At 40.9% G+C, this 107,500-nt stretch overlaps 2 protein-coding genes and 3 long non-coding RNA genes across 5 annotated transcripts; 2 read left to right on the forward strand and 3 right to left on the reverse strand.

The window, feature by feature from the left end:
- Positions 1-10,379: 10,379 nt before the first annotated feature.
- LOC118240637 (Fc receptor-like protein 5) lies at positions 10,380-61,019 on the forward strand (the record flags this gene model as incomplete). The annotated part of the gene is made up of 6 exons (XM_035521708.1): positions 10,380-10,398; positions 11,220-11,495; positions 56,662-56,937; positions 57,041-57,379; positions 59,877-60,148; positions 61,011-61,019. Coding segments are annotated over 6 exons (1,191 nt in total), but the record flags the coding sequence as incomplete, so codon positions are not given.
- On the reverse strand, positions 40,754-41,814 carry LOC118240606. Its single transcript, XR_004775519.1, has 3 exons — positions 41,757-41,814; positions 41,481-41,540; positions 40,754-40,947 (listed from the first exon to the last, which is right to left on the reverse strand). It is a non-coding gene; the product is annotated as an uncharacterized LOC118240606 (long non-coding RNA).
- LOC113569266 lies at positions 42,169-42,927 on the reverse strand. Its single transcript, XR_004775521.1, has 4 exons — positions 42,835-42,927; positions 42,636-42,710; positions 42,398-42,448; positions 42,169-42,242 (listed from the first exon to the last, which is right to left on the reverse strand). It is a non-coding gene; the product is annotated as an uncharacterized LOC113569266 (long non-coding RNA).
- Positions 61,020-61,925: 906 nt separating the features above from the next.
- LOC118240638 lies at positions 61,926-66,183 on the forward strand. Its single transcript, XM_035521709.1, has 10 exons — positions 61,926-61,944; positions 62,112-62,132; positions 62,948-63,223; positions 64,132-64,236; positions 64,360-64,434; positions 64,633-64,683; positions 64,839-64,913; positions 65,238-65,315; positions 65,530-65,610; positions 66,121-66,183. The coding sequence occupies exons 1-10, from the start codon at positions 61,926-61,928 to the stop codon at positions 66,126-66,128; spliced, it is 789 nt and encodes a 262-aa protein (XP_035377602.1). The 3' UTR covers positions 66,129-66,183.
- A 32,284-nt stretch (positions 66,184-98,467) lies between these two features.
- Positions 98,468-102,329, reverse strand: LOC118240607. The gene is made up of 3 exons (XR_004775520.1): positions 102,307-102,329; positions 99,178-99,213; positions 98,468-98,862 (listed from the first exon to the last, which is right to left on the reverse strand). It is a non-coding gene; the product is annotated as an uncharacterized LOC118240607 (long non-coding RNA).
- Positions 102,330-107,500: the final 5,171 nt, after the last annotated feature.

The raw sequence follows: 107,500 nt of genomic DNA on the forward strand, positions 1-107,500 counted from the left end.
CATCTGGTCAAGGTACATAAAGCACATCTTTGCCTTTTGCATTCACAGTAAATAATAATAAAACAAAGAAAACACCAATAAAATTCTTTATTTGAAATATAATCTCTAGAGGCTTGTATTACTAAAACATCAATAAAATGATCCAACCAGTTAAAAGGGTGTCAGATGTTGTGTTTTGAGTCTCAGTGCCCTCACACACATACTGAGAAAACCAGACCTGACAACAAAGAGGAAAGTGACGTCCACACACACACAAGACCAGAAAACATGTGAGGAACCAAAGTTTAACCCGAGTGAGTTTAATGTGTGGTGGATAAATCCTAAACACACATCCAGTACCACAATCTGAAACAGCAGGCATAGGTCAAAAATATCATGATGCTTTTATCCAAAGCAACTTACAGTTATGACAGAACACAACTTGAGGGTTAAGGGTCTGGCTCAGGGATTCAACAATGGCAATTTGGCAGTGGTGAGGCTTGAAACCACAACCTTCTGATTACAAGTCAAGCACCTTAACACTGAGCTACCACTGCCCCGAGAAAATGTCCCGGAAGACAAAGCTACAGTAACAGACAAAAGTATGCTCAAAAACCTGTCAAACCCATAAAAACACGATGGAGTGATTGACAAGGGGGAGGAGCTCAGTACTGCAGTGGGGCTGATCCCTGGTGACCAGAGGTAGTGTCCTCCTGAACCAGTGGAACAGTCCAGTTCGGTCATACTGACACTATAATAAAGTAATAGTGTATATACACTATATACTGACACGATAATAAAGTAATAGTGGTGGATCTGGTGTCATTAGTAACGGTGAGACAGTCCAGTTCTGTGATAAAGAGAATGATCCTGATGGAGAACAAAGGGCGCGACGCGAGGAAAAGGCCTCGAGGGAAGCGAGCCGGCGTCAGGAACAGGCTGAGGGCTTGGGCACACCGAGCTCCCTTAACTAGCATCCTGCTAGCCAATGTCCAGTCTCTGGATAACAAGCTCGATGACCTCCGGGCCAGGACAAAGTTCCAGAGGAACACTCAGGACTGCAACCTTCTCTGAGTCATGGCTGAACTCAGTGGTACCGAGCCACACTATCCAGCCGGCTGAGTTCTCCTTGGTTCACCGTATGGACAATGCCCAACTTTTATCAGCTCATAACCTACCCCACCAGGGGAAAGAGGACACTCGACCACTGCTACACCCCATACAAGGACAGCTATAAGGCACCAGCTCATCCACCGTTTGGTAAGTCGGACTACGCCGCCATTTTCCTCATACCGATATATAAACAATCGGTGGCCGCTCTGGATGACGCAGACTGGGACATGTTCCGGCGCAGCACTGATGATGTCAGCAGGTTTACGGAGGCAGTAGTGGTGTTTATTGGGAAACTGGTGGACGACACGATTCCAAGAACCACCATCAAGTTTCCCAACCAGAATCCCTGGGTGGACAAAACCATCCGCGAGGCTCTGAACTCTCGCACTGCTGCCTACACCGCAGGGATCATCAGCAGGAACATGGACGAGTACAAGTCTGCAGCATACAGAGAGCGCAGGGTGGTGAGGGAGGATACTAGAGACACAGTTCCAGCAGAGCGGCTCTAGATCCCTGTGGCAGGGACTACGGACGATCATGGACTACAGGAGCCCACCCTCCGGACTGATGAGTGCGGACGAGTCTCTGGCGAACGAGCTGAACACATTCTTCACTCGCTTCGAGGCTACATCTAGCAGCGCCAATGCTAACAGCGCCAATGCTAACAGCGCTAGTGCTAATGGTACTATCGGCACAGCCAACGGCGCATGCGCAGAGCCCACCATAGAACAGCACCCTCTCATCATCACGGAGAGTGACGTGAGGAGAGTGTTTAAAAGGGTGAATACCAGGAAGGCGGTGGGACCAGACAGTATCTGCGGGAGGGTCCTCAAAGCCTGCGCAGATCAGCTAGCCCCGGTATTCACCGACATCTTCAATCTCTCCCTGACGCTCGGTATCGTCCCGTCCAGCTTCAAGCGATCCACCATCGTCTCCGTCACGAAGAAACCTCGACCCTCCGACCTCAATGACTACCGCCCTGTTGCCCTCACATCAGTCGTGATGAAGTGCTTTGAAAAGATAGTCAGAGACTTCATCACAGCTTCACTGTCAGCCTCCATGGACCCACTGCAGTTTGCATACCACCACAACCGCTCCACTGATGATGCAATTGCACATCTGCTGCACACCACACTGACCCACCTGGACAAAGGGAGGGGTAATTATGTTAAAATGCTGTTTGTCGACTACAGTTCAGCATTTAACACATCATCCCCTCCCTACTCACTACTAAGTTGGGGGATCTAGGACTGCATACATCCCTGTGCGACTGGATCTCCAACTTCCTAACAGACAGACCACAATCAGTATGGGTGGGCAACTGTCTCATCCACCTTGTGGTCTCTTGTGATCTCAACGCTAGACTACTGCAACTCGCTACTTGCTGGTCTTCCTCTAAGAGCCATCAAACATCTACAACTTGTCCAGATTGCAGCAGCATGACTGGTCTTCAATCTTCCGAAGTTCACACGTTACTCCACTGCTGCGCTCCCTTCATTGGCTCCGTGTAGCTGCATGCCAAAAATGGACCAGCCCACACGAGGTCAATGGTCAAAGCCCGATCCATACCTCGAGTACTTCGAACCTCAAGTGCAGCTCAGCTTGAAATACTGTGCTTCCGGTCTCATGGATGACAAGCAGCGAGACTATTTACTGGCTCCAAGATGGTGGAATGAACTCCCACTTGCTGTCTGGACAGCAGAGTCCCTTGCAGTCTTCAAACACAGACTGAAGACCCATCTATTTGTGGAATATTTAAAGGGCAACCGACACTGCTCCCTTATTGACTGACTAATTTAGTACTTATTGTAGGGCATTGTTTATGTTGTTTAACAAACTCTAGCACTTATTGTTTATAGCACTCATTATTGTTTAAGATAGACCTCATGTATTTTGCACTTCTAGGTATCAGCATTCATCCTTGTATTCTACAGTATTCTAGTTCATTGGTATGTCTGATTCTAACCTACTGTACTGTACTAGGATATATTCTATGAGTAAACGACAAAGCACTTTTGTAAGTCGCTTTGGATAAGAGCGTCTTCTAAATGCCGTAAATGTAAAAACTTGCTTATTGAACCTTAAATGTTCTTCTTGTGCTTTCATGCTCCACACAGGCAGTACAAGCACACAGATGGGTAACACCAGCGCTCACACCAGGCTGCTGAACCGGAGCAACAGGAACGTGTGTGTCTTCCTCACCCAGGACAAGCTGGAGGTGGGCGCCTTCATTGCCAAGCTTGACGCCCCAGGCGGGATGATGATGTCGTCGCCACGGCCACCAACCCGGCCAGGCGGAATGGTGAGGTTCGGTTTCCGCGGTGACATTGCAGGCCACTGCGTCTTGGCCTCACAGATGTGTCAGCTCCTGTGGAAGGAGAATGAGCATGTGTCTATCTTTGTCGAGGACGATGAGAAGATCTGTTCTAAGCTTGTGCGTATATGTTCTGACCTCACCAACATCCATCATACTGTATGACGTTTAAAGGGTGGATCATTTGTACTGGGGATCAGCGGATCTGTGGATCATCTTCAGGGGTTTAGTGGGGTGTGCGGTGTGGCCTTCACAGTGAGGTGAAGTCATATTTCGTATATGTTTCATATATATATATATATATATATATATATATATATATATATATATATATATATATATATATATAATTATTATTTGAATTTTTCTCCAATCTTCTCATTGCTTTTGTGCTTGTACCATTTACTTTACTGACTAAACCAAGCTCTGGCCTGTGTGCGTGTCCGTCCGTCTGTCCTCATCACTGTGTAGTTACGTTGCCATATATAGACACTGTATCTGTACTCCAGCACACAAAATGTAAAATCAATCCACCATAACTGTTACCGTGCAGAACCTCAAGGGTATTTGCATCTACACTGTGTGAACCACTCAGGAACCACACACCCTTTGTTTTCTTGAGTTGTTTAAATCAAAATGGTGTGGCTGTCCGGCTGCTTGTACAGTAGTCTACACCATGTGCCCGTGTAATGTATTTGGAAGACATTAGGAAATAAATGATCTCTAGACACATTAACTTTTATTTATCGTTGCTTGTCTTGCTACTGACAGGTCGAACGTCTCTCTTCAGCAACATAACGGTTTTCTAACTCTGGAGGAATTATATAGTGACTGCTGTCCCTTTGAGGAACTTGGACTCAGCAGTGGACTAAAAGTCCATCGCACACAAACGACTTCATTTAAAAGCTTTTGATTGGTTACTTGTGCTGTTTGTAATCAGTGTAATAAAAGCTAATACTATCAAAGCCACTGCTACTGTTGTATAATGGAATATGATTTCTAAATAACTAACATATATAGGTTCATGATCATATATTTGATTTTAAAGTGTTTCAGCATATTGGGCCACTATTTTTTTATTTTGTCATTCCAGAAATCTAAAGATTGAGCTCAAATTGAGGGGAAACAGAGTCAGCCATTTAAAATCTACCACATTATTAATAATAAGACTTGGAATATTTAGCACACGCGTTTAACATTAACAACGATTAATATAAGAGAACCGAACACGTCAATTCAACGATATTTCGTGCTTTTCTTCAGCTAAATCCGGATGTTCTTTGGGTCGTGTAGCGCTAAAACGCACTGTCTCCCTCTAGTGGTAAGAACAGGGTATTACAGGCGAGACGGGACAAGGCGTCAGTGGCCAAGAGGGATGTTTTTTTTTCTTTTTAATCAGCTAAAGCTGTTGTGTGTCTACAGTGTACCAGCGTTACAGGAGTGATTAACTAAAAATACATTTTAAAAAAATAATGAACAATATGAAAAGCTCATATGGAGATGTCGAGGGTTGAACCCGGGGACTGATGCATGCAAAGCATGTGCTCTACCACTTAAAAATTCAGTATAATTTTCTTTATGGAGTGATGACAGTACCGAGCACATCTACTCTAATGTTACACGCTGTCTAATAGGCTCCACCAACATTAAGGTAACCTAGGTTAGGTTAGCTAGCGTTAAGCTACTAATATGTTAACCCATTGAATTTAAACATTAAAACATTAACATTTAAGTGCCCAATTAAGTCCTATTATATCATTTAAAGATTTATAGATGCAGTGCTCTGGGTTCAGAATGTGTATTAAAATATACATCAGATACAGAAATAACAAATGGAGGCATGAGATCAGAGGGAGGTGAGTGATGAGGCTTCTGTTCTATTTCAGCTGTGCAAAAGAGGGAGGAAGTGCAGGGTGGTGGGTGTTATGGACTGTTAGAGGTGATAAATAGTGACCTGCTCTCTACTTCATGTTACTGATACTCAGTGGTGTTTAATAATATTAATTTAAAGTGTGCAGAATCAGACTTAATTCTCTCTTCTTTCACCTGCACATTCTCTTTTCTACTCTCCACAAACCTTGTGTTGAGTTTGCATGGATCTGGTGTTAAAGTGTTTAGAGTGTGATCATCTTACTGTGGTGTCTGAGTGATGAGGGCTTGATACTAGAACACGTGTGTCTGTCCCTGTGTGACACCCTGAGGAATTCTCTAGTGCTCTTCCTCTGACTGCTACCCTTGTGTGCTGGAGCAGGACAAACTGCTCCAGGGGAGAGAAGTGGATCAGCGCTGCCTCCTGTTCCCTCCCCCAGCATGGAGGTCCTGGAACAGCACTAAAAGTGACCCACCCCAGTACACACCGAGGAAAGACTGAGACTAATAATAATAATATTTCATATTAGGTTTGGTGAAGGGTTGGCCTCACTGTCTTACAGAAGGAAAAATATTCTAGAGAGAACATTTGCTGTTATTCTTCAAATATTTTAACTGAATGTGTGTGTGAGTGTGTGTGTGTGTATGTGTGTGTGTGTGTGTGTGTGTGTGTGTGTGTGTGTGTGGATGAAACATTAGACATTCAGTGTCATAGTGTCATTCCTAAATCCCCAATCAGCTAGTCTTAAAGTTAAACATTCAAATATAAAATAAAGATGTTAGAGAATGTCTAAAAATCACACAAAGAAACACATTTTTATACATTGTTCAGAAGTAATTATGTATTCACCCCACCTTCTTTTACATACTAGCGTTGCATTCACCTTCATTACATCCAAACCAAACATTCGTCAACATATGGTCGTTCCTAGAGCTTCCTAAGTTCAAGACTGTTTACTCACTACACACTAAATAGAAATAAAGATGCAGACTCTGGAATTAATTGAAGAGAAGCGCTGGTCCCGTCTTTATTCTGAGCTTAATGTTATAAACGAGGCATTATCTGGAGAATGTCTAACAGTCTCAGGTGGGCTCACCTTTATACCTTTTCTTCAAGGACCCTTACATCACCATTTTTATTTTTTCATAATACTTGTCCAGGTTCCACTATTGTTCTCCACACCAAACATTATTCAATGTATGCAAATTGATATTCAATACTTACACCAACCTGTTCTTGCTACCATTACATTCATCCTGAACTACTTCTACTTTTGAAAGGCGATCATATTCTATATCAACGGATGCCCATATTGGTTCTTCCAGTGATGTCCATATTGTTTCTTCCGGTGCTTGGCCGGGCTGTCCCGTCCTTGAAGCAAGGCTCCCCCTCGACTGAGGCCCCTAGAAGCCTGTCAGAGGCCTCCTGAGGATTTACACTGAAGCCTACAGAGGTCTTTCCAGCATGAAACCAGTTTATTCTGGACCTTCCCTATTTTTCTGCTTACAATATCATTTTATTACCTTGTTATGACCCCGTCAGGCTGTGAGGCTGTAACAAGGAAAAAGAAGTGCAAATGTCTAACGTATCAGAAGTTGTGGAAAAAAATGAACAGCAACAAAACAAACAGAAGCACAAATGGAAGGTGTTTTTAGTGTATTGTACAGAGGTTGTGATTTACAAATAATCTTACTGGTGCAATTCCTTCAGGAGTGACCCAGGCCAAAATAATAACCAAAACCCACACTAAGGAAATAAAACTATACCCTAACTAATCCTAATAACACAAGAAACATAGAACAAACCTTTCTAACTTCCTGACACAAACAGACAAAACCCACACCCAACAAAAACTGCAGTCACTCCTTACCACCAGTGTCCAACACCAATGTACCAAACAAACAATATTTACACTCTTTACACAATCTATATATATGTATGTATACACAGCTACCGAAGCAGGAGGGGCGAAGCCAAAGATGAAGTTCAAAAATGTGGAAAAATAAGGTGATACACAACACGCCATACAAATGTTCAATCACAGCCAAACAAACTCCAAGCTAACACATAGTCTCCTTACTCGCTGTCTTCCTCTTCCTCTCTCGTGGGAGGGCCTTTTAAACAGCCGACACAATTGGCTGGAAAACCCGGCAAGGAACATGGCGGAGTCTCAAACAGGGTGGAAATCCTGGCAGTGAATCTGGAACACACACACACACACACATCGTTCTGTAACAACCTCAATATGCAAACTGATATTCAACACCCACACCAGTTAGAAGCTGTTACCGCTACATTCCAAGAGAAGGCTTCTCTTGACCTTGTCCTAAAGAAGATGTTTTTCTCTACAGTCCTGAGTCTGGTGGAAAGGTCGTATATCTTACCTTGAGTTCCACCAAAACCTACCCATGATCCTTTACTGAAGCCTGCAGAGGCCTCTACTAGGGCTCTGGCCTGTACTCCCTGATGGTTAATGTTATCATGTCTAATGCAATGTTGAGTCTCTTTCCCCTCTAAAGACTCTTTTTATTACCTTCCCACTGATCACGTGTTATGGCCCGCCGCATGCAGTGGGAGTTTCTCATCGACTATTTGTGACTCGTCCTATTTGTAACCACGGCCAGCTGTCAGCACACACCTGCATCTGGTTTAGTCTTGTTATGTTTGTAGTATTTAAACCCTTGTTGGTGTGTGCGTTGTTGTCAGTCTTTGCTCATGTTCACATTCACGTTTATGGTCACAATGTTCATGGTGTCTGTGTTAGCTGTAGCTGTAGCTGTATTCATGTTCACTGTTTATGTTATACATGAGTGCCGTTGTCTTGATGGTGTGTTAATAAACGTGTGTCACCATCAAGGGAGTCTGTACGTACTGCTCCTTGCCCTGTGGTACTCGGGCTGTTATGTTACCTCAATAGACACAATCATGATCTTAGATAGATGTCACTACCTAGATATTATTAAACAGAATTTATTAAAATTATTTTCTATCATCAGACCAATCAACACAATGCTTGTAATCTTTCCATGTTAAATTTGTTCACTACACTCCTGCTATGATAAGACAATAATAATAACATGTGATGTATAATTTCTGTTTCTAAGGTCTGTCTCCTCCAGTCTCTCTGATCATCAGTCCCAGCAGAACTCAACACTTTAGTGGTGACTCTCTCTCACTGAGCTGTGAGGGACAGAGTGACTCTACTGGATGGAGAGTGAGAGGATACACACATAGTGGGAGTGTGTCAGATTGTTTATCACTCTGGGGATCAGTTACAGGATCTAGATGCAACATCAGATACCTCTACACAACACACACTGGAGTGTACTGGTGTCAGTCTGAATCTGGAGGGAGCAGCAATCCTATTAACATCACAGTGCACAGTGAGTCTGCATGTAGTGCACTCACTAGTTAAGGAGAAAAGGAAATGTTTGATAACAGGATATTATCGTTCACAATATGTAGAACTATCAGTTACTGGCTAAGAAAACTGTTAACTAGAGTTAATAAGAAAAGCTGTTTAACATGTTCTCAGTGTGTGTGTGTGTGTGTGTGTGTGTGTGTGTGTGTGTTAGTTAGTTTGCTTTCCAATAATTGGGTAATTGTGTGTGAGGTCAGAATTTAAAGATTTCACATCTTTATTATTACACTAATTTAACCAGAGCTTCAAATTTAACCAGAGCTTCAAATGTATGTTGGCAAGAAAATCATTTTATAATTCTGAATCTTGGAGCAGTAATCCTGTGAACATCACAGTGCAGGGTGAGACTCCATGTAGTGAATTTACGTTTGTACTGAGTTTACTGTAAACACCATGAACACCATTTCCTGTCCCTGACTGAACTCTCTTCAGTTTATATATTTGTATTTTCATATGCATTTGAGTATTTGAGACTATGGATATACATTACTTACATTTAGTCATTCAAGCCATGTAAGGTAACTGTTACCCATCATTTTCTAAGAGACAGAATAGATGTTTTCTACAAATTCTATTGACAGCAGAAATAGGAAATCAAATTACAGTAACCAAAGTACTCAAGGAAACAGCCCCATCTGGTGGTGTGAATCAGTATTTACATAAATGTAACATAAAGCGTTCACAGGGAATCCAGTTACATTAATTAAGGCTTAAATTTACAGGTAATACACTCATTTATTATAGAAAAATAAAATGCTATTACATTGCTGGATATATTGTAGATAACTGGTTCCAGTGGCGTAGTATCTATTTGTAAACTAGGGGCCATTTTAATTCTAGGACTGGCTGGGAGCGTTTTAGACAATAAAAACATTTGTGTTAATTTCTGTTGACTTTAAGAATCACCTGTAATGTCACCACCATTACTCCTACTGTACCATCACCACATTACTCCTACTGTACTATCACCACATTACTCCTACTGTACTATCACCACATTACTCCTACTGTACCATCACCACATTACTCCTACTGTACCATCACCACATTACTCCTACTGTACTATCACCACATTACTCCTACTGTACTATCACTACATTACTCCTACTGTACTATCACCACATTACTCCTACAAGTGTCACATTACTGGACAAAGTTTCCAAGGTGGTCCTGGATGGAATAATTATGTGACTCACAATCATGTGTTCACATTTAACACTCCAATCACAATCAGATCCCACATAATCTCCAGATAATCTCCACAAAACACAGTGATTAACAGATTAGAATGCAGCATCGTGGGTCTAACCTGTTTATTATAATATATGTAAATACAGAGTGACTCCAGGAAGACACTGGGGGTCAGTCAGCTGTGACATGCAGTGTTCTCCATCTCTTTCCACAGATTTACCCACAAATACACTAACTGTGTGCCTCAGAGTCCTGTGTTCACTGGAGAGTCAGTCACTCTGAAGTGTGAGGTTCAGGGTTATGTTTGGTGGACATATCAGTGGTATAAGAAGAAAGCACAGAGTCAGTGGACTACAGTGTCTCAATCTGTGTTTGACACTGTAAACAGAGACACTCTCACCATCAGTGGAGATGCTGTAGTTAATGGGGATCAGTACCAGTGTAGAGGAGAGAGACATGACAGACCAACAACATCACAGTACAGTAACAATGTTACCCTCACTGTACATGGTAAGATTACTGTCATTTCATGAATTGATTGTCTATTTCATTTACTTAAATTATTGTTTGTTAAATAATTTACACTATTTGTATTCATCAGCATAATACACACTCCATGTATTGTGTTTACTAGGCAAAAAGGAAATTGTAGATGTAAAGTAATTACACACTACATTGTATTAGATATATATTGTAATTACAGTTACACTGCATGGTATTAGACCTGTACTGTAATTACAGTTCCACTACATGGTACTGGAACTGAAATGCAAACTTACTTTGTATTTACTAAGTACTGTGTGATTTCTACAAGGGAGCCTGAGTTGGTTCAGACTGTGCAATCGAATTGGACTCAAATATTGAGTAGAGAAACCCTCAGACTCACATGTGTATGAGCAGGACTGTAATCCTGACCCCAACCCCTTCTCAAAGTCCAGTTAAAATCCAGTTACAGAATGTTAACAGCATGTCTATAACAGCTTGTTGAGTATGCTAAGATGGTATGTATTATACCTGTTACATGTTCAGTGACCTCTCAGGTTAACATCTACAGATATGAACTTGGACACCCAAATAAAGTGAAAAACAACTGAATTAATCAGATTATAAACAAATCTGATATAAACAGTTAATTAAAAGTCTGTTGATTAATCTACTGCTTCACTACTGCTACACCATGTTACTGAGATTCTCTTGTTTTTATTTTAAAATATTTAAACTACTAAAGTACTTCATCTATTTTTAATCTGAGAATGTTAGTCATTTCATAGATATCTCTATGCACTCCGCCATTACATGTCCTGAACTGTGTGTTTCATCTCCATCCGCAGTTAAACCTACACCTGAACTCACATCAAGCCTTACAGGAGCTGCACTGGTGGGAAACCCAGTGACTCTGCACTGTAAACTGGACCAGTCTACTGGATGGAGCTTTTACTGGTCCAGACACACACAGAACCCTGAGAATGAGACCAACACTGCAGCAAACTCCTACAACATCAGCTCAGTGGCGCCCTCTGATGGAGGCCAGTACTGGTGCAGAGCTGGTAGAGGAAACCCAGTCTACTACACAAACTACAGTGATGTACTCTGGTTAAACCTTACTGGTGAGGAACAGTTTACAGTGTATAACTACCATAGAAATTAAATTCATCAGTTAGATATTCAACAATATCAGTTCTTGTCAACCCTCAGTAAAAGTTGGCACAATATTAGATTACAAGTGTCACTACTTGTACTGTGGAGTCTTGGACATGTGCACAGATTGGCCACCAGAGGGGAGCAATCAATAATATTTTTTTAGAAATATGACAATGCAAATCAATAAATGTTTGATGTCCTGAATAACAGGAAGCTGTCATATCTGCTACAGGACATGCTTTATGTGTTCCTGAATTTATGTATTTATTCAGCATTAAAACATACTGGACCACACAGCATTGAATTGTTTGAAAGGTTTAGATTTAGTTCTGTATACTAGTGAGTTTAAAGTGTATAATTATAGAAAACATTGTGTTGGTTATCTGTGTGATAGATTTAGGTCTGTACAGTAACTCTGACTGTACATGGTAAGATCACAGTCATTTCATGAATTTAACATCTATTTTACTCATTTAAACTCTTTATAGAAATGAGCAGAACACACGCAGTCCACATGTATTGTGTTTACTTATTAAGGGTAAAAAATATACTGTAAATGTACCTTTATTCCAGTAATACTGCATGGTATTATAGCAATGAAATGCAAACTTACTACATTTCTTGTTAATATCATTACCAACTTATAATGGATCTTAAAAAATAATACACAGGACTGTTGTTTTGGCACCCCTGATTTAAAAGCATTTGTTTGCACCCTGCACTACAAGACCTGATCTCACTAATAGCGCCCCCTACTGTGGTGAAGAAGAGAGTACACAGTGACCTCACATAGTCTGGAGCAGAGACATGTGACAAATCATTTTGATTCATGTGATGTTTTTGTTCCTATGAGTTCAGCTGGTGATTCCTCCTCTCTTGGCCAGATTAGTTTGACTGTGGGACAGAGTTTGGTCGTGTTGTTCATCTTACTGACCCTGCTGTGGTGCTACAAAACCAAAAAGGTCTGAGATCAGCTGCAGGTCATTTATGAATAGTTTAAATATTATATGTTTGTATGATACACATCATCAAACCTTTTACAGTATTAAACACTTTTCTTTTATTTCCATGTTGCCTTGGAGCAGAATCTCTGTGTCGCTGTACTGGGAGTCAGTCAGACATCAATCAGACATCAGATCAGACCCAGAGAGAGTCAGGAGGTGAGGGGTGTCAGTCATACCACTGCACACTGCTCAGACTATGAGACAACAGCAACTTTCCTTATTGACAATCACCTTAAAGCTTTATCTTCTCTAAGACAATTTAAATAATCCTTCATGACTTGTGATTCACTCTCTACTGTGTCCAGTAAACATTCAATTTAGCTTTATTTTCCTTTAACCCCAGAAGCTGCCCACATATATGACACAGCTGAGCCAGCAGACAGGAGCAGCACAGGTAATGATTTCAATTCCCACTGAGTGTAGCATTGAAAGTTTTGGACAGAGTGCAGCTATACAGTAAAGACCAGAAACCTCTTGTAGTAATAAACAAAGTGTACTCTATGATAAACACACTGAACTCTGTGATAAACACACTGCACTCTGTGTCAGATGAACCTGCAGACGACCTCAGTGATGTCACTTATGCTCAGGTCATGAAACACAACAAGAAAAGCATGAATAAAGGTACATCCACATCTCCCTCACACTGGGATTTAATACACACATGAGACAAAGGAAACACATGCTGGTCTCCAAAAGCAGCAGCAGTACATTGTGGGAATGAAGTGTGTATGATGAGATGTTATTGGCTGGTGGGTTAGAATGCTAAAGGTCAGCAAGAGGTCACACATGTGTTTGCTTTGGTTTTGTTCTCTGTTACTGCAGACACTGGTGCTGGACCCAGTGAAGTCACTTATGCTGAGATCAAACTGAAACCAAAACAGAAAGCAAAGAAAAAAGAAGTTACATGAAAAGGAGAAACTTTAGTTACCTACAGCAGTGACACACCAAGATACAGCTGACCTGAAGAATTGAAGAAAATTGTACGTTTTGATTCACTGCTTAGTAACATTGTGTGTTTAGTTACCCACTGTAGGTTTTTCAGGTCATGTTGTGTTTATTCATTTGGAGGGTTGGACTTCTTCCTGTGGTGTAATTCAGTCTCTTCTGTCCCTACTAGAGAAGAGCAGTGTGTACTCAGAGCTGAGGCAGGACTCACACAAAGGTCAGAGCTTCAAGATCTATGGTATGATTTCAGAGGTACCAGGCTGTACTGAGCCACTACTGGATGCAGAGACCTAAAGGAACACTATAACTGGTCATAAGAAGAGCTTATACCAGTCCTTCAAAACCAGCTAACAGTGAAGGAAACAGAGCTGAAGCCAGTCAGCAGATATCACTCCATAGAGTGCTCACTGATCTCCACTTCATTCATTACTGTCAGTACCAGCTGCTGTGGTTGGATTTATTTTTTAATAAATATGACTCAGTGAAAAAGGAGCCAGTGTTCATTTTAAACCTTGTTTCAAGTGAAACTGAATAACAATGCAAAGTGACTTCTTCTCAGGTTTATAATAATTAATAAACAATCCTGAAACATGTAAGAGCCCTTCACTGTTTATGTGCATAGGACTGAACTTACCAACTTTGTTAAATAGAAGACAGGCAGAGTGGAGCTGAACTGACAGTGATTCTATGTACATTAAACAGAAATAATGACTGATCCTAATGAATGTTTTCTGAATCATCTTTGTCAAGGTTGTTGAGGAACAGCACAGACTGCTGGGAAACAGAGTTCATCCTCCTGTGTTACTCACTCAAGCTGCTACAAGACCAGAAGTTTAAACCCTCTTATCCAACTGTTCATTCATTTTTTTGATTTAAACACATTTTAAATGATCATGTCAGATACTCATGTCTACAACAGGAAGGTGTTTTATAACAGATGGAGATGTAACAGGTTGGAGGTAAAATCTCTTACAGTGAAAGTTTAGTTTCACCATAATGAACATACTAGTTTCACTCTTATTGTAGAAATGCTTGATAACATTATAATTGTTTTGTTTGTTTGTTTTATCATGTGAATCTAAATATGAAGTGTGCTGATTGTAGCATAAACATTCCAGGAGAATCAGATTCAGTGGTGTTGGAGTTCCTTTTCTGTAGAGGAGATAAGTGTATGAGTTCTGTGGGGCTTCACAGCCAACAGACTTTCTGTCTTTTCAGAAGTTCTGAAGCTTGTGATTGAGTGACTGTTTATGTTTGTGTGTCTGTTACTAGAGTCACTCAGAGAGACACATTAAGCTCCACTTTTTAACCTTTGAGCCAAGATTTTAATTTTTTTTTGCAGTGTTATGTAACTGCAGCACTTTGTAAATAAAAGACCTGGAGATTCCTGGTGATCTTCTGTAGTGAGCCTCACTAGGGTGAAGGAATCAATATGTATTTTTTTATTTTGTGATATTTTTGATTAAATTTTATATTATGTTCGTATTTCTGTACTTTCCTAAATGTCTCTGTAACTCCTCTGTGTCGTGATGTCTGTATGTGAGGTATCAAGGTCAGGAGGTGATGACTCTCAGGAGGTGATGACTCTCAGGCCTCATCTACACTCTCTCTCTCTCTCTCTCTCTCTCTCTCTCTCTCTCTCTCTCTCTCTCTCTAGTATCAGTATCACAGAACTGGACTGTCTCACCGTTACTAATGACAGCAGATCCACCACTATTACTTTATTATAGTGTCAGTATCACAGAACTGGACTGTTTCACTGGTTCAGAAGGACACTACCTCTGGTCACCAGGGATCAGCCCCACTGTAGTACTGAGCTCCTCCCCCTTGTCAATCACTCCATCGTGTTTTTATCGGTTTGACAGGTTTTTGAGCTTACTTTTGTCTGTTAGTTGCTTTGTCTCCCTGGATATTTAGTTATTTCTTGGCGCAGTGGTAGCTCAGTGTTAAGGTACTTGACTTGTAATCAGAAGGTTGTGGTTTCAAGCCTCAACACTGCCAAATTGCCATTGTTGAATCCCTGAGCAAGGCCCTTAACCCTCAAGTTGTGTTCTGTCATAGTTGTAAGTTGCTTTGGATAAATGCATCATGGTATTTTTGACCTATGCCTGCTGTTTCAGATTGTGGTACTGGATGTGTGTTTAGGATTTATCCACCACACGTTAAACTCACTCGGGTTAAACTTTGGTTCCTCACGTTTTCTGGTCTCGTGTGTGTGTGGACGTCACTTTCCTATTTGTTGTCAGGTCTGGTTTTCTTAATATGTGTGTGAGGGCACTGAGACTCAAAACACAACATCTGAAACCCTTTTAACTGGCTCGATCATTTTATTGATGTTTTAGTAATACAAGCCTCTAGAGATTATATTTCAAATAAAGAATTTTATTGGTGTTTTCTTTGTTTTATTATTATTTACTGTGAATGCAAAAGGCAAAGATGTGCTTTATGTACCTTGACCAGATGCAAACATTCTGTAAAGCAACATTCATGAACTTGATAAAATTGTAATAAAAACATTTATAACTGGGGCCCCTTTCATATACAATGTAATATTTCATGTGCCATTTCACATAAATATTTAACACATATAGTTCTTATACTGTATAACATGTATGATGGTGGTTCTTGGTCAAATACGTAAAGAAATAATGTCATTTGAACTTACAGTGATATGCTCTCCTACTTATAGAAAATTACCTATCAGCCACCATTTACACAAGTGTTACTCTCCTACTTTAGCAAAGTGCAAATTCAGTCATCAAGCTCATTATTTTCCACTGATTTCTGTAGCTGTATAATCAACCACCTTGTGGTTTCGGTTATGTTTACTTCATGATCAGTTTCATCACAGACGTGACAATGGTTTTATTTCTTCATACCGGTCGAACATAAACTCAAATTGCCATTGGTGTCTTGTCACGTGGTCCATAGCAGAGGCTTTAATTTCCCGCGGAATTTTAAAAAGTGTTCTGATTTAGAACGAGCAAACGTGTAGAGTCTCACGCGGACTGTCCTCGTGCACAGATTGGTAACGGTTATAGAGACGTCAGCGTTCCTGTCAACGCTTTTCTGAAGTAGGACAACTCAAGATATTGTACCGACCAGAATCACTGGATATTCTAATAACTATCAGACATAAGCCTCAGTATTATTGGAATTAACAAATGTTATTACATTTACTGAATAATGTTTAAAAATACTTTAAAATATTTCATATATTAACCCATCCTCTGGATTCAGGAAGGATTGTGAAACGCCACATTAAATATATCTAGAGTTACGATGAGCTTCCTCAACCAGGGGAACTGTTAACTAAGGAAAACTTGGACGATCAAAGAAAATACTTTTGAAATTATTTCCTTGCCAGGTCCCAAATGTAATATCTTCGTCTGCTCCTCCGTCTGATCTGTTTACTTTTTATTTATCCAGACGATATCCGAACTGTAGAAGGACGGCTTTCTGCGCATGCGTATCTACTTCTCCAGTATGAGGGCGACTCATTAACATTAAAACATTAACAAAAAGACACGTGGACATTGTTGACTGTTAATTTACCTTTCAGAAGCAGGAACTGTGTTTTATTTTACATATTGGGACAGGTTGGTCAAGGCCTGTATTTATTTATGACACACAGCATCGTATAATTTCCCATGTGGAAACTTGTGCTGTTTCAACCAGAACAACCACCACATCAAAACACAATTCTTTTGAATTAAAATTTTAAATTAATTGACCACTTCAAAGGTTCAAAAGGCTTTATTATTATTTCAGCTATATACAAGTGCACAGCAAAAATGAAACAAAGTTCCTCCAGGACCATGGTGCAACACAAAACAAGTGAAACAGACAACACACTGCATGAGTGCAAACAATACAGTACAGTGCAATAATGTCATACAATAAATGCAGTACAGGACCAATACACAATGAACAGACAGTGCCTTTATTTTTACCAGTACACAGTACTGGGAATATGTAAAGTGGATTGTGCATAGGAGTCAGCGATATGCTATACTGAACATAGCAGTCACTGGTAGCAGCCAGAACAGTTCAGAGTACAGTGCTGATTTAGTACAGCACTCTAGTAGCAAGTAGGAAGAATGTGCAAGTGTGCAAAAGGAGATCATATATTTGTGTGAAGTTTGACTTCAGCAACTTCTCCAATACAAAACCGGTGTGTGTGTGTGTGTGTGTGTGTGTGTGTGTGCGTGTGTGTGTGCGTGTGTGCGCGCGCGTGTGCATTACTGTGTATAAGCATGTGTGTGTGTGTGTGTGTGTGTGTGTGTGTGTGTGTGTGTGTTTGTATAGAAGTGTCCATTTGTTTGTAATTGGAATTAGCCAGAGTTCAGGAGTCTGATGGATTCTGGGAAGAAGCTGTTGCACAGTCTAGAGGTAAGGGACCAGATGCTGCGTTACCTTTTTCCAGATGGAAAAAGGGTGAACAGTTTGTGTGAGGGGTGCATGGGGTCTTCCACATTGCTGGTGGCTTTTCGGATGCAACGTGTTGTGTAGATGTCTGTGATGGAGGACAGAGAGACCCCAATGATCTTCTCAGCTGTTCTCACTATTCTCTGGACAGACACACGTGTTCTAGTATCAAGCCCTCATCACTCAGACACCACAGATGATCACATTTTAAACACTTAACACCAGACCCATGCAAACTCAACACAGTTTGTGGAGTGTAGAAGAGAGAATGTGCAGGTAGGAACCTGACTAAAGGATGCACAGGACATACTCATCAGTATGATCATTTGAGTGAATATTAACATGAACCTTTGTGTGAATATTAACAAAAACATTTGTATTTGTTGGATGTGTGTGTCTGTATGAGTGTTTGCATTTATTTGTAATTGTGATTCTGCACATGTTTAATGGGACATTTTATTAATGATATATTTGACCTGAACTTTTATTAATGGTATAGGTAATGTGATCTTTTATTACCAGTAAGCTTAATGGAGACTTTTATTACTAGTAAGGTTAATGGGGACTTTTATTAACAGTTAACTGAGAAACTTCATGGTGCTAAAGCTGCCAAACAGTCATCTGTTTTGATACTTCTAGACCTTTCAGCAGCCTTTGACGCAGTCAACCACAACATTCTTCTCTCTGTTCTCTCCAGGCTTGGTGTGACTGGCTCTGCTTGGAGATGGTTTCAGTCCTATCTGGAGGGACGGTCATATCAGATGACATGGAGAGGATCCACATCCAAACCGTGTAGACTCTGCACTGGTGTTCTAGAAGGTTCAGTATTAGACCCCCTTCTCTTCTCTTTGTATACTCGTTTTCTTGGTGATGTAATGTCTTCTCATGGTTTCTCCTACCACTGCTATGCTGATGAAACTCGATTATTTCTTTCTTTTCCACCCTCTGACACGCAGGTCTCCAGAGGTATCTCAGCATGCTTGACTGACATCGCGTCATGGATGACAGCCCACCACTTGAAGCTCAACCCCAGTAAAATTGAGCTTCTGTTCATTCCAGGTACTCCCAACCCTTACCATGACCTCACTGTTTCCTTTGAGAACTCTCTGGTATCACCATCCAAAGCTGCCCGTAGCCTGGGCGTAACTTTGGACAACCAGTTGTCATTCTCAACTCATGTTTCTAATCTAACCCGGTCTTGCAGATTCCTCCTTTGTAACATACAAAGAATTCGACCCTTTCTCTCACAGGAAGCTACCCAGGTGCTTGTGCAGTCTCTTGTGATCTCAAAGCTAGACTACTGCAACTCGCTACTTGCTGGTCTTCCTCTAAGAAGCATCAAACCTCTACAACTTCTCCAGAATGCAGCAGCACGACTGGTCTTCAATCTTCCAAAGTTCACACGTTACTCCACTGCTGCACTCCCTTCACTGGCTCCCTGTAGCTGCACGCATCAGATTTAAAACCTTGATGCTTGCCTACAAAGCCAAAAATGGACCAGCCCCTTCATACATGAGGTCAATGGTCAAAGCGCGATCTGTACCTCGAGTACTTCGAACCTCAAGTATGGCTCGGCTTGAAATACCTTGCTTCAGGTCTCATGGACGACAAGCATCGAGACTATTTTCTGTCTTGGCTCCAAGATGGTGGAATAAACTCCCGCTTGCTGTCCGGACAGCAGAGTCCCTTGCAGTATTCAAACGCAGACTGAAGCCCCATCTATTTGCAGAATATTTAAGGGACAACTGACACTGCTCTCTTATTGACTGACTAATTTAGTACTTATTGTAGGGCACTATTTATGCTTTTTAACAAACTCTAGCACTTATTGTTTATAGCACTTATCATTGTTTAAGATAGACCTTATGTATTTTGCACTTCTAGGTATCAGTAAATAACAAAACACTTTTGTAAGTCGCGCTGGATAAGAGCGTATGCTAAATGCCGTAAATGTAAATGTGGCTAGCAGGCTAATCAGGTTCAAACATAGACAACATTCACATTCAAAACACAAGACTTATACATGCACATTAACGATACAAAATGAGGAGCAGGTGTGAAACACAGGGAGGGCATGGCCATACAGATGAACACACACACACACACACACACACAAGGGGAACTTTGGGAGCAGGGGCCATACTGTGACAATATAGAACCTTGTGTAAGCAATAGTGTGTGTTCTGTATGACTGAGGCACTCAGTGGACAAGAAGCATAAACAGCAGGATTAATAGATGTACCAGTCCTGAGTGATGGAAACATCCAAAGGAAGGAATATGAGAAGTTGGATAAATATCAGGGACTTAAAGTAGTAATAGAGAATGTGGAGGGTTAACACCAAGGTTGTCCCAGTGGTGATGGGGGCACTTGGGGCTGTGACCCCTAAGATGGAGGAGTGACTCCAACAGATTCCAAAAAACTGAGTGAGCAGCCAGCAAGGAACTAAGACTCCAGACTCATTGGAGAGCTCAAACTTACTGTGACTGGGGGAGGATTAGAGGAGACCAGACCCACTGGGGAGCTCACACCTACTGGGTCTGGGGGAGGATTAGAGGAGACACCAGACCTACTGGAGAGCTCACAGCTACTGGGTCTGGGGGAGGATTAGAAGAGCCTCCCAAAAGAAGAAGTCCAAAACACCCATGGAGGGGAAGGAATCACCACCCTCAGGGTGCCCAAGCCAGTGTGCTACCAGCACAGAAAACTTCGACAACTAGGGCTGTTAGGGGAAAGGTCTGGAGCACTTAAAACTGCTTAAAATAACCTTCTCAACCAAGCAAGGATAGGGAGAACTACAGACCCAACAGATCCACTTTATCATTCACCAGAACTCTGAACAAAGACTGAGCATCAGGGTGTCTGTGAGCACCTCTCAAGTAGGCTGAATGACAGTTGTAATTGATTGCCTCTGTTTATTATGAGTACACTCTGTATCTCCCTCTGGTGGCCAAAGATGGCATAGCCTGGACTACACTGTTACATGTATCAAACATGTTTCGTTTCACACTTTGTTTAGTTTAACACCTCATTAAATCTGCTCAAACAAATGTAATAACACTGGTGACAACACACCTTACATAGTCTGATTAGTTTGTATTATCTAACTGAGGAACAATACACAAACAATACATTTTTCATAGTTTACTTACCTATTAAAAACACATTTGTTAACATGCTTATAACCATATAGCAAATACTGATTTACCGTATTAGTTAATTTATGACTCCTCAGTATGTCACCAAGAGAAAATTAAGATATTCATACACATATCCAAGGGTGGGTAGCATGTGTAATACGAATACAAGTTCATGGATTCGGAGCCAGACATGGTGCAACACTACTGTATACTGTACCAGATTTTACTGGTAGATACACTTGACTGATTATAGCAATTGAAATTAATATGCTATGTGTTGTTTTCTGTTTTCTTATTAGAAATTATGTATGAAAAATCTAAACTCCGCAAATCCAAACTGGAGAAGAAATACAAGAAATTAATGAAGGAATCTCACATCATGGAAGCTCAGTCCTTCTGAATTAGATCTACACAGAACTCTATATCACAGAGGGAGGGACTAGAGAGGTCAATAATGAACATGAGGTGAGACAGATTGAGACAGCATCCAGGAGAAGAGGAACAAAGGAGACACCCATCAAATACCTCTTTAAAGACAAACCCATCAGAAGAGTGCTGACTAAAGGAGTTGCTGGAATTGAGAAAACAATCTCTGTGCAAAAGTTCATTCTGGACTGGGCTGAAGGAAGAGCAAATCAGGATGTCGTCTTCATATTTCCACTTCCTTTTAGGGAGCTGAATTTGAAGAAGGAGAAAAAGTTCAGTCTGATGGATTTGCTTCATGACGTTTTCACAGAAACAAAACAATTACAGTTAATAGACTGTGATGCTTACAAAGTCATTTTCATCTTTGATGGTATGGATGAGTGTCAACCTCCTCTAGACTTCCACAACCATGTGAGCTTATCGGATGTAACAGAGTCGACCTCAGTGGATGTGTTACTAACAAACCTCATCGTGGAGAATCTGCTTCCTTCTGCTCTCCTTTGGATAACCTTTCGACCAGCAGCAACCAGTCAGATCACTCCTGAGTGTGTTGAAAAGGTAACAGAGGTACAAGGGTTCAGTGAGCCTCAGAAAGAGGAGTACTTCAGGAAAAGAATCAGTGATCAGAGCCTGGCCAATAGAATCAACACACAAATGAAGTCATCAAGAAGCCTCTACATCTTGTGCCACATTCTTCTGTTGGATTGCAGCCACTGTTCTAGAGACAATGGTGTGTGACGCCGAGAGTGTAGAGATCCCCAAGACTCAAATGTTCATAAAATTCCTGATCTTTCAGATCAAACACAAGGACAGAAAGTACCATGGCAAAACTGACACTGATTTTCTGCAGACTAGAAATGTTGTTCTGGCACTGGGAAAACTGGCTTTCCAACAGCTGGAAAAGGGCAACCTGATCTTCCATGAGGAAGACCTGAGAGAGTGTGGCATTGAAGTTACAGAGGTGTCAGTGTACTCAGGTGTGTGTACCCAAATCTTCAGAGACGAGTCTGGGCTGCACCTGGGGAAAATGTTTAGCTTTGTGCATCTGAGCTTTCAGGAGTTTCTGGCTGCTTTATACACATTTCTCTCCTTCATCTCCAACAACACAAATGTGTTGGACCAGAAAAATAAATCTTTAAAAGATCAACAATGTCTGTATTCCTTATGAATACAGTGGACAAGGCCTTACAGAGAAAGAATGGACACCTGGACCTTTTCCTCCACTTCCTTCTGGGTCTCTCACTGGAGTCCAGTCAGACTCTTTTACAGGCACAGACTCTGTGCCTACTGACACAGACAGGAAGCAGCTCTCACAGCAAAGAGAAAACAGTGAAGTACATCAAGAAGAAGATCAGGAAGAATTTCTCCAGAGAAATCCATCAATCTTTTCCACTGTCTGAATGAAATGAATGATCATTCCCTAGTGCATGAAGTCCAAATGTATATGATCAGAGGAGGTTACTGTCATCTAGATGGAGTCAGGCTCTCGCCTGCTCAGTGGTCAGCTCTGGTGTTTGTGTTGCTGAACTCAGAAGAGGAGCTGGATGTGTTTGACCTGGGTAAATATGACCCATCAGAGGAATGTCTACTGAGACTGCTGCGAGTGGTCACAGCATTCAGAAAATCTGAGTGAGTATATTCATTCATAGACATATTGCTGTGCTGGGATCAGTACATCATTAACTCTATTGTAAAGTCATTTGTTAATTTGTGAGTGTTTCCTGAACTGTCACAGACTGCTCCCAGTCTCACTGGTCACGTTGTATGTAACCACGTTTGTAACCACGCCCGTGTTTGCACACCTGCACCGGCATACATAATGTCTGTATGTATTTACACTGTTGCAGGAGAGTGCAGAATTGTCAGTCTTTGTTCAGGTCACGGCAGTATTGTGTGTTGTTTGTAACCTGTTGTACATGTTCACGTACCTGGTTTTCTGTCAGTGCCAATATATTCATCCTTCGTGTATTTATAATAAATGTCTGTCTATGTCAAGCGAGCCTGTGTGTCCTGCTCCTCACCCTGTGGTACTCGAGCCATTACATAGACCCCTTTGTAATTAGTGTATCATGTGCCCTAATCACTATTTAAGGTGTTAGCAGACCCACTCATTAATCCTAAAGTGCTTCTTAAGTGTCTTTGTACTGCCTTTCGTCTGACTACAGGCAGTGACCATCAAATACACCATAAAAACCTATCACACACTTCTTTCTCTCTGTCTCACTCACACACACACACACACACACACACACACACACACACACACACACACTGTAAGTGTCTTTCTCTTACACACACTGACATTATCACTCTATGTCTCATTAATGTGTGTAATGTGTGTAAAATTTCATACATGTATCTGACTGCAAATTATTATTACAAAGGTATTATAGTAAATTCTATTGTGTAGCCCAGTGTCATGAGAATATGTGTAATTACTTTTATAAAGTTTGTTAATGCTAAGACACCTGCTCTGTCAGAGGTTTACCACTCAGCTGTAATAGTGTGCTCCACTCTCCTCTAGATGGTAGAGCCCACCATGTGGCTGTGTTGTTGTTCCTGTGTTTGAGGTGTCATGTGCTTCCATGTACACACACCTGCCTCTTGCGTGTATTTAAATCCCTGGGTTAAACATCTCCTTTGTTGGTCATTGTCCTGACAGTGTCTTGTGCTCTCTGTGTGCTGCTTTGGGCTTGCTGTGGGCTTGTATATGTTTGTGTCCTGCTATCATTTTGTATTTCACATCTGTGTCCCACCCACCAGGTTTACATTTAAATTATTTAGCTGATGCTTTTATCCAAAGCAACTTACAACTTGAGGGTTAAGGGTATGGGGAGTTATGAGGAGTTCACTGTATGTCTGACTATGGAGATTCAGTGGGGGAGGGGTGGATTATGTGTTGAACATCTAACGGTGTATTAGCGTACAGACGGTGATTCACACACTTTATTTCACCTGCTGTTATTAATAAATGAAAGTAAGATTATTCATGTGGTATCTGGAGTCGAATAAACAGATCATTGTTAACATTAAACAACACAAGCGAAGGTCATCGTTTAGGTAACTAGCACATTTCCAATGAGACTGTAAAATCAATTGGTTACAATCAAGCATTATAGGTGTTTAAGAAGCAGATGTGTTTTGGTGATGTAAATACTAACAGTCTTTCATTTACCTGACACTTTTATCCAAAGTAACTTACAATTATATACAACTGAGTGCAACTTGGCAAATGAAAGTGGAGAGTTAAGTTGCTCAAGAGCCCAACAGTGACAACTTGGTAGGGGTTGAAGCAGCAACCTTCCAACTCTAAGTCGAGTACCTAAACCACTGAGCTACCGCTACCCATTACTGCGTGATTTTAGCTGTTGTATTGTTACGGATGATATTTATGATATCAGTGACAAACCGCAGGGCACGCGCATGATCACTTCTCGTGAAGTATGAAAGGTTCAGCACACGATTTTCCCACTGTATGTGAGTGTGTGTGTGTGTGTGTGTGTGTGTGTGTGTGTGTGAGAGAGTGTGAGCTAATATTTACATGTTTTCAAAGACTGTAGGGATTGACATAATACAATTTAAACCTATAAGAATCATACATCTTTCAACCCTACACAACAGGTACCAGTCTGGTGTGTGTGCACCTGTGGGATGGATGGAGATCTGACTTGGACACCACACTGCTGACGTGGTCTGAGTCTCCCACACAGAGAAGAGGATGACCAAACACACATATGCATGGCTGTACATATGATCTCCATGGTGAAGTGTGTTAATGTGAATATGTGTGAACATTTCTTCAGCACAGGGCTGTGGGTCCTCCTCATGTCTTCCAGGATCTGGACACCCACAGACACACACCTGACCTGTACACCACACACCTGACCTGGACACAATACGCACACATCTGACCGGATCTGAAACTCTGCTGCCTTACTGTTCTCTAGTGCTCATTATTATGATAATTACAGAGATCATTAAAGCTAAACCTGTATATGAGTGTAAAGAAAAGATTTATTAAAATAATTAAATGTAGTTGTAGTTTTATTCTTTACCCCATAAAAAGATCAACACTTTAACATTATGGGACCACCATTATGGATAAGTGGAATTGCTGTTTTCCACTGAATGTGAAACTGTACCAGAAAAACAGAAAATGTGTGTATGATGGAGTTATGTATAATATTATGATGATGAATATTATTATTATGTGGATGTTGATTTGCTTTCAGTTTGAACACAGGTGATCAGAATTTAAAATGTCTGAAGCGAGTGAATGAATATTTACTAGCTATTGTGTACTAACTACACTTATTAGCTAGATACATTAATTTCTCTAGTACAACAATAAACCAAACATCAGACTTCATTTGAACAGAGATCATGAATGTTACTTACTACTGTATCATATAACAAGAGATCATGGATGTTACACTTACTACTGTATCATACAAGCAGTAGTGAACCCATAACAGAAGAACTTTGGTAAAGAACTGGAACTGCACCTTTAATACTGAGTGTGTGTTTGTGTGACTTTCCACTGTGGATACTGTGTGTCTGCTCAGTAGAAACCCACCATTGTTTAGAGGATCAATAAACACATCATGATCACAACAAACATGCTAATGTTCATATTTTTGCTTTTCACAGAGTAGGTGCTACATGTACAGTTCTACTTATGTTAGTGTAGCTTTATGCAGTATTTACTAGGGTTATCTGTATGGTTCTACTTATTTTAGTGTAGCTTTATGCAGTATTTACTGGGGTTACCTGTACAGTTCTACTTATGTTGGTGTATCTTGGCTTTCTTACTTACACCCTATTGAGAAGAGTGTGGACACATTTGTCCCTTATTTAATGGAAGGGATTTCTTTGGTTTTATTTGCAGTTAAAGAGATGGTTCGTGGGTCTCTTGGTGTTAGTCCTGCTCAATTAATGTTTGGACATAAAGTTAGAGGACCTCTGAAACTTTTGAAAGACAGATGGCTACAAAGCAATGAGCTGCAGTTGGGACAACTACATTATGTGAGTCATTTTAAAGAACAGGTAGAGTCTGCTTGTGAACTTGCTAAAAGGAGTTAGCCACAGCTCAATCGAAAATGAAGAAAAGATACAATAAAAATGTGACAGTCCGTTCATTTCAGCCCGGTGATGAGGTGTTGGTTTTGTCGCCTCAAGTAGGGGCTTCACTGCAAACAAGATTTTCAGGACCATGTGCCATTGTGAATAAGATCAGACCAAACTGGACCAAAAACGTAAAACTTTGCCAGATCACTAGGTTAAAATGGTATATTCCACAGTCACATTCAACACCTGATGCTGTTCCTTCTGCTGTTGCTAAGTTGCTAAAAGATGAGAACGATGAGTTAGTCCTTTCTGCGGAAGTGACAGCTGTGCATTTGCCCAACTCCACTCAACTACAGGATTTATATTTATCGCTTCTAGAGCACTCTGATGTTAAGTCTTTAATTACACAATATCATGGTTTGTTTTCTGATATACCTACAAAGACCTCCGAGATAGTTTATAACATCGATGTGGGGGCTCATCCCTCAATCAAGAAACATGCATATTGAGTTAATCCAGTAAAGTGTGCATGTATACAAGCCGAAAAGTGATACTTAGTAGAGAATAGATTTGCCGTTGTGAGCACATCCAGTCCTTTGAGTTTGCCATGCATTCTTATACCTAAGCCTGATGGTACTTCACATTTTTGCATGGACTACCACAAAGTAAATGCTGTTGCTAGAATGGGTGCTTTTCCTTTGCCACAAGTTGAAGATAGTATAGATAATATAGTGTAACAGTGAGCAGTGAGGAGGCGGACGCATGTGTGGAGATTTATTATGGGCAAATCCAAAATCAGAGTTGTTGTAGTAGTCCAGGGTCATATGACCAACACGGAAAGCAAACAGGAGAAACTGGCTATAATAGATACAAGGAAAAACTCTAAGAAAGAGTGCTAAGAAACACGAAGCCTAGGACACATGGAGTACAAACTTACAGGGATACAGAGACGGGCTTTCAAAAACATTCAGACATTAAACCAGTCAAACACGATGAACCTAACACATGCATTCAAATTAACAATGAACAGCCAAGACACAGGGATCAAGACAGGATTTAAATACATGAACCTAACAAGACTAGAAACAAGGGGCAGGTATGGAAAATCAAACAAGGGGCAGAGAAAACTACGGCAAGGAACTAAAATACACAAGACAGGGAAAACATGGAACACGGAAACTGGGAGGGACTAATTGTGACACATAATTCAGCTCGGATGGCAGTAAGTTAGACCTGCTGAAGGGTTATTGGCAGGTCCCTTTGCCGTGCTTCTGGTATTTCTGCTTTTGTTACATTTAGAGAAGCGGAGAATCTCCTGCAAAGGTTGTGATAATGGATGTGGGTTCAAGTCCTTATCTGGGTGGAGTCTGCATGCTCTACCTGTTGTATTTGTGGGTTTCCCTTGGGGTCTCTGGTTTCCTCCCACAGGGAGGAACATGAAAACATGGAGGTTAGGTTGATGGGATACTCTAAATTATCCTGCATGAATGTGACCTGTGTAAGTGTATAATATCAATATCAAGTGCTGGTTGGTGCTCTGTCCTGTCTTAACCTCTGCACCTGATGCAGTTCCCTTGGGGGGGTTGTGGTTTCTAATGTGCAGGCTGTGCACAAATTGGCTTTGGCTTCTCGTTGGTGTGAGTGATTGGAGGGTAAAAGCTGATTTCTGTCTGTAAGGTGTCCTTGAGTTTGCAAAAGGTACTATATAAATGTGATTAATAATAATAGTTTATCGCAGGCACAATATACAGGTACATAGTACAGCATTCTTATTCAACAATAAGCACATAGAGATGAACTGTCCAATAGTAGTCATAGAGAGCGAGCACAGACTATAAATATCTGTAGGCTGGAAACTGGTAGCTGAAGTAAGTAAAAAAACTACAGGTCCCACAGAGGCAGAATATGATAGTGTACTCTGAAAGTAAACAGACAGTTTACAAAGTAAATAATTCCACTTCAGGATGCAGGAGATCAAACTTTTTAAAGGAAAAAGCACACAGACTTGGTCGCTGAGGTGAGAGAATGTGGGTAGCAAGTGTATATAAGACCAGTAGACATAGATGTTAGACCTGTAGATAGGTGTTAGACCAGTAGAGATAGGTGTTAGACCAGTAGAGATAGGTGTTATAGCAGTAGAGACATATGTTAGACCAGTAGAGACATATATTAGACCAGTAGGGATAGGTGTTAGACCAGTAGAGATAGGTGATATACCAGTAGAGATAGGTGTTAGACCAGTAGGGATAGGTGTTAGAGCAGTAGAGATAGTTGTTAGTCCAGTAGGGATAAGTGATATACCAGTAGAGACAGGTGTTAGACCAGTAGAGATAAGTGTTAGACCAGTAGATAGGTGTTAGACCAGTAGAGATAAGTGTTAGACCAGTAGATAGGTGCTATACCAGTAGAGATAAGTGATATACCAGTAGATAGGTGTTAGACCAGTAGATAGATGTTAGACCAGTGGAGATAAGTGTTAGACCAGTAGATAGGTGTTAGACCAGTAGATAGGTCTTATACCAGTAGAGACAAGTGTTAGACCAGTAGATAGGTGTTAGACCAGTAGAGATAAATGTTATACCAGTAGAGATAAGAGATATACCAGTAGAGATAAGTGTTAGACCAGTAGATAGGTGTTAGACCAGTGGAGATAAGTGTTAGACCAGTAGATAGGTGTTAGACCAGTAGAGATAAGTGTTAGACCAGTAGGGATAGGTGTTAGACCAGTGGAGATAAGTGTTAGACCAGTAGATAGGTGTTAGACCAGTAGAGATAAGTGTTAGACCAGTAGGGATAGGTGTTAACCCAGTGGAGATAAGTGTTAGACCAGTAGATAGGTGTTAGACCAGTAGGGATAGGTGTTAGACCAGTGGAGATAAGTGTTAGACCAGTAGATAGGTCTTATACCAGTAGAGACAAGTGTTAGACCAGTAGATAGGTGTTAGACCAGTAGAGATAAATGTTATACCAGTAGAGATAAGTGATATACCAGTAGAGATAAGTGTTAGACCAGTAGATAGGTGTTAGACCAGTGGAGATAAGTGTTAGACCAGTAGATAGGTGTTAGACCAGTAGAGATAAGTGTTAGACCAGTAGGGATAGGTGTTAGACCAGTGGAGATAAGTGTTAGACCAGTAGAGATAAGTGTTAGACCAGTAGGGATAGGTGTTAACCCAGTGGAGATAAGTGTTAGACCAGTAGATAGGTGTTAGACCAGTAGGGATAGGTGTTAGACCAGTGGAGATAAGTGTTAGACCAGTAGATAGGTGTTAGACCAGTGGAGACAGGTGAGAGGGAATGTCATTGTTGTAAGTGTTTCTTCTTCAGTCCTGTCTACGTCTGAAATAAACACGTCTGAACACTGAAATAAAGTCATTGAAAAGGCTCGTCAGTGGTTGTGGATGAGGAGAACAGACACTAGCTGGAGAAATGTACTATAAAGGTGGGATGGTTGAGGTGTTCAGTATTTCAGGTAGATGGAGGACTATGCATGTGAATGGGGTGTGTTGTGTCATTGTGTAATGTGATAGATCCAGATGGATCTGGTGGCACTGCGCGTACATTTGTAATGATCACACATAAAAAATAATGTTTACATGTGTAATAACCTTTTTTTTCTTTTTTGTTTTTTCTCGTGTTTTTTGTTGAGTGCATATCCCGTAAGGAGGGGATGTAGTACACAAGTTCCCCTTCCTGAACAGATGACTGTAGTTGGGACTGATCACTCAGTGGGCAGGACAATCGTGAATGGATTGACTGGGAAATAGGGAATCCCAGGAACCAGGGGGAAAAAAAAACTTTTTTTTGGACACACGGTATTAGCAGGTTGTAGGATTTCACTTGGGGAAACCACATCTTCTCCCTCCACTTTCGTGCAGTGGAAACATACCTAGAGGTGTATGGTATTTTTATCATTCCTGACTATTGACGGAGTTTGCTGAGGGATTTACGAACATTGTTTTCCTGTCTACCAAAGGGGATGTTTGAGGTGAGCTTCGAAGTGGAAAAGAGGCTGCCGAGTCCCCATCCTGGTTTACCTTGCTCACTATTTCCTGATTACGAACACTTTTACCGCTGCCATAGTAGTTGTGTTGTCTGACCTGACGTGATATGTTTGGTATATTTGTATAATGCTACTACTTGTAGGGAATGTAGCATATACATATTGTTGAGTGTTATGAAATGTCATACATTTTTACGTTAGTTTGTGATTTTGTGAGAAAGTATTTATGAAATAGCGCTAAAGTGTTAGTCACACCACCCCAACTTTGTTTGTTTGTGAAAGAGTCCTGGGGAAAATGGGGTTAATGTCATACATTAACAGAGCCAGTGGGGCTGGGTATGGTCTTAGTCACCAGGGAGGCCAGTTATGCTTTAAGGTTAAAGAGGTGTGGCTTGGTTTAAAAGTGAGTTTGGAGGGAGTTGGGGCTAGGATACCAGAGCTCACTGCTGAGACTTGTGGAGGTTTGCTGATGACACAACCATGGTGGGTCTCATCAACAAAGACAACGAGTCAGCATAAAGAGAGGAGGTGCGAGAACTGGTGAGCTGGTGTAAGGTCAACAACCTGTATCTGAATGTTGACAAGACAAAAGAAATGGTTGTTGACTTCAGGAGAGCATGGCAAGATCACTCCCTGCTTGCCATCAATGGCTCCTCAGTGGAGATCGTCAAGAACATCAAGTTCCTTGGTGTTCACTTAGTGGAGAACCTCACCTGGACCCTGAACACCAGTTCCATCACCAACAGAACCCAGCAATGTCTTTACTTCCTTCAGAAGCTGAGGGAAGCCCATCTCCCATCACCCATCCTCACTACCTTCTATAGAGGTACTGTAGAGCATCCTGAGCAGCTGCATCATTACCTGGTTTGTGAACTGCACCGCCTTTGACCACAAGAGCCTCTAAAGAATAATGAGAACAGCTGAGAAGATCATTGGGGTCTCTCTTCCCTCCATCATGAAAATCTACATAACACGCTGCATCCGGAAAGCCACCAACATTGTGAAAAACTGGTGGGGTGGGCACTGCAGGGGCCGCTGCTACTGGTGGAGAGTGAGGCATTAGTGGGCAGGAGTCGGTATCGGGGTCAACCTTGGAAACCTGCACAGACTGAAGCATCTGAAACATGCGGTTAACATCCCGCTCCCTCTTTTTCTTCTCTCTCTCTTCTGCCTCCCCCATCCAACTCTCCCATGCTCCCCAAATGACTGTAATCAGTCTTTTCTTTTCTGCCTCCCTCAAATTATACTGTATACTGTGTACATTGTAGTTTATTTTTCCCCATACAACCTCCCAGTTGAAATCCGCATTTACTCCATAATGCTATTTGAGCCGTTACGTCTGGCCCATATTTATTCTCATGTCTGTACATAACTGCGACTTCCATTTTCGAGGCTGCCACCCTAATAGTGCAGCTGTTTCAGCTTTTTATGTCTTACTTTTATTGTTACCCATCACTGCATCAATAATAAAATCAAAATCAAGATATCAATAAAATGTGTTATTAACCCATTGGTGTTACAGAATAATATTATTCTCTCACACAATCAGAGGCATCAAACATTCAATTTCATACCAATACTGGAAAGTTATTTACTACTTACTCTACATCAATTGGCTTCGGTCATCCGCACAACGCTGACACTGTCGTCCTCCATTACGAAAATAAACTTTCCCGAGTGGCCCTGATCTGCAGCTCGTTAGAGTCGACTCTTTAACGCTCGCATCCATCGACAGGAAGGGACTCCGGTGCCACTGTTTCCTTACAGTCCACCTTTTGGAGTTTACACTTTTTGCCCCAGTGTGGTCACACTGCGCCGGGTCCCAGACCTCCCTACAACAGCCGCCGGATCTGCCGTACCCTCTGTTCAATCTACAGTCGATTACAGGAGTTCAGATCCCGCCTCTGGAACTCATACTTTTCCTCTCATAGTTAACTTTTTTAATGAGTCAGGTTCTATCACTTATGTTTCATTTTTATAGCATGGTCTTTCCATAAAGTTATTTTCATTTTTATAACATGGTCTTTCCATAAAGTTATTTTCATTTTTATAACATGGTCTTTCCATAAAGTTATTTTCATTTTTGATACCAGCCATGTTTCTATTACTCCTTTTAATAAAGTTTTTATAAGGTTTAACAGTCTCATTCACCAACACTCAGTCTACATTTTCTACAACCCCTAGGCCCAACCACTACAGAACTTTGTGAACTTAAGGTCTGAAATTTCCAACTATGCAGAACTTTTAAAAGGTGTCTGCTTACCTTCAAAATGCAGACTTTGGAACTTTCAACCCTCACACACAGAACAATGCAGCTCTTAGGTCATCCGTCAGTTGGTGCTGATAAAGGTGTGGGTCCACAGCCAAAGGTCCCCGTAGTACGGGGCAACAATAAATGTCCTTCCTAAATCCTTAGTCAGTTAGTTGTAAAGTTAAACATTCAAATATAAAATGAAGATGCAGACTTCAGAATTAGTTCAAGAGAACAGCTCGTCTGTCTTTTATTGCAAGCTAACATTAACAAGCATTATTGCAGCACCCTCCAGAGAATGTTACAATTGCCTGTTAATACTTTTTTATTACCTCAATGCTCTGGCATTACTCAATGATGAGGTAGATAAGATTCGCTGTTTAACAAAACCGCCCAGCCCTAGATCTCCTCTTGGGAAAAGAGGGAGGCGTCTGCAAGGTCATTAATGAAACATGTTGTTTTGACATCCCTAGTTATAACAACATTACTGACATCACTTCGCCCATGAAGGCCGCTATTGCTGAGCCTCCACTTGCTGATGATTCTTGGTTCAGTTGGCTGACGGGCCTTGTCAGCCCTTGTCGGCTCTTGGAGATCTTGACTCATAAACGTGTTCGCCCATAATCTTGATTATTGTGTTGATTCTTGTTTGTGGACCCTGCTTATTGTCACTGCTGTCTTCTTTCATAACTCGCATTTCTACCTCCGTGATTAATCATGCTAATGTTGCCTTGGTACCTGTGTATGAGAAAGGTTTATATACTGATATGTGAATCAAAGGGGGGAGTGTTAGATACTGGAGCCTTTCTGCCTTCAGGCACCCAACGCAATGTCTCTGCCTATCAGCCATGACATGACGGCTTGACCGCAAGCTGGTCACCTGAGGTCATCCGCTCCCTCTTCTTGTCTCCTTTACCCCTCCCTTTCTCTTTCTTTCTCTCTCTCTTTCTCTCTCTCTCTCTCTCTCTCTCTCTCTCTCTCTCTCTCTCTCTCTCTCTCTCTCTCCCTGTCTCTCTCTAAGCACAGGAGTGGCTCATGGCGGGCACGGGAACAGCTCGTGGCTCGTTTATATATATATATATATATGTGTGTGTGTGTGCTTTCCTCAATAAAGTGGAACTCTCTTGATTCACTACCCTGGTGTCAGTTTTTCTTGACTTCCCTGTATCCGGCTACAGAGGAAAAAGGGCAGAGGGTAACTTAGAAGATATCAAACCTGAAGTACTGGTCACTTTGAACCAGTTTCTAACAGCCTGGTGTCAGAAGTTGGATACTGCGCAAGTTAGTGATACCCCATTTAATGTGTCTGCTTCCTACTCAGTATGTCTGTGTTTAAATTTAGTTTAAATTCAGTTTAGGAGTGTTTTTGTCTCTAATAAAGTGGAAGAAGTCTTGTCCATTGGCACGAACTGAATGCTGAATTCTGTACGTACTGGTTATCCTGCCTGCTGATAGTGTGGAAGAAGTCTCGTCTGTTGGCATGAGCTGTACAAACTTGTTATCCTCCCTGTTGAGAAGGTGGAAGAAGTCTCATTTGTTGGCATGAGCTGAATTTTGTGAACACTGTGTAAAGATTTGTTATCCTGCCTGAGACTTATTGAAACACAATTTACTGTTTATTGGTGAACCCTCCCTCCTCTGTACCAATTTGAGCGCTCTTTGTATAGTTATATACTTGTGATTTTTGCTGTGTGACCCATGGGTTCTGGCATTAGTTATGTAAAACACAAAAAGGGGGAAACCCCAAAGAATTGGATATCCCAGTGTGGTTTGGGCTCACATTGTGATCCGTACACTGATTGTCTGGCTGGTTGGGCTGGGTTTAGACATTATCCATGTAGAGGCTCGTTTGAACGGGATTTTATAGTGCACTGTGCTATGTTTATTTATGAGGGATATGGGGACGCTAGCTGGGATGTTCAGTATATGAAGAATTCTTGGCAGACCTGGAGTAAGGTCAATCCGATGTGGGACAAGGCGCATGGTGTAAAACCCAATAAGATGCCTGGGTCTGAAATAGCTGTTTTTGCTGCCACACAACTGAAAGGATCCCTTCATCCACTTGTGAAGCATGCACTGATAAGACAGGCTCCTGCTCAGGCAGATGTTTCTGTGCAGAAGGCCACAAACACATCTGAGCTAGATCAGGAATCTGAGAGGGGGCCTTCTGGAGGAGGAGGGGACACACCTGCCATCTATTCTAACCTCACCTCTCTACAGCAGGGTGAGACTTCGGGACATGGCTCCAGCCCACCCACTCCCCCTGAATATTTCTGCTCCATTTATGATGCTGGGTGAGAAACTGTGTAGAATTATGCCTCCTAACATGACTGATATTAAAAATATTTGTGACAGTTTACCTGATATGACTAATGTTTATGCATTTGTGGATGCTTTAAAGAAATGGACTGATCCACTGGTTCAGGAGGGCACTACCTCTGGTCACCAGGGATCAGCCCCACTGCAGCTCCTCCCTCTTGTCAATCACTCTATTGTGTTGCACCTTTTTTGGTGGTTAGTATTAGTGTGGTTAAGATTCTCTTGTTGTGTAGTTTAGTTGGGGAGTCTTGCTGCTACTTTGTAGTCTGCAATCCCAAAGCGTTCTTTAAGTCTTCATCAGTCTGACAGGTTTTGAACACATTCTGATGTGTTGTTTACAGCACACGTTTACTGAGGAGGAGCTGATTAATGGCATTAAGTCACTGCAACAATGTTTATTACTGGGCCCAGCTCACTAGACACCATTTATCAAGACCTTCAAGTTCAAGTTCAAGTTCAAGTTTGGTTTATTCGTCACATACATAGTCATACACAGCATAACACGCAGTGAAATGGTGGAGAGTGCTCTGTCCAAACTGAGGAAGAGAACCAGGGGTGCATAGAGAAAAAAATATATATACAGATAAATATATATATTCTATGTATGTACAAAAGTATATTAACAATGTATGTACAATATATGTATATTATGATTATATACACAATGTACAATGTATATGGTTGGGTATATATGTACACAATCTACAGAATGTACAGATCCATTTTGTATAATACCATATCTACAGTTGTTGTGTAACAGGTTAATTGAGTATAAATCTAAATCTATATATACAGATGTACAGATATACAGTCATGTTACGTGGTGGTGGTGGTGGTGGTCCCCACAGTTTATCAGTTTCCCTGATTCAGGGCCCGAATGGCCTGTGGGAAGAAGCTCCTCTTCAGCCTCTCTGTCTTGGCCTTCAGGGAGCGGAAGCGCCTCGAGGATTCGAGGATACCTGAGGGAATTCCTACTTAAACTACAGGCCTCTCAGAGAAATATATATATGTGGCAACCAACTGCAGATATGGCCCTGATGAGCTGTGCTTAGTGTTTGTTTCCTGTTTTTCTAAGGCCTGGACTGCGCAGACGGGCCTTGGACCAACCTCTGAGTCAGACAGGAACCTGTACGAATCAACTTGTCTGCAAAATATGAATCCCCAACATGCAAAAACTCTGTGGTGTAACACAGGGAACCTCTTTAGTAAGTCCCTAACTGAGTTTGCAGCTAGGGTGTGTGAATTACAGGCTGCAGGCATGTACAATAGAGCAACCAGTCCCTGCCATGGCTAGCACCCAGTCTAAGAAGAACTTGGAGTGCCATTATTGCCACAAAAAGGGTCATTTTGCTTGTGAATGCCATAAGAAACGGTGGGATGAGTCAAGGTCAAAGAATGACGATGGGAAGGGTCAGCAGCCCAGGGACATATTCCAACATCCTAGTAATTGTCAGGCTGTGCCTGCCTTCCCATCCAGCACTGCCATCTGGACAATGATCCGAACCAGTTTACAGGTTTAAATGCCATCCTAGCTAATGATGTTCATTTGCTTCCCGTTACTGATCTGCTGGTCAATATCTGTTCTTATTCATTTTTGGACTCCAATGCCACTTATTCATCCTTTAGCTCGCACTGTTATACTGGTCCACTCACTGGCTCATCCGTTAGCTCTGTGGGAATTTCAGGGGCCCCTGCAGACTGTCCTAAAGTGCACTCTCTGGCTGTTAGAAGTCCGGATGCCCCTCAATTTTTTTGATGCATCAGTTTGTAGTTATTCCTGGTTCTCCATTTAACCTGTGACCATTCGAGGATACCTAGGATGCGGGGATGAGGCACGATGAAACAGGCATTTATTCTTACGAACATTCAAAAACAGAAGACAAGGCCCTAACGCTATGCACATCTCAAACACCAACAAACACGTTAGGACACAGGAGACGTATATACACTAAAGACGATTACACATAATGCAAAACAGGTGGACGACATGAGAGGTTGTGGCAACATGGACAAACACACACCCACACACACACCAAGACATTTGAGGAGGGGGCAGGGCCATAACGTGACAGAACCCCCCTTTAAGGGCGCAACTCCCGGCATGCCAGCTAAACGGGCTGCGGACCCGAGACCAATGCCAAACGGAGAGGCCAGAGGACAGGGCAGTCCGCCCCAGGCTAGCGTGAGCAGGAGCACAGGGAGGAACACTGGGACTAACACAATGACAGACCCAGGAATGCACACACTGATGGGGACTGACATGGACACAGAGCAGAACAACAGGACAGGCACATGTATGGTAACGGGGAGAGACATGGTGACGGGAACAGGCACAACACTACACAAATTAAACAGTCTGTGAAGCTTGGTGCTGGGGGCTCGTCGTCCTCGGAGCTCGTGATGTTGTTCAGAGGGGGAGGTCTCCCCCTAGAGCACCTTGCCCTGGGCAGAGCCTTAGGAGAGGCCTTGGTTGCTGGTGGCTCATCACCCTTGGAGCCCATGGTATCAGTCTGAGCGGAGGGATCCCGCTGAGGTACCTCCTCCACCTCCATCGACGGGTCCTCATCCTGATCGGACCACCGGTCCAACTCCAGCGTGACGTCACCGCGCTCCCTTCGCTCTTCATACTCCGCATAGCCCTCTGTGAGGTCCATTTAGGACCCTACAAATTCCACCGCCAAGTACCCAGTGGGTCCCTCCCCCGTTGTGATCCCATGGATTGAAGCCCGGATGAGTGATGGTCTCGCCGCAGTAAGGGAGAAGTCCGCAGTGTCCGACTCCGAGGACTAGAAATCATTATACCAGTTGTTTTGGTCAGACATAGTCCCGTGTGACTCCTCCACTTCTGCACCTGGACCATGCTCTCCTATTGCAGGAGTCAGGAGGGTACCCGAGAACATGGAATGCATCTTTTCCCCTTCTTCTTGCCCTTCCCAGGTATCCTTCTTCAGTTCGTGTTGGGTCACGATTTGATGTTTAAAATGAATCTCTCTCTCTCTGTTGAGCAGGGAAAAATGATGATCCATTCCAGACCAAATATCTTTATGTTTACAGACATGCTGGGCCAGCCTAGCAACACAGCAAAGCACTCTATATTTCCTGAGCTGGAAGACATCCCTAAATCTCTGTGGGCCACCCATAAGAATGATGTAGATTATCCGCCCTACAAGGCTCGACTCAAGCATGGTACCGCTGTTTACTGTAAACAGTATCCGCTATCTCCTGAAAAAGAAGCAGGTCTGTCACCTATCAATGACTCCCTGCTCACCCAAGGTGTAATCATTCCCACTGTGTCACCCTATAATACCCCTGTAAACCCAGTGCGTAAACCAGGCGGTAAGGGGTGGAGATTTACACAAGATCTCAGGTACATTAATAATATAGTAGCTCCTATAGCCCCGCTGGTGCCTGATGTGTCTGCCATTTTAAACACTATACCTGCACACCATCACTATTTTACTTTTGTAGATATTTGCTCTGCCTTTTTCTCTGTACCAATCCACCCAGACAGCCAAGCACTTTTCGCATTTACATTTCAGGGTAGGCAATACACGTGGTGCCGGCTCCCCCAAGGCTTCCTGGACCCCCTGGCTGTGTTCTCTGCTGTTGTAAGAGAAAGGGAGGAGTAAAGTACGCAAGAAGAGGGAACGGACGACCTCGGGCAACCAGCTAGCGCGCAAGCCGTCATGTCATGGCTGATAAGCAGAGACCTTGCATTGGGTGCCTGAAGGCAGAAAGGCTCCAGTGTCTAACAATAATAATAAAACAAAAAAAAACACCAATGCAATTCTTTATTTGAAATATAATCTTTAGAGGCTTGTATTACTAAAACATCAATAAAATGATCCAACCAGTTAAAAGGGTTTCAGATGTTGTGTTTTGAGTCTCAGTGCCCTCACACACATACTGAGAAAACCAGACCTGACAACAAAGAGGAAAGTGACGTCCACACACACACGAGACCAGAAAACATGTGAGGAACCAAAGTTTAACCCGAGTGAGTTTAATGTGTGGTGGATAAACCCTAAACACACATCCAGTACCACAATCTGAAACAGCAGGCAAAGGTCAAAAATACCAGAAGTAACAAAGTAACAGAGAGACAAAGCAACAGTAACAGACAAAAGTCAGATCAAAACCTGTCAGACTGATGAAGACTTAAAGAACGCTTTGGGATTGCAGACTACAAAGTAGCAGCAAGACTCCCCAACTAAACTACACAACAAGAAAATCTTAACCACACTAATACTAATCACCAAAAAAGGTGCAACACAATAGAGTGATTGACAAGAGGGAGGAGCTGCAGTGGGGCTGATCCCTGGTGACCAGAGGTAGTGCCCTCCTGAACCAGTGGATCAGTCCATTTCCGTGATACTGACTGTGATACATATTTAATATCCTTCAGTCTGTAGTGGTGTGTCTCACTGGGGATGCCTACTAGAGAACAACAACAGGATTAGGATTAAGGTTAGGATTAGGGTTAGGTTTAGGGTTTAGGGTTAGAATTAGGGTTAGGATTAGAAATTCAGCAGTGAATAGTCAGGAGACTGTACTGATCCTCAGAGTCCTGATGTTTATTTACGCACATATAAAAACTTCAGATCAAATTTTTATTCATCAAAAATAAGGGTGCTAATCTAACAATGAGTAGTTAATTCAACAACAGACATGAGATCAGGAGGAGATGAAGAAGTAGGATAGACAGAGAGAGACAGGAGAAGGAGAGAGGAGGATGATAGAGACAGAGAGGTGGGGATGAAGCCTAAGAGTCATCACCTTCTGAGAGTCATCACCTTCTGAGAGTCATCACCTCCTGACCATGATACCTCACAGACAGACACCACGGCACAGAAGACTTACAGAGACATTTAGAAAAGTACAGAAAAACAAACATAATATAAAACTTAATCAAAAATAATCACAAAATAAAACAAATACATATTGATTCCTTCACCCTAGTGAGGCTCACTACAGAGGATCACCAGGATTAGAGTTAGGGTTGAACCCTAGCGAGGGTCACTACAGAAGATCACCAGGATTAGGGTTAGGCTTAAACCCTAGTGAGGCTTACTACAGAACATCACCAGGATTAGGGTTAGGGTTAAACCCTAGTGAAGCTCACTACAGAAGATCACCAGGATTAGGGTTAAGGATAAACCCTACTGAGGCTCACTACAGAAGATCACCAGGAATCTCCAGGTCATTTATTTACAAAGTGCTGCAGTTACATAACACTGCAAAAAAAAAAAAAAAACTGCAAAAATTCTTGGATCAAAGGTTAAAAAGTGGAGTATAATGCCTCTCTCTGAGTGATTCTAGTAACAAACACACAAACATAAACAGTCACTCAATCACAAGCTTCAGAACTGCTGAAAAGACAGAAGGTCTGTTGGCTGTGAAGCCCCACAGAACTCATACACTCATCAACTCTACAGAGAAGGAACTCCAACACCACTGAATCTGATTCTCCTGGAATGTTTTTGCTACAACCATTAAACTTCATATGAAGATTTATATGATAAAACAAACAAAACAATTATAATGTTATCAAGCATTTCTATACTAAGAGTGAAATTAGTATGTACATTATGGTAAAACTACACTTTCACTGTGAGAGATTTTATCTCCAACCTGTTACATCTCCATCTGTTATAAAACATCTTCCTGTTGTAGACATGAGTACCTGAAATGGTCATTTAAAATGTGTTTAAACCAAATAAATGAATGAACACTTGGATAAGAGGGTTTAAACTCCTGGTCTTGTAGAAGCTTGAGTGAGTAACACAGGAGGATGAACTCTGTTTCCCAGCAGTCTGTGCTGTTCCTCAACAACCTTGACAAAGATGATTCAGAAAACATTCATTAGGATCAGTCATTATTTCTGTTTAATGTCCATAGAATCACTGTCAGTTCAACTCCACACTACCTGTCCTATATTTAATAAAGTTGGTAGGTTCAGTCCTGTGCACATAAACATTGAAGGGCTCTTACATGTTTCAGGTTTGTTTATTAATTATTATAAACCTGAGAAGAAGTCACTTTGCATTGTTATTCAGTTTCACTTGAAACAAGGTTTAAAATGAACACTTGCTCCTTTTTCACTGAGTCATATTTATTAAAAAATAAATCCAACCACAGCAGCTGGTACTGACAGTAATGAATGAAGTGGAGATCAGTGAGCACTCTATGGAGTGATATCTGCTGACTGGCTTCAGCTCTGTTTCCTTCATTGTTAGCTGGTTTTGAAGGACTGGTTTAAGCTCTTCTTATGACCAGTTATAGTGTTCCTTTAGGTCTTTGGGTCCAGTAGTGGCTCAGTACAGCCTGGTACCTCTGAAATCATACCATAGATCTTGGAGCTCTGACCTTTGTGTGAGTCCTGCCTCAGCTCTGAGTATACAGTGTCTGCCCCCACACTGCTTTTCTCTAGTAGGGACAGAAGAGCCTGAATTACACCACAGGAATAAGTCCAACCCTCCAAATGATTAAACACAACATGACCTGAATAACCTACAGTGGGTAACTAAGCACACAATGTTACTAAGCAGTGAATCAAAACATAGAATCTTAAGAGTTCTTCAGGTCAGCTGTATCTTGGTGTGTCACTGCTGTAGGTGACTAAAGTTTCTCCTTTTCATGTACCTTCTTTTTTCTTTGCTTACTGTTTTCGTTTCAGTTCGATCTCAGCATAAGTAACTTCACTGGGTCCAGCACCAGTGTCTGCAGTAACAGAGAACAAAACCAAAGCAAACAGAGTTGTGACCTCTTGCTGACCTTTAGCATTCTAACCCACCAGCCAATAACATCTCATCATACACACTTCATTCCCACAATGTACTGCTGCTGCTTTTGGAGACCAGCATGTGTTTCCTTTGTCTCCATGTGATGATTATATAGTAGATATATATAGTAGTATACATACAGTAGAGTGATGTGAATCAGAGTGTATTCTTCAGTGTGTTGTTATATAATACCTGTTACTTATATGTATAATAGAGTGATGTTGTGTATGAGTTGTGAATTAAATCCCAGTGTGAGGGAGATGTGGATGTACCTTTATTCATGCTTTTTTGTGATGTTTCATGACCTGAGCATAAGTGACATCACTGAGATCATCTGCAGGTTCATCTGACACAGAATGCAGTGTGTTTATCACAGTGTACAGTGTGTTTATCATAGAGTACACTGTGTTTATTACTAAAAGAGGTTTCTGGGCTTTACTGTATAGCTGCACTCTGTCCAAGTCTTTCACTACTACACTCAGTGGGAAATGAAATCGTTACCTGTGCTGCTCCTGTCTGCTGGCTCAGCTGTGTCAGATATGTGGGCAGCTTCTGGGGTTAAAGGAAAATAAAGCTAAATTGAAAGATTACTGGACACAGTAGAGAATGAATCACAAGTGATGAACGATTATTTAAATTGTCTTAGAGAAGATAAAGCTTTAAGTTAATTGTTAATAAGGAAAGTTGTTGTTGTCTCATGGTCTGAGCAGTGTGCAGTAGTGTGACTGACACCCCTCACCTCCTGACTCTCTCTGGGTCTGATCTGATGTCTGATTGATGTCTGACTGACTTGCAGTACAGCGACACAGAGATTCTGCTCCAAGGCAACATGGAAATAAAGGAAAAGTGTTTAATACTGTAAACAGGTTTGATGATGTGTATCATTCAAACATATAATATTTAAACTATTCATAAATGACCTGCAGCTGATCTCAGACCTTTGTTGGTTTTGTAGCACCACAGCAGGGTCAGTAAGAGGAAGAAGACAACCAAACTCAGTCCCACAGCCAAACCAACAAGGCCAAGATAGGAGGAATCACCAGCTGAACTCATAGGAACAAAAACATCACATGAATCAAAAAGTTTTGTCACACGTCTCTGCTCCAGACTATGTGAGGTCACTGTGTACTCTCTTATTCAACACAGTAGGGGGCGCTATTAGTGAGATCAGGTCTTGTAGTGCAGGGTGCAAACAAATGCTTTTAAATCAGGGGTGCCAAAACAACAGTCTTGTGTATTATTTTTTAAGATCCATTATAAGTTGGTAATGATATTAACAAGAAATGTAGTAAGTTTGCATTTCACAGCTATAATACCATGCAGTATTACTGGAATAAAGGTACATTTACAGTATATTTTTTACCCTTAATAAGTAAACACAATACATGTGGACTGAGTATGTTCTGCTAATTTCTATAAAGAGTTTAAATGAGTAAAATAGATGTTAAATTCATGAAATGACTGTGATCTTACCATGTACAGCCAGAGTTACTGTACACCTACTGTGTACAGTTACTGTGGACCTAAATCTATCAAACAGATAACCAACACAATGTTTTCTATAATTCTACACTTTAAACTCACTAGTATACAGAACTAAATCTAAATCTTTCACACAAGTCATTGCTGTCTGGTCCTGTACATGTTTTAATGTTGAATAAATCCATAAATTCAGGAACACATAAAGCATGTCCTGTAGCAGATATGACAGCTTCCTGTTATTCAGGAAATTAAACATTTTCTGATTTGCACTGTCATATTTCTACTAAAGTGTAATTGACTACTGCCCTCTAGTGGCCAATCTGTGCACATGTCCAAGACTCCACAGTACATGTAGTGACACTTGTAATCTAATATTGTGCCAACTTTTACTGAGGGTTGACAAGAACTGATATTGTTGAATATCTAACTGATGAATTTAATTTCTACGGTAGTTATACACTGTAAACTGTTCCTCACCAGTAACGTTTAACCAGATTGCATCACTGTAGTGTGTGTAGTAGACTGGGTTTCCTCTGCCAGCTCTGCACCAGTACTGGCCTCCATCAGAGGGCGCCACTGAGCTGATGTTGTAGGAGTTTGCTGCAGTGTTGGTCTCATTCTCAGGGTTCTGTGTGTGTCTGGACCAGTAAAAGCTCCATCCAGCAGACTGGTCCAGCTTACAGTGCAGAGTCACTGGGTTTCCCAACAGTGCAGCTCCTTTAAGGCTTGATGTGAGTTCAGGTGTAGGTTTAACTGCGGATGGAGATGAAACACACAGTTCAGGACATGTAAGGGAAGAGCGCATAGAGATATCGTGACTAAATGACTAACATTCTCAGATTAAAAATAGATGAAGTATTTTAGTAGTTTAAATATTTTAAAATAAAAACAAGAGACTCTCAGTAACATGGTGTGACAGTAGTGAAGCAGTAGATTAATCAACAGACTTTTAATTAACTGTTTATATCAGATTTGTTTATAATCTGATGAATTCAGTTGTTTTTCACTTTATTTGGGTGTCCAAGTTCATATCTGTAGATGTTAACCTGTGAAGTCACTGAACATGTAACGGGTATAATACATACCATCTTAGCATACTCAACAAGCTGTTATACACATGCTGTTAACATTCTGTAACTGGATTTTAACTGGACTTTGAGATGGGGTTGGTGTCAGGATTACAGTCCTGCTCATTCAAATGTGAGTCTGAGGGTTTCTCTACTCAATATTTGTGTCCAATTCGATTGCACAGTCTGAACCAACTCAGGCTCCATTGTAGAAATTACACAGTACTTAGTAAGTACAAAGTAAGTTTGCATTTCAGTTGCATTTCATTTGCATTTCAGTACCATGTAGTGTAACTGTAATTACAGTACAGGTCTACTACCATGCAGTGTAACTGTAATTACAATATATATCTAATACAATGTAGTGTGTAATTACTTTGGATCTACAATTTCTGTTTTGCCTAGTAAACACAATACATGGAGTGTGCATTATGCTGCTGAATACAAATAGTGTAAATTATTTAACAACCAATAATTTAAGTTATTGAAATAGACAATAAATTCATGAAATGACAGTAATCTTACCATGTACAGTGAGGGTAACAGTGTTACCGTACTGTGATGTTGTTGGTCTGTCATGTCTCTCTCCTCTGCACTGGTACTGATCCCCATTAACTACAGCATCTCCACTGATGGTGAGAGTGTCTCTGTTTACAGTGTAAAACACAGACTGAGACACTGTAGTCAACTGACTCTGAGCTTTCTTCTTATACCACTGATATGTCCACCCATCATAACCCTGAACCTCACACTTCAGAGTCACTGACTCTCCAGTGAACACAGGATTCTGAGGCTCCACAGTCAGTGTAGTTGTGGGTAAATCTGTGGAAAGAGATGGAGAACACTGCATGTTACAGCTGACTGACCCCAAGTGTCTTCCTGGAGTCACTCTGTATTTACATATATTATAATAAACAGGTTAGACCCACAATGCTGCATTCTAATCTGTTAATCACTGTGTTTTGTGGAGATTATCTGGAGATTATGTGGGATCTGATTGTGATTGGAGTGTAAAATGTGACCACATGACTGTGAGTCACTTAATTATTCCATCCAGTACCACCTTGGACACTTTGTCCAGTAATGTGACACTTGTAGGAGTAATGTGATGAAGGTACAGTAGGAGTAATGTGGTGATGATAGTACAGTAGGAGTAATGGTGGTGATAGTACAGTAGGAGTAATGTGGTGATGCTACAGTAGGAGTAATGTAGTGATGGTACAGTAGGAGTAATGTGGTGATGGTACAGTAGGAGTAATGTGGTGATAGTACAGTAGGAGTAATGTGGTGATGGTACAGTAGGAGTAATGTGGTGATAGTACAGTAGGAGTAATGTGGTGATGGTACAGTAGGAGTAATGTGGTGATGCTACAGTAGGAGTAATGTGGTGATAGTACAGTAGGAGTAATGTGGTGATAGTACAGTAGGAGTAATGTGGTGATGGTACAGTAGGAGTAATGTGGTGATAGTACAGTAGGAGTAATGTGGTGATGGTACAGTAGGAGTAATGTGGTGATAGTACAGTAGGAGTAATGTGGTGATGGTACAGTAGGAGTAATGTGGTGATAGTACAGTAGGAGTAATGTGGTGATGGTACAGTAGGAGTAATGTGGTGATAGTACAGTAGGAGTAATGTGGTGATGGTACAGTAGGAGTAATGTGGTGATAGTACAGTAGGAGTAATGTGGTGATAGTACAGTAGGAGTAATGTGGTGATGGTACAGTAGGAGTAATGTGGTGACATTACAGGTGGTTCTTAAAGTCAACAGAAATGAACACAAATGTTTTTATTGTCTAAAACGCTCCGAGCCAGTCCTTGAATTAAAATGGCCCCTAGTTTACAAACAGATACTACGCCACTGGAACCAGTTATCTACAATATATCCAGCAATGTAATAGCATTTTATTTTTCGATAATAAATTAGTGTATTACAAGTAAATTTAAGCCTTAATTAATGTAACTGGATTACATGTGAACGATTTATGTTACATTTATGTAAATACTGATTCACACCACAAGATGGTGCTATTGCCTTGAGTACTTGGGTTACTGTAATTTGATTTCCTATTTCTGCTGTGGAAAGAATATGTAGAAAACATCTATTCTGTCTCTTAGAAAATTATGGGTAACAGTTACGTTAGTTGGCTTGAATGACTAAATGTAAGTAATGTATATCCATAGACTCAAATACTAAAATGCATATGAAAATACAAATATATAAACTGAAGAGAGTTCAGTCAGGGACAGGACATGGTGTTCATGGTGTTTACAGTAAACTCAGTACAAGCGTAAATTCACTACATGGAGTCTCACCCTGCACTGTGATGTTCACAGGATTACTGCTCCAAGATTCAGAATTATGAAATGATTTTCTTGCCAACATACATTTGAAGCTCTGGTTAAATTTGAAGCTCTGGTTAAATTAGTGTAATAATAAAGATGTGAAATCTTTAAATTCTGACCTCACACACAATCACCCAATTATTGGAAAGCAAACTAACGTCTCTCTCATACACACACACACACACACACACACACACACACACACACACACACACACACACACACACACACACACACACACACTGAGAAGATGTTAAACAGCTTTTCTTATTAACCTGTTAACAGTTTTCTTAGTCAGTAACTGATAGTTCTATATATTGTGAACTATAATATCCTGTTATCAAACATTTCCTTTTCTCCTTAACTAGCGAGTGCATACATGCAGACTCACTGTGCACTGTGATGTTAACAGGATTGCTGCTCCCTCCAGATTCAGACTGACACCAGTACACTCCAGTGTGGTATGTGTAGAGGTATCCGATGGTGCGTCTAGATCCTGTAACTGATCCCCAGAGTGATGAACAATCTGACACACTCCCACTGTGTGTGTATCGTCTCACTCTCCATCCAGTAGAGTCACTCTGTCCCTCACAGCTCAGTGAGAGAGAGTCACCACTAAAGTGTTGAGTTCTGCTGGAACTGATGATCAGAGAGACTGGAGGAGACAGACCTTAGAAACAGAAATTATACATCACATGTGTTATTATTATTGTCTTATCATAGCAAGAGTGTAGTGAACACATTTAACATGGAAAGATTACAACCAGTTTGATGCCTCCTTTGATAATAGAAAACTGCTTTAATAATATCTAGTTAATAACATCTAGCTAGGCTTTTGATTGTATTTATGTGATTATCTGATGTTTCACACACACACACACACACACACACACACACACACACACACACACACACACACACACACACACACACACACACACACACACACATACACACACACACACACACACACACACACACTGCTGTTGTATGTCCTCACCAGTGATCCATAGTGGCTGTGTGTTGCTGTACTATGTCTGATAGGCTGGTTCTCCTCTCTCTGCTCTGCACACATAAACTCCTGTGTGATGTAGAGCAGCAGGACTGAGAGTGTAGGAGCCTCCAGCTCCTCTGATGCTGTCTGAGAGGATTTCAACACAATACCTCACAGAGTCATGAATGTCTGTTACTGGAGTTACACATTCTCTGTAGGGAACAGCTCTGTACCAGCTGAATGTCCAGCCTGTAGAGGAGTCTCTGACCTCACAGCTTAGACTCACTGAGTCTCCTTCAGTCAGCCAGCTCTGTGGAGACACACTCAGTACTGCCTGGGCTCTCTCTGTAACACAGCAAATATAAAATGCTCTGTTTAAAATCACGTACACACAATAACAACCTTGCTATGAATGTCTATTGGCTAAATTCACAGTCCAAACTCACCTGACACAGTTAATGTAACAGCATTACTGATCTCTGAGCTCTGAGAGTCTCTTCCCCTGTACCCTCTGCAGGTGTATGTACCACTGTCATACTGTGTAACAGAGCTGATCATGTATGGATTGTATGTGGTGTGTGGGTAGATACTGTAGTTATTCTTATACCAGCTGTATGTCCACCCAGTGTCTCCTTCTCCCTGTATGTCACATCTGAGAGTCACAGTCTCTCCTCTGAACACGTGATTATCAGGACTTACACTCACAACAGCTTTAGGATGACCTGCAGAAACATTAAACATTTGAATTCTTCATTCAGTTACTTTGAAAACAAATAAATTACACAGATCTAAATCTAAATCTACCACACCAGTCAGTGCTGTCTGGTCCTGCACATGTTTTAATACTAAATAAATTCATTAATTATAAAATACATACACTAAAATGCTAAATGTGTAAATTAATACATTTAAAATAGCAAATTTTCATAAATGTCTAATGACATCATTCCATCATTCCATGTTTCATGTAATAGCTGAATAGAGTTAGTAATGGCAGTTTGGGTTTTAAATAATATATAAACAGAATATAAATCACCTTGAGCAAGTCCAGCTTGAACCAATGAAATCAGCACTATAAACATAAAAGAGGGAACATATGAATATGAACAATTAATTAATTTATTAAAGAAAACACCTGACAGCAAAACATTTCAGACACAATTAAAATAAAAGTATCATCATGTACACACATGGGGGCATCAGTGATTTATGTTTCTGGGGACAGTGGTGTGTGCTGTGGTATGAGCAGATTCACTACTGCTGTTTCACAGTTCCACAGTGTCTGTTACTTATGGACATCCTATCCAGCATTCTCTAAGTGTTTAGAAGTTTTATGAAGAATGAACACACACTGTGTAACGTGGAGCGATAGAGAGCTGGACGCAGACGCTGAGAAGAGCGAGATTTATTAAGGGCAAATCCAGAATCTGGGTCATTAAGACAGTCCAGGGTCACAGCACCAATACGAACAGATCCAGGAAATATATTAAACAGAAAGAAAAACATGAAAATCTGGAAAATAAATCAACAAACCGAGAGAAAACAGGGTACAGATACACAGACAACAAGGCAGAACCCAGAACACTGACTGAATAAACGTGAAACAAGACAAACGCTCAAACAACTACAGAAAACCAAAGTGCTCAAAATTCGCCTAAAATGAAACGCGTTTTATTTGTGAATTTGTAAAAATTTGTTTTGGACGCTTTTACGCCGCAAAATACGGCATTATTTTTCACTACGCTGTAATATACATTGCAAAAACCATCAAAAATGGCGTATTTTACACCATTTATATGTTAGTTGAAATGCCGTAAAAAGCGTCGCTTTAAGGGCTCCAAACGTTTTGGCGTGCTTACAACGGCGTTTAAAAATGTCATTTTATAGTATGATAATGAGCTCTGCCTATTGAGTTTGACAGCCAATAGACTTGAACTTTCTTCACCACAGAGACTAGCTATATTATTTGCGTCTTTTGCTTTATACCGTTAAAATAGCATTGTACATTTCCACCTTTTGCTTGGTGGTAATTGAGTTACCATCTTAAGAACCTTCCCCCATCCCCTCCCCCCAATCTCTCCTGTCACGGTTTCTCCAGTTGGATATCCTCTCCCACAGTAGTGACCACATCTTGGTATGGTCCCTGCACCTGAGAACTCTGAATCTGATGGTATGTAGAATTGCAGTGGTCGAGGTTTAAACCCTGTAGATATAAAGGATTATTCTTAATAAGCCTTATATGAAAATCACCAGCTATAGCAGCAGAATAGCGCCCCCTACTGTTAATGTAACCTGCTCTAATCCAAAGTATCTCAAAACATTGCATTGCAATCTCTGGGACCTGATATTACAATGCACATCACCTACAGAGTGATGCTTTGAACATGCAACAAAGCTTTTTACGGTGTGTCAACAGACATATAAATGGTGTAAAATACACCATTTTTGATGGTTTTTGCAGTGTATTTTACAGCGTAGTGAAAAATAACGCGGTATTTTGCGGTGTAAAAGCGTCCAAAACTTTGCTTTTTTTCTGGGTTTTACAAATAAAATGCGTTTCGTTTGAGGTGAATTTTGACTACTTTGGCTTTCCATATGATGAGCAAATAACGGCTAGAACAATGACCAGCAAGACACTGAGGAAAACACTGGGTTTAAAAACACAACCAAACAAGGTAGATACGAGGAACAGGGGAACTAATGAAGGAGAGAGACCTAAATGAGGGGCTGAACTAACGAAACCAAAACAAGGAATCACATGGAAACGAAAACCAGGATGAAATGTTGCTCTCCATCTCCCCATTTCTAATGATAACATGAAGCTTTGAAAAAGAATACAGTGGAGTTGAATATGCGCCATCTCTCTGCTACCATGTGGTAGTGGGCCTTTTGTTAGGGGGGTAGGCATTGGTCTTCCTGGTTGAGTACATTTGTATGTATGTATATGTGCATGTGTGTGTATGTATGTATGTATGAATGTGAGGAGTGGGTCCTTTGTTAGGGGGGTAGCCGTTGGTCTTCCTGGTTGCGTGAGTGTTGGGGAGGTTTTGTCTATGAATTCAGTTTGTGTTCAGCAGAGAGACTGAGGTTAGTGGTAAAGCTGAGTTACTGGGTCAGTGTTCAACTTGAGGTTGAGGTTCATGTCACATGGTTTCCTTTCATATCTATAAAATGAAGAATCTCTCTTGTGTCAGGCTAAATACAGCCAGTCTGTGTTGGTCAAGATCATTCTTCCCCCTCTTAATATAAGTGTTTTTGTTTATATTACAAAAAGCAAAGGGGTAATAATGTTTGTCTTGGTAATTTCCTGTTGATCGTCACCTTCCTATATTGTTTACTCATGTTACATTTTTTGAGATTGCAGTATTTTTACCCAGTTAGTCTGTTAAAATCTTAATATACACTGTATGTTACATTCTATCACATTTACCCCAACACACAAAACAGCCCAAGCAGTATTTGTTATCTGCTGATTTTCTGTAGTGTTTGTTTGTAGGTTGCACTTGACTGTTTCAGCATCACACAGCATGTAGGTTTTCCCACTCATATCTTTGGGCATTCTTTGGATTTGTTATATTCTACTGACTTCTCAATTCCTAAATTATGTTGGTATGATCCAAATCTCAAATATACAGACTATCCGGTTTCTATAGTGATAGTGATGTAATGGCTGTCAACCCTGTGTAGGTAGTTATGAATCTTGGGGTTCTTCTTCACCCCACACTTTCACTTGAACCTCATGTTAGATCCCTCACTAAATCTGTTTCCCTCCTCTAAAACTCTACTCCATGGTTTCAGTAGCTCTTGTGTTGATCATTGTAATCATCTCTTCACTGGTTTTACTGTTAAACTCTGAAAAACTCATCTGCTAGAGTCGTAAGCATCCATATCACTTCCGTGATTCATCAGCTACGCTGATGTGTAGAAGTACGCTGATAACTGGTCTGTTCCCATATTCAGTACAAACATGTACCAGACCTTCTCTTCCTGCTCTTCAACCCAATACATCAAACAGAACCCTTTCCATAACACATCTGGATACAGTGAGAACACCTGAGCACATGGAAGTGAAACTCTGATCCTCGCTTCTGAGGGAACTACACAACTAACACACATAATCTCATCAGTCAGGATCCTCAGACTGCACATTACCAACTTCATACAGCACCTCTGACTCTAATGAAGACATAAAGAGAACATTTACTCACAGAGCACCACAGGGAGTGGACTGAGCTCCATACTGTCCCAGTAATCACAGACTGACTGACTGACTGTGTGTGTTAAAGACACATCACTTCCTGTGTTCTCAGAATTAATGAGTTATTATAATGAGGTTATTTTAAGTGTCTTGACCGTCTGTGGTGTGAGTACTAGATATAGTGAGGCCAAGTCCTGTGTTCTCTAGTCAAAGCACACTTCTGATAAATAGAGAAATAGAGGGAAATATACATGTATAGAGAGAGGGAGAGAGAGAGAGAGAGAGAGAGAGGGAGAGAGAGAGAGAGAGAGAAGAGGTCGTGGTTTCCATTTTATATTAAGAGTCTCTACTGTGTGGTGTGTATGTAGGACACAGTGAGGCCAACTCTTCATCATAATTATTATAAATAATATTATTCATTTTAACTCATTAATTTAATGTAAATGTGTTGAAAGAATGTTTTGCAGATCTCTAAAACCTCCTTTAGTGGACACAGACTGTGTGGTTCCTTCCTCTTTACATGACGATCTCACATTTTACTTCTCTCTCTCAAAGACACACACACACACACACACACACACACACACACACACACACACACACACACACACACACACACACTCACACACACACGCACACACACGCACTCACACGCACTCACACGCACACACACACGCACGCACACACACATGCACACACACACACTCACACACACACACACACACACACACACACACACACACACACACACACACATGAATAAAATGGAGGCATGAGCTCAGAGGGAGGTGAGTGTTGTGGTTTCTGTTCAATTTCAGCTGTGTAACAGAGGGAGGAAGTGCAGGGTGGTGGGTGTTATGCACTGTTAGAGGTGATAAATAGTGACCTGCTCTCTACTTCATGTTACTGATACTCAGTGGTGTTTAACAATATTCATTTAAAGTGTGCAGAATCAGAATTCATTCTCTCTTCTTTCACCTGCACATTCTCTTTTCTACTCTCCACAAACCTTGTGTTGAGTTTGCATGGATCTGGTGTTAAAGTGTTTAGAGTGTGATCATCTTACTGTGGTGTCTGAGTGATGAGGGCTTGATACTAGAACACGTGTGTCTGTCCCTGTGTGACACCCTGAGGAATTCTCTAGTGCTCTTCCTCTGACTGCTACCCTTGTATCCTGGAGCAGGACAAACTGCTCCAGGGGAGAGAAGTGGATCAGCGCTGCCTCCTGTTCCATCCCCCAGCATGGAGGTCCTGGAACAGCACTAAAAGTGACCCACCCCAGTACACACAGAGGAAAGACTGAGACTAATAATAATAATATTTCATATTAGGTTTGGTGAAGGGTTGGCCTCACTGTCTTACAGAAGGAAAAAGATTCTAAAGAGAACATTTACTGTTATTCTTCATATATTTTAACTGTGTGTGTGTGTGTGTGTGTGTGTGTGTGTGTATGGAGTGTGTGTGTGTGTGTGTGTGTGTGTGTGTGAGTGTGTGTGTCATTGAGAGAGAGAAGTAAAATGTGAGATCGTTATGGAAAGAGGAAGGAACCACACAGTCTGGGTGCACTAAATGAGGTTTTCTGCAAAACATTCTTTCCCAAAGTATTCAACACATTTACATTAAATAAATGAGTTCAAATGAATAATATTATTTATAATAATTATGATGAAGAGTTGGCCTCACTGTGTCCTACATACACACCACACAGTAGAGACACTTTATATAAAATGGAAACCACAACCTCTTCTCTCTCTCTCTCTCTCTCTCTCTCTCTCTCTCTCTCTACCCCCCTTCTCTTTGTCTATGTTTATTTCCTTATATTCTCAGAAGTGTGCTCTGACTAGAGAACACAGGACTTGGCCTCACTATATGTAGCACACACACCACAGAGGGTCAAGACACTTAAAATAACCTCATTATAATAACTCGCATTAATTCTGAGAACACAGGAAGTGATGAGTCTTTAACACACACAGTCAGTCAGTCAGTCCGTCATTACTGGGACAGTATGGAGCTCAGTCCACTCCCTGTGGTGCTCTGTGAGTAAATGTTCTCTTTATGTCTTCATTAGAGTCAGAGGTGCTGTATGAAGTTGGTAATGTGCAGTCTGAGGATCCTGACTGATGAGATTATGTGTGTTAGTTGTGTCGTTCCCTCAGAAGGGAAGATCAGAGTTTCACTTCCATGTGCTCAGGTGTTCTCACTGTATCCAGATGTGTTATGGAAAGGGTTCTGTTTGATGTACTGGGTTGGAGAGCAGGAGGAGAAGGTCTGGTACATGTTTGTACTGAATATGGGAACAGACCAGTTATCAGCGTACTTCTACAGATCAGCGTAGCTGATGAATCACGGAAGTGATATGGATGCTTACGACTCTAGCAGATGAGTTTTTCAGAGTTTATTAGTAAGACCAGTGAAGAGATGATTACAATGATCAACACAAGAGCTACTGAAACCATGGAGTAGAGTTTTAGAGGAGAGAAACAGATTTAGTGAGGGATCTAACATGAGGTTCAAATGAGGGGTGAAGAAGAACCCCAAGATTCATAACTACCTACACAGGGCTGACAGCCATTACATCACTATCACTATAGAAACCGGACAGTCTGTATATTTGAGATTTGGATCATACCAACATAATTTAGGAATACAGAAGTCAGTAGAGTACAACAAACCCAAAGAATGCCCACAGATATGAGTGGGAAAACTTACATGCTGTGTGATGCTGAAACAGTCAAGTGCAGCCTACAAACACCCTGTAGAAAATCAGCAGATAACATCCACTGCTTGGGCTGTTTTGTGTGTTGGGGTAAATGTGATAGAATGTAACATACAGTGTATATTAAGATTTTAACAGACTAACTGGGTAAAAATACTGCAATCTCAAAAAATGTAACATGAGTAAACAATATAGGAAGGTGACGATCAACAAGAAATGACCAAGACAAACATTATTACCCCTTTGCTTTTTGTAATATAAACAAAAACACTTATATTAAGAGGGGGAAGAATGATCTTGACCAACATAGTCTGGCTGTATTTAGCCTGACACAAGAGAGACTCTTCATTTTATAGATATGAAAGGAAACCCTGTGACATGAACCTCAAAACACACAACTCCACTGGATTCTTTTTCAGAGCTTCATCTTATGAGCATAAATGGGGAGATGGAGAACAACAGTTCTGCAGTCCTGGAACAGCTCACAAACACTTTTATTTTCTCCCATTAATACTGCATGACTATTTAACAATTAATCCCATACAAGAATCTCAGAAACAGATTCACAAATTCAGCAGATTTGTGAATCAGTATTACGATCCCGAGCGTCGCTGCATTCACCTGCTTTCAGTTTCTGTTTCCATCCTGGCTTTCATTTCCATTTGATTTCCATGGATTTCATTTCCATATGTGATTCTTTGTTTTGGTTTCGTTAGTTCAGCCCCTCGTTTAGTTTTCTGTCCTTCATTAGTTTCCCCTGTTCCTCGTTTCTACCTTGTTAGGTCATGTTTTTAAACCCAATGTTTTCCTCAGTGTCTTGCTGGTCGTTGTTCTAGCCGTTATCTGCTCATTGTGTTTGTACTAAGCCGTTGTCTGAGCTCTTGTCTAGTTTTCGTTTATTCAGTCAATGTTCTGGGTTCTGCCTTGTTGTCTGTGTATCTGTACCCTGTTTTCTCTGAGTTTGTCTGTTGATTTATTTTCCGATTTTCGTGTTTTTCTTTCTCTTTAATATATTTCCTGGATCTGTTCGTATCGGTGCTGTGACCCTGGACTGTCTTAATGACCCAGATTCTGGATTTGCTCTTAATAAATCTCGCTCTTCTCAGCGTCTGCGTCCAGCTCTCTATCGCTCCACGTTACACAGTGTGTGTTCATTCTTCATAAATCTTCTAAACACTTAGAGAATGTTGGATAGGATGTCCATAAGTAACAGACACTGTGGAACTGTGAAACAGCAGTAGTGAATCTGCTCATACCACAGCACACACCACTGTCCACAGAAACATAAATCACTGACGCCCCCTTGTGTTCACAACCTTCAGCGCTCTAAAGCACTCTAATGATGGTTTATCGTGACAGAGTCATGTCTTTCACTTTTGTTTAATTAGGGTGCTTGTGAAAACAGCAGTCATTTTCCCCACTCCGTTTGAAACAGAGTTTAGATGTACATTTATTCAAACCGTTATCTAGCTTGTTAAGGTGTTTTTATTAAATGAACAATTGTACAGAGTGGTAACCAGCATGTTAAGGTGTTTATGCTTAAATTAACAATGATACTTTTATTTTAATTGTGTCTGAAATGTTTTGCTGTCAGGTGTTTTCTTTAATAAATTAATTAATTGTTCATATTCATATGTTCCCTCTTTTATGTTTATAGTGCTGATTTCATTGGTTCAAGCTGGACTTGCTCAAGGTGATTTATATTCTGTTTATATATTATTTAAAACCCAAACTGCCATTACTAATTAGACATTTATGAAAATTTGCTATTTTAAATGTATTAATTTACACATTTAGCATTTTAGTGTATGTATTTTATAATTAAAGAATTTATATAGTATTAAAATATATGCAGGACCAGACAGCACTGACTGGTGTGGTAGATTTAGATTTAGATCTGTGTAATTTATTTGTTTTCAAAGTAACTGAATGAAGAATTCAAATGTTTAATGTTTCTGCAGGTCATGTTAAAGCTGTTGTGAGTGTAAGTCCTGATAATCACGTGTTCAGAGGAGAGACTGTGACTCTCAGATGTGACATACAGGGAGAAGGAGACACTGGGTGGACATACAGCTGGTATAAGAATAACTACAGTATCTACCCAAACGTCACATACAATCCATACATGATCAGCTCTGTTACACAGTATGACAGTGGTACATACACCTGCAGAGGGTACAGGGAAAGAGACTCTCAGAGCTCAGAGATCAGTAATGCTGTTACATTAACTGTGTCAGGTGAGTTTGGACTGTGAATTTAGCCAATAGACATTCATAGCAAGGTTGTTATTGTGTGTACGTGATTTTAAACACTCAGGATTTTATATTTGCTGTGTTACAGAGAGAGCCCAGGCAGTACTGAATGTGTCTCCACAGAGCTGGCTGACTGAAGGAGACTCAGTGAGTCTAAGCTGTGAGGTCAGAGACTCCTCTACAGGCTGGACATTCAGCTGGTACAGATCTGTTCCCTACAGAGAATGTTTAACTCCAGTAACACACAATCATAGCTATGTGAGGTATTGTGTTGAGCTCCTCTCAGACAGCATCAGAGGATCTGGAGGCTCCTACACTCTCAGTCCTGCTGCTCAACATCACACAGGAGTTTATGTGTGCAGAGCAGAGAGAGGAGAACCAGCCTATCAGACACAGTACAGCAACACACAGCCACTATGGATCACTGGTGAGGACAAACAACAGCAGTGTGTGTGTGTGTGTGTATGTGTGTGTGTGTGTGTGTGTGTGGATGAAACATTAGACATTCAGTGTCATAGTGTCATTCCTAAGTCTGCAGTCAGCTAGTCTTAAAGTTAAACATTCAAATATAAAATAAAGATGTTAGAGAATGTCTAACAATCACACAAAGAAACACATTTTTATACATTGGTCAGAAGTAATTATGTATTCACCCCACCTTCTTTTACATACCAGCGTTGCATTCACCTTCATTACATCCAAACCAAACATTCGTCAACATATGATCGTTCCTAGAGCTTCCTAAGTTCAAGACTGTTTACTCAATACACACTAAATAGAAATAAAGATGCAGACTCTGGAATTAATTGAAAAGAAGCGCTGGTCCCGTCTTTATTCTGAGCTCAATGTTATAAACGAGGCATTATCTGGAGAATGTCTAACAGTCTCAGGTGGGCTCACCTTTATTCCTTTTCTTCAAGGACCCTTACATCACCATTTTTATTTTTTCATAATACTTGTCCAGGTTCCACTATTGTTCTCCACACCAAACATTATTCAATGTATGCAAATTGATATTCAATACTTACACCAACCCGTTCTTGCTACCATTACGTTCATCCTGAACTACTACTTTTTAAAGGCGATCATATTCTATATCACCGGATGCCCATATTGGTTCTTCCAGTGATGTCCATATTGTTTCTTCCGGTGCTTGGCCGGGCTGTCCCGTCCTTGAAGCAAGGCTCCCCCTCAACTGAGACCCCTAGAGGCCTGTCAGAGGCCTCCTGAGGATTTACACTGAAGCCTACAGAGATCTTTCCAGCATGAAACCAGTTTATTCTGGACCTTCCCTATTTTTCTGCTTACAATATCATTTTATTACCTTGTTATGACCCCGTCAGGCTGTGAGGCTGTAACAAGGAAAAAGAAGTGCAAATGTCTAACGTAACAGAAGTTGTGGAAAAAAATGATCAGCAACAAAACAAACAGAAGCACAAATGGAAGGTTTTTTTTAGTGTATTGTACAGAGGTTATGATTTACAAATAATCTTACTGGTGCAATTCCTTCAGGAGTGACCCTGGCCAAAATAATAACCAAAACCCACACTGAGGAAATAAAACTATACCCTAACTAATCCTAATAACACAAGAAACATACAACAAACCTTTCTAACTTCCTGACACAGACAAAACCCACACCCAACAAAAACTGCAGTCACTCCTTACCACCAGTGTCCAACACCAATGTACCAAACAAACAATATTTACACTCTTTACACAATCTATATATATATGTATGTATACACAGCTACCAAAGCAGGAGGGGCGAAGCCAAAGACGAAGTTCAAAAATGTGGAAAAACAAGGTGATACACAACACGTCATACAAATGTTCAATCACAGCCAAACAAACTCCAAGCTAACACACATTCTCCTTACTCGCTGTCTTCCTCTTCCTCTCTCGTGGGAGGGCCTTTTAAATAGCCGACACAGTTGGCTGGAAAACCCGGCAAGGAACGTGGCGGAGTCTCAAACAGGGTGGAAATCCTGGCAGTGAATCTGGAACACACACACACACACACACACACACACACACACACACACACACATCTTTCCGTAACAACCTCAATTTGCAAACTGATATTCAACACCCACACCAGGTGGAAGCTGTTACCGCTACATTCCAAGAGAAGGCTTCTCTTGACCTTGTCCTAAAGAAGATGTTTTTCTCTACAGTCCTGAGTCTGGTGGAGAGGTCGTATATCTTACCTTGAGTTCCACCAAAATCTACCCATGATCCTTTACTGAAGCCTGCAGAGGCCTCTACTAGGGCTCTGGCCTGTACTCCCTGATGGTTAATGTTATCATGTCTAATGCAATGTTGAGTCTCTTTTCCCTGTAAACACTCTTTTTATTACCTTCCCACTGATCACGTGGTATGGCCCGCCGCATGCAGTGGGAGTTTCTCGTCGGCTATTTGTGACTCGTCCTATTTGTAGCCACGTCCAGCTGTCAGCACACACCTGCATCTGGTTTAGTCTTGTTATGTTTGTAGTATTTAAACCCTTGTTGGTGTGTGCGTTGTTGTCAGTCTTTGCTCATGTTCACATTCATGTTTATGGTCACAGTGTTCATGGTGTCCGTGTTAGCTGTAGCTGTATTCATGTTCACTGTTTATGTTATACGTGAGTGCCGTTGTCTTGATGGTGTGTTAGTAAATGTGTGTCACCATCAAGGGAGTCTGTACGTACTGCTCCTTGCCCTGTGGTACTCGGGCTGTTATGTTACCCCAAAAGACACAATCATGATCTTAGATAGATGTCACTACCTAGATATTATTAAACAGAATTTATTAAAATTATTTTCTATCATCAGAGCAATCAACACAATGGTTGTAATCGTTCCATGTTAAATGTGTTCACTACACTCCTGCTATGATAAGACAATAATAATAACATGTGATGTATAATTTCTGTTCCTAAGGTCTGTCTCCTCCAGTCTCTCTGATCATCAGTCCCAGCAGAACTCAACACTTTAGAGGTGACTCTCTCTCACTGAGCTGTGAGGGACAGAGTGACTCTACTGGATGGAGAGTGAGACGATACACACACAGTCGGAGGGTGTCAGATTGTTCATCACTCTGGGGATCAGTTACAGGATCTACATGCACCATCAGATACCTCTACACAATACACAGTGGAGTGTACTGGTGTCAGTCTGAATCTGGAGGGAGCAGCAATCCTGTTAACATCACAGTGCACAGTGAGTCTGCATGTATGCACTCACTAGTTAAGGAGAAAAGGAAATGTTTGATAACAGGATATTATAGGTCACAATATATAGGACTATCAGTTACTGACTAAGAAAACTGTTAACTAGAGTTAATAAGAAAAGCTGTTTAACATGTTCTCAGTGTGTGTGTGTGTGTGTGTGTGTGTGTATGTGTGTGTGTGTGTGTGTGTGCGTGTGCGTGTGTGTGAGTGTGTGTGTATGTGTGTGTATGTGCGTGTGTGTGTGTGTGTGTGTGTGTGTGCGTGCGTGTGTGTGTGAGTGTGTATGTATGTGTGTGTGTGTGCGTGTGTGTGTCTGTGCGTGTGTGTGTGTGCGTGTGTGTGTGAGTGTGTGTATGTGTGTGTGTGTGTGTGTGTGTGTGTGTGTGTGTGTGTGTGTGTGTGTGTATGAGAGAGACGTTAGTTTGCTTTCCAATAATTGGGTGATTGTGTGTGAGGTCAGAATTTAAAGATTTCACATCTTTATTATTACACTAATTTAACCAGAGCTTCAAATTTAACCAGAGCTTCAAATGTATGTTAGCAAGAAAATCATTTTATAATTCTGAATCTTGGAGCAGTAATTCTGTCAACATCACAGTGCAAGGTGAGACTCCAAGTAGTGAACTTATGCTTGTACTGGGTTTACTGTAAACACCATGAACACCATGTCCTGTCCCTGACTGAACTCTCTTCAGTTTATATATTTGTATTTTCAAATGCATTTGAGTATTTGAGACTATGGATATACATTACTTACATTTAGTCATTGAAGCCACGTAAGGTAACTGTTACCCATCATTTTCTAAGAGACAGAATAGATGTTTTCTACATATTCTATCCATAGCAGAAATAGGAAATCAAATTAAAGTAACCCAAGTACTCAAGGAAACAGCCCCATCTTGTGGTTTGAATCAGTATTTACATAAATGTAACATTAAGCGTTCACATGGAATCCAGTTACATTAATTAAGGATTAAATTTACATGTAATACACTCATTTATTATAAAAAAAATTAAATGCTATTACATTGCTGTATATATTGTAGATAACTGGTTCCAGTGGCATTGTATCTGTTTGTAAACTAGGGGCCATTTTAATTCAAGGACTGGCTGGGAGCGTTTTAGACAATAAAAACATTTGTGTTCTTTTCTGTTGACTTTAAGAACCACCTGTATTGTCACCACATTACTCCTACTGTACCATTACTGCATTACTCCTACTGTACTATCACCACATTACTCCTACTGTACTATCACCACCATTACTCCTACTGTACTATCACCACATTACTCCTACTGTACTATCACCACATTACTCCTACTGTACTATCACCACATTACTCCTACTGTACTATCACCACATTACTCCTACTGTACCATCACCACATTACTCCTACAAGTGTCACATTACTGGACAAAGTGTCCAAGGTGGTACTGGATGGAATAATTATGTGATTCACAGTCATGTGTTCACATTTTACACTCCAATCACAATCAGATCCCACATAATCTCCAGATAATCTCCACAAAACACAGTGATTAACAGATTAGAATGCAGCATCGTGGGTCTAACCTGTTTATTATAATATATGTAAATACAGAGTGACTCCAGGAAGACACTGGGGGTCAGTCAGCTGTGACATGCAGTGTTCTCCATCTCTTTCCACAGATTTACCCACAACTACACTGACTGTGGAGCCTCAGAGTCCTGTGTTCACTGGAGAGTCAGTCACTCTGAAGTGTGAGTTTCAGGGTTATGATGGGTGGACATATCAGTGGTATAAGAAGAAAGCTCAGAGTCAGTGGACTACAGTGTCTCAGTCTGTGTTTTACACTGTAAACAGAGACACTCTCACCATCAGTGGAGATGCTGTAGTTAATGGGGATCAGTACCGGTGTAGAGGAGAGAGACATGACAGACCAACAACATCACAGTACAGTAACATTGTTACCCTCACTGTACATGGTAAGATTACTGTCATTTCATGAATTTATTGTCTATTTCATTAACTTAAATTATTGTTTGTTAAATAATTTACACTATTTGTATTCAGCAGCATAATACACACTCCATGTATTGTGTTTATTAGGCAAAAAGGAAATTGTAGATGTAAAGTAATTACACACTACATTGTATTAGATATATATTGTAATTACAGTTACACTGCATGGTAGTAGACCTGTACTGTAATTACAGTTACACTACATGGTACTGGAACTGAAATGCAAACTTACTTTGTACTTACTAAGTACTGTTTGATTTCTACAATGGAGCCTGAGTTGGTTCAGACTGTGCAATCGAATTGGACATAAATATTGAGTAGAGAAACCCTCAGACTCACATGTGTATGAGCAGGACTGTAATCCTGACCCCAACCCCATCTCAAAGTCCAGTTAAAATCCAGTTACAGAATGTTAACAGCATGTCTATAACAGCTTGTTGAGTATGCTAAGATGGTATGTATTATACCTGTTACATGTTCAGTGACTTCTCAGGTTAACATGTACAGATATGAACACCCAAATAAAATGAAAAACAACTGAATTAATCAGATTATAAACAAATCTGATATAAACAGTTAATTAAAAGTCTGTTGATTAATCTACTGCTTCACTACTGCTACACCATGTTACTGAGATTCTCTTGTTTTTATTTTAAAATATTTAAACTACTAAAGTACTTCATCTATTTTTAATCTGAGAATGTTAGTCATTTCATAGATATCTCTATGCACTCCGCCATTACATGTCCTGAACTGTGTGTTTCATCTCCATCCGCAGTTAAACCTACACCTGAACTCACATCAAGCCTTACAGGAGCTGCACTGGTGGGAAACCCAGTGACTCTGCACTGTAAGCTGGACCAGTCTGCTGGATGGAGCTTTTACTGGTCCAGACACACACAGAACCCTGAGAATGAGACCAACACTGCAGCAAACTCCTACAACATCAGTTCAGTGGCGCCCTCTGATGGAGGCCAGTACTGGTGCAGAGCTGGCAGAGGAAACCCAGTCTACTACACAAACTACAGTGATGCAATCTGGTTAAACGTTACTGGTGAGGAACAGTTTACAGTGTATAACTACCGTAGAAATTAAATTTATCAGTTAGATATTCAACAATATCAGTTCTTGTCAACCCTCAGTAAAAGTTGGCACAATATTAGATTACAAGTGTCACTATTTGTACCGTGGAGTCTTGGACATGTGCACAGATTGGCCACTAGAGGGCAGCAGTCAATAATATTTTATTAGAAATATGACAATGCAAATCAGAAAATGTTTGATTTCCTGAATAAGAGGAAGCTGTCATATCTGCTACAGGACATGCTTTAGGTGTTATTGAATTCATGGATTTATTCAACATTAAAACATGCATAGGACCACACAGCAGTGACTTGTGTGAAAGATTTAGATTTAGTTCTGTATACTAGTGAGTAACAGTTTACAGTGTATAATTATAGAAAACATTGTGTTGGTTATCTGTGTGATAGATTTAGCTCTGTACAGTAACTCTGGCTGTACATGGTAAGATCACAGTCATTTCATGAATTTAACATCTATTTTACTCATTTAAACTCTTTGTAGACAGTAGCAGAACACACTCAGTCCACATGTATTGTGTTTACTTATTAAGGGTAAAAGTATATACTGTAAATGTACCTTTATTCCAGTAATACTGCATGGTATTATAGCTGTGAAATGCAAACTTACTACATTTCTTGTTAAGTTAATATCATTATCAACTTATAATGGATCTTAAAAAATAATACACAGGACTGTTGTTTTGGCACCCCTGATTTAAAAGCATTTGTTTCCACCGTACACTACAAGACCTGATCTCACTAAAAGCGCCCCCTACTGCGTTGAAGAAGAGAGTACACAGTGACCTCACATAGTCTGGAGCAGAGACGTGTGACACATTATTTTGTGATTCATGTGATGTTTTTGTTCCTATGAGTTCAGCTGGTGATTCCTCCTCTCTTGGCCTTGTTGGTTTGGCTGTGGGACTGAGTTTGGTCGTGTTCTCCATCTTACTGACCCTGCTGTGGTGCTACAAAACCAACAAAGGTCTGAGATCAGCTGCAGCTCATTTATGAATAGATTAAATATTATATGTTTGTATGATACACATCATGAAACCTGTTTACAGTATTAAACACTTTTCCTTTATTTCCATGTTGGCTGGTGCAGAATCTCTGTGTCGCTGTACTGGGAGTCAGTCAGACATCAATCAGACATCAGATCAGACCCAGAGAGAGTCAGGAGGTGAGGGGTGTCAGTCACACCACTGCACACTGCTCAGACCATGAGACAACAACAACTTTCCTTATTAACAATTAACTTAAAGCTTTATCTTCTCTAAGACAATTTAAATAATCCTTCATCACTTGTGATTCATTCTCTACTGTGTCCAGTCATCTTTCAGTTTAGCATTTATTAAATGGTCTTTTCCTTTAACCCCAGAAGCTGCCCACATATATGACACAGCTGAGCGAGCAGACAGGAGCAGCACAGGTAACGATTTCATTTCCCACTGAGTGTAGTAGTGAAAGACTTGAACAGAGTGCAGCTATACAGTAAAGCCCAGAAATCTCTTGTAATAATAAACACAGTTTACTCTGTTATAAACACACTGTACTCTGTGATAAACACACTGCACTCTGTGTCAGATGAACCTGCAGATGACCTCAGTGATGTCACTTATGCTCAGGTCATGAAACACAACAAGAAAAGCAGGAATAAAGGTACATCCACAGCTCCCTCACACTGGGATTTAATACACACAACATCACTCTATTATACAAATTAGTAACATGTTCTGTATAACTACACACTGGAGAATACAGTCTGATCTACATCACTCTACTGTATATATACTACTATATATATCTACTATATAATCATCATATGAGACAAAGAAAACACATGCTGGTCTCCAAAAGCAGCAGCAGTGCATTGTGGGAAAGAAGTGTGTATGATGAGCTGTTGTTGGTTGATTGGTTAGAACACTAAAGGTCAGTGAGAGGTCATGACTGTGTTTGCTTTGGTTTTTTTCTCTGTTACTGCAGACACTGGTGCTGGACCCAGTGAAGTCACTTATGCTGAGATCGAACTGAAACCAAAACAGAAAGCAAAGAAAAAAGAAGGTACATGAAAAGGAGAAACTTTAGTCACCTACAGCAGTGACACACCAAGATACAGCTGACCTGAAGAACTCTTAAGATTCTACGTTTTGATTCACTGCTTAGTAACTGTGTGCTTAGTTACCCACTGTAGGTTATTCAGGTCATGTTGTGTTTAATCATTTGGAGGCTTGGACTTCTTCCTGTGGTGTAATTCAGTCTCTTTTGTCCCTACTAGAGAAGAGCAGTGTGGGGGCAGACACTGTATACTCAGAGCTGAGGCAGGACTCACACAAAGGTCAGAGCTCCAAGATCTATGGTATGATTTCAGAGGTACCAGGCTGTACTGAGCCACTACTGGACCTAAAGACCTAAAGGAACACTATAGCAGTTCATAAGAAGACCTTAAACCAGTCCTTCAAAACCAGCTAACAGTGAAGGAAACAGAGCTGAAGCCAGTCAGCAGATATCACACCATAGAGTGCTCACTGATCTCCACTCCATTCATTACTGTCAGTAGCAGCTGCTGTGCTTGGAGGATTTTTAATAAACATGACTCAGAGAAAAAGGAGCCAGTGTTCATTTTAAACCTTATTTCAAGTGAAACTGAATAACAACGCAAAGTGACTTCTGCTCAGGTTTATAATAATTAATAAACAATCCTGAAACATGTAAGAGCCCTTCACTGTTTATGTGCACAGAACTGAACCTGCCAGCTTTGTTAAATAGAAGACAGGCAGAGTGGAGCTGAACTGACAGTGATTCTATGTACATTAAACAGAAATAATGACTGATCCTAATGAATGTTTACTGAATCATCTTTGTCAAGGTTGTTGAGGAACAGCACAGACTGCTGGGAAACAGAGTTCATCCTCCTGTGTTACTCACTCAAGCTTCTACAAGACCAGGAGTTTAAACCCTCTTATCCAAGTGTTCATTAATTTATTTGGTTTAAACACATTTTAAATGAGCATTTAAGATACTCATGTCTACAACAGGAAGGCGTTTTATAACAGATGGAGATGTAACAGGTTGGAGATAAAATCTCTCACAGTGAAAGTGTAGTTTTACTATAATGAACAGACTAGTTTCACTCTTTATGTAAAAATGCTTGATAACATTATAATTGTTTTGTTTGTTTGTTTTATCATGTGAATCTAAATATGAAGTGTGCTGTTTGTAGCATAAACATTCCAGGAGAATCAGATTCAGTGGTGTTGGAGTTCCTTCTCTGTAGAGGAGATAAGTGTATGAGTTCTGTGGGGCTTCACAGCCAACAGACTTTCTGTCTTTTTAGCAGTTCTGAAGCTTGTGATTGAGTGACTGTTTATGTTTGTGTGTTTGTTACTAGAGTCACTCAGAGAGACACATTATACTCCACCTTTTAACCTTTGAGCCAAGAATTTTAATTTTTTTTGCAGTGTTATGTAACTGCAGCACTTTGTAAATAAAAGACCTGGAGATTCCTGGTGATCTTCTGTAATGAGCCTCACTAGGGTGAAGGAATCAATATGTATTTTTTAATTTTGTTATTATTTTTGATTAAGTTTTATATAATGTTTGTATTTCTGTACTTTTCTAAATGTCTCTGTAACTTCTCTGTGCTGTGGTGTCTGTATGTGAGGTATCAAGGTCAGGAGGTGATGACTCTCAGGAGGTGATGACTCTCAGGCCTCATCTACACCTCTCTCTCTCTCTCTCTCTCTCTCTCTCTCTCTCTCTCTCTCTCTCTCTCTCTCTCTCATCCTCCTCTCTCCTCCTCCTGTCTCTCTCTCTCTCTCTCTCTTTCTCTCTCTCTCTCTCTCTCTCTCTCTCTCTCTGTCTCTAGTATCAGTATCACAGAACTGGACTGTCTCACCATTACTAATGACACCAGATCCACCCCTATTACTTTATTATAGTGTTAGTATGACCGAACTGGTCTGTTCCACTGGTTCAGGAGGACACTACCTCTGGTCACCAGGGATCAGCCCCACTGCAGTACTGAGCTCCTCCCCCTTGTCAATCACTCCATCGTGTTTTTATCGGTCTGACAGGTTTTTGAGCTTACTTTTGTCTGTTAGCGTTGCTTTGTCTCCCTGGATATTTTGTTGTTTCTTGGGGCAGTGGTAGCTCAGTGTTAAGGTGCTTGACTTGTAATCAGAAGGTTGTGGTTTCAAGCCTCACTACTGCCAAATTGCCATTGTTGAATCCCTGAGCAAGGCCCTTAACCCTCAAGTTGTGTTCTGTCATAATTGTAAGTTGCTTTGGATAAAAGCATCATGGTATTTTTGACCTATGCCTGCTGTTTCAGATTGTGGTACTGGATGTGTATTTAGGATTTATCCACCACACATTAAACTCACTCGGGTTAAACTTTGGTTCCTCACGTTTTCTGGTCTTGTGTGTGTGTGGACGTCACTTTGTCAGGTCTGTCTGGTTTTCTCAGTATGTGTGTGAGGGCACTGAGACTCAAAACAAAACATCTGTAACTCTTTTAATTGGTTGGATCGTTTTATTGATGTTTTAGTAATACAAGCCTCTAGAGATTATATTTCAAATAAAGAATTTTATTGGTATTTTCTTTGTTTTATTATTATTTACTGTGAATGCAAAAGGCAAAGATGTGCTTTATGTACCTTGACCAGATACAAACATTCTGTAAAGCAACATTAATGAACTTGATAAAATTGTAATAAAAACATTTATAACTGGGGCCCCTTTCATATACAATGTAATATTTCATGTGCTATTTCACATAAATATTTAACACATATAGTTCTTATACTGTATAACATGTATGACAGTGGTTCTTGGTCAAATACGTAAAGAAATAATGTCATTTGAACTTACAGTGATATGCTCTCCTACTTATGGAGAATTACCTATCAGCCACCATTTACACAAGTGTTACTCTCCTACTTTAGCAAAGTGCAAATTCAGTCATCAAGCTCATTATTTTCCACTGATTTCTGTAGCTGTATAATCAAACACGTTGTGGTTTTGGTTATGTTTACTTCATGATCAGTTTCATCACAGACATGACAATGGTTTTATTTCTTGATACCGATCGAACATAAACTCAAATTGCCATTGGTGTCTTGTCACGTGGTTCACAGCAGAGGCTTTAATTTCCCGCGGAACTTTAAAAAGTGTTCTGATTTAGAACAAGCAAACGTGTAGAGTCTCACGCGGACTGTCCTCGTGCACAGGTTGGTAACGGTTATAGAGACGTCGGCTTTCCTGTCAACGCTTTTCTGAAGTAGGACAACTCAAGATATTGTACCGACCAGAATCACTGGATATTCTAATAACTATCAGACATAAGCCTCAGTATTATTGGAATTAACAAATGTTATTACATTTACTGAATAATGTTTAAAAATACTTTAAAATATTTCATATATTAACCCATCCTCTGGATTCAGGAAGGATTGTGAAACGCCACATTAAATATATCTAGAGTTACGATGAGCTTCCTCAACCAGGGGAACTGTTAACTAAGGAAAACTTGGACGATCAAAGAAAAATACTTTTGAAATTATTTCCTTCCCAGGTCCCAAATGTAATATCTTCGTCTGCTCCTCCGTCTGATCTGTTTACTTTCTATTTATCCAGACGATATCCGAACTGCAAAAGGACGGCTTTCTGCGCATGCGTATCTACTTCTCCAGTGTGAGGGCGACTCATTAACGTTAAAACATTAACAAAAAGACACGTGGACATTGTTGACTGTTAATTTACCTTTCAGAAGCAGGAACTGTGTTTTATTTTACAGAGTGGGACAGGTTGGTCAAGGCCTGTATTTATTTAAGACACACAGCATCGTATAATTTCCCATGTGGAAACTTGTGCTGTTTCAACCAGAACAACCACCACATCAAAACACAATTCTTTTGAATTAAAATTTTAAATTAATTGACCACTTCAAAGGTTCAAAAGGCTTTATTATCATTTCAGCTATATACAAGTGCACAGCAAAAATGAAACAAAGTTCCTCCAGGACCATGGTGCAACACAAAACAAGTGAAACAGACAACACACTGCATGAGTGCAAACAATACAGTACAGTGCAATAATGTCATACAATAAATGCAGTACAGGACCAATACACAATGAACAGACAGTGCCTTTATTTTTACCAGTACACAGTACTGGGAATATGTAAAGTGGATTGTGCATAGGAGTCAGCGATATGCTATACTGAACATAGCAGTCACTGGTAGCAGCCAGAACAGTTCAGAGTACAGTGCTGATTTAGTACAGCACTCTAGTAGCAAGTAGGAAGAATGTGCAAGTGTGCAAAAGGAGATCATATATTTGTGTGAAGTTTGACTTCAGCAACTTCTCCAATACAAAACCGGTGTGTGTGTGTGTGCGCGCGTGTGCATTACTGTGTATAAGCATGTGTGTGTGTGTGTGTGTGTGTGTGTGCTTGTATAGAAGTGTCCATTTGTTTGTAATTGGAATTAGCCAGAGTTCAGGAGTCTGATGGATTCTGGGAAGAAGCTGTTGCACAGTCTAGAGGTAAGGGACCGGATGCTGCGTTACCTTTTTCCAGATGGAAAAAGGGTGAACAGTTTGTGTGAGGGGTGCATGGGGTCTTCCACATTGCTGGTGGCTTTTCGGATGCAACGTGTTGTGTTGATGTCTGTGATGGAGGACAGAGAGACCCCAATGATCTTCTCAGCTGTTCTCACTATTCTCTGGACAGACACACGTGTTCTAGTATCAAGCCCTCATCACTCAGACACCACAGATGATCACATTTTAAACACTTAACACCAGACCCATGCAAACTCAACACAGTTTGTGGAGTGTAGAAGAGAGAATGTGCAGGTACAAACCTGACCAAAGGATGCACTGGACATACTCATCAGTATGAACATTTGAGTGAATATTAACATGAACATTTGTGTGAATATTAACAAAAACATTTGTATTTGTTAGATGTGTGTCCCTGTGTGCATTTATTTGTAATTGTGATTCTGCACATGTTTAATGGGACATTTTATAAATGATATATTTGACCTGAAATTTTATTAATGGTATAGGTAATGTGATCTTTTATTACCAGTAAGCTTAATGGAGACTTTTATTACTAGTAAGGTTAATGGGGACTTTTATTAACAGTTAACTGAGAAACTTCATGCTGCTAAAGCTGCCAAACAGTCATCTGTTTTGATACTTCTAGACCTTTCAGCAGCTTTTGACGCAGTCAACCACAACATTCTTCTTTCTGTTCTCTCCAGGCTTGGTGTGACTGGCTCTGCTTGGAGATGGTTTCAGTCCTATCTGGAGGAACGGTCCTATCAGATGACATGGAGAGGATCCACATCCAAACCATGTAGATTCTGCACTGGTGTTCTACAAGGTTCAGTATTAGACCCCCTTCTCTTCTCTTAGTATACTCGTTCTCTTGGTGATGTAATATCTTCTCATGGTTTCTCCTACCACTGCTATGGTGATGACACTCAATTATTTCTTTCTTTTCCACCCTCTGACATGCAAGTCTCCAGACGTATGTCAGCATGCTTGAGCGACATCGCGTCATGGATGACAGCCCACCACTTGAAGCTCAACCCCAGTAAAACTGAGCTTCTGTTCATTCCAGGTACTCCCAACCCTTACCATGACCTCACTGTTTCCTTTGAGAACTCTCTGGTATCACCATCCGAAGCTGCCTGTAGCTTGGGCGTAACTTTGGACAACCAGTTGTCGTTCTCAACTCATGTTTCTAATCTAACCCGGTCTTGCAGATTCCTCCTTTGTAACATACAAAGGATTCGACCCTTTCTCTCACAGGAAGCTACCCAGGTGCTTGTGCAGTCTCTTGTGATCTCAAAGCTAGACTACTGCAACTCGCTACTTGCTGGTCTTCCTCTAAGAACCATCAAACCTCTACAACTTGTCCAGAATGCAACAGCACGACTGGTCTTCAATCTTCCGAAGTTCACACACGTTACTCCACTGCTGCACTCCCTTCATTGGCTCCCTGTAGCTGCACGCATCAGATTTAAAACCTTGATGCTTGCCTACAAAGCCAAAAATGGACCAGCCCCTTCATACATGAGGTCAATGGTCAAAGCCCGATCTGTACCTCGAGTACTTGGAACCTCAAGTACGGCTCGGCTTGAAATACCTTGCTTCAGGTCTCATGGACGACAAGCATCGAGACTATTTTCTGTCTTGGCTCCAAGATGGTGGAATAAACTCCCGCTTGCTGTCCGGACAGCAGAGTCCCTTGCAGTATTCAAATGCAGACTGAAGCCCATCTATTTGCAGAATATTTAAAGGACAACTGACACTGCTCTCTTATTGACTGACTAATTTAATAATTATTGTAGGGCACTATTTATGCTTTTTAACAAACTCTAGCACTTATTGTTTATAGCACTTATCATTGTTTAAGATAGACCTTATGTATACTGCTAGGTATCAGCATTCATCCCTGTATTCTACAGTATTCTAGTTCATTGGTATGTTTAATTCTAACCTACTATACTGTACTTGGATATATTCTATGAGTAAATAACAAAACACTTTTGTAAGTCGCGCTGGATAAGAGTCTATGCTAAATGCCGTAAATGTAAATGTGGCTAGCAGGCTAACCACGTTCAACCATAGACAACATTCACATTCAAAACACAAGACTTATACATGCACATTAACGATACAAAATGAGGAGCAGGTGTGAAACACAGGGAGGGCATGGCCATACAGATGAACACACACACACACACACACACACACGCACACACACGGGGAAGAATGTGGAGGGTTAACACCAAGGTTGTCCCAGTGGTGATGGGGGCACTTGGGGCTGTGACCCCTAAGATGGAGGAGTGACTCCAACAGATCCCAGAAAACTGAGTGAGCAGCCAGCAAGGAACTAAGACTCCAGACCCACTGGAGAGCTCAATCTTACTGCGTCTGGGGGAGGATTAGAGGAGACACCAGACCCACTGGGGAGCTCACACCTATTGGGTCTGGGGGAGGATTAGAGGAGACACCAAGACCCACTGGGGAGCTCACACCTACTGGGTCTGGGGGAGGATTAGAAGAGCCTCCCAAAAGAAGAAGTCCAAAACACCCATGGAGGGGAAGGAATCACCACCCTCAGGGTGCCCAAGCCAGTGTGCTACCAGCACAGAAAACTTCGACAACTAGGGCTGTTAGGGGAAAGGTCTGGCACACTTAAAACTGCTTAAAACAACCTTCTCAACCAAGGAAGGATAGGGAGAACTTCAGACCCAACAGACCTACTTTATCGTTTACCAGAACTCTGAAAAAAGACTGAGCATCAGGGTGTCTGTGAGCACCTCTCAAGTAGGCTGAATGACAGGTATAATTGATTGCCTCTGTTTATTATGAGTACACTCTGTATCTCCCTCTGGTGGCCAAAGATGGCATAGCCTGGACTACACTGTTACACGTATCAAACAAGTTTAGTTTCACACTTTGTTTAGTTTAACACCTTATTAAATCTGCTCAAACAAATGTAATAACACTCGTGACAACACACCTTACATAGTTTGATTAGTTTGTATTATCTAACTGAGGAACAATACACAAACAATACATTTTTCATAGTTTACTTACCTATTAAAAACACATTTGTTAACATGCTTATAACCATATAGCATATACTGATTTACCTTATCAGTTAATTTATGACTCCTCAGTATGTCACCAAGAGAAAATTAAGATATTCATACATATATCTAAGGGTGGGTAGCATGTGTAATACGAATACAAGTTCATGGATTCGGAGCCAGACATGGTGCAACACTATTGTATACTGTACCAGATTTTACTGGTAGATACACTTGACTGATTATAGCAATTGAAATTAATATGCTATGTGTTGTTTTCTGTTTTCTTATTAGAAATTATGTATGAAAAATCTAAACTCCGCAAATCCAAACTGGAGAAGAAATACAATAATTTAATGAAGGAATCTCACATCATGGAAGCTCAGTCCTTCTGAATGAGATCTACACAGAATTCTACATCACAGAGGGAGGGAGTAGAGAGGTCAATAATGAACATGAGGTGAGACAGATTGAGACAGCATCCAGGAGAAGAGGAACAAAGGAGACACCCATCAAATGCAACGACCTCTTTAAAGACAAACCCATCAGAAGAGTGCTGACTAAAGGAGTTGCTGGAATTGTTTCAAGTTTGAAGTTCAAGTTTGGTTTATTCATCACATACATAGCCATACACAGTATAACTCGCAGTGAAATGGTGGAGAGTGCTCTGTCCAAACTGAGGAAAAGAAAACAGGGGTGCATAGAGAAATATAGATATTCTCTATATGTGAAATATATATATGCAAGATAAATATATATATATTCTATGTATGTGGGAAAACAATCTCTGTGCAAAAGTTCATTCTGGACTGGGCTGAAGGAAGAGCAAATCAGGATGTCGTCTTCATATTTCCACTTCCTTTTAGGGAGCTGAATTTGAAGAAGGAGAAAAAGTTCAGTCTGATGGATCTGCTTCATGACGTTTTTCCAGAAACAAAACAATTACAGTTAATAGACTGTGATGCTTACAAAGTCATTTTCATCTTTGATGGTATGGATAAGTGTCAACCTCCTCTAGACTTCCACAACCATGTGAGCTTATCGGATGTAACAGAGTCGACCTCAGTGGATGTGTTGCTAACAAACCTCATCGTGGGGAATCTGCTTCCTTCTGCTCTCCTTTGGATAACCTCTCGACCAGCAGCAACCAGTCAGATCCCTCCTGAGTGTGTTGAAAAGGTAACAGAGGTACAAGGGTTCAGTGACCCTCAGAAAGAGGAGTACTTCAAGAAAAGAATCAGTGATCAGAGCCTGGCCAATAGAATCATCACACAAATGAAGTCATCAAGAAGCCTCTACATCTTGTGCCACATTCTTCTGTTGGATTGCAGCCACTGTTCTAGAGACAATGGTGTGTGACGCCGAGAGTGTAGAGATCCCCAAGACTCAAATGTTCATAAAATTCCTGATCTTTCAGATCAAACACAAGGACAGAAAGTACCATGGCAAAACTGACACTGATTTTCTGCAGACTAGAAATGTTGTTCTGGCACTGGGAAAACTGGCTTTCCAACAGCTGGAAAAGGGCAACCTGATCTTCCATGAGGAAGACCTGAGAGAGTGTGGCATTGAAGTTACAGAGGTGTCAGTGTACTCAGGAGTGTGTACCCAAATCTTCAGAGACGAGTCTGGGCTGCACCTGGGGAAAATGTTTAGCTTTGTGCATCTGAGCTTTCAGGAGTTTCTGGCTGCTTTATACACATTTCTCTCCTTCATCTCCAACAACACAAATGTGTTGGACCAGAAAAATAAATCTTTAAAAGATCAACAATGTCTGTATTCCTTATGAATACAGTGGACAAGGCCTTACAGAGAAAGAATGGACACCTGGACCTTTTCCTCCACATCCTTCTGGGTCTCTCACTGGAGTCCAGTCAGACTCTTTTACAGGCACAGACTCTGTGCCTACTGACACAGACAGGAAGCAGCTCTCACAGCAAAGAGAAAACAGTGAAGTACATCAAGAAGAAGATCAGGAAGAATTTCTCCAGAGAAATCCATCAATCTTTTCCACTGTCTGAATGAAATGAATGATCATTCCCTAGTGCATGAAGTCCAAATGTATATGATCAGAGGAGGTTACTGTCATCTAGATGGAGTCAGGCTCTCACCTGCTTTGTGGTCAGCTGTGGTGTTTGTGCTGCTGAACTCAGGAGGAGCTGGATGTGTTTGACCTGGGTAAATATGACCCATCAGAGGAATGTCTACTGAGACTGCTGCGAGTGGTCACAGTATCCAGAAAATCTGAGTGAGTATTTTCATTCATAGACATATTACTGTGCTGGGATCAGCACATCATTAACTCTATTGTAAAGTCATTTGTTAATTTGTGAGTGTTTCCTGAACTGTCACAGACTGCTCCCAGTGTCACTGGTCACATTGTATGTAACCACGTTTGTAACCACGCCCATGTTTGCACACCTGCACCGGCATACATAATGTCTGTATGTATTTACACTGTTGCAGGAGAGTGCAGAATTGTCAGTCTTTGTTCAGGTCATGGTAGTATTGTGTGTTATGTTTGTAACCTGTTGTACATGTTCACCTACCTGGTTTTCTGTCAGTGCCAATATATTCATCCTTCGTGTATGTATAATAAATGTCTGTCTATGTCAAGCGAGCCTGTGTGTCCTGCTCCTCACCCTGTAGTACTCGAGCCATTACATAGACCCCTTTGTAACTAATGTATCATGTACCCTAATCACTATTTAAGGTGTTAGCAGACCCACTCATTAATCCTAAAGTGCTTCTTAAGTGTCTTTGTACTGCCTTTCGTCTGACTACAGGCAGTGACCATCAAATACACCATAAAAACCTATCACACACTTCTTTCTCTCTGTCTCACTCACACACACACACACACACACACACACACACACACACACACACACACACACACTGTAAGTGTCTTTCTCTTACACACACTGACATTATCACTCTATGTCTCATTAATGTGTGTAATGTGTGTAAAATTTCATACATGTATCTGACTGCAAATTATTATTACAAAGGTATTATAGTAAATTCTATTGTGTAGCCCAGTGTCATGAGAATATGTGTAATTACTTTTATAAAGTTTGTTAATGCTAAGACACCTGCTCTGTCAGAGGTTTACCACTCAGCTGTAATAGTGTGCTCCACTCTCCTCTAGATGGTAGAGCCCACCATGTGGCTGTGTTGTTGTTCCTGTGTTTGAGGTGTCATGTGCTTCCATGTACACACACCTGCCTCTTGCGTGTATTTAAATCCCTGGGTTAAACATCTCCTTTGTTGGTCATTGTCCTGACAGTGTCTTGTGCTCTCTGTGTGCTGCTTTGGGCTTGCTGTGGGCTTGTATATGTTTGTGTCCTGCTATCATTTTGTATTTCACATCTGTGTCCCACCCACCAGGTTTACATTTAAATTATTTAGCTGATGCTTTTATCCAAAGCAACTTACAACTTGAGGGTTAAGGGTATGGGGAGTTATGAGGAGTTCACTGTATGTCTGACTATGGAGATTCAGTGGGGGAGGGGTGGATTATGTGTTGAACATCTAACGGTGTATTAGCGTACAGACGGTGATTCACACACTTTATTTCACCTGCTGTTATTAATAAATGAAAGTAAGATTATTCATGTGGTATCTGGAGTCGAATAAACAGATCATTGTTAACATTAAACAACACAAGCGAAGGTCATCGTTTAGGTAACTAGCACATTTCCAATGAGACTGTAAAATCAATTGGTTACAATCAAGCATTATAGGTGTTTAAGAAGCAGATGTGTTTTGGTGATGTAAATACTAACAGTCTTTCATTTACCTGACACTTTTATCCAAAGTAACTTACAATTATATACAACTGAGTGCAACTTGGCAAATGAAAGTGGAGAGTTAAGTTGCTCAAGAGCCCAACAGTGACAACTTGGTAGGGGTTGAAGCAGCAACCTTCCAACTCTAAGTCGAGTACCTAAACCACTGAGCTACCGCTACCCATTACTGCGTGATTTTAGCTGTTGCATTGTTACGGATGATATTTATGATATCAGTGACAAACCGCAGGGCACGCGCATGATCACTTCTCGTGAAGTATGAAAGGTTCAGCACACGATTTTCCCACTGTATGTGAGTGTGTGTGTATGTGTGTGTGTGTGTGTGTGTGTGTGAGAGAGTGAGAGAGAGTGAGCTAATATTTACATGTTTTCAAAGACTGTAGGGATTGACATAATACAATTTAAACCTATAAGAATCATTCATCTTTCAATCCTACACAACAGGTACCAGTCTGGTGTGTGTGCACCTGTGGGATGGATGGAGATCTGACTTGGACACCACGCTGCTGACGTGGTCTGAGTCTCCCACACAGAGAAGAGGATGACCAAACACACACATGCATGGCTGTACATATGATCTCCATGGCGAAGTGTGTTAATGTGAATATGTGTGAACAATTCTTCAGCACAGGGCTGTGTGTCCTCCTCATGTCTTCCAGGCTCTGGACACCTTGACACCTGACCTGGACACCCACAGACACACACCTGACCTGTACACCACACACCTGACCTGGACACAATACGCACACATCTGACCGGATCTGAAACTCTGCTGCCTTACTGTTCTCTAGTGCTCATTATTATGATAATTACAGAGATCATTAAAGCTAAACCTGTATATGAGTGTAAAGAAAAGATTTATTAAAATAATTAAATGTAGTTGTAGTTTTATTCTTTACCCCATAAAAAGATCAACACTTTAACATTATGGGACCACCATTATGGATAAGTGGAATTGCTGTTTTCCACTGAATGTGAAACTGTACCAGAAAAACAGAAAATGTGTGTATGATGGAGTTATGTATAATATTATGATGATGAATATTATTATTATGTGGATGTTGATTTGCTTTCAGTTTGAACACAGGTGATCAGAATTTAAAATGTCTGAAGCGAGTGAATGAATATTTACTAGCTATTGTGTACTAACTACACTTATTAGCTAGATACATTAATTTCTCTAGTACAACAATAAACCAAACATCAGACTTCATTTGAAGTATCATATAACAAGAGATCATGGATGTTACACTTACTACTGTATCATACAAGCAGTAGTGAACCCATAACAGAAGAACTTTGGTAAAGAACTGGAACTGCACCTTTAATACTGAGTGTGTGTTTGTGTGACTTTCCACTGTGGATACTGTGTGTCTGCTCAGTAGAAACCCACCATTGTTTAGGGGATCAATAAACACATCATGATCACAACAAACATGCTAATGTTCATATTTTTGCTTTTCACAGAGTAGGTGCTACATGTACAGTTCTACTTATGTTAGTGTAGCTTTATGCAGTATTTACTAGGGTTACCTGTATGGTTCTACTTATTTTAGTGTAGCTTTATGCAGTATTTACTGGGGTTACCTGTACAGTTCTACTTATGTTGGTGTATCTTGGCTTTCTTACTTACACCCTATTGAGAAGAGTGTGGACACATTTGTCCCTTATTTAATGGAAGGGATTTCTTTGGTTTTATTTGCAGTTCAAGAGACGGTTCGTGGGTCTCTTGGTGTTAGTCCTGCTCAATTAATGTTTGGACATAAAGTTAGAGGACCTCTGAAACTTTTGAAAGACAGATGGCTACAAAGCAATGAGCTGCAGTTGGGACAACTACATTATGTGAGTCATTTTAAAGAACAGGTAGAGTCTGCTTGTGAACTTGCTAAAAGGAGTTAGCCACAGCTCAATCGAAAATGAAGAAAAGATACAATAAAAATGTGACAGTCCGTTCATTTCAGCCAGGTGATGAGGTGTTGGTTTTGTCGCCTCAAGTAGGGGCTTCACTGCAAACAAGATTTTCAGGACCATGTGCCATTGTGAATAAGATCAGACCAAACTGGACCAAAAACGTAAAACTTTGCCAGATCACTAGGTTAAAATGGTATATTCCACGGTCACATTCAACACCTGATGCTGTTCCTTCTGCTGTTGCTAAGTTGCTAAAAGATGAGTACGATGAGTTAGTCCTTTCTGCGGAAGTGACAGCTGTGCATTTGCCCAACTCCACTCAACTACAGGATTTATATTTATCGCTTCTAGAGCACTCTGATGTTAAGTCTTTAATTACACAATATCATGGTTTGTTTTCTGATATACCTACAAAGACCTCCGAGATAGTTTATAACATCGATGTGGGGGCTCATCCCTCAATCAAGAAACATGCATATTGAGTTAGTCCAGTAAAGTGTGCATGTATACAAGCCGAAAAGTGATACTTAGTAGAGAATAGATTTGCCGTTGTGAGCACATCCAGTCCTTTGAGTTTGCCATGCATTCTTATACCTAAGCCTGATGGTACTTCACATTTTTGCATGGACTACCACAAAGTAAATGCTGTTGCTAGAATGGGCGCTTTTCCTTTGCCACAAGTTGAAGATAGTATAGATAATATAGTGTAACAGTGAGCAGTGAGGAGGCGGACGCATGTGTGGAGATTTATTATGGGCAAATCCAAAATCAGAGTTGTTGTAGTAGTCCAGGGTCATATGACCAACACGGAAAGCAAACAGGGGAAACTGGCTATAATAGATACAAGGAAAAACTCTAAGAAAGAGTGCTAAGAAACACGAAGCCTAGGACACATGGAGTACAAACTTACAGGGATACAGAGACGGGCTTTCAAAAACATTCAGACATTAAACCAGTCAAACACGATGAACCTAACACATGCATTCAAATTAACAATGAACAGCCAAGACACAGGGATCAAGACAGGATTTAAATACATGAACCTAACAAGACTAGAAACAAGGGGCAGGTATGGAAAATCAAACAAGGGGCAGAGAAAACTACGGCAAGGAACTAAAATACACAAGACAGGGAAAACATGGAACACGGAAACTGGGAGGGACTAATTGTGACACATAATTCAGCTCGGATGGCAGTAAATTAGACCTGCTGAAGGGTTATTGGCAGGTCCCTTTGCCGTGCTTCTGGTATTTCTGCTTTTGTTACATTTAGAGAAGCGGAGAATCTCCTGCAAAGGTTGTGATAATGGATGTGGGTTCAAGTCCTTATCTGGGTGGAGTCTGCATGCTCCACCTGTTGTATTTGTGGGTTTCCCTTGGGGTCTCTGGTTTCCTCCCACAGGGAGGAACATGAAAACATGGAGGTTAGGTTGACGGGATACTCTAAATTATCCTGCATGAATGTGACCTGTGTAAGTGTATAATATCAATATCAAGTGCTGGTTGGTGCTCTGTCCTGTCTTAACCTCTGCACCTGATGCAGTTCCCTTGGGGGGGTTGTGGTTTCTAATGTGCAGGCTGTGCACAAATTGGCTTTGGCTTCTCGTTGGTGTGAGTGATTGGAGGGTAAAAGCTGATTTCTGTCTGTAAGGTGTCCTTGAGTTTGCAAAAGGTACTATATAAATGTGATTAATAATAATAGTTTATCGCAGGCACAATATACAGGTACATAGTACAGCATTCTTATTCAACAATAAGCACATAGAGATGAACTGTCCAATAGTAGTCGTAAAGAGCGAGCACAGGCTATAAATATCTGTAGGCTGGAAACTGGTAGCTGAAGTAAGTAAAAAAACTACAGGTCCCACAGAGGCAGAATATGATAGTGTACTCTGAAAGTAAACAGACAGTTTACAAAGTAAATAATTCCACTTCAGGATGCAGGAGATCAAACTTTTTAAAGGAAAAAGCACACAGACTTGGTCGCTGAGGTGAGAGAATGTGGGTAGCAAGTGTATATAAGACCAGTAGACATAGATGTTAGACCTGTAGATAGGTGTTAGACCAGTAGAGATAGGTGTTAGACCAGTAGAGATAGGTGTTAGTCCAGTAGAGATAGATGTTATAGCAGTAGAGACATATGTTAGACCAGTAGAGACATATATTAGACCAGTAGGGATAGGTGTTAGACCAGTAGAGATAGGTGATATACCAGTAGAGATAGGTGTTAGACCAGTAGGGATAGGTGTTAGAGCAGTAGAGATAGTTGTTAGTCCAGTAGGGATAAGTGATATACCAGTAGAGACAGGTGTTAGACCAGTAGAGATAAGTGTTAGACCAGTAGATAGGTGCTATACCAGTAGAGATAAGTGATATACCAGTAGATAGGTGTTAGACCAGTAGATAGATGTTAGACCAGTGGAGATAAGTGTTAGACCAGTAGATAGGTGTTAGACCAGTAGATAGGTCTTATACCAGTAGAGACAAGTGTTAGACCAGTAGATAGGTGTTAGACCAGTAGAGATAAATGTTATAACAGTAGAGATAAGTGATATACCAGTAGAGATAAGTGTTAGACCAGTAGATAGGTGTTAGACCAGTGGAGATAAGTGTTAGACCAGTAGATAGGTGTTAGACCAGTAGAGATAAGTGTTAGACCAGTAGGGATAGGTGTTAGACCAGTGGAGATAAGTGTTAGACCAGTAGATAGGTGTTAGACCAGTAGAGATAAGTGTTAGACCAGTAGGGATAGGTGTTAACCCAGTGGAGATAAGTGTTAGACCAGTAGATAGGTGTTAGACCAGTAGGGATAGGTGTTAGACCAGTGGAGATAAGTGTTAGACCAGTAGATAGGTGTTAGACCAGTGGAGACAGGTGAGAGGGAATGTCATTGTTGTAAGTGTTTCTTCTTCAGTCCTGTCTACGTCTGAAATAAACACGTCTGAACACTGAAATAAAGTCATTGAAAAGGCTCGTCAGTGGTTGTGGATGAGGAAAACAGACACTAGCTGGAGAAATGTACTATAAAGGTGGGATGGTTGAGGTGTTCAGTATTTCAGGTAGATGGAGGACTATGCATGTGAATGGGGTGTGTTGTGTCATTGTGTAATGTGATAGATCCAGATGGATCTGGTGGCACTGCGCGTACATTTGTAATGATCACACATAAAAAATAATGTTTACATGTGTAATAACCTTTTTTTTCTTTTTTGTTTTTTCTCGTGTTTTTTGTTGAGTGCATATCCCGTAAGGAGGGGATGTAGTACACAAGTTCCCCTTCCTGAACAGATGACTGTAGTTGGGACTGATCACTCAGTGGGCAGGACAATCGTGAATGGATTGACTGGGAAATAGGGAATCCCAGGAACCAGGGGGAAAAAAAACCACTTTTTTTTGGACACACGGAATTAGCAGGTTGTGGGATTTCACTTGGGGAAACCACATCTTCTCCCTCCACTTTCGTGCAGTGGAAACATACCTAGAGGTGTATGGTATTTTTATCATTCCTGACTATTGACGGAGTTTGCTGAGGGATTTACGAACATTGTTTTCCTGTCTACCAAAGGGGATGTTTGAGGTGAGCTTCGAAGTGGAAAAGAGGCTGCCGAGTCCCCATCCTGGTTTACCTTGCTCACTATTTCCTGATTACGAACACTTTTACCGCTGCCATAGTAGTTGTGTTGTCTGACCTGACGTGATATGTTTGGTATATTTGTATAATGCTACTACATGTAGGGAATGTAGCATATACATATTGTTGAGTGTTATGAAATGTCATACATTTTTACGTTAGTTTGTGATTTTGTGAGAAAGTATTTATGAAATAGCGCTAAAGTGTTAGTCACACCACCCCAACTTTGTTTGTTTGTGAAAGAGTCCTGAGGAAAATGGGGTTAATGTCATACATTAACAGAGCCAGTGGGGCTGGGTATGGTCTTAGTCACCAGGGAGGCCAGTTATGCTTTAAGGTTAAAGAGGTGTGGCTTGGTTTAAAAGTGAGTTTGGAGGGAGTTGGGGCTAGGATACCAGAGCTCACTGCTGAGACTTGTGGAGGTTTGCTGATGACACAACCATGGTGGGTCTCATCAACAAAGACAACGAGTCAGCATAAAGAGAGGAGGTGCGAGAACTGGTGAGCTGGTGTAAGGTCAACAACCTGTATCTGAATGTTGACAAGACAAAAGAAATGGTTGTTGACTTCAGGAGAGCAAGGCAAAATCACTCCCTGCTTGCCATCAATGGCTCTTCAGTGGAGATCGTCAAGAATATCAAGTTCCTTGGTGTTCACTTAGCGGAGAACCTCACCTGGACCCTGAACACCAGTTCCATCACCAACAGAACCCAGCAATGTCTTTACTTCCTTCAGAAGCTGAGGGAAGCCCATCTCCCATCACCCATCCTCACTACCTTCTATAGAGGTACTGTAGAGCATCCTGAGCAGCTGCATCATTACCTGGTTTGTGAACTGCACCGCCTTTGACCACAAGAGCCTCTAAAGAATAATGAGAACAGCTGAGAAGATCATTGGGGTCTCTTTTCCCTCCATCATGAAAATCTACATAACACGCTGCATCCGGAAAGCCACCAACATTGTGAAAAACTGGTGGGGTGGGCACTGCAGGGGCTGCTGCTACTGGTGGAGAGTGAGGCATTACTGGGCAGGAGTCGGTATCGGGGTCAACCTTGGAAACCTGCACAGACTGAAGCATCTGAAACATGCGGTTAACATCCCGCTCCCTCTTTTTCTTCTCTCTCTCTTCTGCCTCCCCCATCCAACTCTCCCATGCTCCCCAAATGACTGTAATCAGTCTTTTCTTTTCTGCCTCCCTCAAATTATACTGTATACTGTGTACATTGTAGTTTATTTTTCCCCATACAACCTCCCGGTGGAAATCCGCATTTACTCCATAATGCTATTTGAGCCGTTACGTCTGGCCCATATTTATTCTCATGTCTGTACATAACTGCGACTTCCATTTTCGAGGCTGACACTCTGATGGTGCAGCTGTTTCAGCTTTTTGTGTCTTACTTTTATTGTTACCCATCACTGCATCAATAATAAAATCAAAATCAAGATATCAATAAAATGTGTTATTAACCCATTGGTGTTACAGAATAATATTATTCTCTCACACAATCAGAGGCATCAAACAATCAATTTCATACCAATATTGGAAAGTTATTTACTACTTACTCTACATCAATTGGCTTCGGTCATCCGCACAACGCTGACACTGTCGTCCTCCGTACTAAAATAAACTTTCCCGAGTGGCCCTGATCTGCAGCTCGTCAGAGTCGACTCTTTACCGCTCGCATCCATCGACAGGAAGGGACTCTGGTGCCACTGTTTCCTTACAGTCCACCTTTTGGAGTTTACACTTTTTGCCCCAGTGTGGTCACACTGCGCCGGGTCCCAGACTTCCCTACAACAGCCGCCGGATCTGCCGTACCCTCCGTTCAATCTACGGTCGATTACAGGAGTTCAGATCCCGCCTCTGGAACTCATACTTTTCCTCTCATAGTTAACTTTTTTAATGAGTCAGGTTCTATCACTTATGTTTCATTTTTATAGCATGGTCTTTCCATAAAGTTATTTTCATTTTTATAGCATGGTCTTTCCATAAAGTTATTTTCATTTTTATAGCATGGTCTTTCCATAAAGTTATTTTCATTTTTATAGCATGGTCTCTCCATAAACTTTGTGAACTTAAGGTCTGAAATTTCCAACTATGCAGAACTTTTAAAAGGAGTCTGCTTACCTTCAAAATGCAGACTTTGGAACTTTCAATCCTCACACACAGAACAATGCAGCTGTTAGGTCATCCGTCAGTTGGTGCTGATAACGGTGTGGGTCCACAGCCAAAGTGCCCGTAGTACGGGGCAACAATAAATGTCCTTCCTAAATCCTTAGTCAGTTAGTTGTAAAGTTAAACATTCAAATATAAAATGAAGATGCAGACTTCAGAATTAGTTCAAGAGAACAGCTCGTCTGTCTTTTATTGCAAGCTAACATTAACAAGCATTATTGCAGCACCCTCCAGAGAATGTTACAAGTGCCTGTTAACACTTTTTTATTACCTCAATGCTCTGGCATTATTCAATGATGAGGTAGATAAGATTCGCTGTTTAACAAAACCGCCCAGCCCTAGATCTCCTCTTGGGAAAAGAGGGAGGCGTCTGCAAGGTCATTAATGAAACATGTTGTTTTGACATCCCTAGTTATAACAACATTACTGACATCACTTCGCCCATGAAGGCCGCTATTGCTGAGCCTCCACTTGCTGATGATTCTTGGTTCAGTTGGCTGACGGGCCTTGTCAGCCCTTGTCGGCTCTTGGAGATCTTGACTCATAAACGTGTTCGCCCATAATCTTGATTATTGTGTTGATTCTTGTTTGTGGACCCTGCTTATTGTCACTGCTGTCTTCTTTCATAACTCGCATTTCTACCTCCATGATTAATCATGCTAATGTTGCCTTGGTACGTGTATGAGAAAGGTTTATATACTGATATGTGAATCAAAGGGGGGAGTGTTAGATACTGGAGCCTTTCTGCCTTCAGGCACCCAACGCAATGTCTCTGCCTATCAGCCATGACATGACGGCTTGACTGCAAGCTGGTCACCTGAGGTCATCCGCACCCTCTTCTTGTCTCCTTTACCCCTCCCTTTCTCTTTCTTTCTCTCTCTCTCTCTCTCTCTCTCTAAGCACAGGAGTGGCTCATGGCGGGCACGGGAACAGCTCGTGGCTCGTTCATGCAGAGAACATCTAATCTTTACTAACCTTGCTTTTTTCCTTTCTACATAGACCCTTAGAACATGCCTCACTTTTCCCCATCATCCTGTAGATTTAGGTAGTAGATATAGGACATATATATATATATATATATATATATAAATATATGTGTGTGTGCTTTCCTCAATAAAGTGGCTCTCTTGATTCACTACCCTGGTGTCAGTTTTTCTTGACTTCCCCGTATCCGGCTACAGAGGACAAAGGGCAGAGGGTAACTTAGAAGATATCAAACCTGAAGTACTGGTCACTTTGAACCAGTTTCTAACAGCCTGGTGTCAGAAGTTGGATACTGCGCAAGTTAGTGATACCCCATTTAATGTGTCTGCTTCCTACTCAGTATGTCTGTGTTTAAATTTAGTTTAAATTCAGTTTAGGAGTGTTTTTGTCTCTAATAAAGTGGAAGAAGTCTTGTCCATTGGCACGAACTGAATGCTGAATTCTGTACGTACTGGTTATCCTGCCTGCTGATAGTGTGGAAGAAGTCTCGTCTGTTGGCATGAGCTGTACAAACTTGTTATCCTCCCTGTTGAGAAGGTGGAAGAAGTCTCATTTGTTGGCATGAGCTGAATTTTGTGAACACTGTGTAAAGATTTGTTATCCTGCCTGAGACTTATTGAAACACAATTTACTGTTTATTGGTGAACCCTCCCTCCTCTGTACCAATTTGAGCGCTCTTTGTATAGTTATATACTTGTGATTTTTGCTGTGTGACCCATGGGTTCTGGTATTAGTTATGTAAAACACAAAAAGGGGGAAACCCCAAAGAATTGGATATCCCAGTGTGGTTTGGGCTCACATTGTGATCCGTACACTGATTGTCTGGCTGGTTGGGCTGGGTTTAGACATTATCCATGTAGAGGCTTGTTTGAACGGGATTTTATAGTGCACTGTGCTATGTTTATTTATGAGGGATATGGGGATGCTAGCTGGGATGTTCAGTATATGAAGAATTCTTGGCAAACCTGGAATAAGGTCAATCCGATGTGGGACAAGGCGCATGGTATAAACCCAATAAGATGCCTGGGTCTGAAATAGCTGTTTTTGCTGCCACACAACTGAAAGGATCCCCTTATCCACTTGTGAAGCATGCACTGATAAGACAGGCTCCTGCTCAGGCAGATGTTTCTGTGCAGAAGGCCACAAACACATCTGAGCTAGATCAGGAATCTGAGAGGGGGCCTTCTGGAGGAGGAGGGGACACACCTGCCATCTATTCTAACCTCACCTCTCTACAGCAGGGTGAGACTTCGGGACATGGCTCCAGCCCACCCACTCCCCCTGAATAGTTCTGCTCCATTCATGATGCTGGGTGAGAAACTGTGTAGAATTATGCCTCCTAACATGACTGATATTAAAAATATTTGTGACAGTTTACCTGATATGACTAATGTTTATGCATTTGTGGATGCTTTAAAGGGATGCACCAAATATGCTCAATTAATAGGACCTGATTTCAGGACCATTCTGATGTGTTGTTTACAGCACAGGTTTACTGAGGAGGAGCTGATTAATGGCATTAAGTCACTGCAACAATGTTTATTACTGGGCCCAGCACACTAACGTTGACACCATTTATCAAGACCTGAGGGAATTCCTACTTAAACTACAGGCCTCTCAGAGAAATATATATGTGGCAACCAACTGCAGATATGGCCCTGATGAGCTGTGCTTAGTGTTTGTTTCCTGTTTTTCTAAGGCCTGGACTGCGCAGACAGGCCTTGGACCAACCTTTGAGTCAGACAGGAACCTGTACAAATCAATTTGTCTGCAAAATATGAATCCCCAACATGCAAAAACTCTGTGGTTTAACACAGGGAACCTCTTTAGTAAGTCCCTAACTGAGTTTGCAGCTAGGGTGTGTGAATTACAGGCTGCAGGCATGTACAATAGAGCAACCAGTCCCTGCCATGTCTAGCACCCAGTCTAAGAAGAACTTGGAGTGCCATTATTGCCACAAAAAGGGTCATTTTGCTTGTGAATGCCGTAAGAAACGGTGGGATGAGTCAAGGTCAAAGAATGACGATGGGAAGGGTCAGCAGCCCAGGGACATATTCCAACATCCTAGTAATTGTCAGGCTGTGCCTGCCTTCCCATCCAGCACTGCCATCTGGACAATGATCCGAACCAGTTTACAGGTTTAAATGCCATCCTAGCTAATGATGTTCATTTGCTTCCCGTTATTGATCTGCTGGTCAATATCTGCTCTTATTCATTTTTGGACTCCAGTGTCACTTATTCATCCTTTAGCTCGCACTGTTCTACTGGTCCAGTCACTGGCTCATCCGTTAGCTCTGTGGGAATTTCAGAGGTCCCTGCAGACTGTCCTAAAATGCACTCTCTGGCTGTTAGAAGTCCGGATGCCCCTCAATTTTTTTGATGCATCAGTTTGTAGTTATTCCTGGTTCTCCATTTAACCTGTGACCATTCGAGGATACCTAGGATGCGGGGATGAGGCACGATGAAACAGGCATTTATTCTTACGAACATTCAAAAACAGAAGACAAGGCCCTAACGCTATGCACATCTCAAACACCAACAAACACGTTACGACACAGGAGACGTATATACACTAAAGACGATTACACATAATGCAAAACAGGTGGATAACATGAGAGGTTGTGGCAACATGGACAAACACACACCCACACACACACCAAGACGTTTGAGGAGGGGGCAGGGCCATAACGTGACAGAACCCCCCTTTAAGGGCGCGACTCCCGGCATGCCAGCTAAACGGGCTGCGGACCCGAGACCAATGCCAAACGGAGAGGCCAGAGGACAGGGCAGTCCGCCCCGGGCTAGCATGAGCAGGAGCACAGGGAGGAACACTGGGACTAACACAATGACAGACACAGGAATGCACACACTGATGGGGACTGACATGGACACAGAGCAGAACAACAGGACAGGCACATGTATGGTAACGGGGAGAGACATGGTGACGGGAACAGGCACAACACTACACAAATTAAACAGTCTGTGAAGCTTGGTGCTGGGGGCTCGTCGTCCTCGGAGCTCGTGACGTTGTTCGGAGGGGGAGGTCTCCCCCTAGAGCACCTTGCCCTGGGCAGAGCCTTAGGAGAGGCCTTGGTTGCTGGTGGCTCATCACCCTTGGAGCCCATGGTATCAGTCTGAGCGGAGGGATCCCGCTGAGGTACCTCCTCCACCTCCATCGACGGGTCCTCATCCTGATCGGACCACCGGTCCAACTCCAGCGTGACGTCACCGCGCTCCCGTCGCTCTTCATACTCCGCATAGCCCTCTGTGAGGTCCATTTAGGACCCTACAAATTCCACTGCCAAGTACCCAGTGGGTCCCTCCCCCGTTGTGATCCCATGGATTGAAGCCCGGATGAGTGATGGTCTCGCCGCAGTAAGGGAGAAGTCCGCAGTGTCCGACTCCGAGGACTAGAAATCATTATACCAGTTGTTTTGGTCAGACATAGTCCCGTGTGACTCCTCCACTTCTGCACCTGGACCATGCTCTCCTATTGCAGGAGTCAGGAGGGTACCCGAGAACATGGAATGCATCTTTTCCCCTTCTTCCCCTTCTTCTTGCCCTTCCCAGGTATCCTTCTTCGGTTCGTGTTGGGTCACGATTTGATGTTTAAAATGAATCTCTCTCTTTCTGTTGAGCAGGGAAAAATGATGATCTATTCCAGACTAAATATCTTTATGTTTACAGACATGCTGGGCCAGCCTAGCAACACAGCAAAGCACTCTATATTTCCTGAGCTGGAAGACATCCCTAAATCTCTGTGGGCCACCCATAAGAATGATGTAGATTATCCGCCCTACAAGGCTCGACTCAAGCATGGTACCGCTGTTTACTGTAAACAGTATCCGCTATCTCCTGAAAAAGAAGCAGGTCTGTCACCTATCAATGACTCCCTGCTCACCCAAGGTGTAATCATTCCCACTGTGTCACCCTATAGTACCCCTGTAAACCCAGTGCGTAAACCAGGCGGTAAGGGGTGGAGATTTACACAAGATCTCAGGTACATTAATAATATAGTAGCTCCTATAGCCCCGCTGGTGCCTGATGTGTCTGCCATTTTAAACACTATACCTGCACACCATCACTATTTTACTTTTGTAGATATTTGCTCTGCCTTTTTCTCTGTACCAATCCACCCAGACAGCCAAGCACTTTTCGCATTTACATTTCAGGCTAGGCAATACACGTGGTGCCGGCTCCCCCAAGGCTTCCTGGACCCCCTGGCTGTGTTCTCTGCTGTTGTAAGAGAAAGGGAGGAGTAAAGTACGCAAGAAGAGGGAACAGACAACCTCGGGCAACCAACTAGCGGTCAAGCCATCATGTCATGGCTGATAAGCAGAGACCTTGCATTGGGTGCCTGAAGGCAGAAAGGCTCCAGTGTCTAACAATAATAATAAAACAAAAAAAAACACCAATACAATTCTTTATTTGAAATATAATCTTTAGAGGCTTGTATTACTAAAACATCAATAAAATGATCCAACCAGTTAAAAGGGTTTCAGATGTTGTGTTTTGAGTCTCAGTGCCCTCACACACATACTGAGAAAACCAGACCTGACAACAAAGAGGAAAGTGACGTCCACACACACACGAGACCAGAAAACATGTGAGGAACCAAAGTTTAACCCGAGTGTGTTTAATGTGTGGTGGATAAATCCTAAACACACATCCAGTACCACAATCTGAAACAGCAGGCAAAGGTCAAAAATACCAGAAGTAACAAAGTAACAGAGAGACAAAGCAACAGTAACAGACAAAAGTCAGATCAAAACCTGTCAGACTGATGAAGACTTAAAGAACGCTTTGGGATTGCAGACTACAAAGTAGCAGCAAGACTCCCCAACTAAACTACACAACAAGAGAATCTTAACTACACTAATACTAATCACCAAAAAAGGTGCAACACAATAGAGTGATTGACAAGAGGGAGGAGCTGCAGTGGGGCTGATCCCTGGTGACCAGAGGTAGTGCCCTCCTGAACCAGTGGATCAGTCCATTTCTGTGATACTGACTGTGATACATATTTAATATCCTTCAGTCTATAGTGGTGTGTCTCACTGGGGATGCCTACTAGAGAACAACAGGATTAGGATTAAGGTTAGGATTAGGGTTAGGTTTAGGGTTTAGGGTTAGAATTAGGGTTAGGATTAGAAATTCAGCAGTGAATAGTCAGGAGACTGTACTGATCCTCAGAGTCCTGATGTTTATTTACGCACATATAAAAACTTCAGATCAAATTTTTATTCATCAAAAATAAGGGTGCTAATCTAACAATGAGTAGTTAATTCAACAACAGACATGAGATCAGGAGGAGATGAAGAAGTAGGATAGACAGAGAGAGACAGGAGAAGGAGAGAGGAGGATGATAGAGAGAGAGAGGTGTGGATGAAGCCTAAGAGTCATCACCTTCTGAGAGTCATCACCTCCTGACCTTGATACCTCACAGACAGACACCACGGCACAGAAGACTTACAGAGACATTTAGAAAAGTACAGAAAAACAAACATAATATAAAACTTAATCAAAAATAATCACAAAATAAAACAAATACATATTGATTCCTTCACCCTAGTGAGGCTCACTACAGAAGATCACCAGGATTAGAGTTAGGGTTGAACCCTAGCGAGGGTCACTACAGAAGATCACCAGGATTAGGGTTAGGGTTAAACCCTAGTGAGGCTTACTACAGAACATCACCAGGATTAGGGTTAGGGTTAAACCCTAGTGAGGCTCACTACAGAAGATCACCAGGATTAGGGTTAGGGATAAACCCTAGTGAGGCTCACTACAGAAGATCACCAGGAATCTCCAGGTCATTTATTTACAAAGTGCTGCAGTTACATAACACTGCAAAAAAAATTAAAATTCTTGGCTCAAAGGTTAAAAGGTGGAGTATAATGTGTCTCTCTGAGTGACTCTAGTAACAAACACACAAACATAAACAGTCACTCAATCACAAGCTTCAGAACTGCTGAAAAGACAGAAGGTCTGTTGGCTGTGAAGCCCCACAGAACTCATACACTCATCAACTCTACAGAGAAGGAACTCCAACACCACTGAATCTGATTCTCCTGGAATGTTTTTGCTACAACCATTAAACTTCATATGAAGATTTATATGATAAAACAAACAAAACAATTATAATGTTATCAAGCATTTCTATACTAAGAGTGAAATTAGTATGTACATTATGGTAAAACTACACTTTCACTGTTAGAGATTTTATCTCGAACCTGTTACATCTCCATCTGTTATAAAACATCTTCCTGTTGTAGACATGAGTATCTGAAATGGTCATTTAAAATGTGTTTAAACCAAATAAATAAATGAACACTTGGATAAGAGGGTTTAAACTCCTGGTCTTGTAGAAGCTTGAGTGAGTAACACAGGAGGATGAACTCTGTTTCCCAGCAGTCTGTGCTGTTCCTCAACAACCTTGACAAAGATGATTCAGAAAACATTCATTAGGATCAGTCATTATTTCTGTTTAATGTCCATAGAATCACTGTCAGTTCAACTCCACACTACCTGTCCTATATTTAATAAAGTTGGTAGGTTCAGTCCTGTGCACATAAACAGTGAAGGGCTCTTACATGTTTCAGGATTGTTTATTAATTATTATAAACCTGAGAAGAAGTCACTTTGCATTGTTATTCAGTTTCACTTGAAACAAGGTTTAAAATGAACACTGGCTCCTTTTTCACTGAGTCATATTTATTAAAAAATAAATCCAACCACAGCAGCTGGTACTGACAGTAATGAATGAAGTGGAGATCAGTGAGCACTCTATGGAGTGATATCTGCTGACTGGCTTCAGTTCTGTTTCCTTCATTGTTAGCTGGTTTTGAAGGACTGGTTTAAGCTCTTCTTATGACCAGTTATAGTGTTCCTTTAGGTCTTTGGGTCCAGTAGTGGCTCAGTACAGCCTGGTACCTCTGAAATCATACCATAGATCTTGGAGCTCTGACCTTTGTGTGAGTCCTGCCTCAGCTCTGAGTATACAGTGTCTGCCCCCACACTGCTCTTCTCTAGTAGGGACAGAAGAGCCTGAATTACACCACAGGAATAAGTCCAACCCTCCAAATGATTAAACACAACATGACCTGAATAACCTACAGTGGGTAACTAAGCACACAATGTTACTAAGCAGTGAATCAAAACGTAGAATCTTAAGAGTTCTTCAGGTCAGCTGTATCTTGGTTTGTCACTGCTGTAGGTGACTAAAGTTTCTCCTTTTCATGTACCTTCTTTTTTCTTTGCTTTCTGTTTTGGTTTCAGTTTGATCTCAGCATAAGTAACTTCACTGGGTCCAGCACCAGTGTCTGCAGTAACAGAGAAAAAAACCAAAGCAAACACAGGCGTGACCTCTCACTGACCTTTAGTGTTCTAACCCACCAGCCAATAACATCTCATCTTACACGCTTCATTCCCACAATGCACTGCTGCTGCTTTTGGAGACCAGCATGTGTTTCCTTTGTCTCATGTGATGATTATACAGTAGATATATATAGTAGTATATATACAGTAGAGTGATGTGAATCAGAGTGTATTCTTCAGTGTGTTGTTATATAATACCTGTTACTTATATGTATAATAGAGTGATGTTGTGTATGAGTTGTGAATTAAATCCCAGTGTGAGGGAGATGTGGATGTACCTTTATTCATGCTTTTTTGCGATGTTTCATGACCTGAGCATAAGTGACATCACTGAGATCATCTGCAGGTTCATCTGACACAGAGTGCAGTGTGTTTATCACAGTGTACAGTGTGTTTATCATAGAGTACACTGTGTTTATTACTAAAAGAGGTTTCTGGGCTTTACTGTATAGCTGCACTCTGTCCAACTCTTTCACTACTACACTCAGTGGGAAATAAAATCATTACCTGTGCTGCTCCTGTCTGCTGGCTCAGCTGTGTCATATATGTGGGCAGCTTCTGGGGTTAAAGGAAAATAAAGCTAAATTGAAAGATTACTGGACACAGTAGAGAATGAATCACAAGTGATGAACGATTATTTAAATTGTCTTAGAGAAGATAAAGCTTTAAGTTAATTGTTAATAATGAAAGTTGTTGTTGTGTCATGGTCTGAGCAGTGTGCAGTGGTGTGACTGACACCCTTCACCTCCTGACTCTCTCTGGGTCTGATCTGATGTCTGATTGATGTCTGACTGACTCCCAGTACAGCGACACAGAGATTCTGCTCCAAGGCAACATGGAAATAAAGGAAAAGTGTTTAATACTGTAAAAGGTTTCATGATGTGTATCATACAAACATATAATATTTAAACTATTCATAAATGACCTGCAGTTGATCTCAGACCTTTGTTGGTTTTGTAGCACCACAGCAGGATCAGTAAGAGGAAGAAGACAACCAAACTCGGTCCCACAGTCAAACCAACCAGGCCAAGAGAGGAGGAATCATCAAATGAACTCATAGGAACAAAAACATCACATGAATCAAAATGATTTGTCACACGTCTCTGCTCCAGACTATGTGAGCTCACTGTGTACTCGATTCTTCAACACAGTAGGGGGCGCTATTAGTGAGATCAGGTCTTGTAGTGCAGGGTGCAAACAAATGCTTTTAAACCGGGGTGCCAAAACAACAGTCTTGTGTATTATTTTTTAAGATCCATTATAAGTTGGTAATGATATTAACAAGAAATGTAGTAAGTTTGCATTTCACAGCTATAATACCATGCAGTATTACTGGAATAAAGGTACATTTACAGTATATTTTTTACCCTTAATAAGTAAACACAATACATGTGGACTGCGTGTGTTCTGCTAATTTCTAAAAAGAGTTTAAATGAGTAAAATAGATGTTAAATTCATGAAATGACTGTGATCTTACCATGTACAGCCAGAGTTACTGTACACCTACTGTGTACAGTTACTGTGGACCTAAATCTATCACACAGATAACCAACACAATGTTTTCTATAATTCTACACTTTAAACTCACTAGTATACAGAACTAAATCTAAATCTTTCACACAAGTCATTGCTGTCTGGTCCTGTACATGTTTTAATGTTAAATAAATCCATAAATTCAGGAACACATAAAGCATGTCCTGTAGCAGATATGACAGCTTCCTGTTATTCAGAAAATTAAACATTTTCTGATTTGCATTGTCATATTTCTACTAAAGTGTAATTGACTGCTGCCCTCTAGTGGCCAATCTGTGCACATGTCCAAGACTCCACAGTACATGTAGTGACACTTGTAATCTAATATTGTGCCAACTTTTACTGAGGGTTGACAAGTACTGATATTGTTGAATATCTAACTGATAAATTTAATTTCTATGGTAGTTATACACTGTAAACTGTTCCTCACCAGTAAGGTTTACCCAGAGTGCATCATTGTAGTTTGTGTAGTAGACTGGGTTTCCTCTGCCAGCTCTGCACCAGTACTGGCCTCCATCAGAGGGCGCCACTGAGCTGATGTTGTAGGAGTTTGCTGCAGTGTTGGACTCATTCTCAGGTTTCTGTGTGTGTCTGGACCAGTAAAAGCTCCATTCAGCAGACTGGTCCAGTTTACAGTGCAGAGTCACTGGGTTTCCGACCAGTGCAGCTCCTTTAAGGCTTGATATGAGTTCAGGTGTAGGTTTAACTGCGGATGGAGATGAAACACACAGTTCAGGACATGTAAGGGCAGAGCGCATATAGATATCTTGACTAAATGACATTCTCAGATTAAAAATAGATGAAGTATTTTAGTAGTTTAAATATTTTAAAATAAAAACAAGAGACTCTCAGTAACATGGTGTGGCAGTAGTGAAGCAGTAGATTAATCAACAGACTTTTAATTAACTGTTTATATCAGATTTGTTTATAATCTGATGAATTCAGTTGTTTTTCATGTTATTTGGGTGTCCAAGTTCATATCTGTAGATGTTAACCTGTGAAGTCACTGAACATGTAACGGGTATAATACATACCATCTTAGCATACTCAACAAGCTGTTATACACATGCTGTTAACATTCTGTAACTGGATTTTAACTGGACTTTGAGATGGGGTTGGTGTCAGGATTACAGTCCTGCTCATTCAAATGTGAGTCTGAGGGTTTCTCTACTCAATATTTGTGTCCAATTCGATTGCACAGTCTGAACCAACCCAGGCTCCATTGTAGAAATTACACAGTACTTAGTAAGTACAAAGTAAGTTTGCATTTCAGTTGCATTTCATTTGCATTTCAGTACCATGTAGTGTAACTGTAATTACAGTACAGGTCTAATACCATGCAGTGTAACTGTAATTACAATATATATCTAATACAATGTAGTGTGTAATTACTTTGGATCTACAATTTCTGTTTTGCCTAGTAAACACAATACATGGAGTGTGCATTATGCTGCTGAATACAAATAGTGTAAATTATTTAACAAACAATAATTTAAGTTATTGAAATAGACATTAAATTCCTGAAATGACATTAATCTTACCATGTACAGTGAGGGTAACAGTGTTACTGTACTGTGATGTTGTTGGTCTGTCATGTCTCTCTCCTCTACACTGGTACTGATCCCCATTAACTACAGCATCTCCAATGATGGTGAGAGTGTCTCTGTGTACAGTGTCAAACACAGACTGAGCCACTGTAGTCCACTGACTCTGAGCTTTCCTCTTCTACCACTGATATGTCCACCCATCATAACCCTGAACCTCACACTTCAGAGTGACTGACTCTCCAGTGAACACAGGACTCTGAGGCTACACAGTCAGTGTAGTTGTGGGTAAATCTGTGGAAAGAGATGGAGAACACTGTATGTTACAGCTGACTGACCCCAAGTGTCTTCCTGGAGTCAATCTGTATTTACATATATTATAACAAACAGGTTAGACCCACAATGCTGCATTCGAATCTGTTAATCACTTTGTTTTGTGGAGATTATCTGGAGATTATGTGGGATCTGATTGTGATTGGAGTGTAAAATGTGAACACATGACTGTGAGTTATATAATTATTCCATCCAGTACCACCTTGGACACTTTGTCCAGTAATGTGACACTTGTAGGAGTAATGGTGGTGATAGTACAGTAGGAGTAATGTAGTGATGGTACATTAGGAGTAATGTGGTCATGGTACAGTAGAAGTAATGTGGTGATAGTACAGTAGGAGTAATGTGGTGATGGTACAATAGGAGTAATGTGGTGATAGTACAGTAGGAGGTATGTGGTGATAGTACAGTAGGAGTAATGTGGTGATAGTACAGTAGGAGGTATGTGGTGATAGTACAGTAGGAGTAATGTGGTGATAGTACAGTAGGAGTAATGTGGTGATAATATAGTAGGAGTAATGTGGTGATAGTACAGTAGGAGTAATGTGGTGATAGTACAGGAGGTTTTTAAAGTCAACAGAAATGAACACAAATGTTTTTATTGTCTAAAACGCTCCCAGCCAGTCCTAGAATTAAAATGGCCCCTAGTTTACAAATAGATACTACCCCACTGGAACCAGTTATCTACAATATATCCAGCAATGTAATAGCATTTTATTTTTCTATAATAAATTAGTGTATTACAAGTAAATTTAAGCCTTAATTAATGTAACTGGATTACATGTGAACGATTTATGTTACATTTATGTAAATACTGATTCACACCACCAGATGGTGATATTGCCTTGAGTACTTGGGTTACTGTAATTTGATTTCCTATTTCTGCTGTGGAAAGAATATGTAGAAAACATCTATTCTGTCTCTTAGAAAATGATGGGTAACAGTTACGTTAGGTGGCTTGAATGACTAAATGTAAGCAATGTATATCCATAGTCTCAAATACTAAAATGCATATGAAAATACAAATATATAAACTGAAGAGAGTTCAGTCAGGGACAGGACATGGTGTTCATGGTGTTTACAGTAAACTCAGTACAAGCGTAAATTCACTACATGGAGTCTTACCCTGCACTGTGATGTTCACAGGATTACTGCTCCAAGATTCAGAATTATAAAATGATTTTCTTGCTAACATACATTTGAAGCTCTGGTTAAATTTGAAGCTCTGTTTAAATTAGTGTAATAATAAAGATGTGAAATGTTTAAATTCTGACCTCACACACAATCACCCAATTATTGGAAAGCAAACTAACGTCTCTCTCATACACACACACACACACACACACACACACACACACACACACACATGTACACACACACACACACACACACTGAGAACATGTTAAACAGATTTTCTTATTAACTCTAGTTTTCTTAGTCAGTAAGTGATCGTTCTATATATTGTGAACTATAATATCCTGTTATCAAACATTTCCTTTTCTCCTTAACTAGTGAGTGCACTACATGTAGACTCACTGTGCACTGTGATGTTAACAGGATTGCTGCTCCCTCCAGATTCAGACTGACACCAGTACACTCCACTGTGGTATGTGTAGAGGTATCCGATGGTGCATGTAGATCCTGTAACTGATCCCCAGTCTGATGAACAGTCTGACACCCTCCCACTGTGTGTGTATCCTCTCACTCTCCATCCAGTAGAGTCACTCTGTCCCTCACAGCTCAGTGAGAGAGAGTCACCACTAAAGTGTTGAGTTCTGCTGGGACTGATGATCAGAGAGACTGGAGGAGACAGACCTTAGAAACAGAAATTATACATCACATATGTTATTGTTATTGTCTTATCATAGCAAGAGTGTAGATTGTATTTATGTGATTATCTGATGTTTCACACACACACACACACACACACACACACACACACACACACACACACACACACTGCTGTTTTATGTCCTCACCAGTGATCCATAGTGGCTGTGTGTTGCTGTACTGTGTCTGATAGGCTGGTTTGCCTCTCTCTGCTCTGCACACATAAACTCCTGTTTGATGTAGAGCAGCAGGACTGAGAGTGTAGGAGCCTCCAGCTCCTCTGATGCTGTCTGAGAGGAGCTCAACACAATACCTCACATAGCCATGATTTTGTGTTACTGGAGTTAAACATTCTCTGTAGGGAACAGATCTGTACCAGCTGAATGTCCAGCCTGTAGAGGAGTCTCTGACCTCACAGCTTAGACTCACTGAGTCTCCTTCAGTCAGCGAACTCTGTGGAGACACACTCAGTACTGCCTGGGCTCTCTCTGTAACACAGCAAATATAAAATCCTGGGTGTTTAAAATCACGCACACACAATAACAACCTTGCTATGAATGTCTATTGGCTGAATTCACAGTCCAAACTCACCTGACACAGTTAATGTAACAGCATTACTGATCTCTGAGCTCTGAGAGTCTCTTCCCCTGTACCCGCTGCAGGTGTATGTACCACTGTAATACTGTGTAACAGAGCTGATCATGTATGGATTGTATGTGGTGTGTGGGTAGAGACTGTAGTTATTCTTATACCAGCTGTATGTCCACCCAGTGTCTCCTTCTCCCTGTATGTCACATCTGAGAGTCACAGTCTCTCCTCTGAACAGCTGATTATCAGGACTTACACTCACAACAGCTTTAACATGACCTGCAGAAACATTAAACATTTGAAATTCTTCATTCAGTTATTTTGAAAACAAATAAATTACACAGATCTAAATCTAAATCTACCACACCAGTCAGTGCTGTCTGGTCCTGCACATGTTTTAATACTAAATAAATTCATTAATTATAAAATACATACACTAAAATGCTAAATGTGTAAATTAATACATTTAAAATAGCAAATTTTCATAAATGTCTAATGACATCATTCCATCATTCCATGTTTCATGTAATAGCTGAATAGAGTTAGTAATGGCAGTTTGGGTTTTAAATAATATATATACAGAATATAAATCACCTTGAGCAAGTCCAGCTTGAACCAATGAAATCAGCACTATAAACATAAAAGAGGAAACATATGAATATGAACAATTAATTAATTTATTAAAGAAAACACCTGACAGCAAAACATTTCAGACACAATTAAAATAAAAGTATCATCATGTACACACATGGGGGCATCGGTGATTTATGTTTCTGTGGACAGTGGTGTGTGCTGTGGTATGAGCAGATTCACTACTGCTGTTTCACAGTTCCACAGTGTATGTTACTTATGGACATCCTATCCAGCATTCTCTAAGTGTTTAGAAGATTTATGAAGAATGAACACACACTGTGTAACGTGGAGCGATAGCGAGCTGGACACAGACGCTGAGAAGAGCGAGATTTATTAAGAGCAAATCCAGAATCTGGGTCGTTAAGACAGTCCAGGGTCACAGCACCAATACGAACAGATCCAGGAAATATATTAAACAGAAAGAAAAACATGAAAATCTGGAAAATAAATCAACAGACAAACCGAGAGAAAACAGGGTACAGATACACAGACAACAAGGCAGAACCCAGAACACTGACTGAATAAACGTGAAACAAGACAAACGCTCAAACAACTACAGAAAACCAAAGTGCTCAAAATTCGCCTAAAATGAAACGCGTTTTATTTGTAAATTTGTAAAAAATTGTTTTGGACGCTTTTACGCCGCAAAATACGGCATTATTTTTTCACTACGCTGTAATATACATTGCAAAAACCATCAAAAATGGCGTATTTTACACCATTTATATGTTAGTTGAAATGCCGTAAAAAGCGTCGCTTTAAGGGCTCCAAAGGTTTTGGCGTGCTTACAACGGCGTTTAAAAATGTCATTTTATAGTATGATAATGAGCTCTGCCTATTGGGTTTGACAGCCAATAGACTTGAACTTTCTTCACCACAGAGACTAGCTATATTATTTGCGTCTTTTGCTTTATACCGTTAAAATAGCATTCTACATTTCCACCTTTTGCTTGGTGGTAATTGAGTTACCATCTTAAGAACCTTCCCCCATCCCCTCCCCCCAATCTCTCCTGTCACGGTTTCTCCAGTTGGATATCCTCTCCCACAGTAGTGACCACATCTTGGTATGGTCCCTGCACCTGAGAACGCTGAATCTGATGGTATGTAGAATTGCAGTGGTCGAGGTTTAAACTCTGTAGATATAAAGGATTATTCTTAATAAGCCGTATATTAAAATCACCAGCTATAGCAGCAGAATAGCGCCCCCTACTGTTAATGTAACCTGCTCTAATCCAAAGTATCTCAAAACATTGCATTGCAATCTCTGGGACCTGATATTACAATGCACATCACCTACAGAATGATGCTTTGAACATGCAACAAAGCTTTTTACGGTGTGTCAACTGACATATAAATGGTGTCAAATACACCATTTTTGATGGTTTTTGCAGTGTATTTTACAGCGTAGTGAAAAATAACGCGGTATTTTGCGGTGTAAAAGCGTCCAAAACTCTGCTTTTTTTCTGGGTTTTACAAATAAAATGCGTTTCGTTTGAGGTGAATTTTGACTACTTTGGCTTTCCATATGATGAGCAAATAACGGCTAGAACAATGACCAGCAAGACACTGAGGAAAACACTGGGTTTAAAAACACAACCAAACAAGGTAGATACGAGGAACAGGGGAACTAATGAAGGAGAGAGACCTAAATGAGAGGCTGAACTAACGAAACCAAAACAGGGAATCACATGGAAACGAAAACTAGGATGAAATGTTGTTCTCCATCTCCCCATTTCTGCTGATAACATGAAGCTTTGAAAAAGAATACAGTGGAGTTGAATATGCGCCATCTCTCTGCTACCATGTGGTAGTGGGCCTTTTGTTAGGGGGGTAGGCATTGGTCTTCCTGGTTGAGTACATGTGTATGTATGTATATGTGCATGTGTGTGTATGTATGTATGAATGTGAGGAGTGGGTCCTTTGTTGGGGAGGTTTTGTCTATGAATTGAGTTTCAGCAGAGAGACTGAGGTTAGTGGTACAGCTGAGTTACTGGGTCAGTGTTCAACTTGAGGTTGAGGTTCATGTCACAGGGTTTCCTTTCATATCTATAAAATGAAGAGTCTCTCTTGTGTCAGGCTGAATACAGCCAGTCTGTGTTGGTCAAGATCATTCTTCCCCCTCTTAATATAAGTGTTTTGTTTATATTACAAAAAGCAAAGGGGTAATAATGTTTGTCTTGGTCATTTCCTGTTGATCGTCACCTTCCTTTATTGTTTACTCATGTTACATTTTTTGAGATTGCAGTATTTTTAACCAGTTAGTCTGTTAAAATCTTAATATACACTGTATGTTACATTCTATCACATTTACCCCCAACACACAAAACAGCCCAAGCAGTGGATGATATCTGCTGATTTTCTGTAGGGTTTGTTTGTAGGTTGCACTTGACTGTTTCAGCATCACACAGCATGTAGGTTTTCCCACTCATATCTTTGGGCATTCTTTGGATTTGTTGTATTCTACTGACTTCTCAATTCCTAAATTATGTTGGTATGATCCAAATCTCAAATATACAGACTATCCGGTTTCTATAGTGATAGTGATGTAATGGCTGTCAACCCTGTGTAGGTAGTTATGAATCTTGGGGTTCTTCTTCACCCCACACTTTCACTTGAACCTCATGTTAGATCCCTCACTAAATCTGTTTCTCTCCTCTAAAACTCTACTCCATGGTTTCAGTAGCTTTTGTGTTGATCATTGTAATCATCTCTTCACTGGTCTTACTGTTAAACTCTGAAAAACTCATCTGCTAGAGTCGTAAGCATCCATATCACTTCCGTGATTCATCAGCTACGCTGATGTGTAGAAGTACGCTGATAACTGGTCTGTTCCCATATTCAGTACAAACATGTACCAGACCTTCTCTTCCTGCTCTTCAACCCAATACATCAAACAGAACCCTTTCCATAACACATCTGGATACAGTGAGAACACCTGAGCACATGGAAGTGAAACTCTGATCCTCGCTTCTGAGGGAACTACACAACTAACACACATAATCTCATCAGTCAGGATCCTCAGACTGCACATTACCAACTTCATACAGCACCTCTGACTCTAATGAAGACATAAAGAGAACATTTACTCACAGAGCACCACAGGGAGTGGACTGAGCTCCATACTGTCCCAGTAATCACAGACTGACTGACTGACTGTGTGTGTTAAAGACACATCACTTCCTGTGTTCTCAGAATTAATGAGTTATTATAATGAGGTTATTTTAAGTGTCTTGACCGTCTGTGGTGTGAGTACTAGATATAGTGAGGCCAAGTCCTGTGTTCTCTAGTCAAAGCACACTTCTGATAAAGAGAGAAATAGAGGGAAATATACATGTATAGAGAGAGGGAGAGAGAGAGAGAGAGAGAGAGAGAGAGAGAGAGAGAGAGAGAGAGAGAGGGAGAGAGAGAGAGAGAGAGAAGAGGTCGTGGTTTCCATTTTATATTAAGTGTCTCTACTGTGTGGTGTGTATGTAGGACACAGTGAGGCCAACTCTTCATCATAATTATAAATAATATTATTCATTTTAACTCATTAATTTAATGTAAATGTGTTGAAAGAATGTTTTGCAGATCTCTAAAACCTCCTTTAGTGGACACAGACTGTGTGGTTCCTTCCTCTTTACATGACGATCTCACATTTTACTTCTCTCTCTCAAAGACACACACACACACACACACACACACACACACACACACACACACTCACACACACACTCACACACACACACACACACACACACACACACACACACACACACACACACACTCACACTCACACACACACACATACACACATACACACACACACACACACACACACACACACACACACACACACACACACACACACACACACACACACACACATACACACACACACACATGAATAAAATGGAGGCATGAGCTCAGAGGGAGGTGAGTGTTGTGGTTTCTGTTCTATTTCAGCTGTGTAACAGAGGGAGGAAGTGCAGGGTGGTGGGTGTTATGGACTGTTAGAGGTGATAAAAAGTGACCTGCTCTCTACTTCATGTTACTGATACTCAGTGGTGTTTAACAATATTCATTTAAAGTGTGCAGAATCAGAATTCATTCTCTCTTCTTTCACCTGCACATTCTCTTTTCCACTCTCCACAAACTTTGTGTTGAGTTTGCATGGATCTGGTGTTAAAGTGTTTAGAGTGTGATCATCTTACTGTGGTGTCTGAGTGATGAGGGCTTGATACTAGAACACGTGTGTCTGTCCCTGTGTGACACCCTGAGGAATTCTCTAGTGCTCTTCCTCTGACTGCTACCCTTGTGTCCTGGAGCAGGACAAACTGCTCCAGGGGAGAGAAGTGGATCAGCGCTGCCTCCTGTTCCCTCCCCCAGCATGGAGGTCCTGGAACAGCACTAAAAGTGACCCACCCCAGTACACACAGAGGAAAGACTGAGACTAATAATAATAATATTTCATATTAGGTTTGGTGAAGGGTTGGCCTCACTATCTTACAGAAGGAAAAAGATTGTAAAGAGAACATTTACTGTTATTCTTCATATATTTTAACTGAATGTGTGTGTGTGTGTGTGTGTGTGTGTGTGTGTGTGTGTGTGTGTGTGTGTGAGTGTGTGTGTCATTGAGAGAGAGAAGTAAAATGTGAGATCGTTATGGAAAGAGGAAGGAACCACACAGTCTGGGTGCACTAAATGAGGTTTTCTGCAAAACATTCTTTCCCAAAGTATTCAACACATTTACATTAAATAAATGAGTTCAAATGAATAATATCATTTATAATAATTATGATGAAGAGTTGGCCTCACTGTGTCCTACATACACACCACACAGTACAGACACTTAATATAAAATGGAAACCACAACCTCTTCTCTCTCTCTCTCTCTCTCTCTCTCTCTCTCTCTCTCTCTCTCTCTCTCTCTCCCTCTCTCTCTCTCTCTCTCTCTCTCTCTCCTCTCTCTCTCTCTCTCTCTCTCTCTCGCTCCTTCTCTCTCCTTCTCTCTCTCTCTCTCTCTCTCTCTCTCTCTCTCTCTACCCCCCTTCTCTTTGTCTATGTTTATTTCCTTATATTCTCAGAAGTGTGCTCTGACTAGAGAACACAGGACTTGGCCTCACTATATGTAGCACATACACCACAAAGGGTCAAGACACTTAAAATAACCTCATTATAATAACTCGCATTAATTCTGAGAATACAGGAAGTGATGAGTCTTTAACACACACAGTCAGTCAGTCAGTCCGTCATTACTGGGACAGTATGGAGCTCAGTCCACTCCCTGTGGTGCTCTGTGAGTAAATGTTCTCTTTATGTCTTCATTAGAGTCAGAGGTGCTGTATGAAGTTGGTAATGTGCAGTCTGAGGATCCTGACTGATGAGATTATGTGTGTTAGTTGTGTAGTTCCCTCAGAAGGGAGGATCAGAGTTTCACTTCCATGTGCTCAGGTGTTCTCACTGTATCCAGATGTGTTATGGAAAGGGTTCTGTTTGATGTACTGGGTTGGAGAGCAGGAAGAGAAGGTCTGGTACATGTTTGTACTGAATATGGGAACAGACCAGTTATCAGCGTACTTCTACACATCAGCGTAGCTGATGAAACACGGAAGTGATATGGATGCTTACGACTCTAGCAGATGAGTTTTTCAGAGTTTCACAGTAAAACCAGTGAAAAGATGATTACAATGATCAATACAAGAGCTACTGAAACCATGGAGTAGAGTTTTAGAGGAGAGAAACAGATTTAGTGAGGGATCTAACATGAGGTTCAAGTGAAAGTGTGGGGTGAAGAAGAACCCCAAGATTCCTAACTACCTACACCTAGTTGACAGCCATGACATCACTATCACTATAGAAACCGGACAGTCTGTATATTTGAGATTTGGATCATACCAACATAATTTAGGAATACAGAAGTCAGTAGAGTACAGCAAACCCAAAGAATGACCACAGATATGAGTGGGAAAACTTACATGCTGTGTGATGCTGAAACAGTCAAGTGCAGCCTACAAACACCCTGTAGAAAATCAGCAGATAACATCCACTGCTTGGGCTGTTTTGTGTGTTGGGGTAAATGTGATAGAATGTAACATACAGTGTATATTAAGATTTTAACAGACTAACTGGGTAAAAATACTGCAATCTCAAAAAATGTAACATGAGTAAACAATATAGGAAGGTGACGATCAACAAGAAATTACCAAGACAAACATTATTACCCCTTTGCTTTTTGTAATATAAACAAAAACACTTATATTAAGAGGGGGAAGAATGATCTTGACCAACATAGTCTGGCTGTATTCAGCCTGACACAAGAGAGACTCTTCATTTTATAGATATGAAAGGAAACCCTGTGACATGAACCTCAACACACACAACTCCACTGGATTCTTTTTCAGAGCTTCATCTTATGAGCATAAATGGGGAGATGGAGAACAACAGTTCTGCAGTCCTGGAACAGCTCACAAACACTTTTATTTTCTCCCATTAATACTGCCTGACTATTTAACAATTAATCCCATACAAGAATCTCAGAAACAGATTCACAAATTCAGCAGATTTGTGAATCAGTATTACGATCCCGAGCGTCGCTGCATTCACCTGCTTTCAGTTTCTGTTTCCATCCTGGCTTTCATTTCCATTTGATTTCCATGGATTTCATTTCCATATGTGATTCTTTGTTTTGGTTTCGTTAGTTCAGCCCCTCGTTTAGTTTTCTGTCCTTCATTAGTTTCCGCTGTTCCTCGTTTCTACCTTGTTAGGTCATGTTTTTAAACCCAATGTTTTCCTCAGTGTCTTGCTGGTCGTTGTTCTAGCCGTTATCTGCTCATTGTGTTTGTACTAAGCCGTTGTCTGAGCTCTTGTCTAGTTTTCGTTTATTCAGTCAATGTTCTGGGTTCTGCCTTGTTGTCTGTGTATCTGTACCCTGTTTTCTCTGAGTTTGTCTGTTGATTTATTTTCCGATTTTCGTGTTTTTCTTTCTCTTTAATATATTTCCTGGATCTGTTCGTATTGGTGCTGTGACCCTGGACTGGCTTAATGACCCAGATTCTGGATTTGCTCTTAATAAATCTCGCTCTTCTCAGCGTCTGCGTCCAGCTCGCTATCGCTCCACGTTACACCGTGTGTGTTCATTCTTCATAAATCTTCTAAACACTTAGAGAATGTTGGATAGGATGTCCATAAGTAACAGACACTGTGGAACTGTGAAACAGCAGTAGTGAATCTGCTCATACCACAGCACACACCACTGTCCACAGAAACATAAATCACTGACGCCCCCTTGTGTTCACAACTTTCAGCGCTCTAAAGCACTCTAATGATGGTTTATCGTGACAGTCATGTCTTTCACTTTTGTTTAATTAGGGTACTTGTGAAAACAGCAGTCATTTTCCCCACTCCGTTTGAAGCAGAGTTTAGATGTACATTTATTCAAACCATTATCTAGCTTGTTAAGGTGTTTTTATTAAATGAACAATTGTACAGAGTGGTAACCAGCATGTTAAGGTGTTTATGCTTAAATTAACAATGATACTTTTATTTTAATTGTGTCTGAAATGTTTTGCTCTCATGTGTTTTCCTTAATAAATTAATTAATTGTTCATATTCATATGTTCCCTCTTTTATGTTTATAGTGCTCATTTTATTGGTTCAAGCTGGACTTGCTCAAGGTGATTTATATTCTGTTTATATATTATTTAAAACCCAAACTGCCATTACTAATTAGACATTTATGAAAATTTGCTATTTTAAATGTATTAATTTACACATTTAGCATTTTAGTGTATTTATTTTATAATTAAAGAATTTATATAGTATTAAAATATATGCAGGACCAGATAGCACTGACTGGTGTGGTAGATTTAGATTTAGATCTGTGTAATTTATTTGTTTTCAAAGTAACTGAATGAAGAATTCAAATGTTTAATGTTTCTGCAGGTCATGTTAAAGCTGTTGTGAGTGTAAGTCCTGATAATCACGTGTTCAGAGGAGAGACTGTGACTCTCAGATGTGACATACAGGGAGAAGGAGACACTGGGTGGACATACAGCTGGTATAAGAATAACTACAGTATCTACCCAAACGTCACATACAATCCATACATGATCAGCTCTGTTACACAGTATTACAGTGGTACATACACCTGCAGAGGGTACAGGGGAAGAGACTCTCAGAGCTCAGAGATCAGTAATGCTGTTACATTAACTGTGTCAGGTGAGTTTGGACTGTGAATTTAGCCAATAGACATTCATAGCAAGGTTGTTATTGTGTGTACGTGATTTTAAACACTCAGGATTTT

Source organism: Electrophorus electricus, chromosome 22, assembly GCF_013358815.1.
Source record: "Electrophorus electricus isolate fEleEle1 chromosome 22, fEleEle1.pri, whole genome shotgun sequence".
In the NCBI taxonomy this organism is placed as follows: domain Eukaryota; kingdom Metazoa; phylum Chordata; class Actinopteri; order Gymnotiformes; family Gymnotidae; genus Electrophorus; species Electrophorus electricus.

Bases quoted from the DNA above. Each gene is read 5' to 3' on its own strand.
- LOC118240638 (XM_035521709.1), top strand. The intron at 63,224-64,131 runs GTGAGGAACAGT...CTATGAGTTCAG, and splicing joins AATCTGGTTAAACGTTACTG to CTGGTGATTCCTCCTCTCTT. The intron at 64,237-64,359 runs GTCTGAGATCAG...TGGCTGGTGCAG, and splicing joins GTGCTACAAAACCAACAAAG to AATCTCTGTGTCGCTGTACT.